Source organism: Natator depressus, chromosome 1 (assembly GCF_965152275.1).
Source record: "Natator depressus isolate rNatDep1 chromosome 1, rNatDep2.hap1, whole genome shotgun sequence".
NCBI classification, from domain to species: domain Eukaryota; kingdom Metazoa; phylum Chordata; order Testudines; family Cheloniidae; genus Natator; species Natator depressus.
This window is the reverse complement of record NC_134234.1, coordinates 113779097-113900755: the sequence shown is the minus strand read 5'-3', so window position 1 is coordinate 113900755 and position 121659 is coordinate 113779097. Positions and strand designations below refer to the sequence as shown.

The following is a 121659-nucleotide window of genomic DNA, read 5'->3' as shown; positions in this document are numbered from 1 at the left end:
GACACTATGCTATCATTCATAATGTGCACACGGTATAACATACCTTGTCTGCCTAAGTGATGTGATGGAGAACCAATTCTGGTCTCAGTTGTGTCTGTACAACCTTGGCCCATTTTATGGATGTTCACTCCAACTACCTAGTGCCTCAGCTGTGTAATGCACATAATACTTTATACTGGTGCTGGTCACTGTATCTGGGACAACTGCATGGAAATAGCTTTTAAGAGACAGTAAAAGAGCAACATTTCTTCCACAATTACTTTCTTCTTTTCCTTAAGGTATTTGGAGAGGAGATGTCTTGAGGGGAAATAGGGTATTTGTTAATTGAGGTACTATGGAGCTATGGTATGTAAATGTATTAGAAATGCACATAATGTATAAATCCACATAATCTGTGGTAGTGGATTTAGCAGTTCAGTGTAAATTTGATTCCTGTGTTCTAAATATTTGAAGTGCAATGGGTGAAGTCCTCCTATGTATGGTTTAAAATGAAAATAAAGAAAGAATAATGTCAGAAAAATGTACTAGCTGACTCTTTTCATCAAAGGGGCATTCATGATAGCTGGAAGCACCACAGATAACATATAGTATTTTGCCAACATGAACAGTTCTTTGGTTTTTTCCTTAAGATGTAATTTCATGCACCTGACCATAATAATGCAGTATTTCACAGTATTAGGGCATGTCTATACTTACGGCTAAATTGGCACTGGTGTGATCAATGCAGCAGTGTTGATTTAGCAGGTCTGGTGAAGACCCACTAAGTTGATAGCACAGTGCTCTTCCATCGACTTGTGTACTCCAGCCCCCCGAGAAGCATAAAGTAAGTCAGCAGGAGAGTGTCTTCCATTGACACAGCGCAGTGTAGACACTGCTTAAATTGGCCTAAGTTACATCGACTTAAGTTACATAAATTATGTAACTGAAGAAGCATAACTTAGGTCGACTTACAACTTCAGTGTAGACCAGCCCTCAGTTTCCTTTCGGGGGTGGAAAGAGGAGGAAGCAGATTTTAGAAAACAAAACAGCACCATTCACTTAATACTACAACATTCACCTAGCATATTATAAACGTAAGAATTAAGGATGACTGTTTCTTTTTTCACTGAACTATTATATTTGTATTAACTAGTTTGCATTAGTAATGGCATGTAATGAAAGCCTTTTGTCTGGAAACTGAAACTGTGCTTTAGTTTTGAAGGAGGGAGTTGAATTGCTTGGATTGATTTGGAACCTCAAATTTATGTAAGAAAAGAATGACGGTCCAGTGACAGGTTTCTAGTCTGCAACTTAAGAGACCAAGGTCCAATGCCTTGTTCCATCTGCAGACTCCCTGTGTGATCTTGGGCAAATCATTCTGAGCCAGATTCTCAGCTGGAGTTAATCAATAGCGCTCCAATGAAGTCAATGGATTTGCACCACTTGAGGGTCTGCCCCTTAGCCTTTCTGGCCTCAGTTCCCCATCTGTACTTAAAGATCAATTGAGTACTTCCCAACCTCATAGGACCGTTGTGAGGATAAATGAAGGATTAAAAGGTGGTCAGATACTGCAGGAATGGGGCTGATAGATAGATAGATTAGATAGATATGTGGTAAAAGAAGATGTCAGTGAGATAGAACGGGCTTTCTTCTACTGTCAGGTGTGTGTCTTGTATTTTGGCTTTTTTGCATAAAAGGGAACTATGATGCCGCCTTTCTCACTAGAGAAATAAAAGAACCTCAAGGACCTTTACGTGATTCCTATAAAGGAGTAGAAAATTAGGAGAGTAACTTGATGAAAATAGCAAGATCCATTATCCTCCGCCTTTCAAACCTGCTTTTTCTAAGAAAAAATGTGCACTGAGTGAAAGGTAATAAATTCACAGCTTTGGAGAGTAAAGTCTTTTATCCATGCACAGGACAGGCATAGCACAGATGGCACTGCAGGCTACCTCATACCACTCTGTTAATGTGTCTCATCTCTGGACTAGAGGGAGCATCTCCCAGGGTAAAGCATTGTTAGATTTGCATGTCATTCCATTTGTTCTCTGTAGACTGAGACTAGTGATGGGTGAACTTTAAAGATAAACATCTAAAAATGTATATGTCTGTCTCTCATCCTTAGAAGATGGCGTCTTTGTGGTGGGTGTTCACAGGAGTCCCTCTGATAACGGCAGTCTTTGCGAAGCCTCTCCCCAAAGCTAGTCTCTGAACAGCCTTATCTTCAAAAGGAAGATGCCAGAGCAAGAAAAATATCCAAAAGGGTGGAAGGATGGACTCCAGAGGAAAAAGTAAAGTGCTAAACATGAGTAACTTGGTGGGAGGAGGTCCAGTCTGCAAATATTTGAAGAGTGTGAACACAAGAGTGGCTAAGCTCTGAGAAAGGAGAGAAATTATTTACAGTAATCAATGGAGGCAAACCTGGATGAAATTAAGAATAGGAAAGTTAAGCCTGGATATCATGACAGATTCCCTGAATGTTAGATCCATTGGCTGTGGAATAATCTCCAAGGGAAGTGGTGGACACATCATTGATTGGGACATTTTGAAATGGTAGTATGCAATGTTGCACTGGAAAGGAGCTAGACTAGATGACTTACTAGGACTATCTCATCTCTAAATTCTGTGATTATAGAGTGAAATAAAACCATGTAAAGAAATTCTGGCATGCTTTTATCAGACATGCCCACTGACTGGTGAAATCCCAGATCTTGCTCTAAATCAGGGGTTTGCAAACTGGGGGTCAGGACCCCTCAGGGGGTCACAAGGTTATTACATGGGGGGGGTGAGCTGTCAGCCTCCACCACAAACCCCGCTTTGCCTCCAGCAGGGCCGGCTCCGGGCCCCAGCTTTCCAAGAAGGTGCTTGGGGCAGCAGTTAGAAAGGAGCGGCAGTTCCTCCGGCCGCAGCGGCAATTCGGTGGCAGCTTCTCCCCTTTGTCGGCCATGGCGGCAAATTGGCAGCAGCTTCTTCCTTTTGCCATCCGCGGCGGCAGTTTTTTTCACTGCTTGGGATGGCAAAAACTGTAGAGCGGGCCCTGGCCTCCAGCATATATAGTGGTGGTAGATATAAAAAACTATTTTTAATTTATAAGGGGGGGTCGCACTCAGAGGTTTGCTATGTGAAAGGGGTCACCAGTACAAAAGTTTGAGAACCACTGTTCTAAATTATATGTAGATAATTTTGGGGGATAATGATACCAGTGGAACATTGTGAAGGCCAAAGATTGATCCAGGTGAGGTGAGAGATGCTAATGACAGTGCAACATAAAAGCATGTAGCAGTGGACCTGTAGAAAAGGTGAGTGCTATGATTTATGTTTTTACCTTAGGTGCTATTATCAGGCTAGTTGTGCACCTATCCTACATCTATTGATCGTTGTTAAGCATAGTTTTGTATATGGCCTCCATGGTTAAAATGCCAGGCTTCTTCTGTTTCCCTACTGAATAATACTGGCACCTTTCTGTCCTTCTATTTTAAGCCTCTTCACCTGGATTTACTGAAGTAGCTGCACATCTCTCACTGCAATCAAGATCAAGCTGACATGTCTGAATTCCTTAGAATTCTATCTGGAGTGCAGAAGAACCACATGAGCATGGTTTGGGGGTTTTTTTCTCCTCTTCCTTGGGATGGTTTTCTAGATGGACAGAAGGAGATTTCTCAGAATGTATTGGTCACATCCTGTTTAGTCAAGCATGTGTAGAGCTCAGTTGTTGCAAGGACTCGGAACTTTCCTTCTTCCCTTTGCAGGACTTGTTCTCTTAATGGCTTATTGATACAATTTGCTCAGCTAATAAATTAAAAGATGTTGTTTTTAATGTAAACCATACGTAATGTAATGTAAACAATGTAAACAAACTGGGATCTGAAAATCAATCTGGGTTCTATACTGTTTGTGCAACATCACCACTAATAAGGAGTCTTCAGGCCAAATTCTGCCCCTCTTTACATTTGTGCTACTCCAGTGTCTTCAAATTCTGCCCTCAGTTATACCTCTGAAAAACCACATTGCCTTCATCTGAAGCCTTGGCCCTCTAAGTGTAGGCCTCAATCCTGCAGACAGCCTCTACACTTGCACTTCTTTAAAGTGAATAGCTCCATGTGACGCAAAGTTCACTTTTGGAGACCAATTTGCAAGGCTAGGGTCTGAGGCCTTGTCTATGCTGGATGTTTGCCATGATTACAGCCATTAGTGACTAAGCAATGGTGTAGCTGAACTGGTGAGAATCACTAAACAAGCAAAACTGCTGTTTGCGCTGGTGGCGCTTACCCTTGCTTGAAAGAGAAGGCAGAATTTGAAGACAGTGGAGGTGGAGATGGCTGCAATTAGGCAAATCCCCAGTGTGGACAAGTTTTGTTGGTGTGTGAACCAGAAAGAATCTGGCTCACTGTCCCATAACCATGTTGGCTCTGCAGTGCCAACAGCTGTAAAGACTAATACACACTACAGTATATTTTAAATCACTAAAGTAAGTAGATACAACTCTGGATAGACACAGGAAGCAGAGGAAGCAGGTGTCATTTTTACATAGCTACTTTTCAGAGCAAAATTGCGTTTTAATCATAATTTTTAATTTGAAGGCAGTACTGTGTAAAAAAAAAAAAAAATTGAAGTGTTTTTAAAATTCATTTGATCCAGCTGGAGCTAGCACTTCCTCTTTAACTTTTTCTTTTATTATTTAAAAATCTTAATTATCTGAGACAAAATTGGTAGGGAAATCTGCAGAATCTGGGGATTCCACAGAGCACTATCTGCAAACACTCATGCTATTCACTGTTGCCAAATAGAAATGTGCCAGCATTGAAATACCCACCCACTCCCTCCTGCTGCTGCAGCAAACTAATAAGCACATTGACTACATTCATTTAAAGAAAAATGCTGTTCTTTTAATCTTTACATTCTGTAGGCTTAGATTTCTGATTGTGAGTAATGTCATGTTTATCACACATCAGATGGTGCAAAAGCTACTTGACACACCTCAGTGCATTAGGTATTTTAAAAAATATTTTAAGGGTGCCAGCCAGTGAAAGTAGCAGAATATCATCATTGCCTGCAAGTTGTCATATACCTTTTGTATGCCCGTACCAGAGCGAACGAATCTGAAATCAGAACTGTTTGTTTGTTTTGTTTGTTTGTTTTCGGGGGGAAGAAGTGCTGGTCAGGTTCACCAGTTGACCTCGATAATCCTGAAGCCAGCTGCTCCAATAATAGCAGACAAACTTACTCAACATCTTCCACAATATTTCCACACTAAATCATTCTGACAAGGATCACATTATATCTACAGTAATATATAAAATTATGTTTTATTTATATGTTTAAATTAAGACTGGATGACTCTATGACAGAGGTGGGCAAACTATGGCCCGCGGGCCACATCTGGCCCACGGAACCGTCCTGCCCGGCCCTTGAGCTCTCGGCTAGGGAGGCTAGCCCCCGGCCCCTCCCCTGTTGTCCCCCCTCACCCACAGCCTCAGCTCGCCGCGCTGCCAGCACTCTGGGCAGCAGGGCTGTGAGCTCCTGCCAGGCAACACAGTGGCGTGGCTGGTTCCAGCCAGGCAGCATGGCTGCCAGTCCTGCTGCTCTCAGCGGCATGGTAAGGGGACTGAGGGGGGGAGGAGGGGGGGTTGGGTAAGGGGCAGGGGATCCCGGGGGCAGTCAGGGGACAGGGAGCAGGGGGCAGTTGGATGGGGTGGAGGTTCTGGGGACAGGGAAAAGGGGTGATTGGATATGCATGGGAGTCCCAGGGGCCTGTCAGGGGGCGGGGGTGTGGATAGGGGTTGGGGCAGTCAGGGGACAGGGAGCAGGGGGGTTGGATAGTGGGTGGGGTCCCGGGGGGGCAGTTAGAGGTAGAGGTCCCTTAAGGGGGCGGTCATGGGGCAAGGAGCAGGGGCGGTTGGATGGGTCGGGCGTTCTGAGGGGGGCAGATAAGGGGCGGGGCCAGGCTGTTTGGGGAGGCACAGCCTTCCCTACCCGGCCCTCCATACAGTTTTGGAACCCCGATGTGGCCCTCAGGCCAAAACGTTTGCCCACCCCTGCTCTATGAAGATATATTCTAGTTCAAACACAAGTTGATGGTCTTGACTGGATGAAATTCTTTGGCCTGTGTTATGGAGAAAGTCAGACTAGATCAGTGGTGTCAACCAGGGGTACGCATACCCCTGGGGATACACAGAGGTCTTCCAGGGGGTGCATCAACTCGTCTAGATATTTGTCTAGTTTTACAGCAGGCTACATAAAAAGCATTAGCGATGTCAGTACAAACTAAAATTTCATGCAATCACTTGTTTCTCCTGCTCTATATACAGTACACTGAAATGTAAGTACAATATTTACATTTCAATTGATTTATTTTATAATTATATAAAAGGAGAAGGTAAGCAATTTTTCAGTAAGTGTTCTGGGACACGTTTGCATTTTTATGTCTGATTTTGTAAGCAAGTCGTTTGTAAGTAGGTGAAACTTGGGATACAAAGGGGGTACAGTAATCTGGAAAGGCTGAGAGCCACTGGACTAAATGATCATAATGGCCCTTTCTGACCTTAAAATCTATATCATTTAAATGTCACATGTATATGAAAGCTGGAGCTGGGCTGATTCATTATGTATAAATATGTTTGTTGACTATCATGAATTTCAGGATGTATGAGGAGCATATTATCTAGCTGATTTTTAAGTTATTCATCAGGCTCGGGACTTGAAGCTCACTGCTCCTTCCTCGGTGCCTGCATCGCAGCCTAGAAATCCTGTTCTTGTTTTGCTTCATGTTTAAACCTACAGCCTATGGGGGGGCGCTCTGCTGGGGGTCCCTGGCATACAATGCACTTGCTGCAGCCCCACCTGCGGCAGGTCAGCGAGCCGGGGGAAAAGACACATCCCCCAGAGCAGGGCGCTGTGATGAGTCATGACCTGCCTCTGCCTCTCCTCCCACCGCCCCCGAGGGTTGCTACCCTCCCCCTTGCTGATCGGCGGGAGGCCGGGGAGCGCCTGGAGGGGGCGCTCTCCCCGTGCCCGGGCGCTCGCGGGCCCGCTCCGTGCTCCGGGGACGCCAGCTGTTCCCAGGCTGGAAATAACCGCGCGGCTTGGGCGGGTTGCTGAGCGCCGGGCTCGCTCGCTCCTGCCTCGCCCGCTCGCTCCTGCCTCGCCAGCCGCAGCCGCGGCGTCCCTGCTGCGCCGCTGTAAGTGGCCTTCGCCTGAGCCCCGCGAGCTGGGCTCTGTAGCGGGGTGGGCGAAAGGGCTGCTGAGGTGGGCGGCTGCCCCCGTAAAGAGTTTGGGCCGGGGCTGGTTGTGTCACTGCCCGTGGGCGGGTTTCATCTCCCAAGCGGAGGGTGACCAGGCGGCCCTCCAGCGCCGAGGGCCAGCGAGCTGTGGGTCTGCCCCCTCTGCGGGCTGGGGGTGCTCCGAAGTGACTGTGTCCCCTGGGGCAGCAGCCGCCGCCGCCTGGCGAGTGGACCAGAGCGGAAATCGTGGTGAGCAGCTACACACACAGACCCTCCCTGCGTGATCCGTCGTCCGTCCACGAGGAGCCAAGGATCTGCCCCGGTCAGTACCCCGCTCTCTTCTTTCTTCGTGGGGTAGTGCAAAGGGTACCGGGGCTGGAGGGGCTCTCGTGCCAGCTCTTAAAAAAAAAAATCCCATTTCACTCAATAATGAAGTGTATAATTATGGAGGGTGAAGACCAGGGCGGGCGCCCTGGAAGTTTTCTGTCCTGTCCATTTGTTTTCCTTCAGTCACTAATGTTGTACAGATCTAATGTTAATACCGACGAGAAGAGTTAGTAAAATGAGGTCAGCTGTTTGCTGTGGATAACCCTTCCAGGTGTTGCAGTAATTATCCAAAGTTTTCCATAGCTTCAGGGTATAAATTATGTCTTTAGGGGCCTAATCCAAAACACCATCTCATGATCTCATGGATGGGTCATGCTGCCAAGAGCATCTCTTATCAGAGTAATTTAATACCTATCACTAAAAATGCACATTTGTTAATAATTTATACCCCAGTTCTGTCACTCTCACTCCTGCTGACTAGTACTTGATTACTCCCATTGAACTCAGTGGCACTACTAGGTCACTATTTCTAAAGGTTTTTAGGCACCTGAAGATGCGGTGCCTTTGAAATTCCCACCAGGTGCGTCTTCACGTGTCTAAAAACCTTTAAAAATCTAGCCCTAACTCCACTGGTAGCAGGAACGGCGAACCGTGGCCAGTGGGAGCTGCGGGGGCCCGTGCCTGTGGACGGTTAACATCAGCAAAATGTCTCGCAGCCTGCAATCAGATTACCCTGATGAGCCGCATGTGGCCCATAGGTCGCAGGTTGCCCACCACTGTAACTCGAAGATTGTTCTAGAGTGTTTAGCAGAGTGAGGAGCCCAGGAACTCCAGAATCCTAGCGTTGACTTCGCAATGGTTTTAAACTGTCCACTTTTTCCATCTGTAAAGTAGAGATAATATCCCAAAATCTAACCCTTTAACAAAAATCCTAATCCCTTCCCCTCAAATGAAAAAGCAAACTGCCAGAATTTATGGAAGGTGGGACTGTGTCCCCATTTTCTTCTTGCCCCAGTTGCAAGCTGGCAACATGCTGCTGCGTGAGGGAAGCGGCACCCATAGTGTCTTCGGTGACCATGAACGGTCAGAAGCTGTCAGCCATTTCATCTGAAAGTATTGGCATTTATATTTGGTACTTCTGACAGAGCTGTGCGGTCAGATCATATGGATGTTACTGGTACAAGTCCCAGGTGTACATGTTCCATAGAGCAAAGGTTTTCAACCTTTTTCTTTCTGCACCCCGCTCAACGTTCTCCAAAAACACTTCACAGCCCCCCTGTGCCACAGCTATTTTTCTGTATATAAAAGCCAGGGCCAGTGTTAGATGATAGCAAGCAGGGAAATTGCTTGGGGCCTCACGCTAAATTGCTGAGGCTTCGGCTTCAGCCCCAGGTGGCGGGGCTTGCAGCCCTGGGCTTCAGCCCCACATACTGGGTCTTTGGCTTTCTGCATGGGGTACCAGCAAATCTAATGCTAGCCCTGCTTGGGGCCCTGGGCTGAGAACTGCTGTTGTAGAGGTCTCCCATCCAAGAACTGTACAGCAGCCTCAGCTCAGCTTGCGAGATCTTACTGGATCAGAGCAAAGACGATGGGATAGCTGCAAACAGTAATGCAGTTCTTTAAGTTGCTTCTTTGCTAAGGTATCTGCTGCCACTGAATTTTGTTCTCCCATGCTTCTGGGCTCTCTACTCCTGCGTGCTCTATGTCAGTGGCTCTCAACCTTTCCAGACCACTGTATCCCTTTCAGGAGTCTGATTTGTCTTGTGTTCTCCCAAGTTTCACCTTACTTAAAAATTCCTAGCTTACAAAATGAGACATTAAAAATACAAAAGTGTCACAGCACATTACTGAAAAATTTCTTACTTTCTCACTTTTACCATATACTTATAAGTCAGTTGGAATATAAATATTGTAATTACATTTCAGTGTATAGTATATACAGTACAATTTCATTGTCTGTATGAAATTTTAGTTTGTACTGACTGCCTGAGTGCTTTTTATGTAGCCTGTTGTAAAACTAGACAAATATCTAGATGAGTTGATGTACCCCCAGAACACTTCTGCTTACCCCTAGGGGTACGCATACCCCTCTTTGAAAGCCACTGCGCTACAGTCAGCAAATAGGGATATCTAATGAACGGCGGTGGGGGGCATGGATCAACGTTCACGTCGCACTCCCTGTCAGTACCTGGCCCAGGCCGGGGAAGCTAATGATCCAACTAGTGGACCAAATTCGGTGATGAATCCTGGTCACGTGCCACCTGAGGCATGTTGCACATACGCTAAGAAGAAGATGAATGGCTGTGAGGGCAGGGGTATGGAATAGCAACGATCTTGGTAAAAACAGCTTGTGAGAAGGAGATGGTGGGAGGTTTTAAGACTAACTTTGCCCTGTCCTTGACATAAATCTAACCTCAAAGGTTAAAGGTCTGCAGAAAGCACTGTTACGTGTCCAATACTTGAATTGGAGTGGATACAGGTAATACCCCACCCCATCCCATCCCCCCCCCCCTTTTTTTTTCTGCTGCTGGTGAAGTAAGCCCAGAGTCCCCACAATTCTAGCTCTTCAGGCTGGCTCCTGTTAAATGATCCGGTGAATACATCCATAATAATGGTAGCCAACAAGGGGAGATCGTTAATAATAACAACTATTTATTATTAGTCAAAAATACATACACAAAAAACTGCTCTTTTTTCCCCTTCATAGCTCTTGACTTATAAATTACTGACCATCACATTTTCAATCAAATATTAATGAAAGATACTGGAATTAAGTTTTTCTTGACATGTAGGTAACTGTTCTATACAGCTGTCCTGGTAGACTTTTGGTGGTGAACTCTGCGAAAAAATGTTCCTAATATTATTACTGTTAAACTCCTATTTCTCAGAATAGCTTTTCTGTACGAACATGGCAGATAAAGCATTATTATCATTCCATAATACACAGTGACAGGGGAATGTTAGAACTATACAAGGGATAGCCTTTTGTGTGTTAACCAGTTTTCCTCTCCATCATCTCTGTTATTGTAGCTGATAAGGATCACTTAGACTGCATAAGCAAGCATATTGGGGGTTTTTAAAGACAATTCTGTGTACCCAGAGATTCAGAAAATTAATGACAAATGACACTATCAAATTTTCTTGTGTTATTTCCAGTTTGTTTTTCAGTCTGAGTATGTTTCTTAATGGTGGCTTCCAGTAATGGAATCCTAGCATCCTCCACTAGATTGTTCCCACATACTTGGCTCTATATGTAGGCCAGCCATTCAGTTCCTATCAAGGGCAGAGCTGATCTACACTAGCTTTGAAATTTTTTCAGAAACCAGTGACCTACTACATGATAGTTAAAAGGCAGCATGGAAAATATAGTTTACCTTTGGAAATTGGGTTCTTTCATTGTCTGACTGTGTTATACTTAGTTATCCCCAGTGGTGAGCTGGAGCCGGTTCCCACCGGTTCACTAGAACCGGTTGTTAAAGCCCTTTTAGAACCAGTTGTTCCGTGAGGAAGCCCTTTTAGAACCGGTTGTCCCTTGCGGAACAACCGGTTCTAAAAGGGCTTCTAAATTTAACCGGCCAAAAGTGGCGCCTTAGGCCCCGACTCCGTGGGTGCTCCAGGGCTGGAGAACCCAAGGGGAAAATTTGGCGGGTGCAAAGCACCCACCGGCAGCTCCCCACCCCACCCCTGGCCCCAGCTCAGCTCACCTCCCCTCCGCCTCCTCCCCTGAATGCGCCGCCCAGCTTTGCTTTGCGAATCAGCTGTTCGCGCGGGAAGCTGGGTCGGGCTGAGAAGCAGGCGGCGGCTTCGCACTCAGGCCCAGGGAGGTGGAGGTGAGCTGAGGCGGGGGGGACACGAGGAGGGCTGCCCGCACCACAGCAGGTAACCCCGGGGGGGGGGGGCGGGCGGGCGCAGGGGAACCGCTCCCCGCCCCATCTCACTTCCGCCACCCTAGGCCTGAGTGTGAAGCCGCCGCCTGCTTCTCAGCCCTCCCCAGCTTCCCGCCGAACAGCTGATTCATGGGGGCGGGAGGGGCGCGTTCGGGGCAGAGGCGGAGCGGAGGTGAGCTGGGGCGGGGCAGGGAGCTGCCAGTGGGTACTCTGCACCCACCAAATTTTCCCCGTGGGTGCTCCAGGGAGTAGTGCCATAGGCGCCACTTTTGATGTGATCAGTGGGGAGAGCGGCCGCTACTGCTGCTCCCCCCGCCCCAGCTATGCTCCCCCGCCCCTAGGAGCCAGAGGGACCTGCCGGATGCTTCCTGGGAGCTGCCCCAGGTAAGCACCGCTGGGACTCCCCACCTTGTCCCCCGGCAGGTCCCTCTGGCTCTTAGGGGTGGGGTGGGCACCCACTATGGTGGCCCACGAGACCCTCCTTCCCAGTTCTTGGGGCAGTCAGGGGACAGGGGAGGGGGATGGATGGGGCAGGGAACCTGGAGGGGGGGGCAACAAGGAACCTGGGGGGTTGGATGGGGCAGGAGTCCCAGGGGGCGGGGGTGGGCAACGACCCCCTTGTGGGGTGAGGAGGGAACCAGTTGTTAAGATTTTGACAGCTCATCACTGGTTATCCCAATGTGGTGATCAGGGCACAAACATACTCTGTTTACTGTAATCTCTATATTTGTATCATATAAATCCATAAAGTGGAGCAATGCTCAGAACTGTTATATGCTATTTGAAAGCACCTAAAGGGTCTTATTAGAAACTGTAAAACCACTTCTCCATGTCCAAAGAGTGAAAATATTCAGAAGTTTGCTTTTGTCAGATGTCTACTTTTTTTTTCCTCCCCCTTCCGATGAGACATCTCACTATACTGATATTTACAGCCCAGACTCCCAGAAGGGTTGATTTCTTTCCTTCCTTTTTACTTATAAGTTTTCTGCTCCTGAAGAACAATATAAAACAGCTGACCCTGTCCAGAATAATAGCATTAAGGTTACACAAGGAAGACAGTTGTATTAAACTATGTGTTAGTCTGGATCTGTGTGAAGCTCCTTCTGAATTCTTGTGGAATGAGAAAATGTGATTTATTTGTTTTTAAGAATAATAAACAAATGATGGGTTTGGTACTTGGTTAACTTCCAACTTACTGAATATAAAAGTGTTAGCATTTTAATACCAATGTTAGAAAAAGGGAAAACTGGAGCACTGCATGCCTTAAAAACTCGTTTTAAAATTAGCATTATCTTTAAGAACTGTTGATTCTGTTTATTTGAGGAGAATGGCAAATTCATTCACTTTGGGTTAGGAACAGAGGACTGAGAGTGACCTCCTGGGTTATCAAATCCAGTTCTGGCTATCCCAGGCCTTTCAGGTCAAAGTTTGACTCGTGTTCAGAGTCCTACCTCCACCAACTGCTGCCTGTGAACCAAACACATAGGCTACATCTATCCGGTGTGATTCCCCTGCTCACGTACAGGTAGTTGCACTTGCTGTCAGTGAGCTAGTATGAAGGTGAATAGCCATGGTAGTGTGGGTGGCAGCAGTGGGGGCGTGGCTGACTCATGCCAAGTACAACCTTGTCTGAAACCAGTGAGTATGTACTCAGCATGGCTCAGCCATATACCTCTGTGGCCCCTAGCCATTCTACTGCGCTACGCTGCTATTTATAATCTCAGTGAGAGCTAGCGTGAACGTCTGGACACGAGCAGGGGAATCTCTCACCCCTAGCTTGTAGTATAGACATAGCTGTAGACAAGACTGAGGGATGGTACCTGCCAAATACAATGGGCTGGTGTTAGCAGGCACAATCAGTTGAAGTCAAAGGAGTTGTGCCTGCTTACCCCAGGCTGGCATTTGTCCCAGCAAGTTCGGTATCCCAAAGGGGTGGGGGGCGGGAATCAACCACACAGAGCCTTTTTTTGGCCTGTTGCTCCCATTGACAGTGTACAAGATGGGAGAAAGGACACCAGTACCACTATAGTCAAGGGGAGCTGAGGAGCCAGTGAATAGTAATACCAGTCAGTGAGGAAGGGCACCCACAGCAATTACCCAGTGTGACTATGCTAAGAGAAAACTGAACGTAATTGTTGCCAGACTAACAAATCTAGTTTACATCTTTTTCCCTTAGTCAGGAAGGAGCCCCGCTATTTTTATATGTGGATTCCATGTACACAGCCTCTCTTTGTGCATGATTTTAATTGTGCAAAAAGAAAAGGAGTACTTGTGGCACCTTAGAGACTAACCAATTTATTTGAGCATAAGCTTTTGTGAGCTATGTGACGAAGTGGGACTGTTCTTAATGTTTCCTCTGAATAGTGTGGGGGTGCCTCAGTTACCCCTATGAGTTCTTAAGTATCTAGGTGGTGGGATAAGGGTGTATGATCGTTGCAGAGCCCTAGAGGGCACGTGTGTGCAGGGCTCTGGACACAGAGAATGGCCAATACCCTGTTTCCCGGCAACTGATGGCCTGGCCCTTCCCCCCTGCGAGGTGAGAGCTAAAGTGTTGGAGAACAAAGGAATCAGGTGATCTCCTGGCCTGGGAAAGGGGAAATCCCAGAGGAGGAGGGGCTGGAGGGAGTTTCAGTTTGGGGCTGGCTGGGACATGGAGTGAAGTGCAGATGTGGTTGTCTGGTTCACTGCCCCCCAAAATGGACCCAGCTGAGGGATCCTGTTCTCTGCACCTGCAAGCTCTGTTTTAGACCATGTTCCTGTCGTCTAAATAAACCTCTGTTTTACTGGCTGGCTGAGAGTCACGTCTGACTGCGGAGTTGGGGTGCAGGACCCTCTGGCTTCCCCAAGACCCCACCTGGCGGACTCGCTGGGGGAAGCGCACGGAGGGGCAGAGGATGCTGAATGCGCCGAGATCAGACCCAGGAAGGTGGAAGCTGTGTGAGCTTTGTGTCCTGAAGACAGGCTGCTCACAGAAAGGAGACTTTCCCAGAGTCCTGACTGGCTTCATGGGGAGCAGTTTCAGAGCATTGCCCGGGGACTCCATGACAACTGGTGAGAGCGGTGGGATGTGCTGCACCCCGTGGATGGTGCTTCCTGCAGTAAGTGACTGGGGAGCAGTAAAACGAAGGGGGATTGACGAGGACCAGGCGTGCTGAAGGCTCAGAGAGGAGCAGTTTCGGGGAGTGGTTAACCCCCGGGAGTGAGTGATCAGTGAGAAGGACTCTGCAGTAATGGGGTCCCCCTGGGGACTGCAGTGAGCAGTCTTGGGGTGGAGGAGCCTGGGGCTTGGCCCTGGGAGAGAGAGGGACTTTTGCAATAACAGGGTTCCCCTGGGGATTGCAGCGAGCAGTCCAAGGGGCGGAGGAGTCTGCAGCTCGACCCTGGCAAAGAAGTGGTGACCTCGAGAAAGGCTGGCACGCTAGGGGTTCTCTCTGGAAACCATGGGGAGCTAAGAGCACAGAGGCCTGTGAGTCCACAACAACTTGGAAACAGTGGAGTGATGGCCTATCACCATCTCCTTAAGAAGGACTCTGTAACTCTGTGCAGAAAGAGAGGGTTGAAATTGGAAAATTCACCAAAGCACAGTTAATCGTGCAGCTGGAGGAGGATGACCGCTCTAAGGAACAGATTCCTGACCCAAATGGGGTTATAGCAGGATCTGGGAGCAGCTGGAGTAGTAGCCAGGCATCCCCAAGACTCCAGTCCCCGACCAGACAAGGGTCTTCACGATCGGGTTCCCCATCAGGGGGTCGGAGATGGATGGGATTGGAGCTGAGTCCGAGAGAGCAAGAGGACTCACGAAAGCTTATGCTCAAATAAATTGGTTAGTCTCTAAGGTGCCACAAGTACTCCTTTTCTTTTTGCGAATACAGACTAACATGGCTGCTACTCTGAAACCTTTAATTGTGCAGAAATTTAAGTGTTCATCTTCTGCTTCTCCAGTGTGCTCCTGAGAGAGTCAATGCTCTAGTGACTTCCCCAGGCTGTGCTCCCATTTATAAAGATTAAGTCATCCAGCGATTTAGGTGGCCAGTGAGAGATGGACCAATGAATTTTAAATATCAGATGCATGAAAGATGTTGCATTGCAAATGGCTAATGAAAATCCATAGACTGAAATAGGTTAATAAAAATGACTGACAATAACAAACTGATCGTGATTTTTCGAAGTTAAGGAAAAAGATCCAAATCTGCTGCCCACAATGGTCAATTCAACTAGCTTCAGTAATATGATTTGCACCTTATGGAATAATGCCACATTGGCTTTTATCTTTGGGGAGTTCCTCTTACAGGTACCTGACTCTCTCAGCTACCAGAAGGGGCGTGTCCATTTCTGAAGGCCCCAGCAACGTTTAACAAAGTTCTTGCCTCCACACAGGTTGGCTGAAGATAATACTGGAGAAGACACATTGTCTAACTGCTGCTGATGGACCATGCTTAGGGCTAAGTTGTGAGCTAATCACTGCTACATACTGATGCATAAAGGGGGCATACGGTGCACTTCTCTGTGCAGGCTACTCATATGGTGGGCCTCATTCCCCTTCCTCTGAACCTGGGTGGCACAGAGTGGGAGGAGCCTTGATTCCAGACCCCCAGTGCACCAGCCATGGCAGTATAGCTAGTACATGAGGAGAAAATAAGCTTTGCCAAGAAAAGCACTGGCACAAATTACTTCCCTCGGGGAGCAAGAGGGAGGTAGAGTCCCTCCTTTATCCCTGGGATAACACAATCACATGCTGCCCCTTGCTTAGGGCCCACTGCAAGATGCCAATGTTTCTGTCTACGGTTTCTGTTTCCCATTTCGGGCAAGTCCTTATGGCATTGATTCTGGCTGGCTTGAAGGGACTTGCTGCAGTGACAGTGTCTCTGTATTAACGGTCCATTGTCTTAAACTGTTTCAGGATAAAATATCAAACTTTTAAGGACCCCTCAGCTGCTGGAAAGGCTGACTTAGATACTCTGTCACTGCAGAGGTACCTATAAGTCAGTCTGAACTCATATTGCCCCAAACTTTCTCCCTTGCATTCAATGTCAGCCTTGATAGTCATTGTACTGTAGATGTGCACAACTAATTGGATCAACTTGATAGAAGAATACAAGTAGTTTGATGCATGATGCTATTATAGTAACTTTTTCTGGTTTCCCATTCTGATTGTAAGCTGATTTTCCTCGTGCTGTCCCTTTAACCCTGCAGGGCTCAATTGTGAGCTGCCTTATATGCCTGTGCATGCCCTTTTACAGTCTGTGTCTGAGGGGGAACAGCAGCCTGGAGAGAGGGAGGCACTACTCTCCTTTCCATAAGGATGGGTAGGGAGTGGGCAGGCAGGGGCACTGAGTGGAGTCAGGACTCTACCTTCCCTTCCCTGTCCCATCATGCATCTGAGCTGGTGTGGAGTAGTGTTAGCCCTGGCTGGTATTTGACCAGCAGCCTGGCTGGTTTTTTTAAATGGATTTGCCGGCTGCCAGAAAAATTAAATCTGCTGGGTTCTTTTTACATGGGTCTGAAGATTTGCATTATCACAGTACACTGGGATAGCTAATGTTAAAAGTTTGTGTCCAGCTAAAGATGCTGTAGTGTTCCCACTTCTGCCGTTTAAGTAATCTTATCTATATGTGTTATCTCTCTAGATTCGATAAGTGTCTGTGGAGGGAGGAGGGCTTGTGGAGTTGATAGAAGATTAGGATTGGAAGAGACCTCAAGAGATCTAGTCCAACCCCCTGCTTGAAGCAGGACCAACCCCAGCTAAATCATCCCAGCCAGGGCTTTGTCAAGCTGGACCTTAAAAACCGCTAAGGATGGAGATTCGACCACCTCCCTGGGTAACCCACTGCAGTGCTTCACCTCCCTCCTAGTGAAACAGTTTTTCTTAACTAGTTGCTTTGTGGTTGGGGTTGTGGTGGGCTTGTCTTGTGTGGGGAGTGGGTTCTGGGATTTTTGTTTTGCATTTCAAAGGTGGTAGCCCTAGTGTGGAGGGGAAGCTGATCTGCATTAGATAGAGAACAGATGGATGTGGTGTAAGTTGTGAATGTCTAGAGCAGCTGAGCTGGCAGAGAAAAGGCCTGAAAAACCCAGTGGCTGGAGGGCCCTGCTGTGGTGAGTCCAGGGAGGGAAGATGAGACCCTAAGGAACACCGAAGCTAATGCTAGGCCCACAGTAACACCAGTTTGGTTCCTTTAATGATTAAGCTACCTTACTCCACGTAGGGGCAACCAAGAAAAAAGGGTGGTGCAGGGGCACTGGAACAATGTATGGGGGGGGGGGGGGTTGAGAGCTATTGAACCAAACTGTAAACCCTGCATATGATGGAAACCACTTTAAGCCAGGGGGTGCTGCAGCATCCCAAGTTCCAGCACCTATGGGGTGGGATGGGGGCACAATAAACAGTCTGGTAAAACAGCAGAGATGGCTACCTCTGACCCGACCTATTTCCTGCACCAGGAGGGATGGCCACTCTGGGTAAGCAGATTCCATAGTTCCATCAAGTGTTGGGATTAGATCAGCAATCGGAGAAGAAACAAGTTAATACCCTGCTCTGTAAAATTGGAGATGAAGCAGAGACATTCTCTTTTTCAGAAGCCTTGTAGCTGCTTAGATGAAACAGTTCAAGACTGTTAAGAAGAATGAGATAAGCATTTCATGCCATGCCACAGTGGTGTTTTGTTTTTTTTCCTGTGGGCACAATTTCACTTACACAAGCAAGAGAAGGGTGAGTCAGTGAATGATTTTATAACAATCCTCTACAACCTAATCCAACACTGTGGCTAGTGGGAGGTAAGTTCTTCCGTCATCACAGACAACCTTGTTGTAGGCTGAGGGACAGCCAAATGTCAGGGACAGCCAAACTGATCCTAATGTCACACTAGAGATAGCCAAAAACAGTCTTTCAAAGTCAGTACATAAAGAAGCAACAGACTGATCAGAAATAACTTTGAGGAGGAGTCCACTTTAGAAGCCATAGATACAGGGAGGAAAATACCTCAGGATGCCCAGAAACAATACCCACCTTGACCAGAATAAGCACAAAGGGATCCAGAGAGGGCTATGCTAACATGGAGTAAAGAAAAGAAATACAAGAACATGAAAGAATGCCAGGGGTGTGGCAGACCACTTCACAGAAGATGGCTTTCTCCTGCAAGGGATACCACATGCATAATGTCTTCTTTTTAGACATTTCCTGCAACAGTTTGCTGATCTAAATGTATGGTACCAGCTATCTTTCAAGAAGACCCAAAGACTGCTGGGGTGTATACCTTGAAGCCATAGGAGATACTAAAAAGAACCACTGTGGATCCCATGATCGCCACAGGAAAACACAAAATGGACTTCAGAATAGACACAGCTGCTGCTAACTGATTCCATAAATTACTTTAGAGGAGGATGAAAGCACCAACATTTCAAGAGCCAAAAAAGATATTGAAAGGACCAGGACAGTCTCCATTAAACATTTGGCCACTCAAACTACATCTGAAGAGGTCTATGTTGTAGATGGCCTATGCACGGTTTTACCTTCCCGCCCAGCAATCATAACCAGGCCTAAGGCTATAAGGATAGAACCAGTCACCATGGACCTAGAGCCAGAAATTAGGAAGAAATTTCCTAAATTATTCCAAGGAGTAGGGAAAGTAGAGGGGGAATAACACATTAAGCTTGTACCAAATGCAAAGCCTTTGTTCTGTTGTTGCCTAGGAGAGTCTCTGTTCCTTTTTGCCCAGGGTGAAGGCATAGCTCAGCCATATGGAGCAGGTGGGTGCCATTTCCAGAATAGGCACCCCTGCCAAATGATGTACAGGCATGATGATCCCATAACCAAATGACAAGGTTCAGATCTGTGTAGACCTTACCAGGTCTAATGAGAATGTCTATCGAGAGTGACTTGTACTGTCATGCATTGAAAACACCCTTGGACAACTTTAGTAAAGTAAAAGTCTTCTCCATATTGGATGCCCAGTCTGGTTTCTGGCAGATACCAGTTGCTGCAGAATCTGTACTAGTAACAATTTTCATCACACCTTTTGAAAGGTTTTGTTTCAATAGGCTACCATTTGGCATATCATCTGCTCCTGAACACCGAGGAAAATATCACAACTCCTCGAGGGTCTGCCTGGAGGGATTCTCTGACAAATGAATTATATCTATGAATCAACCCAAACCCAACATGACTAGTGTCTCTTTGTAGTCCTGGAAAGACCGGAGAAAGCACTTAATGACAAATGCAAAGTCTCAAAAGACAGAGTCAAGTTGCTAGACCAGATCATTGGTGGAGCAGGGGTCAGTCCAGATCCAGAGAAAGTGCAAGTGATTACCCAGATGAAGGTGCCTCAGAGTATCAGTGTATTCTGTAGATTCATGGGCACGGTGACACACCTGGGAAAATTTTTACATCACCTGGCAGAGAAGTCAATGCCATTATGAGATTTCCTGAGGCCACACATTTCCTGGTATTGGGGAACGAAACAGTGTCTGACATTCAGAGATAAAGCAAGATCTGAGCACTCCACCAGTTTGGGCCTTTATATAACCAAATACAACCACCACAGGTTTTGCTGGTGCTTCATTCTGTGGGATAGTGGCAGTCCTCCTTCAGGAACAATCACTTTCCCTGTGGCGTCCAATAGCATATTCCTCACAAGCACTCACCTGTACAGAGCAGCACTATGCAGACATAGCAAAAGAAGTCCTGGCCATTACATGGACTTGGTGAACATTTTAAGACACCTTCTAGTGGGCATAAAATTTCATGTGGAAATTGACTACAAACTACTAGTTACTCTTCTAGGTTCAAACAAACTAGATAAGTTACCATGTGGGATGCAGCATTTTCAAATGAGGCTCATGAGGTTTCAGTTCTAGACTGCTCATATACTTTAGAAGAATATCATAGCTGATACTTTCCAGGCACTGGTCCCAGACACACCACAGCAAGAGTGTAAACAGAAAGAGCTGTTCATAGAAGATTCTGTCGATACAGTCCTTACTACTTTGTCAGTCAAAGAAAGATGCCTGCAGGAACTGAAAAAGACGCAAGAGGCAGATGAATTACATAGCCACGTCATGATTAACTGCAAAGAAGGCTGGACAAAAAGACACAGTCAGAAATCTCTGTGAAACCATATTTGGTGGTTTCTGGAGATTTTACCATAAACTAAAGTCTGTTGGCGGGGTCCAGATGGGTTATCCCTACATCCATGCAATAGGAAATCCTTGACAGACTTCATGAGGGACACCAAGGCATTACAAAAAGTGCTGGGAAATAGCTAAACAGTCTGTTTGGTTGTCTGGGCTGAGCAAACCACTACAAAAGAGAGTTGAGAAATGTGATGATGTGATCCTGTGGAACAAACCCACTGGAACTGTTGCTACCATATGCTCTACAAGACAGGCAATGGCAGCAAGTTGGAAACTGATCTTTTCTGTCTGGATAATACAACTTATCTTTTGATTGAATATCTCTTTATTCCTTGAAGTTTGCCTGGTTGTTCATCCAGTGCAGTTGTGGAAATTAAACCCCATCTTTTCCCATTTTGGGATTCCATAGCACACAATCTCTGACCAGCGGTCCACGCTTTTCCTCTGAAAACTTTGAGGTTTCCAAATACCTGTGGTTTCACTCATGTCGCATCCAGCCCACAGTTCTCTCAAAGCAGCAACAGAACAACTTCTTTCTAATTCCTCAGATCTTCATCTTGTCCTGTTGCGAGGGGCGTTGACCAGTATGCAAATGGATTCAGCCCTGCAGAACTGTTGATGGGGAAGAAGTTGAGATCCACTATCCCAACCGTCCATTCCTAACTAGACCCTTGTTGGCCTGACTTCCCAAGACTACAGAAGACAGAAGGTTAATATAAAGCCTGTTGGAAGAAGGACTCAAACAGGTGCCATATTCAAATCCTTGAGGATACTGAATCCAGGAGATTGCATTTGGTGAGAAATTCTCAGGAAAAGGGGACAGTGTAGGAATGCTCCAGGGCTCCTCGAGTCTGCTTTGTTAGGATGCCAGGGGAAATCATCTGTCAGAATAGGAGACATCTTGTTCTGGAGGTTCACCTGATGATGCAACACCCTGACCTCTACCCCACAACTGAACCTATGAATAACACCCTGCCTGTCCACATAGAACAGCGAGCAGTTTCTCCAGCTCCTTTTCCCTGCAAGGAGATATCCAGCAAGAGAAACACTGCCTCCTGCATTCCTGAAGAATTACATAAAATCTTGAGGATTCAAGAAAGTCAGAGGACTAGTGGTCAAATGTCATAAAAGGGCATAATAAATCCCTGATGCAAGGCTGAAGGTTCAGGCAGCCTACCCTGCTCTTCATATGGCTGTTGGTTCTTGTTATTTCATTCTTGTTATATGCTTTAATGAAAAGTTTGGATACCAACCTTCCCTTTTCAGAAAGGAGGATGTGGTGTTAATCATGAATCTTTAGAGTGGCCACTAGAGGGCATAGAGCAAGCAGGTAAGAGCCTGAACAGGAAATAGTCATTCTTGCATTCACTTCAGCCCTGATATACTGGCAGTCTGTAATCTCTACCGTGGAGATTACTTCCCCCCCCCCGTGACGGGGTCAAGACTCATCACTGCGGTTGCCTCCCGCTGGTTGCTCTGGGAATTAGCTCTGTCCAGTCATGGAACACCTTTTGCACATGGTGCCTTGCCATTCGTCTGCTCTGCTACTTTGGGGACCCACGTTGCTCCCCGCTTGATGGCATCCTCTTCAGGACACCACCCTCCAGCAGTGCCCACTGCTCCGGTCTCACCCCCTTCTGGGGGCTTGGTGTTATCAGCAATCTTCGATCTACACCAGCTCTAGTGGCCAACTGCAGCCTCAAAGTCTAGCCCCTTTGTCGCAGGGGCCAGCCACAGCCTGTATCAGGCCACGTTCCTTCTCAGCCAGGTGTAGTACAAGGGGTAAAGGGGGGACCGAGGCTTACCCGCTACTCTGGGTCCCGACCCAGGGACCCTCTAGCGGCAGCCTCTCAGCCCTCCTTCTCTCCCCTTGTCAAACTATTGTCCCTGGGCCGCTTCTTCCCCTTTGGCCCTGTGCACCTGCTCAGCCCTTTGTAGCAAGGCCTGCAGCCTGGGGTTTTCCTTGACCAGAGCTCCCCAGCACCACTCAGGAGCCAGTCCTCCTCCCTTGCCGGTCAGGGAGAGACTGCCCTGCTCCCTAGCTGGGCAGCCTTTATATAGGACCTTGCCCGGTCCTGATTGGCTGCCCCTTCCCCCGCCCTGATTTGCTCTCCCCAGGCCTTCATTGATTGGCTTCTGGTTCGCACAGCCTTTCTGGCCTGGTTCAGCCCTTTTCTCAGGAGGCAGGGCTCGGCCCCACCCCCACTACTCCAAGAGGAAAGTGGGTGCAAGAGACCTGAGTGACTCTAAAACATGGTCTACATTACATACATACTTCAGTATAACTACATTGCTCATGGGTGTTTAAAAATCCATGTGTGTGGATGTGGGTCTGGGCTGCTCCTGGGGCAGTGTAATTATACACTGCCCATTACTTAAGTCTTCCGGTAAGACCAAATCTAGTTCATGGATATTAGCTCACATCAGAGGCTTGCTATAATTTTGTGCCACTCAAAATACTTCATGGCCCGGAGGCTGTATTTAACACAGATGGCTCTTATCGCTGGATATATATAAGTACCTTAGTTGAATGCACTCTTGGCTAATCTTTAACCAAGCACATTTTAGTGAAGAACTGATATTTCATTATAACAGGAAGCTTTTAGTACCAAAAGGTTAAGTGGTTCATTTAAATATTGCCCATGGATCTTTGCCATGTAAATTTTTTTTTAAAAATTGCCCCTCTTGTGGCCAAGTCTCACAGGCAGTGGATAAAAATAACGGTAGGTTACAGGAGTCTGCTGCCATGACATCATTTTACTGACATTCAGCATGTAGAAATTTTTTTAACATTTCCTCTGTAAACTTTTATCAGCATGGATCCTCAATCAGCCTAATCATAACCTGGTAATAGGTCATCCTACGATGGGAATTGGCTACGATTGGCTAGATCTGAAGCATTTGCTTTTAGAAGCCCTAAGGGATTAGGGGGAAAGCATTCATGATATTCAGATAGCATCAAAAGCAGCAGCTATAGCTAATGGAGATAGAAGAGGGTCAAATTCTCTGCACCCATTTACCCCAACAGGGAGCTTGGCTCAGAAGCCATTGGGAGGGGAAGGAGAGTAATCAACCTGCTGAATGCCAGTTAAATGATGTAAGCAGACTCCCATAACCTGCCATTATTTTTACCCACTGCCTCTCAGCCTTGGTCACAACAATGGCAAATTAATGTTTCTTGGTTTACTCTAAACTTTGAGATCCTTGGATAAGGGTGCTATAAACAAATTATTATTACTTATTATTCAGTTTCCCCTATTCTCCTGTTCTGCTTATTGGGAGGGGGGAAAATGCACCGGACATATTGACTGTGTGCTGTTCTGTTTTGATGCTTTGCCAAATGGGGAGCTATTTCACGAACTTGCCTTCCAAGTCTTGCAATATTAGTCTGTTTTGTTTTCATATACTAAAGGAGTAACAGTTCCACAATAACTACAGTGGGGTTGTCCCTCCAGTGATGTGCATAGTAAATGATTTGTTCCATCTGTCAGTGTTTTAGCAATATCAGTAATGATTGTTTAACGGAGTACCAGGCCTACTTAGCCCTTTCATCTTTTAAATGGGGTTCTGATACTTTTCCGTTGTATTTTCCATGTGTAATCCTTTATGCTAGTGACTAATGATGATCCCCTTATAACTTTATACCGCTGGAAAACAGATGTTACTTATCAGAGCGATGCAATTCCAAGAGAAATATGGCTTTGATTTAGAGGTAGAGGTGTGAGGGTCGATGGGCAGTTGGAGGGGAAAGGGTTCAAATCGAAGTCTTTGGATTATGTTGGATTTCTATTTAAAAGGCTGTATTTGTCTGTAAGCAAAGTGTGGACTGGTTTCCTTGCCTTATAATTAATCCTAAAATGTTAATAAATTTAAGTATTTTTTCCTGTTTAAGTAAAAAACCTTTTTGTTTAATAGGTAAGGTAGAGTGGGGGCTTCTTTAATTTCTTTCCATTTCTTATTTACACCAGTTTAGAATCTTAAGCATTGATAGAGTGGCCTATGGGAGTTGGTCCGAGCATAACTGAATCTATATTAGGGTAAGAGGATCTCACTTCTCCTTCCCCTCTGAGTTGAACCCACTGGCATACCTGAAGCTCTCTGAGACAGTGACTGTGGCTTATTATATGTTTACACAGTAGGGCCCAACCTCACTGTGCCTGTGGGTGCTATTGCAATATAAATGTTTAATAATACAACTCCCTATTTCTTTTTTCCAGAGTGCCTCACTACAGTTTTGAAGTAGGGGAGGAGTATCCAATCCATTCTTTCCTTAGAAACATGCCTGGTTTTTTTTTTCATTTACACCACTGTAAATCAGGAATGACTCCACTGCAGATAAGGGAGTTACACCAAAAAATGAAGGCAGAACTGGGCCCTGAATCTTTAAAGAATTTCTCAGAAGAACATCCTTCAGAGAGTATCGTGAGGAGAAGAACACTTTTTGTCTTTTATTGTTGGAATGAGTTGAGCTGGACTCTGTGCTGCAGGAATAAACACCAACTGCTCCTGTTTGAAAGACCCTTTTTTCTCTCTCTCATTTTAGAAATTCAGACCCTTACATTCCTTGGAATACAATCTCCGTGTCCTAGTTAATGTCACTTGTATATGGGCTGCGTCCAGCTAGGTCTTGAGTACACTTGCCCATATCCAGCCAAGCACTTAAGCATGTGCCCATGAAGCATGTGCTTAAGTCCCATTGACTTCATGTGCTTAAGGGCTTTGCTGGGGCAGAGTGCTCAGCATCTTGCAGGATCCTGTTCTTGGACAGGGATCAGGACCTCCATATTATGAGCTTGTGCAGCAGAAGGATATATAAACATTTGAGAAATATCCTGGCATTTGTTGAATAAAATATTCAGATTTTATTACATAAGATTTAGCTTCAGCATCACACCAACTGATCTTCCTCTCTGTTGGAGCTTGTCCTCTGTTTCCCTTCATGTGTCACTTCTGCCTGTTCGATCAGCAGAATCCGGCTTCGTGTGCTGGGTCAGTCTGAGTTTAGTGGACCTCCAAAGTGCATCTTTCAGCAAACCTCTTCAGGATGTCGCTAAGGATCAGGCAACTAGGTAAAGTGCTTGAGACCAGAAATGCGGTCAATGATTAGGCTTGGAAAAATACAAGGAGAGCACAAATTGAGATCAAACAGCATGTACAGAAACAGGAACTAAATGAACTGGGAACAATTTACAAGTGATATTTATTAGGAGTGTGCATTTCCTGCAAGTAAACACAGCATCCTCAAGAGGGAAAGAGCTGCATCTAATAGAGATTTTGTAAGCTCCAACTACAGGAAGAAGTGGTGGATGAGTGCACAGTTGTTGATGCATCTTCTCTGCTCAGTGGTTTAACATCAAGTGGAGAACTTATAAAGCAGTCCGTGTGTAACTGCAGTGTGTGAAAAGTTAAAATCTGCTGTCTTTGGACTGCTCGTCTGTTGAAACCAAAGGCATCAGAAATAAATTAACCAACTATCCAGGCACAGTTCTTAGATATATGAACAAGAGCTGTATCCTGTGATGCATTTCAGTGCACAGCTGTGCAGATTTCTTGGATAGAGGCCCAGGACCAGGCAATTTGTAATGACGGATCACTGGCGGCATGCGCTATCTCCTCGGAAGGTTGTGCCTCTGAGGGACAACAGTGCACATGTCATGAGCAGCAGCTGTCCTGGCGTGCAGGCAATGATATGTGAGTCTACCCTCCTGTGATCATTACTCCATATGCCGTGTGGATGCAGACAATTGAAAAGCAAAGCATGAAGCAGGTTTTGGATTGGTTTGATTTTGGTGTCTGAAGTTAGTTTTATCAAGGAAAATGCTAAGTGCAAAATTGGTTGGAGAGTTGTTAACGTTTTGGCTATCTCATAATCTGACCCTCTCCACCACCACCGCCCTTCCCCCCCCCCCCCGCCCCCCTCACAGCTAATTGTGAAGTGTTGAGATTCTAAGATGTTGAAAGGCACAGTGCTGTGAACACTCAATGTAATGCTGTTTATGGCATTCTATTATAATGCAAAACTGGAGATATGGTAGATATCTAGTTTACAAGCTGTTTGCACCCTAAATTGAGAAGCCATGTTATCATCTGCACATATGCTTTTGTCTTACATCTTCTAAGGCAAATACAGTATATTGTTTTTTGGCAATATCCATAAAGTATTACCAAAGCCAAGAAGTTTGCATGTGATGCATTGTCATTTCTCTCAGCTAGTCAAGCTGATGTTCTGGTTGGGCTTGGAAAGTAATTAGGAACAGATACACAGCAATGGCATTTCAAGGTCCAATCAGACCCTGCATAATTATGTATACTTGAATCATTAGTTAGCTGTATGTTCTGGAATGATAAAACTGATCCAAATAAATTCAGCAAGCCCTAAGCCACAGTTAAATAAGCTTGTTTCTTAAACTGCCTATTCCAAAGAGTAAAGACCTCTATTCTCTCATAGAGGGTAGGAAAACTCTGACTCCATGAAACCATGGGGGTTCTTTTTTACAAGAAGGCAATTGAAGAAGGCTCATTGCTTAGTAGAACTGCCATATGCAGTTAGGTTGGCAAGAAGCACATTGTCCAAACATTTTTTTTCAATGTCTTGCATGCATTTCAGTCTTCATAGGTGGTCTGTCTAATGGTCATCTAGTGTAATCCACTTCTAAATGAGGTGCCATTTTTATTCTTGCTGTAAATATAGTGAAACTTGCTCTAAGGAACCAACTCAGTAGGTATTTTAAGCAACTACTTTAAAGTACCCTGAAGGTTTCCAGTACCATCTTCTCCAGCCTTTAATTAAACCATCCGTGTTAGGCAACTATTTTTGCTGGTCCCTGGAGGTTGCTTACGGTAACTTCATTGCCTTCACTCCCCTGAAATCAAACCTATCTTTTTGTTGTTTAGCTTCCCACCATCCTCACAGTGGCTTAGCATATGTGGATGATTCATTTATTCTTTGCATTGCATTGCTTGATTACTTTTTTCTGCCTCTATAACCTTGTTTTCATTTTCACAAAAACTTATTTAGACTCTAAGATTGTGGTGAATCCTCTATAACCTTTCTGTTTGTTGGAGATCTAGTTATTATTAGATTGTTTGTTTACTTCTAATTCTGAAGTTTAATTATGTTTTTCCTTCTGCCATTGGTACAGGTGCAGCAATTAGATGGCATTAAGCCTGTCTCAAGTTAATTTAAATAGGCTTGTTATTGCCCTCTTTTATATTTTAGGTACTGTAAATAAATCTTTTTTTTTAAGTGGATTGGATTGAAGTTGATGAATCTTTGGTGTTCTACTGCTTTAGTACTACTGAGAAATTTCTTGCATTGCCGGTATCATGGCTTATTAACCAGTTCAACCCAAACCACCCTCTTCCACTGAGGTTGAAAAAGCCAGAGTTTAAAAAAAGAAAAAAAAGATAGATGGCGCACATGCCATGCTCTCTTTTTTTCAGTGTACATTTTGATGTATTTACATGCATCTTGTAGCTGTTCCCATATAAAGGGAGCTTGCAGAAGTGGTATAATCAACTAAGATAAATGAACCTCAGCAAAGGGGGTGGGGAGAAACAGTTCCAAGATTCCCGGGGCAAAACTGGTTATACGAAGTTGTTTGTGAATGTACTGATCTGGTTTCCTTGGCAACAACTGAGATGAAGGTTGAGAACAGCAGTTGCCTTCAGGGAGCCAGTTCTGTCTATGACAGTAAGGAAGATATCGGTTAATTCCTAGATTTAGCAAATGAGAGCCCTATTTTGAGAGTGTTTGTGTATAGAAGAGCAAGAGAGTAAACATTCCCCTATGATTTACAGGAAAAGAGTCTCTTCCACATGTAGACCTCTTCTGTGCAAAAGGAAGTGTCAGCTGCCTCTGCAGCACCATCTCCCTCCATCTTTGGACCTGAAGAGAGCTATCTGAAGATCTCTAGATCCCCATGTGGGGAGAGCATGGACCAGGGCGGGGAACCAGGTAGGCAGGCTTTGTTCAGTCCCTGCGGCAATGAGCTGAGGATCTACAGAGGAGTTAGTGCAGTCTCAGACTACATTAACTCTCAGCTGCTTCCCTCTGTGGTATGGTATATGGGTGCACATCACTTGCAACTGCTTTTAGTGCATCTTTAAATTTCTAGGAGTCTGGCTAGCTGCAAAACTGCTGCCATTTTCTGGTGCAGCACATTGCAGAGGAAACATGCATCGTGCACTCTCCTGGGGAATCTTATTTTTATTTCTTTTTGTTTCTATTTAGAGCTGTGGAATGGATTCAGTGGGCATAAGTATAAATTACTATAGAGTACTTACTCCTTAGTGGAGTGAAACCAGACTCTGGGGTAATATTTCAGTCCTGGTCACGTGTGGAACTCTCAGTAATAGAAATTAATTATGCAGCGTGAGTAGAGACCATTCATCTATGTTCTCCCTTGACATTCGGAACACGTAATGTATTTACTTGATTTAGTGCATGAGGACTGAAGCGTAACAAAGTAAATTTACCTGAGACCCCAAATTTCAGTAGGCGGTTCATTCAATCCTACCTGAAATAACATTTGGTTTAGTAGTTAAATCTTGTTACAATGAATACTTCATTTTATAAAATATATGCCAAAGTATGTTTTCTTTTCAACTCTCCTGTACTTAACCACTGTCAAAAAGACTTGTATTTTGGTCCTGTGTTTGCAAGAGGACTGTTCACTGACCACTGCAACATTAATCCATTAAGGATAGGAAAGGGGGACAAAAGCGTCTACAAATATTTGAGCAGTCAATGACCTTGAGGATGGAAAGGGTGATGCATAATTAGGAGTAGCAGAATGAAATTAAGAAAAGGAAACTCAGACTGGAAAACCAAAAAAAATATTTCTTGGCAGTGAGGTCTATCAGGGAAGAAAAAGTTCCAACAGTTGAGATGTAGAAAATTAGACTGAACAAAGAACAAGAAAATCAACTCCTGCACTGGCAGATGATGTGTGTTTTCTGTTTCTAACTTATATTATTGTGGCTGATTGAAGTCAAGTAAGTATGACAATTAATGGCAATGAGCCACATTTAGAGGTAAGTCTAAGTAAGTTTAGAGGGGACATTAACTGATGTAACTTACACCTACTTCCAGTAGCCACTCTACCAATGTCTGAGGAAATCTATGCTGAATATGTAACCCTCAAGAGAGTTGGGAGAAAAGGTCCCTTTAACTGCATATTACTTGCTCAGGCAGCTGTTGTTCCTCTCTGCTCGCCGGTCACCTTCTGCCACCTACCTCTCTTCTGTGACGTGGGCAGGTCAGTCTCTTGAAAGTCCACCCAGCTCTTAGTGATTGTCAGCTCTTAATGACTTTCAGCTCTTAGGGTATGTCTACACTTACAGAGTTTCTGTGCTGTAAGTTTCACCAGTGATAGGGAACCGGTGAAAGTAAAGCACTGGTTTGTGTACTCACTCAGTTCCTCAGGCATCAGAGAGTGTTTACTCTACCAGCATTTCCATCGCCGATGAGAGCAGCGCTGTAGGGAAGCTGTCCCACAGTGCAGCTCTCTCAATAGGTCTTGTGGGAAGGTGGGGGTGAGCAGAAGGCATCCTGGGTCCCTGCTCAGTGCCCTGTGCTGCCCCATTACTTCCTTGTTTCTTTCGTGGCATTTTTTAAAAAATTCCCTGCTGTCTGGCTGCTTTCCCTGTCATATCTACAAGCAAAGGGAAAGGGAGTTTCAAACTTCCCGGGGCTTACAGGTGGGAGGGGCAGACATCCGTTTACTTGGCATCAGAGCAGTGGAGATGCTGGCCAGAGTGGTCACTTTGAACTTTGACCCCCATTGACTCATATCCTTTGGAGGCCAAAAGGTGTTTACACTGGTAGACTGTGTCTTCACTTTCACAACAGCGCAAAAAGAACAGCAGTAAGAGCTATATGCCTCTCGTGAAGGTGGCTTTCTTTTTGTGGTGAAACTTCTGAGCTTCACTGCAAAAAGTCATTAACAAGTGTAGATGCTCCCGCGGTTTTAGCGCAAAAAAAGGACCTTTTTGCGCTTTAAATAAGTGTAGACATAGCCTTAGTGAAGCAAGCTGGGCAGAAATGCTGTCCCACGAGTGTTTTCAGCTCTAGGGAGTACTTAACATAACAAAAGACTCCTAATGGAGCCTATTTAGCTCTATCTTTGAACAGTGGGGAGGAACAGGTTAAACAAGATTGGGGACCCTTAGGGAGAGGCCACACCTCCTGGCTAGGACACCTGTCTCTACCCTTCTTACTTTCACAGGGTTCTGGCATTCGAGCCCCTGGCTTAGCGAGTTCTTTTCAACTGAGGGTGACCCTCTCAATCAGGACTGGCTCAGCACAGTTCTGCTCCCCTTTACTCATACGATAAAGATAACATTAATAACATTACCACTCATTCAGTACTACAAGGATTTGTAACCCAACACCAGCCAAAGTTGATCACTTTGAGCAACACAGCTCCTGTCTGCTGAATACCTTCGCAGAGTAGATGTGTTCATGTAAATATAGTTTGCTCCTGAAGTCTCTCCCCCTCCACAGATAGCCGTCAGGGGAGAGTTCTTTCAGATCCTGCTTACATTAATATGCAAAACAAAAGTGATCCACACTAAGCAATTGGAGTTCAGGCCTGCAAGAGACTGAGTGCCTCATAGCATCAGACCATGAGAGAATATCTTGAATTCAGTACTTGAGCAAAATGAAAGGGTTGGGAAATGAAAATTTTCAATCTATTAGCTGGAGTATCAAGACTCCTTTCATTCAGTGTATGAAATACTGCCACTTCAGCCTTTTTAAAATTTTATTGAATAGTCTTCAGTCAGAATCCTTACTCCCCTAGCCAGGAAGGCCAACTGCCAACAAATCATACGATCAAGCTAGTTCACCTTTGCTACCCTTAGCACTAGGGAAAGGCCCCTAGGAGAGGTGGAGAAGGTTCTTGCAGAGTCCCAGGCAAGTTTACTTTTATCCAGACAATTCACCAACTTTCTTAAAGAGGTGGAGCGGAGAGCAGCCAGACCCCCTTGACTCATACTGTCCAAAAGACAAGGTAGTAAAGTCTGTTCCACAATGTAACAATTTTTTTTTGCATGGGTGGGTTTTTTCTCCCCTCTCTCCTTTAGAAAAGACACATTTTAGAGGAAAGAAAGCAGACAGAATCTGCAGCAATAATAGAATCAACTGCTGTCAACTCTGAGGGGTTTTCTTATCGATGAGGGTACAAGCACTTTCAGATTGAGGGCTGGTTTACCGTTCAAAAAACTGTACTGTAATCAAAGCCTGACACAAGTGTTCTGATATGACCATTACCACAGCAAAAGCAATATGGACAAGATTACTGGTTGAAAAATATAGTTCATGGGCTTTAGGAAATTAAAGCAAAACAAAACCAAAGAACATCATTTTCGTTAAAATTCTGCAGAAGAGTTTAGAGTTGAGATTCTGTGCTGAGCTTCAATTAGGTGCTTTAAGCCCTTTTTTTTTTTTTTTTTTTTTTTTCATCCTGCACTCGTGGAGGCTAGAGCAGCCACAGGCATGGGCTGTGTAAGGACATGACTTCACTGCCCTTGAAGGTGTGATTGTAATGGAGCTAGCACAGGTAACAACAATAGTGAAGCTATGGTGACACAGGCTTATGTTTGGCCTATCAGCCAGAGTACAAGCCCACTGAGGACCCTGGGTATGTGCTTGAATTACCAGTCGGTGCTGAAACCTGTGCCACCACCTCTTCTCTACTTTTGTTACCCATACTAGCTAGTTTTAAGCTAGCTTGGGTATGCCTACCTACCACTGCTACAGTCATACCTTCACATGGTGGTGAAGTCATATCCTAAAGTTAGCCTTTCCTGGGCTGCCCTATGGGCTACAGTGCTGGCTGAAAGCTCTGAAGTGCTGCATTCTGCATCCCCTGCCCACCTTGCCCCCGCCCCCATCACAACCCCACCATACTCCCTGTACCCAGCCTTGGGAAGAAGTACACAGAAGGCTGCCTGTCTTCCACCATGCCTATGCAGGGGAATCCTTGCAATGCTCCCTGGAAAATGGCTTTTAAAGTCTTTTTGTGGCTCCATCCCATTTATATGACATAAAGGGACCAAAGCAGGGATGAAGAACTCACCCTAGATTTTCATCACAAAAACAAGCCATTTTCAGTTGTGGAAAATCAAAAGTTGTTTTCTGGTTAAATCCACCCAAATAGCAATGAAAACTAATTGTTTCCTTGCAAAAACTTCCATTTTTGTCAAAATAGCCATGATTTTTCATAAAAAATAACTTAATTTGGCCATGGTGGACAACTTTATTTTATTGCTCAGAGACTCTCTCTAACCATGAAAGATATTCCTAGAACACAGTCTGGTATGGAGAAATAGTTTCATGTTGTTACGGTGTGTCTGCATGTGCTTGGTAGGAGGTATGTGTGTGCATGCGCACACATACCTCTTCACGCTTTTCTTTATTCCCCTTTTTTCCTTCCTTGTGCATCTCTCTCCTCCTCCTTTTTTCTTCTCCTGTGGGGTGAGACTTCCCCCCCTTCACGCTTCATTAGTGCCATTTTCCTTCCTTCCACCTTACTCAACTTTTGTACTTTATTTCCTGCACTGACTTGGTGCTCCCACCTTCCATCTTGCTCTGTCAGCCCCCGCCCATGGATACATGAGGGCCTGGTACAGACATCCATCCTCATGCAGACCTGGGGGCCTCACAAAGGGGATCTTAATAGTATTGAACATTTAAAAAGGATAATTTAAAATATGAAGACCAAGCAAATTATTCATGGCTTTTTTTAAAAAATAACTCCAGTGATTAGTGCATAAATGGCAGTGGTAGCAGACTGACATTTTTGCTCTGTCTTTATAAAGCACTAGTAACTCAGACTGAAATGTCAAGTTCTTGGAAACAATATAGATGAGGTGAAATACTGGAAATTCTTGCTGTGGCATTGAAATTAGTCATATTAGACTTTTACAAAAGATGAATTAATGAGCCTATGGTGATGTGTGTGCCTGTGCAGAGTGTTCACGTGTTTTGAAACACTGTTAATGGATCCATTTAATATAGTGGACCTAAATGGGGAAGACATTTGAGTCATTTACTTATGGACAGCAAATGCTCTTCCCAGACTGTAGTTATGGGTTTAGAAATTCATTTTTTTTTCCAGTTATGATACTCAAACAAAAGTTTGTCCATCATTTGGAAGGTACACACAGGCTTATCTAATATTTAACACTTGTTTATGAGCTAGCACAGCCACCAAAGCAGAGGGAAGGACCCTGAATAAATATTAACAGAATAAATAGAAGGGTACTGCAGTTAGAAGTAAAGCTACCACTAGAAATCTTTCCAAATCCCAAGGAATCATTTAAACCTAGAGTCACAAAGGTACTTCGGTGCCTAGAAAAATCGCAGGAACACATTGCGATCACAAATCTTGAGTTAGGCGTCTAAGTTCCCTAGATGGTGAAGGGGCAATTCACAAAAGCCAGCACACCACTGTGAGGGGTGTGCACTAAGCCCCACCCCTGTCAGGGAGATAGGTGCCTAACCCCGAAGCTTTACAACTGAGATCGGTACCTAAAGTGGATTTTTTCCACACAGCAGTGGGAGAGGGAAGACCTCCCTCACAACTTTTAGTCCCATGCTCCGGGTACTCAGCTGCTGTTTCCTTCACAGAGAGATCCTGAATGTAGGTTCATTTGAACAAGTGGAACTTTATTAAACCCTCCAGAGAGTTCTAGCCTAATTTCTTCCAGCCTAACTCCTTGAATTTCTATTGTCCAGTCAAAAAATAGTCCCGACGGGACCGCTGACCGCAGTTCTACTGTCAAGATACACCTGGTTCAAGCCCCTTCTCTTGGGATTTGAACTGGGATCTGCCACAGCACAGTTGAGTGCCCTAACCCGTGAGCTGTGGGCTAGTCTGTTGTGGGTGGCCTCAATTTCTCCTGTTGAAGCTGTCCTATTGGGGATAAAGTGTTATCACAACGGGGGGCTCAGTCATGGCTCTTCTACATCCCGGGTGGGTGCAGTAACCATTAGGCAAAAGTCATTTTTGTGTGCGCACTCAGACAGTGACTCTTATTTATCCACAGTGGAACAACTTCAACAGGAGAGACTAAAGGAGCCTCACAGCTAAGAGATGGCAAATCCCCATTTAAATCCTCTCTCCTCACAGGTAGGCAGGACTTGACGCCGGGGTCTCTTCCAGTGTGAGTACCCTAACCACTGGACTAAAAGTTAGGGGGTATGCCCTCCCCTCCTTTCCCTCACCATTTTCTGTAAGCGTGCCTATAGAACCTGATGCACTAGGTGAGTTTGAGCACACTTACCAGCTACGGCCGCACAAGCAAGTTTAGTAGAGGAATGCCTATCATCCCCCAGTTCATGTGTCACTCTGGGGCTTAGGCAACCGGACACTGAGCATGGAGTTGCAGTGAGCATGTGCAGATGTGGGACCGTAGGTGCCTAGGGAATGTCTAGTGCAATAATATAGGTGCCAAGAGAGGTTAGGCACCTACAAAGTCTGGAGGCTGCTGAGCGGGGAGGTTTGAATCGTAGTCAGGCCTGATTTGGGGATTTAGGCTCGTAACTTGTATTTCTCAAAATATAGCCAAATGATCTTGACTAAGCTTGTGGTTCAATATTAAAAAAGTTCAAGAGATCAAATAACCAAGCTCCACTCACTTATTGTCTAAAGACATGCAGTTCACTGTTCAGTTGTGCTCCCATATCATGCATGTGAGACTACATAAATACAGTAACCTCTTTACAAGTTAGAGAGTACGCTGTGTCACCTGAGACTAAATTTAACCAGCCAGCTTTTTGTCATGTTCTTCTGGCACCATGGTGTACCTTTCCTTTGCTGTTTTGGGTACTGTATTCCAAACTAATTGCCCATGCAGATATCTCCATACTTGTACCAGGACAAACCACAACTGTATATTGCCTTTAACAGGTTTCCTGTTTTCCAGTGCCAAAGCTGACTTTAGCTTTGCGAAGTGTTGTGGGATACTTGGCATAGGTGAACAGAATTACAGGAAGAACATGAGATATGTCAGGTAGCCTAACTACACAGAATTCATATTTAATATCATGTGGACAGTATTAGTGGTGCATAACGCTTTAGTAACGTGGTGTGTGTGTATATAAAATGTGTTGGTGAATAGTAGCCAGTTAGGGGCTTAAGTCCTTTTGTGAATCTAGCCCAGTGTAGTATTGCTATTAGCAGAGTAGGATTACGTGCTGGTTTACACATGAGTACATAAACAGGTAAAAGGCACCCAGGTATGAAGGGCAGGGAAGGCACAATTGTGAGATGAGACAGGGAATAAGAAATAAATCTAGGGAGATAACTTCCTCTCTCCTTTGTAATCACGTGTCTTCTGGACATTCCAGGGGCTTATTTTTCTTGTTTCCATGTGTCATTTATTTTTTCCATAGGCATTTCTATGGTGCATATTACCACAGAAGGAGTATGTGGCCTCTCTAGCATTCCTAATCCTACCAACAGTCAGACAATGGAGTAGGCAGGGGAGTTTAGTGGCTGAATATTAACCCACACAATGTTTTCAGGAAGGATTTGAAGAAGTACACTAGACCTTCCATTTGATAAATAGAGATAGTGGAGCAGACCACAGAAACCTTAAAATAAGACCTGATAAGTGAAAACCTGAAAAATCATTCAAACATCCAGAAACTTCAGTCATTTGTTTTCTCTGACCAGGTAATGTGAGGGTCTAAGTGTATCTAATAAATAAAACTGATATTGGTGGTCTTACTAGAAAATGTAATTCTTTTATCGAACACTGGAAGCATGTGCTGTTAGGACATCTGACTATCTTTACATATAAGGATTAAAGGAATTTAATCATCATCATTGCATGTATCCCATGGTCCTTGAACAGATGCAGAGAGTGACTTTTGTGATTCACCTTCCTGTTTTCTCTAGGTTAGAGATTCACCAAGCAAGTGTCCTTGAAGATGGACTCAACTCCAACTCCAATAAACCCTGAAGTTACTTGCTGTTTGCTAAATATTAGCTTTTGTTCAGCCCTCCTGATATCTGAAAAATATTTCCTCAAAGACAGATCTCTATTTTAACCATTTTAACCACAGCCATCTGCAGACGTTTCTCCATGGCCTTTTTCTGGCAAGCAACATGAAAAAATGGCAACAATCAAAGCATTAACAGGAAGACTTTTTAGCTCTTCTTTCTCCCACTTCATGTTTGTCAGGGATGGCATGCAACGACACTCCCATAGACAGTAATGTTGCTCTCAATCAGAGTACCCCATCCATAGGCTCCAGTTACATAGCTCAGCCTGCCCCATTCAGGATATTGTTGGTAATAATAATGGTATTCATGATTGCCGTTGGATTTTTTGGTAATGCCATTGTCTGCCTCATTGTCTACCAGAAGGCAGCCATGCGTTCAGCCATCAACCTGCTGCTAGCAACTTTGGCCTTTTCTGACATCATGCTGTCTTTGCTCTGCATGCCTTTTACTGCAGTTACAATTATTACAGTGAACTGGAACTTCGGAGCTCACTTCTGTAGGATATCAGCTATGCTCTATTGGTTATTTGTCTTGGAAGGAGTCTCTATACTCTTGATCATTAGTGTGGACCGTTTCTTAATTATTGTTCAGCGGCAAGACAAGCTGAACCCTCACCGTGCCAAAGTCCTCATCGCCATGTCTTGGGCACTGTCCTTCTGCATTTCCTTTCCTTCAGTGATTGGACGGACCTTTGTGGAAGTACCAGCCCGGGCTCCCCAGTGTGTTCTGGGGTACACTGAATTTCCTGCTGACCGAGCTTATGCCGTGATGCTAGTTGTGGCAGTTTTCTTCATGCCTTTCAGTGTCATGCTGTATTCTTACCTTTGCATTCTAAATACCGTGCGGCGCAATGCCCTAAGGATCCACAACCATGCTGAGAGCCTTTGCTTGGGCCAGGTGAGCAAACTAAGCCTCATGGGACTACAGAAGCCTCAGCAGATGAATGTGGACATGAGCTTCAAAACCAGAGCCTTCACTACAATTCTCATTCTGTTCATTGGCTTTTCACTCTGCTGGCTTCCACACACCGTGTTCAGCTTGCTCTCTGTGTTTAGCAGACAGTTTTACTACAGCCCTTCTTTCTACATCACCAGCACCTACATCTTGTGGCTGAGTTACCTCAAGTCAGTGTTTAACCCTGTCGTCTACTGCTGGAGAATCAAGAAATTCCGTGAGGCCTGCATGGAGTTCATGCCTAAAACATTCAAGATCCTTCCTAAAGTGCCTGGACGAACAAAGAGGAGAATCCAGCCAAGTACAATATACATCTGTAGTGAGACCCAGTCAGCTGTTTAGGAAGAAGCTGTGGGCCAGTGAGGGAAAAGTTATGAAAGGACTGGTTAAAGTGGCAATAGTTCATTTCTACTATTTACTTTCTGCAGTTGTCACAAATCTTTAAAGGGATGCTGTGCTCCATTGTTCTGTGTGTTAAGATTGTATTTCTAACTTCCCCAAGCTTACAAATAACTCATTAGTACTGCTTCAGTTAAAACCACTTGGGGCAATAATGTTGCAATACTTGGTACCATGTAAAATTGTCACTTGTGACCAAATATATAGTCACACACCAATACCTCTAGAAGCTGGTACTAGGTGGGGTGCATATGGCCACTAACACACTTTTATATTGTGACAATGACTAACGGTTGTGTAGCTTTTCATTTTTTAAAATAGCCATAGCTGTCATATCCTGTGCAGCTCCCCAAGCGAGATTTTTCATGGAGGAGCTTTTTCTCACTGTGCTTGTCTTCTATTACCTAATTTGTTCATTGACACTTGTATACACTTTCCATCAGAGAATCTTAATATAACACATACCTGTGAGATGGCTCTTACCTCCAAACTGAGGCACATAAAGGCGGTCTCGGGGGACACTGCCACTCTATTGCAGACCAGAAATAGAGTGCTGAAGTCCTGGCTTCCAATCTCATGCACTGACCTGTAGCCTATCCTTCTTTTATTTCTATCTTCAGCATTCTCTCCTCTCTTGGTTACATACGTTCATTTCCTTTTGTGTTCATCGCTCTTGTTTGACCTAGTTCTTTCTCCCCCTGCAGAGGCCTTTGTTTTCCAGTTCTACCTTCCCAACATTTTCCTTGTCACTGCCTTCTGGTCCTGTCCTACTTCCCCAGTTTGTCAAGCTGTATCCTGTATCTCACCCCAAGATTGGTCCCTCCACGCATGCCATGCGTGTTATCTCTCCGTGATCCTGTCCCTTGCGTAGGGAATGTGGTGGTGGTACATGTGCCTCTTGGCCCTAAACAGCAACAAGAGGTAGATGCGCAAGAGAACCCATATGAAGCATCCAGTGCTGGTTAGCTTTTCCTTCATGCTGCCTGCTGCAATATGCTGCTCTGAGGGATTGAGAGAGCAGTGAGAAAAAGGAAAAAGTCTGGACTCCCTCACAGTAGGAGGAGGAACAGCAAGGGAAACCTTTAGTCCACATGACCCTGTTTATGCATATCAGCTGTTACGTATGACAGTAACAGCTGGGGTAGATGCATGATTGTCATGACAGCAGTGGCCTTTAAATTGCTTAGACTTCGTGCACTCAAGTTATTTTGCAATAACCTGTTTTGTTAAAGATTCAAATGCACAAACTAAACTGCTCTAAAGCAGTCCCATTCAGTGCTACCAGTCCATGCAGTCAGACCAGCATCGTCTCATGAACAAAAGCTGCTGAGAGAGCAAACAGGCTGTATGGAAAACTGCCTAGTATTCCTGTTTCTTACAACCTAAAGCCAGCTTCCCTCATGTTAGGTACATAACTAGGATTGGCAGATATATATATATATTTTTTTTAAATCCCATTTTCCCCATAGGGGGTTGTTCTGCCATCATCTTTTCCCCCCAAAAGAACAATTTAAGACTTGGTACAATAATTCAAGAAAACATCTGACATTGAGGGATCTATTGATCAGTGATCAAAATTCAGTGGAAAACCAAAGAATGGAAAAGCTTGTGGTACAACCTTAGTTATAGAAAGAAAGACTATAAAGTTACTACTAACTAAAATCGGTGAAGCAGCCAACCACAGGGTCTCTCAGCTCTAGTACAGAGGTGCCCCTTTCTGTATCCCCTCTTGCGGGGAAGGTTGCATCAGTACTGAGAAACAATTAGATAGTTACAATAAAATGGCTGCAATGTCTGATTTCAGGGAGGCTGTACAGTTAAAAAAAAAAAAAATTTCAATTACCGTCCCGTTAGAATGGAGGATATGTTTAAAATCTATACCTAATTAAAACTATAGGTTTGGAGAAAAGTAGAGTACTCCAAATTATCTGAACATCATTCTAACATAGGGGTTAATGTTAAAGTGTAATAGCTGATGGCCTGGAAAGCAAGTGTCAAAAAATATGATTAACCTCACACTTTTTGCAAGATAGCATAGCCAAAGCTACTCTACAGTTGGATGCAAATGCAATGCCCAAAATTTGCATGGCCAGACCAGCTCCAGCTGTCAAAAACAAATTAAGGACCAATGTTAAGGTCTTTTGGAGCCAGTGGCCTTTTCCAAATGCACATCATATAAGTAGCAAGCAATGATATGAAATAACAATCACATTGACCCTATCAGCACACTGTACTGCAATGCTGCTGCATAATGATGTGATTGAGCAAACTGTAGATTGATAGCATGTATGAATTTGGCTCACAGGACAAGGTATTAAAGGTGACATCCACAGCTTTGAGGACATTTGGCTGACTGATTTGAAAATGCCAAGGCATGCATGTACATAATGCAACTGCAGTCTTCCTGAAAAGTTACACGTTCTGTGGTTAGGAAGACAGAGCTACTTTCATGTGTCTGTAACAGTCCCTCCTCCCTAGGTCTGTGGGGATAGACAGAGGACTTTCAACATCAAAGCAAAGACTGCCACCATTTGAGCTAAAGCAGTGACTAGCAGATGCCTGCTCTCTCATGAGCATCAAGATAGGGACATGTTACAGCTAATGTCATCCTAAAGACTAAACCTTTTTAAAGGGATGCATTGTGATGAAGTTTCAGAGTAGCAGCCGTGTTAGTCTCTATCCGCTGTTCCTCAGACGTTCTTGTCAACTGCTGGAAATGGCCCACCTTGATTATCGCTACAAAAGGTTCCCTCCCCCCCCCCCCGCTCACCTGCTGGTAATAGCTCACCTTACCTGATCACTCTCGCTACAGTGTGTATGGTAACACCCATTGTTTCATGTTCTCTGTGTATATAAATCTCCCCACTGTATTTTCCACTGAATGCATCTGATGAAGTGAGCTGTAGCTCATGAAAGCTTATGCTCAAATAAATTTGTTAGTCTCTAAGGTGCCACAAGTACTCCTTTTCTTATTGTGATGAGGGGCGTTCTTAGCAACCAGCTAGGTGTCCAAGCCACTGCCAATAATTGGGATGGACTATCAATTATTCTGCTTATTGCATTTAGCAGGCCTTTGCAGGAACTTAGCTTAACTAAGGCAAAGCTGGGAGGGAGGAGGCAGCAATCACATGGAATGTGCCTGAGTCTATGTCCTCTCTGATGCATCTGAAGAAGTGCTTTTTTTACCCATGAAAGCTTATGCCCAAATAAATCTGTTAGTCTTTAAGGTGCCACCGGACTCCTTGTTGTTTTTGTGGATACAGACTAAAACGGCTACCCCCTGATACTATGTCCTCTCTGATATGCTTGGGTAAGCATCTGTGAAAAACAGGAAGGCTATCTATATTTGACTTCGGGGAGGTGGGGGGAACGGGATGGGACAGACGGACGTGAGACTGCAGACTCTGCAAAAACACATCTGTAAAACTAATGGCTTAAAAAATGCTTGCTTAATGGTTTTTCTTTGATTGACATGTTGTTGGTGTAATTGTAGCCGCTACTAACATAAATGGGGTAGACAGGTCTGAGGAATTTGGATTTGACCTTCTGGCCATCTCTTGGAATCCCAGTGACAGGCGGATAGCTGGCCACTTGGACCTTGTCATTTGACCACTTGTGACCCCTCTAGGCCGTAGGTAACTAGTGTTTGCAGGTGCTGTATAACTAAAGCTGTGAGTTTGTCACGGAAGTCATGGATTTTGTGACTTTCCAGGTCCTCTGTGACTTCTGCAGTGGCTGGTGCAGCTGGCCCCACTGAGCAGTCTTGGGCCACTATGCCCTCCCCCCACAGCAACAGCAGGAGTTTGGGTGTGGGAGAGGCCTCGGAGCTGGGGCTGGGGCGTGGTGGGGGGTAAGGGCTCTGGGTGATGCTTACCTCGGGGGGAGGGGAGGGCTCCCTAGAAGCAGTGACATCCCTCAGCTCCTAGGCGGAGACGTGGCCAGGCTGATCTCTGTGCTGCCTCCGCCTGCACGCACCACCCCCGCAACTCCCATTGGCCATGGTTCCCAGCCAGTGGGAGCTGTGGAGTTGGTGCTCGGGGCAGAGACAGCACACACAGCTGCCTGATCATGCCTCCACCTAGGAACTGAGAGATGTCGCCACTTCCTGGGAGGCACAGAGCCAGGTAGGGAACCTGCCAACCCTGGCAACTCCCCTCCCCGCCCAGCACCACTAGGGGTCGTCCCCCCGCCCCAAAGACCCATGGGCCACCCTCCCCAGGACCTGCAACATCCCCAGGCTGCCCTCCCCACCCCAAGATTTAGTCAGGGGTATATAGTATAATCATGGACAGGTCATGGGCCATGAATTTTTGTTTCCTGCCCATGACCTGTCCATGACTTTTACTAAAAATCCCTGTGACTAAAACGTAGTCTTATGTATAACCTATTGTGTTTGTATGTGCTTGAGACTAAATAAAGCAGAGACTTTGAGTAAAGGCGTTCTGGTGAGAGTGCTGGAGACTAATAAAGTGAAGGCTTTAAGTAAAAGCTCTTGATTTTGTGTGATTTATGCCAGCCATATAGCAGAGGGAGGTGCTGCATCTCCCTTGGTTTATTTCCTGCTACTGCCTTGCAGAGAGTAAAGTTACTGAGTGCTTTGCATTTAGAGAGCCCCAGGTAACAGATTTTGAGGCCACAGCAAGGACGGCTGAGAGGAAGGAGACGCTTGGCATAAATAGTTTGTTTTGTTACAGTAGAGATTAGAGGACCGCAGGACAGGGTCACTCCCTACACTTCCTGTGTTGTAGCTTGCGTGTCAATTGACAGGGCTCAGGTCGTTGACCTGGTTGAGAGAGAACTTATGCCCAAAGAAAAGGGAACTTTTGGAAAGATGGAGACACTTGGCGTGGTGTTGGGTAACAGCTTGACTGATTTTGTACAGGAACATGGTAATGGTTTTTGGAAGCTCAGTCTTTACCCTCCCTGGAGCTCTGTAAGCAATGGGAAAGCTGGGTCCGGGTGGGAATGTGGATGGCAGCGACAGTATTCGACAAAGAGAGATTGGGGTTGAAGGAGAGGGTGCAAGAGTTAGAAAAAGTGAAAGCCGAATCAGATCCCCTCAGAGCAACCACGTTGCCTCAGACAGTACAGCAGCAAGCCTGTGCCAGTAAGAGAGAGAGAGAGAGAGTGAGGGGTTGCAGCAGGAAGTATTTGAGTTGCAGAAGCAGACTGATAGCAGCAAGGTGAAAGTTTTACTGAACAATCCCAGGATAAGATCCAGGCAGATCAGGGGGAAGGTAAGAGTCACTGTTGTGCTCTCAGAGCCTTGTGGGGAGAACAGAAGGGAATAGCAGCTGCGATTAGAGGAAGTCGTAGTCTGGGAAGGGTCAACGGGTTAGAGGAAGACCCTGACTTGTATCCTTCTTATGATGATGAGAGGGATGGTCCCATGAACTTCCTTTTCCCTTGGGCCCTGCTGGGTAGTCCTTGTATAGTCCCTTGCGTGAAACACTGGCAGAGTTGCAGATGCCCCCACCCATAGCCTCCATAATAAACACCATAATAAGGAAAATTGGTCCCCAAGGGAGTAACCAAGGAAGGGAAGATGATAGAGGTCAGGCCCTTCTCCCTTGACCAGGCTAGGGAAGCAGGGAAATCAGTTGGCCTGTTAAACCAGAGTACAGCTTTGGGATGGCTGGCTAGGGTACCTGGCATCCCTGGTCTCACTCTGGTGGCTGGGGTGGCTTTGATCAGGGAATACATGATCCCGAGGATTTTGCAGGGCTCCCTTATTCTATCCCTGGCATCGAGAGGAGAGTGGAGTTTTCACCTGCTCTTATATGCCTGGAGGATTGGCAACCCTAGAAGGTGCCCAAAGGCATATTAATTTACAAGAGCAGGTGACAACCCCCACTCTCCTCTTGATGCTAGGATAGGGACAGGGGTACGGATTCCCAGATGCTTGGACCCACAGAGCCCCACTTTTCTTTAGTTTGTTAGATTTGTTGTTGGTGGCTGTACTTTGTTTGTGGCTTAGGTTTTCCTTCCTAAGTCATTCTTCACACACACCCTTCTCTTCCCCCCGGCCCCCATGCTTCTTTCTATATCCCCCTCTCCCCACCCTCCGTTGCTGCTTTTCCACACACACACTCTCTCGCTGCTGCTTCTTTGTGTGTGTGTTTTGTTTTAAAGGTTAAGAGAAATAGTAAATTAACAAAAGAAGGATCAGGTCCCAGATTATTGTTTATTATCAGGCCAAAATCGGGAGGTTCATGGTGTATGTGAAATTTGAAGGGGTGGTGTGTGTACAGAATTTTTTGTTAGATACAGGTGCCACTTATTCCTTGATGAGTACCCAGAATAAGAAACTGATTGAACCTCCAGCTGGAGTTAAGACCTGACAGGGATTTAATGATGCAGAAAGCATTTTCCCCTGTTGCAGGAAAATTCCGTATAGCATGGGGAAATAAGAAAAATAAAAGGGCAATTTGGCTTAATGGATTTGGAAAGGGAAGGGATCCTGGTAATTGATGCCTTGAGGGAACTAAGAGTGCTGATTGATTTCGCTAATAGGGTTCTGTGGGAACTGCCTCCTGGTACATACTGGGAACCGGTGGAAATGTCAGCAAGTTGCTGGATAGCAGCCCTTAAGGCATCTGACGAACTGGAGTAGCCCAAATGGTGCAGAAACCCCCCGAGAGGTGCAGGCCAAAAATAAAATACAATGTGTTAAAGTTGATGCAGAAATCCTAGTCTCAGGCCCCAATCTCCCTACCCCAGAAGCAGTATAGGTGTCCCAAGGAGGTAGAAGCCAGCCTGAAATAAACAATTGATGGACTGTTGAACCAAGGTGTTTTAGTGGAACAGTCAAGTCTTAATAACGCTGCTTTATGGCTCGTCCTTAAGAGAGATGGCAAGACTTGGAGGCTTGTGGTAGATTTCCATCCCCTTAACCAGGTGACCTTGCCAATGGCTCCCGTAGTGGCCAAGTATAAGGAGGTAAAGGCCTCCATTGTAAGAGGGGCCCAGTGGTTTTTTGTGTTTGATTTAGCCATTTTTTGTTGTTGTTGCTATCCCTTTACATTGGAACAGCTACTATAAGTTTGCATTCACCTTTTGGGGAAGCAATTGTGTTTTGCTAGAGTTCCCATGGGCTGGAACAATGCCCCTAATTAGTATATGTTATGCCCATGTAGTCAAGATGTGGGATGGGATGCCTGAAAGAGAGTGTAATTTCTTATGTGGATGAGATCCTGATCTGTACTTAGACCAGGGAAGAGACTCTGGAGGTATCAAACAAAATGTTACAAAAGATTCAGGAAACTGGGTTAAAGGTTAGCCCAAAGAAAGCCCTGTTATGTTCCTAGCAGGTAAATTATTTTGGAGCAACCCTGGGACAAGAGGGGGCACCCCCATGGTCAACACAAGGCTGAGCTGATATTTAAACTACGAAGTCCCATGGATGTTACTGCTCTTAGATCCTTTTGGGGAATGGTTAATTTTTCCCAAGATTTTATTGAGGGAAAGTCAGCCCCACTGCATGAACTGTTAAAGGAGGGAACAGAGTTGGACTGGGGCTCTCAGCAACAGGAAGCCAGGGTCCAGTTAAAGCAAGCCTAAGCCCCTGCCCTTGCATATCTAAGGGTGAGAAAGTCATTTGTGCTGCAATTGGCAACTACAGACAGGAGTAGGTGGGTTGTGCTGAGTCAGAACCATGGCGTGGGCCTCCACCCCATGGCTTATGCCTCCAAGATTCTGAGGTAGAGATGGAATTCACTCCTGTGGAAAGGTGGTTTTGGCACGAGTTTGGGCTTTGCAGCATTGAGAATAGCTGGTGAAATTGTCCTGTGTAATTGAAAACTGCCCATTCCCCAGTTAAATATGTACTTACTGGCAAAATTAACTGTCATATGCCAACCCCCGCAAGCCCTAAGCAAATCAGGGCTGATGAATTTGCTGAGCCTCAACTGGGTGCTCAAAGCAGTTAAAAGGTCAAGAGGCCCCTCCTGGGGAAAAAGGGGGGGGGGGGGAGAGACAAACTCAAACCCACATGGGTCTAAGTAGAATATAAATTTAGCTGAAATGTCTAATAATACCTCCCACTATACAGTGAGGGGCAAGGTTTGTTTTGCTTTGTGTTTTAGATTAGTAACCATGTAAATGCTGGAAGTCCTTGGAGATGATGTACTCCTGTGTGTTGTTTTTGCTGGCTTGGGTGTCGTGATCCTGCTCCTCTGGTGGTGTGAGTTTGGAACTTGTGTTCGAGGCATGGGGAAACTTCCCAGGGAGGACAGTGGTATACAAAGCAAATGATGCAGTGAAAATTAAGATCAACGCTGCTGACTAGAAAAGTTTGGAGCAATACTGCCATTGCCTCCTGGAAGTGTTTAAACATCCATGAGACAAAAATGACTCCTCCAATCGACCCACCTCCAGATGCTGCAGTGGCCAGCTGCTGCGGGAAGGGGGGAAAAAAAGTAACACCAATATGGTTGGGTGACAAATGCTAGTTTTATTTTTACTACTTTTCCCATCTGTAAACACCCTTGTGTTCATTTATGGACTGACACCCCTAATCGGACAGCACCAGGGAAAAACAATTCACTTTAGGCTGCAATAGTCCCTTTCACCTCCAAACATTGGGCAGGAAAGCCTACAGCTAGTGCCCCCAGAAGGGGAATGGAAGGTTATCTTGTTCTGCATTTTGGAGGGCCTGGATTCTCAGCACTGCAGACTAAGCACTGAGTTTTAACAAGATCATTTGCTGGGGCTCGGCTGAGAGCCCTGAGCTTTCGTTGGATCACAGCTTTGGTGCACCTAGGACTCTTTATGGGGATGACTGCGGCTATGTGAAGGACTCCTTTTTAAGGAAATAGCTGCAGATTTCTGAAGGACTGACTGCTGAGGGAAAAAAAATGGAACAGACACAGCAATTTGCCCCACTTTCTCTGAGCCTGTCCCCTTCTTACCTGCTTTTCCTCTCCACTTTTGATTTTGAGTTGAAGTTAATAAAGCAAGTAATTTGCATAAAGGACTGATTCTGTTAAAAGTAACTCTTACCTTTCCTATATTTTTCTTCTTCCTACACTACACACTCTGCCTTTTTCTCTTATAAAGATAGGATTTGCTACACCCCATTTTGAGTGGCAGAGGTAAGTATATCTGATGCTTCAGAGAAATGTTAAAATGCACCTAGCAACCTGTACAATGAACACTGGGGAGAACTCTCTTCCTTATACTTCAAGAGCTAAGGATTGCATAAGATGCTACTATTATGGTCAAGATTGTCCATTCCTTTTACATTTTCAGTTTATTATTTTAGTGACATTATGTAAAGACACTTAATGGTTCCTTAATGTGCTGCTCTTTAATGTTCTCCTAGTCAAGAGCAGAATAATGAGTGATGAGTTTTTACAATACCCTTTAATTGATAGCTTCTGGATTTGTTTGTTAAATAAATTGTACCAGCTTTGAAATCTACTATGCAATTCCTACCACTCCTATCTTTTTCAATTTCAGCTTTTTGCATTAAAGGAAACAAAACTGGACAGCACTCTGGCTATTACTTAATATAGTGTAATGTTCTACATTGTTTTCCCTTTGTAAATACAACCAAGGATCATTTTATTCATTGAGAAGTTTAAACTTATTATATTTAAGGTGTCAGATGGCATACATATAGCAAAGCAATGAATTCTAGCATCCAGTACAGTTAAAGGACTAAATCCTACACCTTCAATGGGTAAATATATAGTCAGTCTTATTGGGCTCCATTGTCCAACATTCTTAAGCTAACAAAAGCAGAGGCCAGTGATCATGAACATAGGCATTACCACACCAGATCAGACAAGTGGTCCATTTAGTCTGGTATCTTGCCTCTGACAACAGCCAGTAGCAGAGCTGCAGAGGAAGAGATAAAGAAGCCATAAAGTGGGGCACAACTCTGAATAGCTTGTACATAGTCTAAACATCTCATCTCTCTAACATGCCCTAAACCAACATAGGATAAAAATTGGAAGGGATGTGAGCTTGTACTTCAGAACTTAAACCAACCTATCTAATGTAACCATGAATGTTCCCATCCATTTAGAGGCCCAATCTTTTCTGAATTCTAATAAGATTCTCTAAGATACCTTGAGGCAGTGAGTTTCAAATGTTCAGTACACAAAAAGGAAATCCTTTTTCTAAATCAGTTTTAGCCTTGGTGCCTTGAGTGGTCCCTTGTTCTTTTGTTGTGAGAAAGGGTAAAGAAGCCCCTGATTTAGCTCTCACCCTTCAAAGTTTTTTTTATTCCTCATTTTTCAATGGACGAGGTCAGTCTCTCATGAGAGTCTAAAATAGCCTCAAAATATATTTCACCAATGATCATGATTTAACGTAGTTGCAGCTGTCAATTTTCCTGTATTTCTTTTTTGTGCCTTGCCCCAGGAAACCTTCAACATGGATTTGCAACTTATGACAATTGTGTTGAGTATTTAAGGCCTTGTCTACAGAAGGAAGTTGTCCTGATTTAGTTTAAATCTGCTTTTAAAAAGATAGGCCTTGTCTACACTAGAGTTTTGTCAACAGAAGTCAGCTTTCATTGACAAGACAGTGGAGGTGTACACACTACAATCCTCCTTCTGCTGACAAAAAGCCACCTAGACGAGAGGCATAGAACTTTTTGCAGCAAAGTTATATCGACTACATGTCAGTGTAGACACTGTACTTGGTTATGTCGCTGTAAATAGCTCCATGAGGAGTCCAACAATGCCCATCCTGACTGCTCTGGTCAGCAGTTCAAACTTCGATACCCTGCACCCGGATACAGAGGCATCCATCCCTCCCACTTTAAAGGCTCGGGAATTTTTGAAAGACCACTTCCTGTTTGCTTGGCATGGCCAGCTCACATCTCACCTTCCCAGCTGACCATGGCAGCTCCAGGGAGCAAACGCTCTCCCGCTTGGAGCACACCAGAGTTGTTGGATCTGCTGGCACTGTGGGGAGAAGAGGCTGGGCAGTCCCAGCTCCCCTCCAGCTGTAGGAATTTTGATACCTACAGTCAGATTTCTTGTGGCAGGCTGGATAAGGGCTATGAACGGGACACACATCAGTGCCATACGAAGATAAAGGAGCTGAGGCAGGCATACCAGAAGGCAAGGGAATCAAACAGTCGCTCTGGTGCTGCACCGAAGACCTGCTGCTTCTATAAGGAGCTGGACACCATCCTCAGCAGCGACCCTACCTCCACTGCCAAGAGCCCTGCAAATACTTTGGTGGGGCTGGAGACAGCGGACATCGGAATTAATCCTGAGGACAAAATCATGGATGAAGAGGTCAAGTTGGAGGACGATGTGGAGCACACAGCAGGGTTGTCCAGTGGCACAGCGCGTCAGGACCTCTTCTCCACTTCAAAGGCGTCTAGCCAGTCCCACCAGTTGATGCTGCTCGGTTATATGAGGTAGAACCCTTCTTTGCTTTGTATGTTCTAGAAGTGGGTGAAGGGATAGAAATGTACAAGACTAGCTGTGGTTGCATGTGCTTCACATTCCCCTCTGCAGCTAAGCAGTGCGGAGGAGCAGGGTGTGTGTGTGTTAATGCACAGTGAGATTTCACAGGAATCCTCCAGAGAGATCTGTAGGAAACTTTACTGGAGGTACTCGCCCATCCTATGCCAAAGGTTCCTTGGCAGAGCTGCTTTGTTCCTTCCCCGTTGTAGGGAGCATTCCCGTATATGCAGGGACCAACGTGGCACACAGGTGAGCAGCATAGGGACCCACTCTGAAGCCGCACATATGTAGGACATGCACCCTGGCATCCTTGTTTACTCTCAGGAGTGAGATATTGGCTTCAATGACCCTCAGCTGTGGAAAATGGTGGCAGAGTTTACAATATGGTCCCTAGTCACCCGCAGTGATCCTCTTAAAATACCACCTACACCTTTTGCCCCCACTGTTAGTCTAATGTATTTCAAAGTCGCTCCACAAAGTTCATCTCCTCTGTAGATCTACTTAACTAGTCAAATCAGGGATAATATGGCCAGTCATATAGCACCAGAGGAAGGCCATTAGAATTGCCAAATCTGGAATGCTCAGCAACTACTTCTATTGAATCGCCATAAACTCAGTCAGGGGATAGGAAGGGAGGAAGCATGGTAAGTGACAAAAACTCCCCTTCCCCTGGCAAAAAATCCCCAAATTGCCTAGTGTTCAGGAAAAAGGAAACCAATGTATCCAGGACTTGTTCAAAATTTTTACTATTTCATTTGACCACCTCTCTCAAGACGCACAATTGAGTTACCAACAGGGGTGAAAGTAAGTTAGAGGACTTAGCAGTACGCCGGAGTCCTGAGCAGGGGGCGTGGCCCCCAACCGGAAGAGGTGTAGCCTTAACCGGAAGAGGCAGGGCCTTAAATCCCTGGGCCCTTTAAATCTTGATTTAAAGGGCCAGGCTCCAGCTGCAGTAGTGGCATCTGGGAGCCCAGGGCCCTTTAAATCACCCCCTAGCTACCAGCTGCAGAGGCAGCTGGGAACCCCAAGGCTCCAGCTGCTGCTACTATAGCAGAGCCCCGGGCCCTTTAAATCCCTGAGGAGCCCGGGAGGCTCCCGACTGCCACTGCTACCCTGGGTCTCTGGCAGAGCTTTAAAAGGGCCTGGGGCTCCGCTGTGGTAGTGGCTGCCGGAGCCCCGAGCCCTTTAAATCCCCACCTGAGCCCTGCTTCCCGAGCCCTGGGGTAGCAACAGCTGGGCTCTGTCAGGGATTTAAAGGGCCCCGGGGTCCAGCAGCCGCTACTGCCCCAGCCTTTTAAATCCACTCCGGAGCCCTGCCCCCACTACCCCAGGGCTTGGGCAGCAGGGCTCAGGCAGGGATTTAAAGGGCTCCGGGGCACTTTAAATCCCTGCCAGAGCCCCGCCGCTGCTACCCCAGGGATCAGGCAGCAGGGCTCAGGCAGGGATTTAAAGGGCCCCAGGGCAGTAACAGCGGCTGGAGCTCCGGGGCCCTTTAAATCCCCGCCAGAGCCCCGCCGCAGCTACCCCAGGGCTTTAAATTGCCCTCTGGAAAAGCCGGTCCTGGTACAGCACACCGGCTCTTACCGGTACGCCTTACCGGGGGGTACTGGCTTACTTTCACCTCTGGCTACCAATAAGCCAACACTTCACTCATGCGTATATTCCCTTCATTTAGCAGTCCCACACCAAGGCACATATCCCTCTAGAAAGTAAGTTACAGAAAGTAATTAAAATAATTTATTAAAATCAACATGTTTACATTTGTACATTCCACATACTGCTGGATATGTTCACTGACATACCGAGCAAGAAGTCAGAATAGCAGACAGTAAGTGTGAAGGTTGCCCTCGTAGCAAGCTTAATCCAGGGGTACTTTTAGTTGTGTAATTAGCCATTAACTTTGCAGCAAATAGCTAGCCTTTCTTCCTTTGCAAATAGCAGCACATTTCATAATCTGTGTTCAGAGGACATAAAAGCTAATAGCTTACACTTCAGACAATGTTCTACACCAAGGAAACAGTCTGCATTAGTAATTCATAGGTAATAGAACAGGTGACATGAATTAACTCATTATTGCTAGTGTAATTTTAATGTAAAAAATGACAATGTAACTATAGAACAATCAGACTAAAGTTAACTGGGAATGAATGAGTGATTGTATTACTGTAGAGAACAATGAAAACTATCAGTAACAGCTTTTTAAATAATTACTCATGGTAAGAAACATACAGAAAAACTGATAAAACATTTTGTTGTAAAGTCTGAGCCTTGGTTCAGAGTTAAGCTTTCATATAAGAATGTATAATGAAGATATTAAACTGCTTATATGCATATATTCCCATCCCGGTATGATCAAAGATACCAGTCTCATAATACTGATGCATAATGAAAACTGATATTTTAATGAACCCAACAGAAGCATGGCTGAGGATGCATCTAAAGCTCTTATGGCTACAATCCAGAACTTTCAGTGTGCTGTAGCAGTGACCACATGGGATGTGAACACATGGCAAGCTGTTGGGCTGTAGTGTCACATTTTGAGGCCTTGTCTATAGTTGTTCAGCGAAGATGCTACCTATGCCGATGGGAAAGCTTCTCCCAGCAGTGTAGGTACTCCACCTCCCCAAGAAGCGATAGGTATATGGATAGGAGAAGTCCTCCTGTTGACATAGCGCTGTCTACACCAGGAGTTCAGTTGGTATAACTGTCGCTCAAGGTTGTGGATTTCCACACCCATGAGCAACACAGTTATACCAATATAAGTTTGTAGTGTAGACCAGGGCTGAGTTGCAGAGCAGTAACTTGCTGTATAAACAAGCCCTTAGTGAAATGTGGCATAAACCCCCCCCACAAAATAAAGTTTTGGAGAGAGAGAGAGAGAGAGAGAGAGACTTCAAAGAGCATAAAAATCTCAAATCAAACTGTTACATACAGTACATAAAAGTAACTGTCTCAAACACATGGATATGGAATTTATCAAGAATACTCTTGTAGTACAGTCAAGTTGCATGACAATTTGACAGATTAAGGAGGACAACTGATTGAAATCCTTTACATGCATAATTTGGACTGTTCACTGCTGTTTCTAGCCTCTAATTTGAACAGAACACTGGATTCTGAAGTGCAGTTTTTGTTTTATCAGTTATTTTCCCCCTCCTTTTTGCTTCAGATAGGGAGGAAAGCAGACAGTAAATCAGGACAAGACGACAGTCAGGTTTTTTGGGGGGAGCAGAGAAAAGTTATCCTATCTCACCAGAACAAATGTGAACACACTAGTCAAACTAGGTGACTAAAGGAGAGCCTCCCTAACTGAGTTACCTGAAATTCTAGGCCAACATTCAGGGCAGGTCTACACTACAGGGAAAAGTTGATCTAAGCTACGCAATTTGAGTTACATTAGTAGCGTAACTCTAGTCGACATAGCTTAGATCTACTTACCTAAGAAACTCTCCCATTGACTCCCCTTACTCTTCTCCTTCCAGTCCAGTACCGGAGTCAGAGAACAATTGGCGGTCGATTTAGCGGGTCTTCACTAGACCCATTAAATCAACCCCCGGTGGATCAATCGCCACAGCATCGATCTCACCAGTAGTGGAAACAAGCCCTCAGTGAGGTTTCATTATGTGCGAGTAGCAGGCAGTACAGAAAGCTATGAGCTGGGTGCTGAAGCAAAAACGAAACTCAACCGGAGAAGTTTGTTTCATGTTGATAACAGCTATCATATGAATCTGAAATTGTACGGACAACACAGGATGGAAAGAAGATTCAACTCCTGTAGTAGTGTTGAATAGTATCATTGTTACAATGCTGCGTTTTATATTCTATGCTGAAATTTTGATTGGGAAGCTTACCAAAGATGTGATATACTAGAGAGGCTTGCTCTTGAAGACAGAAGTGCTTTGAACTGACTCCAGAACCAGCAATGATTGAATGAACTGCTAGAATAAGAAAAGTGGCAGAGATAGTGCAAGACAGCTGATGTGAAAGCACACACACAGAGCGAATAGTGTCTCAAAGGCAAGAATAAACCAGAAAAATGGGACTTCCAAATCATAGCTGGTGTCATTTCTTATCTCAGTCGTCAGCAGGGCTGCTGACACCAACCATCTCTAATGAATCCCTCCCGGAGGCAGTAAACAAAGACCCAACATGTTCTTTATGATAGAAGTCCTACTAGCTAAAAACAGAGACGTTCCAACCGTCCCTGAATATAGATGGTTAGCAGGAGACACTCCACACTGAAATCAGTGCTGCTGCTATTGGTATTAGACAGGGTTAAAAACAGGTAAAAGGCAGAAACAATGAGAGAAAGAACAGGAGTACTTGTGGCACCTTAGAGACTAACAAATTTATTTGAGCACAAGCTTTCGTGATGAAGTGAGTTGTAGCTCACAAAAGCTTATGCTCAAATAAATTGGTTAGTCTCTAAGGTGCCACAAGTCCTCCTTTTCTTTTTGCGAATACAGACTAACACGGCTGCTACTCTGAAATGAGAGAAAGGTTAGTCATGGACAAGCACACACACACACACGTAGGTCAGCATCTTTCTGCAGCTTCTCTCTGACATTTTGCTTCAAAGATCTTAAAAGGATGGCCAGCGAGGCTGACAGTCAAATCATAAAGCGTTTTCAACCTCACCAGATTACTCCAAAACTACTTCTGGGAAAGTCACTCTTTAAGCAGAGTCATTGAAGAGTGTAGTCAGCCATGTTTTCACTGTCCTCTGTGGAACCTGGATTTATCTTTGGATCACTTTCATTTGGAAATTCTAGCAAGTTTCCAAACATAGGTTATACACAGTTTAGTGATGCTGCATTAATGTACTGATTTCTACAAACTTTGAATTTAATTGGAGGTAAATTCTCAAAGTGGACAACAATAGCAGAAATAGAAAAGTTGCAGAATCTGATGCTGTAACTGAAGAGGTTTTGAAACAAATGCCTTGCAAATTTCTCTAGAATTAGAAGTTTAATTATGGTCTTTGTGCCAGAGGCAGTAGTCTAACAAACCTGCTAATTTATTTTTTGCACATAACTGAGTTGTTTTGAGACAAATTAATTTATACTGCTTAATTTTTCCAACAGGCTTCCTGTCAAAGAAAGGTGTTTCTCTAAATTTTAGAATTGTACTCAAAATGTGCACAGCTGTAGTTAATACACTGAAAGCAGTAAATGATATAGAAGTTGAAATTCAAGCAGCAATATATTGTCCCCTACCCCACCCTCCAAGATTACACTTAAATTAAAACCTTAAGCATCTTTTTTGCCCATTATCCTTCCAGTTCAGGTTAGATTATGTTATTCTACACTATCCATTTTTGTATACCCTTTAACATTTGCCTTGCATGTGCGCAATAGCTGGATTTTAAATTGTTTTAGATGAATTACAGGTTGTGTTTAGATAACATTAAATATGTTAACAAAAACTAATATTTGGTCTTATTCACATGTAAACTTAGTTAAGGTGTTCTACCATGAATTTGCCCATAGCCAGGTATTATAAATCCCCAGGGCGCCACTTCTTGAAACGGAGTGTGAAACATCTGGATTTGACATTCTGCCTGGACAGTAACCTTACTTAAAAAAAAGAAATATTATATTTCCTTTTATTAGTGAGACATCTTTATGAAAACAAAATTAGTGTACTGCAGCTGATATTTTTGTATATCACCTGTTTTCCAATAGGATATATAAAGCATTTCTTACAAACTCCATGCTATTGCCCACATCAAAAAATGTCTATATTCAAATCTTTAAAGAAGTTAACACTTTTTGTGATTTCCTCACGTCAGTACTCCTCGAGTTACATCGTTTTGGTTTATTTTTTTCCAACAATATTTTGTCTACATTACCAACCTCTGAACTTATTTTATTAATTTATCTGTGTTTTGGACCATATTGATTTATGATACCCCATTCAAAAAAGTAGTTATGTAAAGGTTGCAGTACTGCTACCCTTACATCTGCACTGGTGCTGGCAGTGGCACTCCCTTCCCAGCTGGGCAGCTGGAGAGCAGCGGCTGCTGGCTGGGAGCCCAGCCCAGAAGGCAGAGCCACTACCAGTAGCAGCACAGAGTAAGGATGGCCTGGGATGGTATTGCCACTCGTACTTCTGCACTGCTGCTGGCGGGACACTGCCTTCAGACCTGGGCCTGGCCAATGCTCTCCCGTCACCCAGCTCTGAAGGCAGCGCAGAAGTAAGAGTGGCAATACCACAATCCCCCCTAAAGTAACCTTGCGACCCCCCTGCAACTGCCTTTTGTGTCAGGACCCCCAGTTTGAGAAACACTGGTCTCCTCCATGAAATCTGTATAGTATAGAGTGAAAGCACAAAAAAGACCAAATTTCATTGGGGGAGACCAGATTTCACGGTTGGTGACATTTTTCATGGCCGTGAATTTGGTAGGGCCCTAGACATTGTGCAGATACACTTTGTGCTGAAAAATCCCAACTGACTCAATCTGAAAATTTAGAGGAGTCATACCAACTATTTCAACCATGTATCATTCAAGAATCTATTATACTTATTACAGCTAGATTTCTTCTTTGGCTTAAAGAATTAAAGTTTTAAAAACGTTTATACATAATCCTCTTACGTAGAGTGAAGTTGCCTCCTTCAACTCTCAGGCTCCTCTCGAAATTTGGTTAAACAGTATCTTGAAGAGTTCACAGGATCAGTAAATGTTATTTTTGAAATTATGATAGAAAAAGCATTACCTGAAGAAGAGCTCTGTAGAAGCTCGAACACTTGTCTCTCCCATTGGTCCAATGAAAGATGTTGCCTCACCCACCTTGTCTCTTTAACAGAACACTTCAGAATTTAGAGAGCATTTACTAAATCATACCAAATTCACTAGCACCTGAGGGTCTCATTACTGACTTCTTCACGACCTCTCCTCCCCTTTCCGTCTAGGTCCTAGATCTCACACAGGGATCCGAAAGCACTGACCCTTACTATTGCAAGGAGTCCCACTGAAGTCTCTGCTTGCTGTCATAAAGTTATATTACAGCAGACATTTATAATGTAACCCATACTCTGACATCACTGGTTACATGTTATCCTCCATGGACATTCAAGAATAAGACCAATTTATTCAACTGTATTTACAGTATATTTGCATATTAATAAATAAGTCCATATTGAAAATTATTAAAGTCTCTTTCCCCAACAAAAAAGTGACTAGGGTCTCACTAAACTGTATCAGACAGCTTCATTACAACTGGGTTTTTCAAATACAGATGTGTGACTGTATGAGGCCATCAGTTTCCACTGAGTTTATTACTTTATACACAGCAAAACAGTAGAAACTAGCAACAGGCCAGTACTTAAATTTGTTTTATGACAACAATACAGCAGAACTGGGGGTGGGGGTGGGGGTGGGGGGGGCGGAAGAGGGACAAAGTGCATCAAAAGCCAACAATTTGTAGAGCACAGAACAAGTTCATAATGTGATCCTGTGGAACAGATTTCAGCAGAAATGAGGACATGCTGCAGCTAACAATCGATATGCATTTTTTTCTTGAAAATAAGCTGCATCATGCCAGTCTCTTCTCTACATGGCTACAACACTGTATAATCTCTTCATAAAGCGTTCTAGAGACAGACAAAATCTGACTCCTGAATAAAAGGGTCTCTCCCCGCCACACCATGTTTATAAGCAACACATTCAGTGCAAATTTAAGTTTCCTTAAAAAACATTAGTCTGCCCCCGTAGCCATCCTTTCTGTGAAGAAAAGGCTTATTTTCTTTCAGAAGGTAGATTTTTTTTTTTTATAACTATACACAGAAGAGCCTATTCTTGCATGTCTCTATTTCTGATAGTTAATATTTTCTTTGCTGTCTACATTCATAAAGATCAGCAGATAAGTGGCCATATTTCACATTTATTGAAATCTTCCCATTAGCCCCAGGATAATCTCTTCATCTTGATTTATTGTTAATGTAGCTGCACTTTGCTCTTTATCCAGCACGTTTTCCAAGGAGTAAGTCATGGAAACTAGTGGAACCTGGAACTTATTTCAAGTCTGACTGTGATGGGTCATGTTAGGATTCATGAGTCTGTTTGCAGCGCAATGGGTGTGAACCATACCACCATTTGGGTATCTCACAAACGCAGGCTCACAGAAAGGACTTTGGCACACCTGGCAGAGCTTTTTGTCCGAAAGAATAATTGGGCTTCCTTTTAGTTTAACCTATAAATAGGAGAAAAAACATGAATCCAGTAACACTGCAAATAAGGAAGGGAAGTAGAACAAACATAACAAATCAGGTTGTTTATAAGACAACCGTGTCCATTAAAACTTTTTACATTACAGCTACATTAGCTGAACTGTACTGAGTGAATAGATATGGGTCACTTGATTGGGATTTATAAAGCCCAATTACATGGATTACTTAAATTAAGATAGACTAATTTTGCATATTAACAGCAGTTTGTTGTAACTATTCCATGTTTCCTCCTAATACTATTTTTTTTTTTAAAATTGCACTTGATTCAAATCCCGAAGCTTCCCAAGTAACTATGTGGAATGTATAGCAAGATTTGCAAGTGTATGTTACTCAGTTTCCCTGGAGATGTATTAGATTCTTCTCTCAGTCAAATTCTGTAGGTCAATTTGTTAACTATCTCAATTAAATGGACACAAGAGCACGCTGGAAGCATTAAGTAATATAACTAAGCAGGGACGGAAGGTGGTTTCTCAAGTGAACATTGTGCTTACAGAAGTGATCCAGTAGGTTTGAGTTGGGATGAGTGCTGTGCAAATGTTACCACGCAACTCTGTCCAATACATCTCAATCCTGATTACAGTTCTGAGTTTCTCAAGGAGAGCATGCTAATCATGAAACTAAACACAAAATGTGGTAAGATGTGCACAATACATGCATTAGTCTGGGAACACCCAATTCTTTCACTTGCAACCTAAACAAAGTACACTAAGCTAGCCACTAATCTACCCAGGCCCAACACCATCCCCTTTTAAAGGGAAAATGAAATTGTTTTTGTCACAATGTTTTGAAATTTAACACTGGGTAGAGTTGGGCAGTTATCAGAACGGTCCTGAGAACTGGAGGTACAGCCAGAGGAAAAAATAATTTTGGATAACTGAAGAGAACTAAGGGAAGGATTTCTTCCCTCAGGAATCAACTAGCTTAGTTTATAGAAAAATATAAAAAAAATCCACGTATTTGAATTATAACAAAGAAAGCAATACACCCACCTTGTCATGTTTATAGATTAAGTTTTCAGCTTTTGCTAACCCAAGTGTAATTTGAGTCATTCTTTTTGTATGAATGCTTTCCCTCATTGCTCCAGTCAGGAATGGGGAGAGGAGCTGTACTGACCAGCTGTCAGGCACAAGCTGTAAGACACGGGCTGCATCAAATTCAGCAGCATGATTATTCAAGAGATCTACAGCAGCCATGACCAGTTCACAGTCCGAAGAGCCTGGATTTAGATACACTGAGAGCAACATGTGGAAAAGCCTTTGCCTGTATGGTAGGTCTTTACTCTCAGAGCTCCATATGCAGTAATCTTCAGCAGCAGAAAAGTCCTTTGATTCGTGGACTAGGATATGCAAAGCTTTGTCATGTTCTTCCAATTTCCCATATAGTATTGCCCTTTCCATATGAAGATCCGTCCCCTTGATTTTATCTGCCAAACGAGAATCAATGTAAGACCGTGCTCTGTTCAATAAAGGCCATTATTTGCCACCCCAGAAGAAATCAAAACTTAAGGGAAAAAAACTGCAAAATACTGCTATCTAGGTGACAAAAGGCAGTGTCATTCCATGTACTTTATCTGAAAAAAAGTATATTTTCTATAAATCTACCTTGTGGGCTCAGTGCACCTCAGCCCATATTGTGAACTATGAAAAACAAAAGTAGTCAGTACATTTCTCAGCCTCCCTTCAAATTCTGGAATCTTTCAAGTCCAAAAAGAAAACAGTATGTTGAGCAAATGTCCCTTTTATGAAAAAAGAAAAAGGAGTACTTGTGGCACCTTAGAGACTAACAAATTTATCTGAGCATAAGCTTTTGTGAGCTATAGCTCACTTCATCAGATGCATGCAGTGGAAAATACAGTGGAGAGATTTATATACACACAGAACATGAAACAATGGGTGTTACCATACACACTGTAACAAGAGTGATCAGGTAAGGTGAGCTATTCCCAGCAGTGGTGGGGGCTGGGGGGAGGGACCTTTTGTAGTGATAATCAAGGTGGGCCATTTCCAGCAGTTGACAAGAATGTCGGGGATGGGGGAAATAAACATGAGGAAATAGTTTTACTATGTGTAATGACCCATCCACTCCCAGTCTTTATTCAAGCCTAAGTTAATTGTATACAGTTTGCAAATTAATTCCAATTCAGCAGTCTCTCCTTGAGTCTGTTTCTGAAGTTTTTTTGTTGAAGAATTGCCACTTTTAGGTCTGTAATCGAGTGACCAAATTGATTGAAGTGTTCTCTGACCGGTTTTTGAATGTTATAATTCTTGACGTCTGATTTGTGTCCATTTATTCTTTTACGTAGAGACTGTCCAGTTTGACCAATGTACATGGCAGAGGGGCATTGCTGGCACATGATGGCATATATCACATTGGTAGATGTGCAGGTGAACGAGCCTCTGATAGTGTGGCTGATGTGATTAGGCCCTATGATGGTGTGCCCTGAATAGATATGTGGGCACAGTTGGCAACGGGCTTTGTTGCAAGGATAAGTTCCTGGGTTAGTGGTTCTGTTGTGTGGTATGTGATTGCTGGTGAGTATCAAGAATTATAACATTCAAAAACCAGTCGGAGAACACTTCAATCAATTTGGTCACTCGATTACAGACCTAAAAGTGGCAATTCTTCAACAAAAAAAAAACTTCAAAAACAGACTCCAAGGAGAGACTGCTGAATTGGAATTAATTTGCAAACTGGATACAATTAACTTAGGCTTGAATAAAGACTGGGAGTGGATGGGTCATTACACAAAGTAAAACTATTTCCCCATGTTTATTCCCCCCCCCCCGCCCCCCCGCTCCTCAGACTGCTCTTGTCAACTGCTGGAAATGACCCACCTTGATTATCACTACAAAAGGTCCCGCCCCCACCCCTGCTGGGAATAGCTCACCTTACCAGATCACTCTCATTACAGTGTGTATGGTAACACCCACTGTTTCATGTTCTCTGTGTATATAAATCTCCCCACTGTATTTTCCACTGAAAGCATCCGATGATGTGAGCTGTAGCTCACGAAAGCTTATGCTCAAATAAATTGGTTAGTCTCTAAGGTGCCACAAGTCCTCCTTTTCTTTTTGTGGATACAGACTAACACAGCTGCTACTCTGAAACCTTTTATGAAAGAGACCATACAAATTCTAATCCCAGAACTATGTTGCAGCTGCCAAAACATTAAGTGTTAACACCTGGCAGAGAAGGGCGATAATTTAATCCATCTATAAATCTCCTGTAAAGGAAGGAAATCTTAATTTTCAGCAAATGTATTTACAGTAAGTAGGTGCAGCACAACTTCAGAAATTTAATGGGAACACAAGTAATTTCCTTTCAAAATATGCTGCTTTATTTTCAGTTGGGAAAACACTAGTGTGCATTTCGAACCACCACCCCTGAGTAAGCCTACCTTTAGTTCACTACCAATTTATTCCATGTTTGTGTAAAATTCTGAAATAGCAATTCAGTGCTTCCAATTTTAGGTATTGCAAAAAGTTAGCAGCTCTTTGCTCTGAAATGTAAGATTTTAAAGGGGATAGTTTATACATTACTACCTTTACCCTTGCTTAGGCTTTAACCTACACATTAACATCTTCAATGACTGGCACCGTCATATTTGTCTGCTAAATGCCAGGTACTCATATGGTGCAACATAAAAAGAGCTTGCTCAGGTTGAGAAGGAGTGACTAGGGTATGTAATTTCAGTTACTATTAAAACAGTAACAGCCAGTTCAGTGTATTGGTAAGAAGACTGAGCTCAAATATTCTATTTTTGTTGTAGGTTCATGAGCATAGTCAGTTTGATGGCACTGGAAATCACAATGCTTTCTCCATGTAACAGGTATAGCACAGATAAAGGCAATTAAAAGTTTCCCTCCCTACAGTATGCCTCAGACCTTTTCCATCTCCATACCTACCCTGGTCTCAGTATAAGCTGTCAAAGGAGAATACTGTCTTTCATTTATAACAGGGTAAAAGTACTGATCTTACCTAAAATAAAATGAATTCTATAAAAGTCAGATTTCTGAAGAAGACTGCGTAGCTTAGTCTGTGTTTCAGTCAATTCCACACAATTGTCTGTGGTCACAGACTTTAGTTTCAGCACTGTCTCCAAATACAACACAGCTAAGTGGGTATGATACTTTTCCTTCTGCAGGCATAAAGGACAAGATTAATTCAATACATACAAAATGCATTACAAGACAGACAACACACCCACCCCAAATTAAACAGTGATTAGTCTTTACAGGATATTTAGTGTAAATACGACGACACGTACAGTAAATATTGTCCAATAAATTGAACCATTTTTTAATCTTATAGACTGTGCTCTCCAGAAGATTTTAGTAAGTTCTGAAGCCTTTTGTCCCTTCAGTCAATGATTCTTCTAGTCCTGTATACTATCTGATGGTTGTTAGTTTCTGCTCTAATGGACCAGAGTCTATATCCCTTATATGTATCCTAATATTACAGCAGATATTCGTTATATAAAACGTCAAATCCTTATTTTACTCCTATTGAGGTCTTGGCCTCAATGGTATCTTGCAACAATGAGCTCCACAGGTGAGTGGTGGTGTATAAAAAAAATTCCCTTTATCCGTTTTATTTTTGCTGCCTTCCAATTTCATTGGGAAACCCTTCGTCTAGTACTATGAAAGTATGAAAAAGAGCACCTGACCTTTTTGATAATAGTTTTAACATATCCTTCTGTCACATCCTTTTATATCTCCCTCCTCTGTAACTGAATAGTTTTAATCTAATTAGTTTAATTTAAGTCTGTTCTCTAGACCTTTTCTATTTCTATTATATACTTTTTGAGATAAGGCCACTAGAATCGGATAAAATACTTAATCTGAGGGTATGCCAAAGTTTATATAATGGCATAATGTTTTCAGCATTACTCACTTATCCTACTTAGCAAAACTTAAGTCTGATATTTTTGAACCACCATTACTGAGAAAAGGTTTTCACTGAAGTGGTCCACAATGACTCTTAGGACTGAGTGGCAATAATTAATTTAGAACCCAGAGTATATAAGTAGTTCAAATGGTTTCTTCTAATAGCATACCCGTGCATTATCTCAAACTGTGTCACATAATAGAGTCCGTAATCTGGTGACAGTGGTTTACCTAGAAATATTCAGGACATCAGTTGAATGCCATTGCTTCATGGAAACAAGTATGCTCATTAGCATAGTCAGGGCTGCCTCGACTGCAAGATTTTAGTGAATGATGGGAAGAGGAAACTACCAACTTATCCCAAGAATGCAAAGTTTTGTTAACAGTTCATGTTGGGCAATTGGGCACCAAAAGTCCTGGTCCCCCGCCCCCACTATCATTGCTTTGCTTTATCTAGGTCAAATCAAATTGCTTTTTCTCTGTGTCTCAGTGTAACACCATTTACCTGCCTCAGGAGGTTTTGCTTCACTTTTAAGATCTGTTGTATAGTGCTGCTGTGTACTGATAAAAGGCTATTGCGTTCCAATCTGAGGGCTGTTGGATGTCAGTGCTGTGTAAACAATTCCTGTATATGCAATTTCTAAAGTGCTCTGTGATCTTACAAGGGTGCTAAATGACTTAATTCTATGAAGTTATGTTCCTCCAGCTCTTTACGTAGGGATTGAAGAACAAGCTTGCCTCTGAAATATTGAAATTGTGAAGTTAAAAGTAACACCAAAGTGTAACAAGATTAGCAATTATTGCTCAACTGATGTTTTTTTTATGACCTTGCCAACAGTAGAATTTTTTAGATCTTTAATTCCCTCTGGTTGCAAGTCTACTGGCGGAAGCACACACAAGCTCAGGCCAGCTCAGGTGTGTTTAGCATCATGATGTTTAACTCTTGTGGTAAAAACACTTAAACCTGTCCACAATACAGCTTCCACTGGTGGACGTGTTCTAACTGCAATTAAGATTTTTAAAAAAATAAATCTTAGGAGACAACTTTCCCTCCAGTCTGGTCTGTATGTTGCTTATTAAAGTAATGAACTCTCTGCAGCAGGAAACATATCTGTTTATTCACCATTCTTCATGTCTACTGCACTATGCACACGAATAGCGTCATATAAGTAATAAATAAGGCTACGATTTAGTCACAGAGGTCTCAGAAGTCATGGAATCCGTGAATTAAAAGACCCCTGTGACCTCAGCCCACATGCAGCTGGAAGCTGCAGGGTCTGGCTGTTGCCCGCGGCAGACGGACCCCTGGAGCTCCTCGCCATCATGGGCGGTGGGCGAACCTCTGAGCTCCTTGCTGCTGCAGGCACCGACGGGCTCCTTGCTGCTGCGGGCAGGGGATCCCACAGCTCCTGGCCAGGCCCCTACAACTCTGAGCCATGGGGGGAGGGGAACCCTGGAGCTCCGAGGCCCCACAGGTGCTGGGAGGCCCCCGATCCCCATTTTGTCACGGATATTTTTAGTAGAAGTCCGGGACAGGTCACAGGCTTCCGTTAATTTTTCTTTATTGCCAGTGACCTGTCCCTGACTTCTAAAAATATCTGTGACAAAGTCTTAGCCTTAGTAATAGATGGCACTTCTATAGTTCCTTCCATCTGAAGATTTCAAAGTACTCCCCATAAATGATTTAAGCCTCACCGATGAGGCAGGAAAGCATACATTGTCCAGAGATGGAGAAAGTGTCAGAGAGGTTAAGTAACCTGCACAATATTACTGAAGCCCAATGTTGCAGAACTGGGAATGGAAGCCAGATCTCCTTATTCCCATGGTTACACTCTAGCCATAAGATCCTCCTCTCTTTCTCTGCCTTCTGGGTAAACTTGAAACACACTGTACAAATTTGCCAAGAAGGGCTTCATAAAAAGTGTAATTGAGGTATCCCAGTTAGCACACTGAATCAAACTTTTCTTCTGGTATTTCTGAAGAGCTTACCTTTATTTTTCTATCCAAGACTAGGTACTCCAGATATTTAACAAGTGACTTGGGGTACTTGTTAAGGCAGTTCATGACATTATCTGGATTAAAGCTGTTTTTCCCTTGTTCCTCCAAAGGCCTTTTCGTAAAAATCTGTACCCCCACCTATAACAAGTTAGTTGCATTGAGAAAGTCAGACTACATCTTTATTTTTTGTTTTAAGCACACACTTTTTTGTTAACGGTTAATTAAGAAATCAAATACGAAATATTCAGAACACACACTAAGCAAAAATAATGGATTAACAAAACACACTGAACTGGGCTGCTCAGTCACTGCTTCTGGATGCATCACATACCTACTGCCCCAATTCATAATCTATACATTGCCCTATTTGTAAGCCTTTTGTGGTAGGGACCTTTTCAAACAAATACTTCTCATTCTAGGACATGAATGTGAGAGAAGCATAACAAAATATTAAATACCCCAAAGGACAAGGCAAAAAAGGAAGAGTCAAAGGTCAGAATGTCAGCTCAGATTTTCAACCTTCTCTGGATTCCTTTAAGTAAATCTAATTGATCAACTTTTATAATAGCTAAAATCAACAAGATTTACTAATTGTGGATTTAATTATCCTGCTTCTGATACAGTGACAGTACGAATCCATGAGGTTGGTTTCAGTATCAGTTAAGTCTACATACTAAATAATAGATGGAATAACCATGCCTTAATTCAGAAATAACTAGAACCTATTTAGATGGTAAATTCCATGGGACAGTCTGCTACTTGTGCATTTTACAGCACAAGCACTCAGTTGGCACTTAAGCTGGAGTACTAAATACTCATTCATATTACAGAAATGATGGACTTGGATTTTGGCCGGTAAAGAGCATAAGCCACTCCTGAAGCAGAATAAGTGTTGCCAAGAGAAAAGGTTCTTTACCCCACTTTCCCACACACATCACCACTTCTGCAGCCCTTTAGAGCAGAGGCGGGCAAACTTTTTGGCCTGAGGGCTGCATCGGGTTTTGGAAATTGTATGGAGGGCCGGTTCGGGAGGCTGTGCCTGACTCCTGCCCCATCCTACCCCGCTGTTCCCTGTCAGCCCCCCCGGGACCCCTGCCCCATCCACTCCCTCCTTCCCCCCCCCAACTCACTGTCCCCTGACCACCCCTGGAACCCCTGCCCCTGACTGCCCCCCGCCACCCCATCCAACCTCTCCTTCCTGACTGCCCCCCCAGGGACCCCTGCTCCCATTCAACCCCCCCATTCCCCACCCCCTATCCACACCCCTGCCCCCGACCACCACCCCCTGCTCCCTGTCCCCTTACCACGCCGCCTGGAGCACCAGTGGCTGGCGGCACTACAGCCGCGCTGCCCGGCTGGAGCCAGCCACGCCACCGCGCAGCACAGAGCACCGGGTCAGGCCGCGCTCTGCAGCTGCACTGACCCAGGAGCTCACCGCCCACAGCATTGCGCCAGCGGCACAGTGAGCTGAGGCTGCGAGGGAGGGGGCACAGCGGGCGAGGGGCCGGAGGTGAGCCTCCCGGGCCAGGAGCTCAGGGGCCAGGCAGGAGGGTCCCACGGGCCGTAGTTTGCCCACCTCTGCTTTAGAGCAATGGAATACTACCAGTACTGAACTACTCACATGTGACATCAGCTTGTGTTTTAATCTTCATACATACTCACACAAAAAATCCTTATTAATATGAATCAAAACTCTAATATAAACCCCCTTTAGCATACATAATGTCATTTCTTCCATTGTTTAAGACAGCGTAATATTGTTTTTAAATCTATTCTTTACAGTAGACATCTTCAAATTCTGAAATGAAGCACTTGCATCAAATAAATTAGATAGGAGATAGTTAAGACTGAAAGATTTAGAGGGGTAAGAAACATGAAAGGGGAAAGTGATGAAGTTATTAAATTTTACCAAGAATTTATTTTCTAGAACTTTTTGTTTTAAGAAGGGTTACAATCACAAACCTCCTCACTTTTCTGTAAAACCCATTCAGCATACTTCCACACTAGTTCTTGGTCTGAGCAGAAGGTAAGGAAGTCTACTATATACTCATAGAGGTCTGAACGTGTAGAATCTTGAATGTCGCCATTAACTATTTTCACCCATAACTGAAACAGAAAAAGTGTACAAGAATTAAACTTTAGGAGTTTGCCTTTAATATATACTTAAAATCTTATATTAAGTCCACTGCTCAATGAAAAAATTACAGCAACATTATTACAATTGTACATCTTTCCCTGCTTGTTGGTTCCTATTGAGTTCAGTGCATGCATATGTGCACACTATCTCTCATCCCTTATACTAGTCCCTAATGGTTAGAGATTGGCTTAAATCCTGAAGCATGGAGGTTTACTATTCCTTTAAAATTTGTTAGCACTAACTCTGAAAATCCCTTTTTGAATGTTGCTAAAGTTCTTGGCCTCAATGGACTTGCACAGTCTAATTATATGCAAGGAAATATTTTTTCACAGTATCAGTTTGGAATTTGCTCTCTTTGCTCTTAAGTTACATTCAGCTTCTGGTTTCTACTTGAATCCTGCTCTTAATATTCTAGCACAAGTTCAAAATAACTGAATCAGACAGCAATTTAGCAAAAAGCAACCTAATTTTCTTTTATGCCTGTTTTGTTCCTAAATGCAGAACTGTATGAGCTTCCCTAGCAGCTGCAATCAACTTAGCACATTTACAGGTGTTCATACAAGTTTGTCAGAACTAGGCTAAGTAGCTGGCAGACACTATTTCAAGGGCATCGGGGTGCTGGAATAATTTTTATAGAGGGGGGTGCTAAGAGCCATTGAACCAAACTGTAAACCATGTATATAATGGCAACCACTTCAAGCCAGGGGGTGTGGCAGCACCCCCAGTTCCAGCACCTATCAAGTGCATTACTGGTTTAAGAAGTTATATGCTGAATGATTTTTCTCACCCTCCACCACCTCATTTCTGCACCAAGGACCTGACCAATCTTACCATTAACTTGAATGGCCATTGATTGAGACCCTGAAGAAGGGATTAAACCCTTATAGGAAATACAAGAACATAGGAAAAAACTTCTTAAATGAATAAGTATGCCTGTGAAATATTGGAACAGTTTTTGTTGATGCACAAACACACACCACAACATATCCAGAGGCTGCTTTTCTGCCCAGGATCACTCAGGTGACTACCTGCCTCATTTACTTAGTCAAATATATGTAAGTCAAAGTTTATTTAAATCTAGGAGACAACCATATCCCAAGAAAACAAAAAACACAAGCTACTAAAGACATCTTTACAATCTACTGAAGGGACTATCTTCTAAATAAATTACCAAGATAGTTATTCAGTATGAGAGGTTCCTGTCAGAGACTGAACATTTTAATGCTTCTAGCTGAAGATGCACAGATACGATCACAACAGTAACTAGGGTACACACACACTTGGGATTTCTATGTCCATTAACCCATCATAATTCTGGCTAAGAATTATTATGGTGTAAAAGTTTATCTTGAAAAGATAGCTTTTTTTTAATCATCACTTATGTGGCTTCGTATTTCTCCAACATTTTAACCAGCCTAGGAATTAGGTTTTAAGAGAAAGTTCATCCTGCTGTGGATATATGCCAATTTTGAAATTAGAAGTTACCTAGACATATTTTCAAGGTGGTTTACGAAGGAACTAACAAAAGCTTTATTATACCATCTTGATTAAATACTCATTTGTCATTCTAACCTGAAGTGCTGCAGCATCTTGACCATTGTAGTGATGCAGGAGTCCAAGTGCAAAATACCTGTATTTTAAAAAAATGTATGAACATTTAAGTTCTTAGATCCTCTTCATCAGTTTAAATATGGTACAAATAGCAAAGGATAAAGAGCAGTGGTTTACTGTCCTCATACATTTCATGCTTTCCTTCATTTTAGAATTCACCTACCCACAAAGTTCTATATTAAATATCAGTGGAGCAATTCTAATTCATTAACAGCTATTATTCAACCAAAAATCTCATTTTTACACTATAGTATTTATAAAACTACCTCCTCTCTAAAAAAAATCTGATTTTCTTTACTGCAATAGAGACTAGTGTCAAGACACAGCAACACGCAGTTCTGAACAAGAGTCTCCCATGTTATAAAATTTGTTCTACTATAGTATGGCTTTCCATTGTTTCCATTATAATGCCTCTCTATTTCCATGGGTTTAAAATTCTACCTTTCATATTTATTCCATCTAGCTAGTCATGTAAAGTCTTTGTCATCAAGTGGATTTGTTGGACATTTGAAACAGTAAAACACTCTTAAATCCAATGAAAATCACAACAGACTTCCAATCCAGCCTGTCAATCATCCTATGTTATACTATTGTGTAATATATTTTTGGATGTCTGAGAGGGAAAAAATAGAGAAAGGTGCAGACAGTTTTCACACTTTTTCTGGGTACATATACTGTATACAGTGCTGAATGTCAAGCACCTGATTCTCTACTTTTTTCTCTACGATTCTCTACTGATTTCTCTACGATTCTCTTCTAGGTCCTCCCCTTCTAAGGTATTCCAAAATTAATCCCTTTGGGGCTCTCATAACTGTTCTTCCTTTCTCAGTTCAGTGGAAGCACCAGCAGGGAAACAATATCAGATTTCAGAATTCAAAAGAGAAGTTTCTGGCCAGTGAATAAACTAGTAGTTTGAAAGTTAACTACTACATAATTAACTATAGATTTAATTAGAATTCAACTTAAAAGTAGTTCTGTTCATGTACTAAGGCTTCTTTTCTCCCAGCGCAAGACATCTCAACAAGAAAAATTTTATTCTTATTGTTCCACTTTTAATTGTCACACTGTCTCTCAGATCACAAGGGGGACAATACCAGTCACCCTATCATTTGTTCATACTGTACAAGTAATTTAGTTTTTACTACTTAGGATTGTCAGGTGTCCGGTTTTCGACCAGAACGCCCATTCAAAAAGGGCCAGTGCCGACCAGGCCATTAAAAGTCCAGTTGGTGGCACAGCGGGGACCCGGGGCTAAGGCAGGCTCCCTACCTGCCCTAGTTCCGCGCGGCCCCCTGGCGGCTGGTTCCTCAGAGCCTCAGTAAGAGCTGCCGGAACCCTGCACCCCCCCACACACACCCTAACCCCCTGGCCTAGCCTGGAGCCCCCTACTGCACCCCAAACCCCTCATCCCCAGCTCCACCCCAGAGCACACACCCCCCTCCTCCCCTGCACACCACGCCCTGTGAGGGTGGGGAAAAGTGAGCGACAGAAGGAGGGAGGTATGGAGCGAGCGGGGGCGGGGTCTTGGAGAAGGGGCAGGGCAGGGGTGTTTGCTTCTGTGTGATTAGAAAGTTGGCAACCCTACTACCACTACGACGAAGTATCAAATGACAGCTGAGGTCCTTTAAGCCTAGAAACACCTAGGGATCAGGCAGTCAAACAGTTTCCTAACTTCAAGGGAAATCCTCCCCCCCAAAGTTTTCATTTTCAAGCTTGTTAATTATGAAAAGGAAGTTCAGTTTGTACTTGCCTGAACCAGCATAAAATTTCAAGCTCCCCACACACAGCTTTGCCAATGCACCTCAAGTTTGAATTTCAACCCCACCCAGACATTTCAGTCTCTCTTAAAACAAATAGTCAAGTATGCTGCTTTGCCATTTGGTGCACACACCAACACCACAAACTGAAGTGAGCCTAGCCTGACTGGGACACCTAGAGAAATGGGTTCAAATCTTTAAGTGACTGGTAAATGTACAGACCCAAAAAACAAAACATTTCTCCCACTCCCAGCCCAGAGTTGGTGATTTATCTAATGAAATGTCTCACTTTTTGTGTTTCTCCAGCCAGGTAGCACTGTCTGTTAGAAGACAGAAATTCTCTGAGACCAGTAGATCCAGAAGGCTTTCATGATTAGCTTCTGCATATAGCTTGAGCAAAGCTGTATCAATGTCTTCCTTGTAGCCATTTGCAACTTCAGTGCTGCGGACTTCATTCAAATAACTCATGAGGAATCGTTTGCACTTAGTCATCTTCTCCTGGTCCCCTTGGGTCAGCTGGTTTAAGTCAGCATACTCGTGAAGAGGCGGATGAGACCGTGTGAATGAAGAGGAAGTAGGCAACAGGAAGGGGTAGAGAGAGATCAGCTCCCGGACATCCAGCTGGCCGCTTCTGCAATTACAGTGTCAAACTAAATGAAGCAAAGAAGAAAGAAAAAGTATACATAGGCGCACACACACACACAAAAACCATACTGATGTTGTGTGCACACATGCTTTTGAGTACAAAAACACCATTAAAATTATCCTACCAGAGACATTTCCCCCAAAACAAGTCTGGGGATTTTTTTAGTTCTACGGGAGAACTCGTGTCATTCCATGTATGTGCCCCAGGGCATGAGAATTTCATGATTCAGGGGGACTAGTCAGGGGACGATCAGCCCTTCCTTCCTGGTAACTGGTATGAATCCACCTTAGGTAAGTACTGACAAATTAACATCCGACAGCTGTGGCCCATGTGAAATTAGTTGGTGGCCCCAGTCCAGCTCTTAGGGGACTACTAATTTATATTATTTGTGCTGGTCTCTGGTGCAATCAACTATCCTCTCACACTGGGCTGAGGCACAATGAAACCACCAGTACAGTGTGTGTTCTGTAGATAAAGGTGACTGGTCCCACGGATGGTCCACCTGGCACCTTTCACCAGCCACTAAATTTGCTCTTCTTTAAAAAGACAGAGAACCTCAGGGAGACCTCTATGCTTTAAAATAAATTTTGTATGTGGGCTGGAGAGGGTGGTGGCCAACATATGGCAAAGAGCCAAGAAAACAAACGGTTGATTAAATGAACAGCTCTTTATAGATATACGATATGTTGTGTAGGGCTGACTAAAGTACAGACCTCTAGAGTGTTAAAACCCACCTGAGTTACAATGAAGGAATTACCAGTGTTTAAAAAGAGTGTTGCCTATGCTAACAGAAGCCTTGTTTTTCTTCGAGATGCTCCTTCAGCCAAGGCTGAAAATATTCCTGAAAGATATTTTGAGATTAAAAAGTCTTGCTAGGAGAAGAAGTTACTGCATATGTTCAGATTTCTAGAGCACCTAAGGATGTCTAAAACATCTGTCTGACTTATATTGTAAAGGTTTCAATGCCTGGGACACTAATCAGATTTGGACACAAGTTTAAACAGAGCCAGTATTCTCACAGAGCAGATCCAGAAAGTGTAGAAAAGTCTCTCAGAAGACTGCACTAAGTTTGGAGGACCGAACTGGAGTAAATTAGAGTTGCAACTGCACTAATGGGATGACTGGGCCTTTTTTGTTTTGGTTTCCATGCTTGCAGACACTCTGCTGGACAGAACAGAATGACTGTAAACCTTCAGAGATGGAAGCAGAATGCTCAGAAAGAACAGGGGCTGCTAAGTCTCATCCTGAATTACTTTCCCCATCTTTTATTGTGTGGAGCAATGGAAGAAGTGTATTTATGTTTGAAGTACAGTGATCAGATACAATTTCTGAAAACCTCAGCCAAAACCTCATCCCAACCTTGACCTCTTTTACTCCGGGGGAATTATGCATCAACAAATTAAAACTTCTGCAAAATTCGGCATATTTTGTCAAAAACACCACAATATAAAAACACCAGTTTCAATTATTTTGATAATTTATTTCAAAATACCTGTCAGCAACCATGTCTCTAACAATGCAGACAACAAAAGAGAGATTCAGGAAATATTTTTTTGACAAATAGATTCCTTACTAGGCATATTAATACAGAACTCTGAGTAATAATTCATTTAAACTATGGCTGTCGATTAATCACAGTTAACTCACATGATTAACTCGAAATGTAACTGATTAACAGTATGATTAAAACTGCAATTTTTTTAAACAGAATACCATTGAAATGTAATAAATATTTTTGGATGTCTATATTTTCAAATATACTGATTTAAATTACAACACAATACAAAGTGTACAGTGCTATTATTTTTATTACAAATATTTGCACTATAAAAATTATAAAAATGGTATTTTTCAATTCACCTCATACAAGTACTGTAGTGCAATCTCTTCGTTGTGAAAGTGCAACTTACAAATGTAGAATTTTTTTTGTTTACATAACTGCACTCAAAAACAAAACAATGTACAATTTTAGAGCCTGCAAGTCCACTCAGTCCTACTTCTTGTACAGCCAATCGCTAAGACAAACAAGTTTGTTTACATTTACAGGAGATAATGCTGCCAGCTTCTTATTTACAGTGTCACCTGAAAATGAGAACAGGTATTCGCATGGCACTGTTGTAGCTGGCACTGCAAAATATTTACATGCCAGATATGCTAAAAATTCGTATGCCCCGTCATGTTTCGGCCACCATTCCAGAGGACATGTTTCCATGATGATGACACATTAAAAATTAATGCATTTATTACTGTGGCTGAACACCTTGGGGGAGAATTGTACGTCTCCTGTTCTGTTTTACCTGCGTTCTGCCATATATTTCATGCTATAGCAGTTTCAGATGACCCAGCACATGTTCGTTTTAAGAACACTTTCACAGCAGATTTGACAAAACGCAAAGAAGGTACCAATGTGAGGTTTCTAAAAATAGCTACATCACTAGATCCAAGGTTTAAGAATCTGAAGTGTTGTCCAAAATCAGAGGGATGAGGTGTGGAGCATGCTTTCAGAAGTCTTAAAAGAGCAACACTCAGATGCGGAAACTGCAGAACCCAAACCACCAAAAAAGAAAATCAACCTTCTGCTGGTGGCATCTGACTCAGATGATGAAAGTGAACATGCATCAGTCCTCTCTGCTTTGGATCGTTATCAAGCAGAACTAGTCATCAGCATGGACGCATATCCTCCGGAATGATGGTGAACTGAATTACTGTACTGTATATACTTGATCATAAGCCGGTTCGTTTATAAGCTGACCCCCCCACCCCACCAAGATGGTTAAGTAAAAATGGTAAAAACTGTATGACCCTTTCATAAGCTGACCCTGTATTTCAGGGGTTGGCAAACTTCGGCTCCCGGCCCTTCAGAGTAAGCCGCTGGCGGATCGGGACGTTTTGTTTACCTGGAGCGTTCGCAGGCATGGAGCCCCTCAGTTCCCAGTGGCCGCAGTTTGCCATTCCCAGCCAACGGGACCTGCGAGAAGTGGAGTCACTTCCCGCAGCTCTCATTGACTGGGAACAGCAAACTGCAGCCACTGGGAACTGAGGGGCTCTGTGCCTGTGAACGCTCCAGGTAAACAAAACGACAATGTATTAGATATTCAATTGAATGATTTCATAGAGTTTAAAATCATCAAATTTTGGTGTACACCCGTTTATAAGCTGACCCCCGCTCTTTGATGTGTCATTTTTTTACCAAAAATATTCAGCTTATGAACAAGTATATACAGTACTTGTATTAGGTGAATTAAAAAACAATTTATTTTGGATTTTTTACAGTGCAAATATTTGTAATAAAAAACAAAGTGAGCACAGTACACTTTATACTCTGTTGTAATTGAAATCAACATCCAAAAATATTTAAATGAATGGTATTCTATTATTGTTTAACAGCATGACTAATCACAATTTTGATCATTCAATTAATCACGATTGATTTTTTTAATCTCTTGATTGCCCTAATAAAAATAGATAACATGCATATCTAGCTTTTCCCGAAGGCCTACTATTCACTAGATCTGCAAAGACCTTACTGCTTAAGACTCCCTCTTCGGAGTCTCTCTCTCTCTCAGCCTAGCTCCCTCCACAGTTTCTGACAATCAACCCCGTTCTCACTCTGAGAGTCTAACTCTTGAGCGTTCTTTTGTTTTCTAGCTTTCCAGGTTTGGCAAAATAAGGTTTGTAACCTATGAGAGACTGAACATTGCATTCTTGAGCCATTTACTGTCTTTCAGATGCATGTTGGGGTGTCAGATCTATTGGGTGACTGTCTTGTTTGCTCTTCCCACAACCCCCTATTAAGTTAGATTAATACATTTGTACTGGAAATTCTAAGAACTCTATAATTATTCAGTGTTTGGCCTCACTAAGCCACTTACACTATTACATATTATTCATTGATTAATACATAGCAGCTCTACAATCATCACATTGAGAATGCATAAAGCAAGCACTTCAACCAACAGTGTCAATCCCCAGTCACCTGGAATCTGCTTCTGTAATGAAGTACTTTTACAGCTTTCCATTTTTGTGACTGGCAAACAGATCAACTGCTGGGACATCATACTTCTATGAGATCAGTTTGAAGATGTTCAGATTCACACATGGTGAGTTGTGCTGAGTCAGTCTGCCTTCTTGTTTAGTTCTCACTGTCTATTTCTGTTATAGAACTAGTCTCTCCTCAGCCCATTCCATTACTTCCAAGCATAAGATCCACCTCTGAGTTCTCCCTTGGTTGTTGAGGTTTGCTAGCATGCTGCTGCTGTCCAACTGGACCAGAATAGAACATTATCCACAAGGTGGCTGTGGAACCTTCACAGGACAAGCTTCACCACTCAATTCCACAAGGCTGATGCTCTCATTCCTACCAATGGAGCTCCAAGTGCCCTGCACTGTTCTGGAACCCAGAAGTGTTCTTCACCCAAATAGGCTGGCATCTTTCATGAGTACCTGAGGGACGGCAGGGCAGACAGAAAGACCATTGACAGTGGACCCTCCCTAGGACTGTCCAACATCTGAGACTCCAGTAGTTGGACTAGAACCAACAACCACTCTTTCATGAATAATGGTGTGCAGTTCCAAACCTTCAGCAGAAATTTCTGGAAACCTGATGTGGAATTATGACCATTCCATAAGAAACCATAAGGCCCTACTCCATCCAATCAGGCAATCCTATTAAACACTAGATGGGGCTGACAGAAATCATGCCTTCTGGATATAAAAACAATACAATCCTCCTTCTGAGGGAACCAGTTCTCAGGGGTATTGTTGAGAGAGACCATCCTTCTGAGGAATGGGATATTCCATCTCCTAGATTCAAATCAGGACAGATGCAGTGTCTTTTGGTGCCATAGCAAAGTCCATATATTGCAATCACCTCTGCTTTTGATGCCTGACACATGGTTTTCCCCGGACTTACCTGCCATCTTCCTTTTGGTACTTCTGTGATGTGGATGAACAAAAGGAGCTTTTCTCCCTGTTGGGCTTGTAGTGCCTTTGAGGTATGGAGATGTGAGGGTCTGCTTTGGTTTGGATGCTCCTTTTGCCACTATCTTATCCAATTTTTTCTCCAGAGAGGGTAAAGCCTATGAATTTGGATGAGCACAGGGTTTGTCTGGTGTGAGCAACTGCAGTCCAGGACCAGATGTGGCACCTAGCTGAGAATCATACTGTCCAATGAGGTGTCTGAAATGAAAGGTGTTGCTAGGGACATTTTCGTAAGGGCAGAACTGAAGTCAGGATGGGCTTTGTCATCCAAAACTTGTAGGTCATCTAGCCAAGAGACCGTAGCTCTCATAAAACAGATAGCAGCCAGGGCTGCTCGGAGCACCTAGCTAAGGCTCAAAGTCCTTACTAAAGGTGACCTCCATCTTTCTCTTCCCATTGTGTCTCTGGGAGAGAAACCCCCTTCAATATGACCATCATATCCTTTGCTACGATGCCATCACAGCATCTACTTTCGGTATTTCTTAATGGCATTTTTTGGCTCTTGCATCTTACGGCACCTAAGTGCATGCCTGCTCATATGCTTTTCCTTGTCAGGGCATTCCCATTAATCCTTGATTAAGTCTTCAAAGGAAGGGGAAAGCGAATTCCTGTATCAGGATGGGATCTGGATGGTATTTGAACTTAGTCTTCCCATCTACTGCCACATTTGGTTAGATCTGTATGGAAGATGCCATTTTCCTGCAGTATCAAACTTATCAGGGGACAACATTTTCCTCCCCTCACCCTGCTGAGATCCTAAATCAGAAAGCTCTCCCTCCTCCTGAGTAGTGGAGGTGGGGTCGGAGTAAGAATAGCAAACTTTTAGATATTTTATACTCATTCTCTTTTGTGCCTCCTGCGGGCAGGGGAGGCTCTTCTCCCCCGTTTCGCAGGAGTAACTCCATGCCTGTGGCCAAGGTGGGGTATCTCTGCAGTCCCTTTTTATCAAGACACCTAATAAGAGGTTGAGCCCTTTAGATACATAGAATCATAGAATATTAGGGTTGAAAGACTCCTCAGGAGGTCATCTAGTCCAACCCCTGCTCAAAGCAGGACCAACACCAACTAAATCATCCCAGCCAGGGCTTTGTCAAGCCGGGCCTTAAAAACCTCTAAGGATGGAGATGTCAGCACCTCCCTAGGTAACCCATTCCAGTGCTTCACCACCCTTCTAGTGAAATAGTGTTTCCTAATATCCAACCTAGACCTCCCTCACTGCAACGTGAGACCATTGCTTCTTGTTGTCATCTGCCACCACTGAGAACAGCCTACCTCCATCCTCTTTGGAACCCCCCTTCAGGTAGTTGAAGGCTGCTATCAAATCCCCCCTCACTCTTCTCTTCTGCAGACTAAATAACCCCAGTTCCCTCAGCCTCTCCTCAGAAGTCATGTGCCCCAGCCCCCTAATAATTTTCATTGCCTCCCCTGGACTCTCTCCAATTTGTCCACATCCCTTCTGTAGTGGGGGGACCAAAACTGGACACAATACTCCAGGTGTGGCCTCACCAGTGCTGAATAGAGGGGAATAATCACTTCCTCGATTTGCTGGCAATGCTCCTACTAATACAGCCTAATATGTCGTTAGCCTTCTTGGCAACAAGGGCACACTGCTGACTCATATCCAGCTTTTCGTCCACTGTAATCCCCAAGTCCTTTTCTGCAGAACTGTTGCTTAGCCAGTCGGTCCCCAGCCTGTAGCGGTGCATGGGATTCTTCCTTCCTAACTGCACTTGTCCTTGTTGAACCTCAGATTTCTTTTGGCCCAGTCCTCCAATTTGTTTAAGTCACTCTGGACCCTATCCCTATCTTCCAGCGTATCTACCTCTCCCCCCAGCTTGGTGTCATCTGCGAACCTGCTGAGGGTGAAATTTATCCCAACATCCAGATCATTAATAGAGATGTTGAACAAAACCAGCCCAAGGACTGACCCTTGGGGCACTCCGCTTGATACTGGCTGCCAACTAGACATCGAGCTGTTGATCACTACCCGTTGAGCCTGACAATCTAGACAGATTTCTATCCACCTTATAGTCCATTCATCCAATGCATACTCCTTTAACTTGCTGGCAAGAATATGGTGGGAGACCATATCTAAAGGTTTGCTAAAGTCAAGATACATCACATCTGCCGCTTTCCCCATATCCACAGAGCCAGTTATCTAATCATAGAAGATAATTATGTTGGTCAGGCATGACTTGCCCTTGGTGAATCCATGCTGACTGTTCTTGACCTTCCTCTCCTCCAAGTGCTTCAAAATGGATTCCTTGAGGACCTGCTCCATGATTTTGCCGGGGACTGATGTGAGGCTGACTGGTCTGTAGTCCCCCGAGTTCTCTTTCTTCCCTTTTTAAAATATGGGCACTATATTTGCCTTTTTCCAATGTCCTCCCCTTCTGGATCCTAGACTCATTGTTTAATTGAAGGATTCTTGTGAGGAGACTCCCATAATCTTCACAGAAAAGAACTAGTTAGCAGCCCTGCTTTCTTTCCTCACAAGGAGCTGATGACACTCTTCATATTAGGAGTACTCTGGATCTCTTCTGGCCAGGGACTTACCGTATGAGCTGGCCTGATGGAGTCCTCCTTGTCCTTAAGACTGTCTCCCTGAAGTGCTCAGCAACTCCTAGTTGAGCTTTTCTGCATAGCACCTCTGGGGAGAGGGTGTCCCAACATGCTGGTCTAAGACTGAACCCCGAGCCCAGCACAGCACAGGATATAATTTGCACTCTGTAGAGCCTATAAATGCCACTTCACATACAGAGCACTGCTCTGATTCAGGAGCAAAGAAAGCCATCTGTTCAGGCATTTATTTTCCTCAGGAGATTTCTCTATTTCACTGTGTTTCTTTATCCTTCCCTGCTAAATGTGCACTACCCCCCATTCATCACAAAACTCTAGGAACACTGAGCCACACATTGGGAAATTTCTTTCCCATTCATTTCTTTTTTGTCATAGCATTTCTCACAATTCTATCCTCCTTAGCATGGGTTCATTAGCAAAGGGACAACATTTAATTTATTTTTGTCTACAGTTGTAGGGCAGTTAGCATTCTATACATAAGTCACTGGTTGGCATTAAGGTTTTACAAATCATATTTCAGGAGTTTCTATACTGATCTATACTATTCTAATCATTCTAAATTATTTCTGGTGTGAAGCCACAGAAGAGGTGGGAATAGCCAGGACTTCACTGCAACAGTGAACAGTCTCCAGAATTACAAAGAGGGGAACAGCCCATGCGTCACAGAAATGTAGGAGACGCTGACAGTAAAAACAAAAACAAAACAAAAAAAAACCAATAGGGTGAGCAGCATCATTTTTAACCACACTTATGGAATGAGAACAGAGCAACAAGATTGTCAGCAGCCATTTTATTTCCAACAGTGAAGTCAGGAAGATTTGTAGAGACTTTTAAAAATGGCAAGCAGATCTTGTGGAAGAGACCCAACACTGTTTAAGAAGGCAAATCTGAATATAAAGAAGAGCTTCATAGAAAAATCTGACAGTGCAATTGTGTATCACCAGTATATAATTTGCAACTGATTCTACCTTAATGCAGAAATGTTACTGCTTCCCAAGGGTAACTGAAGAGCACTAATACATCTCCCCTTCCACTCCCTCCTGCCCAATTTAAGTACTTTAAGTGGACACTGTGCCATATTTTGCAGTTTTAATAGATTTAAGAAAGCAGAACAAAACCTACATCAGACCCTGATCTTGGAAGCTGATCTGCATGGGCATGTAATCAGTGGGTCTCCACATGGGCACAGTGGAGATTAGATTACAGGATCAGGGCCCTAGTACTTTATGTCAATTATATTTATGATACGAAAATATTAACTTAACATTATGGGTTACCCTTCATCCAATCATAAAGCTGAGGACCAAAATAATTTTGGTCCTCTTCAACTATAGCCATTTCTACCACAGCAGTATTACACTCGCATCATAAAATATTCCTTTGAAATACCTTTAAATTCAAGCATGTAACCTTGTTCAAAGATGATTAACATGAATGTTTTTCATTTTGTCAACACACAGAATTACCTGAAGAGTTCTTTTGCTTCTAGGAACTGAAGCTGTGCAAAGTATATAAAACCTGCTTGCTGCAAGATTCGTTTGTACATTACCTGAAAGACGGGAGAAAAGGTTTGTTAGTTTTTTGAATGGAGTCGTTTACACTATCATTACTGCAATAGCTAACTACTTCACAAAGCATTCAATGTATGATATAGAACTATGCTTCTGAATTATTGCACATGATATCAAACCCTCAGCTTATGCATTTTAAATCAGGTTTACTCAATAACAAAGAATTTTAAAAATATTCCCTACATGAAATTTCTGAATATTTAAAACAATTTTAGTCAAGACTCCTGAACACAAATCCAGATTGACAGATTTAACTGCTCACTGCACCATCTGACATCCAACTAAGTTTTCAGGAGAAGTCAGGGTATATATCTTAAAAGTAGGGCTGTCAAGCGATTAAAAAAAAAGAATTGTGATTAATCATGCTGTTAAACAATATACCATTTAAATATTTTTGTATGTTTTCTACGTTTTCAAATATATTTATTTCAATTACAACAGAATACAAAATGTACAGTGCTCATTTTTTATTTATTTTTTATTCCAAATATTTGCACTGTAAAAAACACAGTATTTTTCAATTCACCTAATACAAGTACTGTAGTGCAATCTCTTTATCATGAAAGTTGAACTTACAAATGCAGAATTATGAACACAAAATAACTCCATTCAAAATCAAATCGATGTAAAACTTTAGAGCCTACAAGTCCACTCAGTCCTACTTGTTCAGTCACTCAGCTAAACAAGTTTGTTTACATTTGCAGGAGATAATGCTGCCCGCTTTTTGTTTACAGTGCCACCTGAAAGTGAGAACAGGTGTTCACATGACACTGTTGTAGCCAGCATCACAAGATATTGACATGCCAGATTCACATGTCCCTTCATGCTTCAACCACCATTCTAGAGGATATGCATCCATCCTAATGAGGTGTTCTGCTTAATAATGATCCAAAGCAGTGCAGATCGACGCATGCTCACTTTCATCATCTGAGTCAGATGCCACCAGCAGAAGGTTGATTTTCTTTTGGTGTTCCCAGTTCTGCAGTTTCTGCATCAGAGAGTGTTGCTCTTTTAAGACTTCTGAAAGCATGCTCCACACCTCGTCTCTCTCAGATTTTGGATGGCACTTCAGATTCTCAAACCTTGGGTCGAGTGCTGTAGCTACTTTTAGAAACCTCACATTGGTACCTTCTTTGCGTTTTGTCAAATCTGCTGTGAAAGTGTTCTTAAAACGAACATGTGCGGGTCATCTGAAACTGCTATAGCATGAAATATATGGCAGAACGCAGGTAAAACAGAACAGGAGACGTACAATTCTCCCCCAAGGAGTTCAGCCACAGTAATAAATGCATTAATTTTTAATGAGTGTCATCATCATGGAAGCATGTCCTGTGGAATGGTGGTCAAAGCACGAAGAGGCATACGAATGTTTAGCATATCTGGCACATTAATAGCTTGCAATGCCGGCTACAGAAGTGCCATGCGAACGCCTGTTCTCACTTTCAGGTGACATTGTAAATAAGAAGCAGATGGCAGTACCTCCCAGAAATGTAAACAAACTAGTTTGTCTTAGCGATTGGCTGAACCAGAAGTAGGAATGAGTGGACTTACAGACTCTAAAATTTTACATTGTTTTGTTTTTGAGTGTAGCTATGAAACCAAAAAAACCAAAATCTACATGTATAAATTACACTTTCACGATAGAGATTACACTACAGTATTTGTATGATGTGAATTGAAAAAATTTCTTATCATTTTTACAATGCAAATATTTACAATAAAAATATAAAGTGAGCACTGTACACTTTGTATTCTGTGTTGTAACAGAAATCAATATATTTGAAAGTGCAGAAAAACATCCAAAAATATTTAATAAATTCAATTGGTATTCTATTGTTTAACAGTGCAATTAATCATGATTTTTTTTTTGAGTTAATCGCATGAGTTAACTGCGATTAAATCGACAGCCCTACTTAAAAGGGGGAAGGCAAAAAAAAAGGGAAAGTGCAAGCAGACAGGTAGGAAGAGCCAGACCTTATAACAACTAGAAAGTGCTACAAAACTAAGGTTCTTCTAGTGTTTCTATTAAAACTTCAGAAGGAAAGTTATACTTTCAAAATTTTTACGTACTTGGCATACACATTTTCATCAACATGAAAATAGCATTTATTTTAATTAACCCACCCACACCTATAAAAGCGGAGATGAAACTGACCAGTATATTTTAAGCTCAATGTTGATTTAGTGGTCACTAGATAAAGTTATATGCAATATTTTAGGTATTCCCTGTATTAACAGAAGTATCTGTATTACTGAAAATACGGAGACAAGTACACTTCTCAAATTGCAGTCTGCAGCACACCTGCTGGTGGTTCCTCTCGTTTCCAGGAGCATCTACAGTTATGATAATCTGCCAGCTTCACTGACAAATTGATTTTTACACACTGCTCTAAACAGTGTTATGAAAGCTGTCAACACACACAGTGCTAACAGCTCCAATTTTCAACTAAAGTACCTAGGAAAATTGTAGTATTCCTCAACAATCTATTGCATGCAGAAAGATACTGCACAAGAATCAGAGGCCTAAGGCAGGGTGGATTGATTTACAAGTGATTTTAAGTAACCAACTTTAATCATGATTTAAATCAGCAAACAGGAAACTTTGATTTACATTGATATTAACTGTATTTTGCATGTGCAACTTTTCAGTTATTTTCCTAAACAACAGAGCTTCACTCTCATTGGTTCATATAACCATTAACAGTTGATTTGCAACCAAATTTGGTATTCTTTGCTATCTGAGAGGGTATACTATCCCTATACATTTAAACAGTTATATGTATAACACAAGTATTCAAATTCTTAATTTTTACATTTTTTGTGATAGACAATGGTGGATGATGCATTTCTTATTTACTAGGTAATTTTTTTTACTCTCAATTTTTTGTCAAGCTACATTTGAACGCAAACTAGAATTCAGTTAAAATGTATAAAAAGCATTTTAAAATGAAGTTTGCTAGATACATAAAGTATCAAATTTCAATTTAACCCAGCTTTATTAAGCAAAGGCTGTAGATAGTGAATTGATGACTTGTTTCTGGTCACTGTGGGCCAGATTTTCAAAGGTATTCAAGTGCCTAAAGATGCAGACACGTACCTAATGGGATTCTCAAAAGGGCCCAAGCAGGGCAAGGTGCCCAACTGCCATCAAAATCAATGGGAGTTAAGCATCTAACCTGCTAAGGAGGTTTGAAAATCCCACGGGACACCTGCCTGAATCTGTAGATGCTTAAACCCTTTGAAAATCTGGCCCCATGTCCTTTTTGAGAACTAGCAGATCTCACTTTCTCCCCAACCTGTTTTTTTCTTAGATTGGGAGTTGAAAAAGCAAGAAAGCTTGTTTTCCTCCTCCAACCTGTGTCTCAACTTCGAGCTAACAAGTCCAAAAGAAATTTTCTCTACACACCTGCTAGAAAAAGTTAAACCAAAAGTAATTTAAGGCCACAGCTTTTCTGCACAACAGAAAGTTCCTATATGTGCAAAAAAGCCAAGACAGACTATATATACTCAATGAAATACAAAAGTCATTGTGACATATATAAAGCTTGAGTTGACCGAAGAAGTTAAAAGATATTTTCCCCCAGATTCTGCTAAAAAACTAAAAAAGCAGCAGCCTTTAATTCATTAAAATTTGAGGAGGGCTCATTTATGCAGCATATTTTTATTTACATGATTTTAATAAATTATAGTAAATTTAGGCCTTAATACAGGCTAACAATTTCAAGTTCAAGTTCAATTTTCAATTTTAAGAAAAATGTATTTAATTTATATTAAAACTTGTAAGATCAATTTTTTTATCCACCTTGGTCATAATGGAATAGTTGACTGACTTGCCAAGGCTCAGTGAACCCAGTAAAGGGGAGGTAAAGTAAGACCATTTACAACACACACAAAGGATTGTAAAATTAACAGTGACTAAGAAAGGCAAGAAGAGTCCGTTTCAGAAGTCATTTTTCCCACCATGCCATTGAGCCTCTCCGTAGTGCTGTATTTCAGGTGTCCCTAGAACTGAGGGCATGTATGAACCATAATATAAATCTTGGAATACCAAGGCACAATGAAGGTTATCAATTGACTAGTGGTACCACTGAAGATCAACACCAACCCAAAAAAAAAAAAAAGTATTCGTGTCATCTGAAGAAGCCATTGTAATATAAGTGTTAATTTAACAGTTTTGGATTTTTTTGGCCAGCTAGTTTACACTATTGGCTCTGCATTTATGTCTGGAAAAATATAAAAAGCAAGTAGCAGCACTCTATAGTCTGGCCGTTTTCCGGCTGCTAAAAAACTGCATATTATAGTTTATGTTATTTTTTGGAGAAGCGTCAAAATACAACCTGTTACAAAATAAGTCACCCCACATGCTTCTTTTCCCCTATCTTCTTTGTTTTGTGGATATACTTTGTAAGGACCTTATAAGAATATTCCACATTGTTCCTTTAGGTTCATATAAGGAAAAATAGCTGCTCTTTGCAACTACAACTGACACGGACAAGTTTACTAAGATTAAATAAAAATGAGGTGAAAAACTGGATATTTAAAATAGACTGCTATACTTTAAACAGGTCAAACAAAGAAGCCAGAGGGCAGTGCAGAATAGTAAGAACAGGTTGCTGTACTTGCAACTGTTTGAATAACAATTCACTGGTCCTACAGAATCAAAATAACTCACTACAGAGTAGAGTGTGTTTCCCACTTCTGCTAAGCCCGTATATTTTCAAATAAGTTACTAACTTCCAGTAAAATGACCATTTAAGCTCCATTTCATATTTATAAATCTACAGGTGATTTTAATATTTGGTAAAATTATATTGTACAAAGAATGAAGAATTATTCAGGCAAAGAAATGTGCGCCAGAAACATTCCCAAAACAAAGCTCGCATTTGAGTGTTCCAGCAAAACATGTTCAGTCATGTATAAAGTGCAATTTGCTAGATTTTTTTTTTTTTTAAACTGGGTGACACATTTATATCAAGGGACAGAGCCTGATCTCAGCAATGGTAGAAACAGTCACTTGTCCCAAGACTTGCTTAGATGCAGTCTTTGAGCAATACGGCTATCATCATTGATAAATAATCAACACAGAAAAGATGCCCACAAAGAGGAAAAGCATTTTAAACAGAGGGTGCCAGCTCCTAGCGTGTAGGCCTTGAAACAACTGGCTTTGTCTGCCTCTTCTCTGTCCAAGCACAACGGCAGGCAGGAGGTGTTACTGACAGATTCCCTTGAACTCTGCCATCATAAAATGACCAACATTAAATTAGCCTCTTTCTTGAGAAAGGTGGAAATGGACAGCAAGGCTAAGACAAAATGTTGGACAAACCACTTTGGAAAGAAAAAAGGATTTGCAGTTTGCATGCTTAAAGTTCAAAGAATGGAAAGGAAGATCAAAATGCTGGGGGGGAAAAAAAAAAATCAAACACGCCAAGAAAGCAAGTGCTGGGTATTCTAAGGAAGAGGAGAAAATACACCTGGTGCAAAATTTGGCAATATTTCTAGTAAAAAGTTTTATAAAGGGATGAGGAAAATACTCCTTTTAAACTGAATTTTACTAAAGATTTGCACAAGAGGCCCTGCTGGGAAAGAAAACTAAACAGGTACTTTGATTATCTGTCATTGCCACAGTCAAAGACAGGAAGGTTGATGCTGCTTCCAAACATCAGCTCTTCGATAACATTTTCAGAAGACTAGACTGTAGAAGCCAGCTGCTCCGAGATGACTTATCTTCCATTTTAACTTGATTTTGATGTTACTGAATGAGGATGGAAACTTTACAGACTGACTCCCTGTTTACCTATCAGTGTTTTCAACTAATTTTTCATTTCTTCTTTAGACTGTCGGGATGTGTTCTTCCTGGAAAAGTGAGTGCTTATATCTATCTATTTAGAAAGAAGCCATCTGAGAATCCCCTTCTAAAATTTCATCGCACCTTGCTTGTTTATAATTTTTTTTAAAAATTATGCTTAAATAACCTCGCAAATAGGTGAGAAACCACACTTCTGTTATCCCAGCCCCATCTCACCATGTATGTCTTCCTGAGGAATCAGTTCTGAAGAGAAGTTTTTCCTTCTGGATAGTTGCCTTTATTCATATTAAAAGCATTAAGACAACGTATCAAGCTTGTCTTCAGACTTGTAAACACAGAAGCCCTTTTAGTCTTTTCAGAAGACTAAGAACTATAAAGATAATGAGCCTAAAAAATTAAATGAAAATTTGGAAAAACATTCAAATAAAGGAAAACATCTGAAATTAGAATTTAGGAGTAACACTAAAGCTAGAATCTGAATTTGTGGATTAAAGGAGTGGTTAATTAGTAAAATCAGATTAGTGAGTGAGTAGGCAAAAAATTTTCTTGAAGTCATTCTTGAGGCAAAATTCTATATGCTGTTACAGAATGGAAGTGGACATTGGTTCTGGTGATTGCTATGCAGAAACTGGGTCCACATCAACTGTCAATTTTTTTTTCCCAAAAGAAACACATTCCTTATAAAAATCTAAGGAGAAACCTCCCAGCATAGCATACACATCAATATCACCATCTTGGCTCCTTATTCAAGTAGAGGTTTCCAGAGTTAGCACAAGCTGCTGTGTTATCTCTCTATTTTTAGCTCTTAAACAGTAGCTATCACACATTTACCACAGCACTGGGTGATTTGACAGCTGTATTATCTGAGTAGGATTAAGCCAGAAGATGGTTGGTTGGTTGTTTTGAGGGAAGGGGTTGTGTGGAAAAATTAAGTCTCAAACTCAAAAGGAAAAGTCTACTGATGATTTACCTCTTATCTTACTAAGTCTGGTAGGCTGAATTTGGAATAATTTCTCCTTTTTGGCTTCAGTAAAGTTATTCCAATGGGTAATATTCCCTATTTTCGTATTACACTAATTACTATATGTTAAGATTTTTAAACTATTTAGAAAAAATGCAATTGCAATTTTTCGTACATTTGCTTGTTTCCTTTTCCCTTTTCATAAAAACTGGTCTACAATGACCTGGGACAAAATTTTATATAAATATACTTAAGCTTTTATATTATAATATTGTTCTGTCATGGAAACATTTGTTTAACATTTTAATGAACGTTTAAATTATATAAATAGGAAAAAGGTCTTTAAGAGCTGTTACAAAAAATATTCTGTACAGGAAGCAAAATCTATTTCTAGACCTGATGCCCTTACTGAAAGAAAACAGATTAAGAAAGCATTTCTTAATGAGGGGACGGATACAGCCTTTTTTATACACTAAAGACCACATGTCAACTATACATGACAAGACTAACCCATTTATTTTGGGATTCTAGTTCAGTGGTAGAATTGGAATCCCACTGGTTAATATTAGGATAAATACACGCCTTTATTTTCTTTGTGATATTAAAAAGCTTTCAATATGCTTTTGGGAAAACAGGTTTGTGATCCCTTTAAAAATCTGGAGTCTGACCTGTAAATAACCCATGGCCAGAAGCCATGGCTAAGAGCTAGCCTGAGTCTGGAGGAATTTTTGGAAGACAATTCTGTTAAAATGGAAGGGTCCAACACATAAGCAATGTGGCAAAAATTGTGGAATTTTTGGAAAATTGTGGAAAAAAAAGCCCCAAACCCATGGTCCAGAATATGAAGAAAGAATTAACTATAAAAGTTCTTCTCACCCTGGAAATACTAAAGGGATACTACAGGTCAAGTCTGGGCAAGGATATCAGTTGTTTTTATACATGCACACTGTGTTGATACCTTATAGTAACAGTTATTCTATATGGTGTACACAGAGATTTAAGCAACAACTTCAAGGTAACTGGTTGTCTCCCTGCTAACTGCTTTAAGGGAAATGGAAATGGTTTATTGTGTGTGTTTGATTTTACCCATATTCATGTACTTTCATGGCAAAGCAGTAAATAAATCCCAACACTTTCTTCAGATGTCTGGACAATTGTGAAAGTCACATTTGCTTGCATGGACTGAAGTGTTTGAGATGCCTACATGGAGTAATTTGGTAAATCTTGGAGAAAATGGTTGTTCATTTACGTAAAGTATGTAGGAACAGAGAAGAATGATTTATTCTAAAAATTGTAAATATGTATAACTTGGAAAAAAACTTTCCACCCCAAAAGTCCTGAATCATCTTTATTTTTAAATAATGGATTGCAATTAAATATGTGGTATGAACAGAGTGTGGTATGGTCTTTCCTGTACTTCATCCATACAACTTAAATGAAAGTAGTACAGGGAAAATTATCTGGCCTCATGGCATGGAAAGGTGTTAAATATAACGTGACACATTGTCCTTGGGTTACTGATCTTGGTTTGCTTCTTTATGATTTGAAGAGCTTGATTTTTTTTTTCCTGCCTATTTTGTTCCTCCGATATATTGGGAATTAGAAGTCTGGTCTTCCCTGCAATGCTTCTCAGACATCTCAAATATTTGCAGACTATCATACCATAAAGTGGTGAGTCTGTTGAATCCAAGACATCTTTCTCCAATCTATTCATTGGGCACTGGACTTAATATCAAAAGAGAATCAAATCCAGGTATAAATCCATGATTAAAATTCCCTTTCAGTTTGTCAAACTTTATTTGCTTGTGAAGTTACTACATCATTAGTTCTCCAGAAATGCCATACAATTTTCCAGACCAAGACAATACCTAAATGTTTTAAAGTAAAAATAAAAACAGTAGGGGAAGTTAGACAAAAGCCATTCAGGATTTCTTCATGCATCATTAAAATGGGATTGTGATCTTTTCTTTTTTTTTTTTTTTTTTAAATTTCACAGGTCACCTTCAAAACTCAACATTTACATAGCACTTAAGTTGTAGCTTGGGAACTTAATGTATTACAATCTTATTCCCTGGGCAAGTTAGTGATAGAAAGGTAAGGAAGGTGTCACTTGATTCATAAAAATCAATAGAATCATAATTTCGACGGTTTTACCCTCTGCAGCATAGCAGGGGGAGGAGGAGAGAATCACTGCCTTTTCCTGCCCCCCACCAGCTCCCGCTCCTCCTCTTGGCGGAAATTCTGACAACACAATGTTGTCAGAAATGTGTCAAGTGGGAGAAAGGGCTTTCTAATGATACCCACAAACATAACAGTTCCAAACATAAATCTAGAATTTTTGTTTTTTAGATTATATATATTTTGTTTGAGAGTTTATACTTTAACACAGTGATTTATTGCTTACATAAAAAAAGAATGATCTTTGGTAATCCTAGGGAAGTTAGCCTTGACATGGTAGGACTGAAAACATTTATTCAAAGTCATCGTCTAGGGCAACACTGCTAGACATGCTGTCACACTAATTCTCGCATATCTCCATATAAAGCAGGCTGCTGGCCAAACATTTGAAAGGTGGTGAGCATCTGGTCTTCACACATGAGTATTTGATTATCAGAAGGATTGATTGGGGAGTGCCTGGTAATTCACACACTGCTGTGATCAGTCCAACATCCAAGACCTACCCAGGCCTGAGGGGAGGGTAGTTTGGGATGTGCTCAATTATCCTGGAGCCACTGCACAACTTGAAAATTTGCCCTATTAATAGCAGGTAAATACACCCCTCATGGTGGCAATTTCTCTCTATTTGTCTGCTTCTTGGAAAGTATCCACCAACGCAGATCTGCCAGTGTCGTAATGTTTGTCTTCAAATGGTAAACTCCACATATGAATGTCTCCAGTGCATTTATGACCTCACCAGTGACTGTCTCAGCCATTCAGAGCTAGGAGAGGCTCTTTGGAGGCTGAATTAAATGCCTTCCAGTAAGATAATTTGATCTTTTCAGCTAATGTAACAGTAACGTCATAGCCTGAAAAAGTGTGGAAACATGGCAGCGCGGTGACTTTTAATGGTTCAAGTGATAGAAGCATCTGAGGGATATACAGTGATTCTGTTCACCAGTAGTAGGCACAAAAACAGAATCTTCTGGAAGTCTTCGGTAGCATCCCACGGAGGGCACTAGAATATCTGTGTCTTGCGCAAAAATTTTGAGTTTAGTAGCTCCTCTCTTTGTGACACTGATGGCATGCAAGAGAATTCTAATGGCAGCCTCCTCATGGGACCTATGAAGAAACTCCACTGAGCAGCATGAGGCAGCAGCTTCATTATGCTATGCAACAACAAAAATATCTGCGCAATTCTTTACATGCTGGAGCATTTTTCCTGCAAGATGTATGGTTGATTCATCCTTTGTGCGAGTATGAGACAGTAGCTTCTTCACTGCAACATTAGGGATGTTTATGGAATCAATGATTGTGTTTTGGACAGGTGTAATGCTATGGAGTCTTCTTTTTGGCGAGATTTTTAATTGATTCTTCTGCATACATGTCAAACACGAAGTGGACTTCAACATAGGTCCAGTATTTTCTCTGTAGTCTCATAATTAAGTGTTCAACCAAATTCTGGCAGGTGTTACAAGTTTCTGGTTTGTTGAGAGCTTGTCCCTCAGCCATACCAACTACGATTTCTATGCTGAAAGGTCTCTGCTGGCATAAGGCACTGGGTCACATTGTCAGTAGATGCTGGCTTGGGAATACCATGCACAGAATGCACTGGATTGCTTTTGGTCTTGCACATATGCCCGGTATCATACTGCCTGGCAGGTGACACAGCTAAGAGTGCCAAGCTTAGGTCAAACTGCCAGAAACTGGTGGTATATTCTATCATAAGATTTCACCAAGTCAAAATACTATACTAGTTATTATGAAGCCATAGACAATCTGTTTCAGACACTCTAACCCCTCATGCACCATCCAGACAAACCAGACTTCTGCAATAAATTATTAAAACCCCAAAATCACATGTATTAGGTTCTTCCAGTTCCAAAAACCACACATACATACACCCCTGGTCAAAATATACTTCAGATCTTACCTAAAAACCATACTGGCAGCCAAACCTTTAGTAACTAAAAACTAAAGGTTTATTAATAGAAAAGAAGAGTTAAGAGGTTAAAATGAATCGTACAATTACAGTTAATTTCAGAGTTTGTAGATCATAATAATACCAGTGATGTTAAATCTGCCAGTTTGTAATAAGTCTCTCTAGTTCATGCCAAACATTGGGGTCCTCAGTCCATTGTTCAAAGCTCTTCTTTGTTAGAAATCATAATCCAAAGATGTGGAGCAGGAAAAAGACAAATGAATGTCTCAGTCTGCAATTTATACTCTTAGTTTAGGTACATGAAAAGTTAATGACAAAACATGGAGTCCTGGGTCACATGTGCCTTGCTGAGACATGAGGCAAGCATTGCCTACGTGCTGCCTGAAGAGACATCAGGAGTCATCCCTGGAAGAGGTGATTGTCCTTAATAGACCATCAAGCAGGCTGGCTAGGCTTGATGTAAATCTGTTTTGAGGGTGTTACCCTCAAACACAACAGGTTTGAGATACAAATACATAGCAAAGTTTCATAACTTCATATTCAATAATGACATGCATATAAACAGGCTAATCATACTGAGCAGACTATAACTTTTCCGATGAGACCTTACCTGATTTATCACAATTGTGCAACAGTGGTGATATATCAATGATGATACATTAGTGAAAACATGGTCACCTCGCTTTTATACAGCGTCACACCTTGTTCCATCACATTCAAACATATATTGTGGTACCATGAAGAACTTGTACTTCCCCAAAGTCTCATACAGATCAGACCACACAGATTAGGATGCAACCAGGACATGAGCAAACAATGATCTGTCTGCAGTTAGCTCTGTAACAGTCCCGACCACCTTCACACTGACTTTCCTCTTTGCATCTGAGCACAGCTTTAGTCTGTTCTTACCTGGAGCCCACAGATGTATGAAGTCCTCAAAACCCAAAGAATTATCCAAGACTCCATCAAAGTCATGATCCAAAGTAGCCATTCAACTGATAACCTGTAGCTATCTATCTATCACTGAAGACGCCTTCCATCTTGACATTAATGAGCACCAGTCAGTTATATGCGAATGGGTTGCCACTAAGAGTAAGTTCATCTTGTAGCTTTAAAATTGCCCCTTCCTGGCATTTAACAGCACCTAATGAGTTTATATCAGCGTTGGGCAACCTGTGGCCTGCCCACCACTGGTTTAAATGGTGCATGGTTACTTCTGCTATGCTTAAAGTTTTGTTCAAAATTCATCTGAGTTCTAGGGATTGGGGGGGAAGAGAGAGAAGAAGAGCACTGATGCTGTGTCATACCCCACCAATCTCCCAAAGGCTTTCACCACTCTGTTTTCGTGTTCTAGGGCTTCATCTAAACTAAGTGCACAGAAGGGAACTGGTGACCTTTTAACAACCCAATTTCCTTTTTGAAATTCTTATATTTTATTTATTTAATAAATAAAATAAATAAATAACCACTGAATCACCTTTTTTTGCCAGTGATGACAAATGAACTTGAAGCTCTCCTTCCATTTACAACCATCTATAACATTAAAAAAAATCAATCAAGTATCACATTCTGAGCATTAACTGATAATACAGTACTGTCAGTTGAAAGCCACAATTTAACTTTGCAAGGACTGAAAATTTGACATGTCTATGTTAAAATACACTGAAAAAAAAAAAGTTGATTTTGAACATTTTCTTGAATATATTTACATAATTGTTTGAGATTTGCCATGTTTGGGACCATTATGTTCCTGGGAGAAAGGGCTTTCAAATGCTACCAAACTCAACCCATTTCCAATGACACTGTATTATCAGTTTCCACCAATCGGAGGACTTGGAAGGGCAGCGATTCCCCCACTGCCTTGCTACAAAAGGTGACACCAGTGAAATTATAATTGTGCATTTTTTTAAAAACAAAAAAAGACACCTCCCTTGCCTTTCTATCATTAACTTGCCCACTGAATTACAGATGCTTCCACACTATTGAGAAAAACCCACTGTTGAATGTCATTATAGTGACCAAAGGAAGGCTCAAAGAGAAGGAAGTCAGAGAAAGATAATTAATGGTGCTTTGGAATAATGATAGGTTTCAGAGTAGCAGCCGTGTTAGTCTGTATTTGCAAAAAGAAAAGGAGAACTTGTGGCACCTTAGAGACTAACAAATTTATTTGAGCATAAGCTTTCGTGAGCTACAGCTCCCTTCATCGGATGCATGCAGTGGAAAATCTGAACGCATCCGATGAAGGGAGCTGTAGCTCACGAAAGCTTATGCTCAAATACATTTGTTAGTCTCTAAGGTGCCACAAGTACTCCTGTTCTTTTTGGAATAATGATGTATTTCTACAAGTTTAAAAATGTCATTTACTTGGATAAAAATAAATCTTATTTCGAACAGATTCATTTATTGGGTCAATGTTTTATTACATTTTAATTTCTTGAGCACTTGAAGCTTTTTTTTTTGCCCCCCCCCCCTTTTTTTTTTTAAAAGAAATATGTTCTTTTATCACATTTGTGGTGACTTAATGCTACTTCTCTGTATATTTCGGCTTCCACTACAAAAGTGTTTATTAGTATATTTACTCCACTCTCATCGAGGACAGATCTACACTACAAACTACATTGCTCAGGGGTGTGAAAAATCCACACCCCTGAGCAACACAGTTATACCGAGCTAATCCCTGGTATAGATAGTGCTATATCAATAGGAGGGCTTCACCTGTCAACACAGCTACTGCCTTTCATGGAAGTGGATTAACTACACCAACAGAAGCAGCTCTCCCATTGGTGTAGTAGTGTCTTCAGCAAAGCCTGCAGCTCAGCATTTTAAGTGTGGACCTGCTCTTAGAAGCCCACGCACATGTAGCAGGAAGGGAACAGATACACTCATCTCAATGGCTCAACAAAAGTAGTTTCCAACTGAGATTCTGCCTCATGAATGCTTCTGATGACAGCCAATAGTCATAATAGAATCATAGAACTGGAAGGGACCTCGAGAGGTCATATAGTCCAATCCCCTGAACTCATGGCAGGACTAAGTATTATCTAGTATTCTCTTAAGTCAGCACTGAATTTCACTTTTTAAAAACGCATCCATAAATCACTAAACCACACATATACAAAAGTGTAACTAATATTGTATTTGTCAGGGGTTACAACAGGTGCCTGAGTCAAGTCTCATGGGTTCTATTCCTGACTGCCATCACCTCACGTAGTTAGGTCACCTTTGCTTTAGTTTTCCATCCACCCTGCATCTATGGAATGGACATAAAGCCTACTTTGCATGCAGGGCCGGTGCAACCACTAGGCGAATTAGGCAGTTGCCTAGGGCGCCAAGTGGTTGGGGGCGGCCAAAAGCACGCTCTGGGGAGGCGGTGGAGCGGAGGTGAGCAGGGGCAGGGGGGCGCGGGGAGGGCCGCCTGCAGCAAGTAACGGGGGGTGGGGGGGAGGGCCACGCACAGGAGTGCCACTCCCCGCCCCAGCTCACCTCTGCTCTGCCTCCTCCCCTGAGCACGCCGCCCTGCTCTGCTTCTCTCCCTCCCAGGCTTGCTTGCTGAACAGCTGATTGGCGCCGCAAGCCTGGGAGGCGGGAGAAGTGGCGGCGTGCTCGGGGAGGAGGCAGGGCAGAGGTGAGCTAGGGCGGGGAGTTGCTGCACGCAGCTCCCTGGGGCAAGGGAGGGAGCGGTGGGGAGCTGCCGCACGGCTCCCCAGGCCGAGGGGAGGGAAGGAGGTGGCGGCGGGGAGCTGCCGCAGGGGGGGTGCCGAGCTGCCGCAAGGCTGGGGTGGGCAGGCGCATGTTGGAAGTTTCGCCTAGGGCGTGAAACATCCTTGCACCAGCCCTGTTTGCATGTTTGTGAGGCATTCGTATTCATAAAGCATTGAGACCCTTAGATGGAAAGTTGGAGCTAGACAAATTCAGACTAGAAAAAAGGAGCATTTTTTGTTTATTTTTAATAGTGAGGATAATTAACAATGGAACAACTTATCAAGGGTTGTGGTGAATTCTCCATCACTGGAATTTTTTTTAATCTAGAAAGGATGTTCTTCTAAAGAGATATGTTCTAATCTAATCACAACTATTAGACTTGAAGCAGAACATAATCCAGGCAAGTCCTATAGCCTGTGTTATGTAGCAGTCAGGCTAGATTATCACAATGGTCCCTTCGGAATGCCTTAAAATCTAGAAAATGTTACCCAAGTGATAAGATTTCATAAACTAAAAACAAAGATTGCAAAAAAACTGATCCACATCCACACAATTGTTTTTTCTCCTTAAAACCAAAGTGTCTTGTTCGGTAATCTTAAAAATGTGTTAAATAGTTGGACAGGTACTTTACAAAAGTTTGCCCATGTGGTTCTTCACTTATTCTCAGGTTTGGGGTTTGTTTTTTTAATTATATGCTCTATAGACCATGATTTCAAAGAAATCACAATACTGAAAAAGTGAGATGATTTTACCATAATGAGGCAACCTCCTGTGCACAAGGAGAGCCTAGATAAAAAGCACAACCCATCATTCGCTTTTCTATCTATTCTCTCACCATCTCAATTCTATAGCACAAGATCTCTTTACCAGCATGATAGAACATGCACCATCTTTTAATGAAGCCATTAACACCCTTGAGAAACAACTGTAGAGAGAGAAGACATCCAGGCAGCAGTACTCAGCACTGCCAACTCATAATCACTTCCAACCCGGAGTCAACGCAGCAGCATACCTATCTCCTCAGACCCAAGGAATAGGAGATATTAGATTTCTCCCTAGAGAGCTCTCACTCTTCAGTTACTTCTTTGCCACTGGACCAGCTTCCACATATATTTTCATATATGTTCAAGGTAGGACAAACCTGAAATTTCTCTTTTGGAATGTTCCTTCGGGCTGCCTTTGCTAAGATTAGGGCTTCTTCCACTCTGTGGCTGCTTAGAAGATCCTGAATCTGTCTTTCTAAAGGTAATGGCACCAAGATGTACACACCTTTATTGGTAGCTACAATTACCTTTCCTGAGTAGAGAAGACAAAAAAATGGGCAATTGGCATTTTGAACAGTACAAACTGATTTCTAGAGACTTCATTAAACGTTAACATTGCTATAGAATACAGAATGATATAAAAATTTAGTTGTCGTTTTTGTTTTCAAGTTCTGAAGCTCATCTTTGCAATTAATATATTTAACAGATTTTATACTATACCTTTAAGTTTGTCCCTAAAAAAACTACAAAAAAAATTAAGTCCACCCAAACTAGCAATTTTTCTTCGTTTTCACAGGCATTAACGTGTGTTCTAGTACAGAAAGTTTTCTGTACATCTTAGTATATCATGAAACAGTGAGGGAAAAAGGTGCACCCCAGCCTGCAAACCTGTATTTGCATATTTGTCAGGGAAGAACCAAAACCAGAATCATCATACTCTCAACACAAGTGCCACCTTGTTCTGTGACCAAGCTCTTAAACCAGACCTAGAGCAACATACAGCTTATTGCTGGTATATTACTGAGTTCTGAGGGGTCAGAGTGTTTTGCCTTCCATTGGCTCACAGGGACAGCAACATTGACTATGTTGGTACTTCTTAGATGATTCATGCTTTAGTGAACTGTAGACTTGAAAACAAATTCCAGTGCAACTTAGCACAGTTCTACCATAATATACAAAGCTATATTATATTCCATGTAGATATGAAACTAAATCCATAGCTAAAGGAAAGCCAACTTGAAATCACTTCTAAAGTTTTTTTGGCATTATTTTTATGGATATGACCTATGTTTACCAAACAAAAAACATCGGTATTTTCAATTTTTCCACTATCTGCATTTGTCAGCTTTTTACATATAACCTGTTTAACCTGTTTCTGATTATCTTATACGGCAACCAAAGAGAGAAAGTGTGATTCCACACCTACAAAAGGTGGCAGGAGAAGGAGGAGGAGTCATCTGCAAATGTATTACCACAAACTACTCAACTCACTTACAAAATTTTAAGTTGACAGTGTTCCTTTGAAGGAAAAAATTTTGTCAAATTACAAGTGAGGGCTTCACTGACAGACACCTGCTCCACTTTATGCACAATGGTATCAGTCAGACGACTCGTGCATAAAGTTTGCAAATGTTACTTCATTCAATTCAAAACCAAATCTCAAAGAATCTCTTAACTGGAGGTTCTTCAAGATGTGTGGTCCCTATCTGTATTCCACTGGGAGTTACACATGCGTACCATGAGCCGGTAGCTGGAGAATTTGAAAGTAGCGTCCATTGGTCTGCGCAGAAGTGCCCTGGCTCACCTCATGTCTCCGATCAAGGGGATAAAAAGTGGAGCAGATCGACTGCCTCTCCAGTTCCTTCTCCACCGTGAATCAGAGGAGAAGAGGGTGGGTGGTGGAATACAGATAGGGACTACACATCTCAAAGAGCCTCCAATTACATGTAAGTAAACTCCTCCTCTTCTTCCAGTGATGGTCCCTATTGTATTCCACTGAAGGTGATTACCGAGCAGTACTTAAGTAGGAGGAGGGTGCAAAGATGTAAATGGTAGGGCTGAGTAAAGGACAGCCCTTCTAAAGGAGGCATCAGCAGAGGAGTCCTGGACTAGGGCATAGTGTCTCGTAAAGGTGTGAACGGAGCCCCATGTGGCTGCTTTACAAATATCAAGAAGGGATACCTCCTGAAGCGATGCCATAGTCATTGCTTGTGCTCTCATGGAATGAGCTCTTATCCCATGGTGGGGGGGAAGGTTTTAGAGTTGATAGTGTAGAATGCAGTTAGAGATCCATTTGGAGATCCTCTGAGTAGAGATCACTTGTCCCCCAAGTCTGTTATAATGATGAATAGTCTCTGGGACTTCCCAATTGGCCTTTTACCTACAAAGACCACCATCAAGGACTGCTGGACATCGAGGGTGTGGACTCTGTTCCTCTGAGGAAGAGTGCAGTTTAGGAAAGAACACAACTAAATGGATTGATTGGTTCAAGTGAAATTTCAAAACCACCTTGGGAGGTGAATTTGGATAAACGTAGCGGAACTTTATCTTCATGGAATACAGCATAAGGAGGATCCGCCATCATCGATCCAAGCTTGCCAACCCTTCTGACTGAGGGGAATGGCTACAAGGAATGCAACTTTTGTGGAGAGAAGGGAAATGGAGCAGGAAGCTAGGGGTTTAAAGGGTGGCATTGAGAGTGCTGAGAAAACAAGGTTGAAGTCCCACAGAGAAGTAGACTTGTGAATAGGTGGAAAGGTTCTGATTAGGCCTTTCCAAAATCTAGGGGTCAGTGGGTGAGTGAAGACTGAGTAATCCTCAGAAGGAGGATGGCAGGCAGTAATCGCTACCAAGTGGACTTGTAAGGAGCTGATGGATAGCCCTGATGCCTTTAGAGAAGGGATACAATCTAAAATGAGAGGGATACCCGAATCTTCTGGAATAATGTTCCTTTGATGTGTCTGAGGAGAAAAATCATCTCTACTTAGCCAGATAACATTGCCTAGTAGAATCCTTCCTAGTGTTAGAAAGTATGTCTCGTATGACTGTGGAACATGAGCGTTCTAAGGATGATGCCCATCCAAAAAGCAAGCCCTGAGGTGAAGCGAATACAGATTGGCGTGCTTGATCTTGCCATTCCACAAGGTCAGAAGCTCAGGGAATGTTGGGAGGAGGATCGCTACTCAAGATTACATGCACAGGAGATTTAGGAACCAAAACTGTCTAACATAGTACAGGGCAATCAGGATAACTCATGCCCTGTCCTACCAGCTTTTGCACAAAACTCATGACAGGGGTTGTAGCAGAAGGCATGCACAGATCAGGTGATCTGACCAAGGAAGAAATCTCTCGCCTGGGAAGTGGTGACATAGGGCTCCTCTGCAGCAGTGTCTTGCATTTTCTGTTAGTTATGAAGGTGAATAGATCTCTGATTGGGGTTCCCCATAGATCAAAGATATTGTGCAGTACCAAGTCATGGAGTTCCCACTTGTGGTCAATTGAAAAATGTCAGCTGAGGGAGTCAGAGCGTATTTTGTTTTCTGGGAAGGTAGGCTGCGGATAGGGCGATTTGGTTGCTGACGCACCAGTTCCACAAGCTGACCTCTTCTGTGCACAGGGAGATGGATCTTGAGCCTCCCTGTTTGTTGATGCAGAAGACGGTAATAACACTGTTTGACAGCATAAGGACGTAGTGAGTGTGGATGAACAGAAGAAAGGCCTCGGCATGCCTTCTGGACTGCTCATACCTTCAGAATATGGACTCTTGTGGCGTCAAGGTGCCTTGTGCTGCATGGGTGTCCAAGTGAGCTCCTCAACCAAAAAGGGATCCATCTGTAGTAATGGTCCTGGTTTGGAGAAGAGGGGAGAAAGGGGACATCTACTCATACCTGTGAAGGATTTGTCCACCACAGTAGGGAAGAAAACTACATTTGTAGGAATTGCTACCATGAAGTTAATAGGATGGAAGTTTGGAGAGTATACTAACTGGAGCCATATTTGAAGGCAACGAAGGTGGAGTCTTGCGAACACAGTGACGTAAGTGCATGATGCCATATGACCTAGAAGAGACAGGCACGTTTTGACCAGTACTGGAGGGCTGATTGCCATTGGGGCTACAATATTATTCTTGGTCTGAAATCTGTCCATTGGCAAGAATGCCCTTGCAATAATCGAATCGAGGGTGGCCCCAATGAAGTCCAGAGACTGTGCGGGGTGAGAATAAATTTTTTGGCATTTACACTGACCTCCAGGGAAGAGAGAAGGTGTAGCATGGGCCTTCTGGCATGACTTGGCAACAAGGAACAAGTCATCGAGGCAGGGGAAGACAATGAGACCGAGGCATCTGGTGTGAACGGTCATTACTGCAAATACTTTAGGAAGCGTCAGAGTGGGATGAATATCTAAATGAAAGTAAAAAGAAAAGGAGGACTTGTGGCACCTTAGAGACTAACAAATTTATTTGAGCATAAGCTTTCGTGAACTGCAGCTCACTTCATTCACATCAAGAGCTGTAAACCATGTCCTTTTATTAATGACATTACAGGGGCCAGCATAACCATACGAAACTTGAGTTTACAAATGAAGCAGTTAGGGTGGTGGTGGTGGTGGAGAATTAGTCGCCATATTTCCTTATACACCAAAAGAAGGGCATAAGTCAAATAAAAGCTGCCCCCTTGGTATTCAGGGGACACATGTTCTATTGCTCCTCACAGTAATAGGGAGTCTGCCTCTTGCTTGAGAATAGTCTTGAGAGTAGTCCCCAAAAGTTAAAGGGGAAGATGACTCTGGAGGAGGTAGGGATGCAAACTCATTCATATAGCCAGAATGGATGACATTCAGCACGCACTGATCTATTGTTACTGCACTCCACACGTTGACAAAGTTTACTAGATGACCTCCAAATGGTGTATGAAGGTTGGGTAATGTTGGGCTTAGTGGCTCGAAGCTATTGAGGTCCCATCAAAAATAGTGCTTCTTTTGGGGGTTGAGATTGGGATGCCATACCTATTGCAGAAGGTGCAGGGAAGCAGGTCCTTTAAACCAGCTGCCGTTGCGTGGCAGTTCATAAGTAAGGCTAAGATTATGTCATGGAGATTACGGAATCTGTGACTTCTGTGACCTCCATGACATTTTCCATTTCAGCCCTGGAGCCCCGGCAACTCCCAGCCACTGGCCCCACAGCTGGGGGACCCTGGAACTACCAGCTATTACTAACACCAGGAGGGGACTCTGGAGATCCCAGCCATAGTGGGTGCTGGACTCCCCTTCTCCCACAAAAGGGCTAGGACTCAGCCCCATTTTATCACTGTTATTTTTAGTAAAAGTTAAGGACAGATCACGGACTTTAGTGAATTTTTGTTTATTGCCTGCGACCCGTCCATGACTTTTACTAAAAAAAAAAGTGACAAAATCTTAATCTTATTCATGGGGCAGAGGGTAGCCCTATAGTCCTTCCAGGTAGGGATAGAAGGATGTCAGTCTTCTGACTGAATAACTGATTCATTGAAAAAAGAAAACGAGTACTTGTGGCACCTTAGAGACTAACAAATTTATTGGAGCATAAGCTTTCGTGAGCTACAGCTCACTTCATAGGATACATTCAGTGGAAAACACAGTGGGGAGATTTATATACACAGAGAACATGAAACAATGGGTGTTACCATACACACTGTAACGAGAGTGATCAGGTAAGGTGAGCTATTACCAGCAAGGGGGGGGGGGGGGGAGGGGAGAGAACCTTTTGTAGTGATAATCAAGGTAAGCCATTTCCAGCAGTTGATAAGAACATCTGAGGAACAGTGTGTGGGGGGGGGGGGGGGGGAGAAGAATATGTGACCCTCCACACTATTCTGAATCTTTCTAGGGAACCCTGACACACACAACCATGTCTCTCTACACCTAACAATGCCAGTAGCCATGGCTCTACAGGATGTGTCAGCAGCTTCAACTACAAATTTGAGGTCGTCTTTGCTATTAATTTGCTTCATCTATCACCACCTGGAAACAAGCTCTGTCCTGTTATGGAAGACTGTCAGTGAACTCTGCAAACTTGGAGTAGTTCAGGAAGCTGTACTTGGCCATTAGTGCCTGGTAGCTGGCTATCCTGAACTGAAGGCTAGATGATAAGAACATCTTTTTCCCAACAGGTCTAGACGCTTAACCTCTTTGTCCACAGAAGCAGACCGGGGGTTGCTGTCTAGCCCTTTTGGAAGCTGCTTTGACCACCAAAGAGTTGGGAGAGGGGTGAAAAACAAGGATTAGCCCCTTACCAACCTGAGTAGAGGATGTCAAGGAGTTTGCTCTAGGATTCCTGAATCTCTTCAAGAGGAATCTGTAGTTCACCAGCAACTCTACGAAGATGATCCTGGAACTGCCTGAATTCACTTGGGTAAGTAGGAGTGGAGTGGGGAGGGAGACAAAGGGGTTACCGGTTTGTCTGGAGATGAAGACGGAAGTCTTGCTGGTTCCAGCAGAACTGATGGATCCAGTGCATAATGCTCTTCCTTCTCTGGGGGAGGCAAAGAGTAACTTCCTAGCAGATCTGTCCTACTCTGCAGGGGTGTATTGGTCCCAGGGGCCCCAATATGGCCAGTAGGAAGAGTTGAAAGGGGTATGTGGAGGCATCCTGGCAAGGGGCGACAGCAGCTCAGAGTTAAATGTGGAGATTGAGCCTCAGGTGGTGTAATTCTTTTGGGCAGCAGAGGATACATAGGGTAAGGAAAGAAAGACTCCTCGGTTGCTTTGGAGTTTCCTGATGAGGAGAAAATTGATTCCGGTTCCAGAGGTGGTACCATCAGTGCCACTGGAGAGAAGCTGCACCTCAAGGAAAGAGCAGGAAATGAACTTCAAGTTGTTGACTCCCCAGGTGATGTTATAACATCTCTGGAAAGGAACAGACCCAATGGAGGGGATTCTGGATCCACCAGTGTGAAGATGTCCTGTTGAGCAGCATGGGACCCAGTCCTCCCCAGTGCAAGCAGGGTCATCTTTGCCCAGACCATTGGAGCCAGAGAGGATGCTGTCGAAGACCACTGTGGACAGGCAGTGAACATCTTTGTCAGTGCTAATGGATCCAGAGGTTTTAGAGGTGTGAAGCATGACAGTACCAACAGATCACATTCTGTTATCAACAGAGCCCAATGTTTAAGAGCTTTCTTGTCAAGCCTCTGGGACTTAGTACATTCTAAGTCCTCTTGGGTTGAGATGCTAGGCTTGCTCAAAGCTGAATGCGACCTCTTCAAAGTGGATTTCAAGAAAGGCAGTCTCATGCATTTGAGAGTGCTTCCTGGGTTCCCGAGAAGATCTATGAGATCTATGAGGGTAGATTCTCTGGCACCAGCATTGGCCATAGCAGCAGGAGGCTTAATCCTTGCTAAGTAAGGCCACTGTAGGGCGGGTAGGGGAGAGGGGAGAAAGTTCCCTGGCCTGCTCTGATTGAGGCCTCATGGCCTTTTCCATGAGGTGTTTTTGAAGGTGGAGTTCCTGCTCTTCTCAGTGTGGTTGGGGAACTTGAGGCAGATATTGCACCTCACTGTGATGTGAGCTCTTCTGAGGCAGTACAAGCAGTGTTGGTGGTTGTCGCTGATCCAGAATGATTTCTGGCAGGAAGCACAGAGTTTGAAGCACGGAGTCCTGTACCCACACAAGGTGGGGGGCGGGGGGGAAGAAGTGTTCCCCCAAAGATGAATCTAGCATTAAAAACTATGAAGACACTAGAGGGGTAGCTGTGTTAGTCTGTATCCACAAAAATGAGGAGTCCGGTGGCACCTTAAAGAGAAACAGATTTATTTGGGCATAAGCTTTTGTGGTTTTACCCAAAAAAGCTTATGCCCAAATAAATCTGTTAGTCTTTAAGGTGCCACTGGACTCCTCATTTCTATGAAAACACAAACTATTAACAGTACAAGATACTAAAAACTATTTGCAAAGCAAAATCTTATCATAAGGGACAAAGCTGAAGCTACAGACAGAGGTTCTGACCCGGATCATGTGGTAGTGAGAAGGAACTGGAGAGGAAGTCGGTCTGCCCCGACTTTATCCCCTCAGTTGGGGGCACAAGGTGAGTCAGGGTGCATGCGCAGACCAACAAAAACCACTTTCACATTTTCCAGCTCTGGGCACAGGATGCGCATGCATAACCACAGTGGAATACAATAAGGACCATCACTCAAAGAACAAGAAGTTTCATTTGCAATGTTTTATAGGAATATAGGACATAATATTCTTTAGCGAAAACGCTATTAACAGCAGGATAAAGTGTTACATTTAAGGATGTTCTATTATTGTGTGTTTCAGGAGAGGTAGCTTGTTCTTCAAAGGAGCCCCCCCCCCCTTTTTTTTTTTTACTTTATACTATGTCAGCATAAAGTTTGATTTTTAATGTTCCAAGAAATTCATGCAAAGAGATAGATGTACTAGCTAATACCTTCAAAGTCTTGTAGGATGTGGCCTTCCTTAAAAGATAGGGTCTGTTTTAGTAGTTGATCCAGCATGCTATGCACTGTAATAAACTCATCGTCAAGAGCAACTACATAAGGAAAACACAGGGCTGCTCCAATCACATTCTCTGACCAGTGCACAGGAGCACGCTGGGAAATGCCATCCACAGTTGCAAACATACCTGCAAAGAAAGGGAAGAAAGTCTGAAGCTTAAGCCAAAGCCTGCAGTTTTCCAGGAGTCAAGCACTGGAACCTTTCTTGCCATGAACCCAGGATTCACGTGAACAATTTACAAGTGTAAACAATGAAGGACTTTTTACAATGGAAGGGCATTTCTGTTAAACTTTTTACAAAACACTGAATCTTCAAGGATCCTGTGGCAATTAGATATTTGTTGATTAATTATGTTCGAAGTAGGATACAAAAAAATTCTTGCATACAGGAAAGTGATACAAGCTTCATTTCAATGCTTATTCCTCCTAGATGTAAATAATTCAAGTCCAAGAAACTTACAGTGAACTATTTATTTTAAAAAACACACCATGTGTATGCATTTTGGATGCCCTTTAACCCAAACCCAAGCCAGCATTCCATGAGCCTGTCCCTTCTAACATTGCTCAGGCAACCTGTAGGAATATATATATATATATATATTTATTTTCCTACAGGTTGCCTGAGCATTCTTCCTCTTGCAATTTGGCCTGTCTACTCCCTTTAACATCTCAAATGCCAGCAGAACATTTCAGTCCCCAAGTTAATTCAATTCACCCATATTTCCTGAGTCAATTGCTATAGCAGAGTGAGGGCTCCAACTCTTTCAGAAGAGAGGGTTTTTTCCCCTTACAAGGCATGCATCTACAAAAATTGAAAAAAAGTCCAGAAAGAAAGGCAGAGGTTCTTGCAAAGCAAATTGCCACACAAGGCAAACAGAAAAAAAATACACTGAAAATTTTATAAAAACACATTAAAAATGAAGATACAGTCTCCAAAGTCTTAGTAAATTTTTAGTAAGGCTCTTTCCACTTAATTTATGGTTATTTTCTCTGCTATACGCTACGTATTTTGGATTTTTTCAAGTAGCCATTCAATAAGTTTGACTCATCTCTCTCTTTTGGATCATTTACTACTAATCATACTATAGACTTTAAGAATCTATATCTCCCTCCCCACTTCCTCTCAGATTTATGCAGCATCTCTGTTCGGAGAGAAAATCCAATTAGCACTTCCAAAAATTGTGCAGTAAATTCCTTAGGTCAAATCCAAGCCACACTTTTCTACAGAATACTCAATATCTAGAGATAATAAAAATCACTTAAATTAGGCCTCATAATATAATTCAATATACAAAGTTTAGGATGTTTTGGTTTTAGTGATAATTTACAGGTACTCTAGACATTTAAGTCCTGTGGAACAGGTAGAGCCTGGGCAGCAACAATATAGTAGTTTCTCAAGCCAATTTCTGCCTGTTTACCTCACCCCTGAATCTGAAAGGCCTAAGTAGCTCGATCACATGTTTGTCTCCATCCTCATCTGAAATTACCACCACCACTGCCAATTATTGCCAACATTGGTAGTTTTTGTGATGTGGACATGTGGCTACTGGGAACTAGAATGAAATCAACTCATTTCACATAAGAAACTGAGTAACTATGTGATGGTAACAAGTGTTAGCCACTGCTGAACTACACTAGGTTCAAAACTGGAAATGTAGAGGTTTTTCCATTTATCAATCTTCAGTCATCCAGACACCAGCATTTTTCTTTTGAAGCATGCTACTGAGCACGCACATAAACAAGTCAGGCAAACTAAGCCTCACTTTTCTTCTCTTCTGCTTTTGACTTTGTTTGTCAAAATGGGATATGTCCAATTAGGTAAAGTGATAGAACTTTTGCCTACCACAAAAGCTGATGGTATTAGGAGCTTTCCAAGTGGGTGAGAATAGGGAAGAAAACAATTGTATTGGTAACTGATGACTACACAGTCTGAACAACTGTGAGGAAATGCACCACATAACCTTCCTATTCCTCTGTCTAGTAAGCATGAGTGGAAATGATAGCCAGTATGAAAAAAACAACCCTCATCAGCATCTGCTCTAGTCCTGTCTACAATAAGTCTCAAGTATTAGTTGGAACCATGTTTGAAATGATTATTGTTAGAAGAGTGGTAACACTTAAATGCCAAGATATATAGAACCTATGTTACAAAGCAGCTGTAAAACTGTACCAGGAAAAGTGCTGGAGGCACATAATTCTGCTTACAGTGAAGGAGGAGATGTTAAAAATAAAAATTTAGAAAGTTACAGTGAAACAGAATGAAAGGGAAGATGTACAAATTCAATAACAGGCAATTTAAGTAATGAGACACAAGCAGTTAGACACTGTCTAGACTAGGGAAAAGGCATGAAAAATGAAACCCAGGCCATATTTATGTTAAGAACAGAAGAATAGCCATACTGGATCAGACCAATGGTCCATCTAGCCCAGTACCCCGTCTTCCGACAGTGGCCAATGCCAGGTGCTTCAGAGGAAATGAACAGAACAGGGCAATTAAGTGATTCATCCCTTAACATCCCGTTCCAGCTTCTGGAAGTTAGAGGTTTAGGGGCACCCAGTGCATGGGGTTGCATCCCTGACCATCTTGGCTTTCCCAGACCTGAAGAAGAGCTCTGTGTAGCTTGAAAGCTTGTCTGTCAAACAGAAGCTGGTCCAGTAAAAGAGATTAAAAGAGACAAGGCTGGTGAGGTAAATATCTTGAGTAATTTTGTATCACCTGCAAACTCTGCCACCTCACTGTTTACCCCTTTTTCTAGGTCATTTATGAATATGTTGAACAGCAGTGGTCCCAGTACAGTTCCTTTCAGGAGCCCACTATTTACCTCTCCCCTTTCTGAAAACTATCCTTTGTTTTCCGTCATAACCAGTTACTGAACCATGAGAGGACCTTCCCTCTTATCCCCTTCAGTAGAGGCTTTGCTTAAGAGCCTCTACTGAAGGACCATGCCACCAAAGGCTTTCTGAAAGTCCAAGTATACTATATCCACTGGACCACCCTTGTCAACATTTGAGGACATCCTCAAAGAATTCTAATTCCCTTTACAAAAGCCCTGATGACGCTTCCCCAACATATCTCTGTGTCTGATCATTCTGTTCCTTACTATAGTTTCAGCCAATTTGCCAGGTACTGAAGACAGGCTTACTAGCCTGTAATTGCCAGGATCACCTCTGGAGCCTTTTTTTAAAAATCGACCTCACATTAGCTACTATCTGCCAGTCATACAATGGTTGATTTGAGCGATGGGTTATATACCACAGTCAGCAGTCCTAAATTTCATATCGGAGTTCCTTCAGAACTCTTGGGTGGATACCATCTGGCCCCAATGATTTATTACTGTTAAATTTATCAATTTGTTCCAAAACCTCCTCTAATGACATCTCAATCTGGGACAGTTCCTCAGATTTGGCATCTAAAAAAGAATGGCTTAGGTGTGAGAATCTTCCTCACATCCTCTGCAGTAAAGACCAATGTAAAGATTTCATTTAGCTTCTCCGCAACCATCTTGTCTTTGAGTGCTCTTTAGCACCAAAATGGTCCAGATGCCTCACTGACAGTTTGGCAGGTTTCCTGCTTCTGATGTATTTAAAATAAAAAATGCTGTTAGTTTGTCTCTTTTGCTAGTTGCTCTTTGAAATCTTTTTTGGCCTGCCTAGTTATACTTTTACACTAATGTGTGTTTGAACACATTAAAAGATACACTGATGAATAGCTGTTAAACATATTTTCCTACTCTAGACCTAAGTCCTAGATATTATGCTAGGTGAGACAGGAAGAGGGCCTAACTGTCATTGTCTCTAGAACTTTCATGTAGCAATAGAAACTAAAAACAGAACAGTATTTAGCTAGTTGAGGAAGGCAGGGAAGAAAAAGCAAGAAAATTAAAAAGAATGATCCAATGCAGAAGTGCTTGAAGTGGATGACAGGAAATCTTTGGTGTGGAGTTTCTTTTACACTAAAAGTAAATAAAATAAAACGAAAAATAAGAAGGGAAAGGTAAAAATGAAATTCTTTAGAGAGACTTATTCAGAAGTAGGTGTTAAACAGATTGATTAGATAAAACAAAATATATGTACCCACGTCGATTTTCACTGCAGCACATCAAATCTGTAAGTGCCAGTCTACATTTAGAGCTAGAGCAGGGGAGGGCAAACTACGGTCTACGTGCTGGATTAGGCCCGTCAGGGCTTTCAATCTGGCCCGCGGGATTGCCAACCCTGTGGTAGAGCAAGGCTAAGGCAGGCTCCCCGCCTGCCCTGGCCCCGTGCCGCTCCCGGAAGCGGCCTGCACCACGTCCCTGTGGCCCCTGGCAGAAGGGGAAGGGAGCAGGTTGCTCCACTGTGCGCTGCCCTCACCTGCAGGTACCATCCCCCGCAGCTCCCATTGGCCAGGAACGGGGAACTGCAGCCAATAGGAGCTTCAGGGCTGGTACCCACAGGCAAGGGTGGCACACGCTGGAGCAATCTGTCCCATCCCACCCCCAGGAGCTACTACCAAACATGCTGGCCGTTTCCAGGAGCGGCGCAGGGCCTGCCTTAGCCTGGCTGCGAGCTGCTGCCACCCTGGAGCTGCTCAAGGTAAGCGGTGCTGGGCTGGAGCCCGTACCCAAAACCCCTCCTGCATCCTGCACCCCAACCCCCTGCCCTGAGTCCCCTAACCCCCTACCCTCAGCTCCCTACCACAGCCTTCCTGCACCCCAACCCCCTACCCTGAGCCCCCTTCTGCACTCTGCACCCCCTCCTGCACCCCAAACCCCTGCCCTGAGCCTCCAGCCATACCCCAACCCCCTGCACCCCATGCTGAGCCCCTTCCTACACACCCTGCACCCCAACCCCCCACCTCAGCCCTACATTCAGGGCCCTGCATACAATTTCCCCATCCAGATGTGACCCTCAGGCCAAAAAGTTTGCCCACCCGAGCTAGAGTGGTAAGTCACAATAACTTTTTGCCATACTATTTTGAGGTTACTCGTGCAAAGATAATCTAGATATTAAGCACAGTTGTCCAAGATGGGGATAAAGGTTCATCCTGCAAGTGACAACAGCAGGATATGGCAGTTGATTCTCAACCTCTGATAACTCAACTGATATACTGATGCATCACTTCACTCTTTTCAGGGCAAACTGGTGGTCTGACCGTTCAAGTCTATATAGGTTTTTATACCATGCTCATCACCATAGTATCTGAGTGCCTTCCAGTAGTGCATTAAGCAACATGACTATGTATGTCAAATGTTTGTTCTCTCATCCTCTCTTCAGAGGAAGAAGCAGATGCACTGGAGTGTCTTAAAACACCCTCCCAAAACAAGTATACTTGTTGGTATGTGTTTATGTAAGAGAAGGGAAGGTCAAAGAAAAGTGCCCTGTATTTGGCCAGATTGGCAAGGTTTGTAATGGACTGTACTTAACACTTCAGACACATAACCAACAAATCCAGTAAATTAAATATAATTGAAACAAACCTAATTGGTAACAGCAGTCTTGTAAATGCCCATAGCGGCTGGATCCCTTAATGCATTTTGTAAAAGCTGCATACAGCCCTGGAGTTGGGACCTTGATACTTGAGACAGACTGACTATCTCCTTATGCCATATTGCTACATGCTACACTTATGATTGGAGAAGCACTCGAACTGGCTCCCCATCAATCTGAGAGAAGTACTGGTAGTAGAGTATTCCCTGTGAGGGGCCTTCAGCTCTGAAATGGACTTGCCTGTGATCAGAGAAGTATACTGGTCTTCAGAGCACACCCCAAGACAGCTACAGAGGAAGTAGGACAGAGAAATCAGACCTCCCAGGAAGAGAGGACTTTGATGTTTTGCATGCAATCTAGTTCTTTTTTCAGTTTATGGCAGAATTCCCCCAAGGTGTCCCTTTTTAATTTGTCTAATGTAATTATTATTCTTCCTGAAGTCCATTATGGAGCACTACTAATTGAGCAACATTATGGGGAAAATTTAGGCAAGTGAGCAAGGCAATCAAAAAAGTAATTTCTGCTGCTATGCTGCAACATTTATAAGGAACCAAGGTGGAATGCCAGTTCTAAGAATCCTCAAACAACACTTAATGTCAGTATTATAGTGAAGTGGGCGTACCAGTAACTCTCACACTGCTTTATGAAGATGGGTGAGTATAACTATCTTTCAGTGATGAAGAAGCAGACATACTGATTTTAACTAGCTTGTCCTCAGTCATGCAGCAAGTCTGGCACAAGAAAATTTGGGTTGCCTGAATCCCAGCTTCAATCAGTCACTACAGCTAGAATTTGATACCAACAGCTTTTAAAATTTAATTTGGTTCATACTTTTGTTTGCCCTGGGCAATGAGACAGTAGAATTTATTCCACCTGAATTTTTCTATTTCACTATAGACACCCCAGAATCAAATCTATCTAGATCAATTCAAGTTTACCATTTTTAAAGTGTTATGCAGATTTTGCAAACTTGTAAAACCATGCAATAAGAACACCCAGGACTAGTTTTAGTGACTTACTTATCCTTCAATTTTCAAGTATTGCAAGTATAGCCTGCAAGGAAATGCAGCATTTATTCTACATTATGGCATCAAATACTGAAGTTACCTCAATCCGGGAAGCTGATCATGAAATGGAGAGAAACTTTAAATTGGAAGTTTAAAATTTTTTAGTCTCACCTAACCCTCCAGGTCCAGCCAGCAGAAACTCCTGTCTGCCTATCCTTTTCACAATTGGCCGTTTCTCATCACTGCAATAAGGGAACAGATCCTGGGAGATGCCAGTATTATAATTCAATATGATATATTGTGTAGTGAGAGCAAGGCACAAGTAATGACCATCTACAGCCACGGCACAGGGTTGCTCCGGAGTGGACACTTCCTTCACTATCTGGACTCTATCCTCATACACCATAAACATCTGGATGGTCCGCCGTTTCACTGAGATAATGCAAACTTCTACACAAAAAGGGTCCCCACTCATAGGGTTTTCATTTACTGTGAATGTCACAGCTCCCTTGATTCTAGCTCCAGTGGGGATAGGTTCCAGGTTCATCATGTTAACTAACGTTATTGTGTTGTCACAAAGCACCAGTAGCCTGTTGAGTGCTGAAGCTGCTTTCAGCTCACTGACTGCTTTCTTGAAGCCCAAGTATTTATGCAATTGTTTGGTGGCAGCAAAAGTTACTTTTCCAGCTGATATCTTCTCTTCCAGTAGGAAGTGATAGACAAAGCAGTCATTGGTTCCAATATAGAGGTTTTTCCCACAACACTCAATGCATTCAACGTTGATTCGAGCTTTGTCTCCCATGAGCATCTCCCGCTCAACAGCAGGAACGAGCTCGAAGGCCTTCAAACTCATTGTGTCTTCTGGATGATCTGCTTTGGAAGGGAGAAAGAAATAGCATTTTATTGACATCCACACAAAAGGACTGCCAAACATCATCACGCAAAAAAGTTATCAACACAGAACATCAGATTGTCAGCGCTCTCAGAAATATATACTTCAATCAAGTAGCAACCATTAGTTTGAGTACAATACAGCTGGCTAAGTTAGCACAGCAACGAGTATGAAAGACATAAAAAACAAACTGCAGTATGTCATTGTAAGGCTGCTCCTGAAACAAAGCAGCCACTAACACCAAATTCCAAAGCAATTTGTTAGAAACTGGACAAAATTGTCAACAGCATCCAACTCAATAGGGCCCTGACAATGACTGGGGCTCCTAGGTGCTATTACAATACAAATAATAAAAGCATCTAAGTCCCACTGACTTTCAATGGCCTTAGTCAATTCTGAAATCATTACCCTCTGTCTTTAATATGTAAAAGGCTTGGCTACCATCAAACTTCTAGTGAAGGACAGCCTTTAGGTTGATAAGTTAACATCTCTCATATAGCACTTCATGCCTCTTTGATCAAATTTAAGTTAATGACAATCTAGAATGCCTTTATAAAATAAGCCATTCAGAAATCTTCTGCTTCTAATCATTGGCATATTCCACCCTCAATATGCACATGACATCTTTTACTGTTAAAAGGCAGTGCACAAAGAGAGTATACAACATATAACCCTCAAGCAACCTAGATTGTGGTGAGTATATTCAAAACATACTTCTGACTCAAAAGAAGTCACCTTAAAAAGGAAGAAAGGAAAACCTTTAGGGGACTGAATAAATTGAAGTAGTATGTGTAAAGGGTGCAGAGAAAATGGAAGCATTTTGGTTAATTCAAAGCATAGCTTATTTGAGACTATAGCTGGTTGCTCTGGTGCATAAACAAACAGGCCTCTTCCAGTTGCTAGATTGTTACTTTTTAGTTTTACCCTTCAACCAATGGAGCTCCCAAGTAGTCACTAGTGTAACACAACAGCAAACAAGCACCTTATTCTGTGTCTACATGTAAAGACACTAGCATATTTTGGGCACTGTAGAAGTAACTTTTCATAGCATGCTAAAAATCAAAAAAATCCAGACAAGAAACTTGGGGGCACAAAATGCTGCAGAGACAATTACTGCTTTTTCTGAATTTAAAGAAAAGTGATTTGCAAGATAAAAAGTCTAGGTCTAGTTTATTCAGCCACAAAGAATCCATTTCAAAGCAGAAGAAATAAAACACTAAATAACTTAAATGTTGGTGCTGCAAAACAGCAGTTCAAAATAACCCAAAACTGCAATTTACATATTCCAATATATTGAAATGGTTTAGTACTTTTAGTCTACATCACATCTTTCAAAACACATTTTGAGAAGGTCAAATTATATTTTTAATTATAGCCTGAGGGTTCAAGTTAAAGCTGGAGTAACACACTACACACAATCCATCGCAAATCTCCCAGATAACGGGAGCTTTGCACAAAAATAAAGAGCCATATGGTACCCTCACATAGTAACTACGTTTTAACTGGAAAGTGTCAGTTCCATTCTATGAGGAAAAATTAAGAACACTACTATTTCTGAACTCTATTTGACTATCTGCATTTGCAATTACTAGATTTACCCACATAACTGCACACCCAATTTATTTGAAAATGTGGCCCACAAAGTGTTCTCATGAGGTTTAAAAGTCAACACCACAAAAATTAATAAAAAGAAAAGGAGTACTTGTGGCACCTTAGAGACTAACCAATTTATTTGAGCATAAGCTTTCGTGAGCTACAGCTCACGAGCTGTAGCTCACGAAAGCTTATGCTCAAATAAATTGGTTAGTCTCTAAGGTGCCACAAGTACTCCTTTTCTTTTTGCGAATACAGACTAACACAGCTGCTACTCTGAAACAAAAATTAATGGGTATTGTTCCCTGTTCTCAGAGTTATTGGTCACACTACTGCACTGATTCACTTCAGAAGCTTCTCTTCGCAACCATTATCTATGAGCACTTTTCCCTATATGACCGATATATTCGCAGATTGTGAATCTCATGGATCAGGATCTGTGTAAATCACAGTTTTTATTTTAATTTTTTAGAAAATTCACTATAGTGTAAATGGCCAAGTACTGAATTCACAAAGTTTGCATGGAATTAATTTTACAACTAAATGTGGTCAGTTTCAAGGATTGAATGATATTTTCACACAGCACTATAAGATAAATAATTTTTTTGTACTGAAGACTTCATTGTAGATATTTTCCTTTTTATAAAAAATGGAAAGATCATGATTTGGAGGCATTTACATGATTTCATGGAAATCATGATTTGCACAGGATCCTCCTACATATGGATAACTACTACAAGGGGATGGATCCAACCCACAGGGTGGTTGTTTGACACCTGATCTACATTGGTATCAATTATAGTTTCATTATATCCAAATTAAATTTGGAATACTAAAGTTAATTTCCCATTTAACATACCAAATATTAGGCAAACAAGCATGCGTGTCATCGATGAAATCTGAGTAGTGACTAACTTTTCCTACTCAAAGAGGCCTTTGTCCTTAAGAATTGTGAACCACCAGAAAGCAGCTCTCTCACATCCCTCCCTAACAGAGTTGGTGAGGAAGTAGAGTGGGTGACAAACTTAGGCCTGGTCTACACTAGCTGAAATCGATATACTTAGATCTACTTACCGCGGTGTCTTCACTGCGGTAAGTCAATGGCTGACGCTCTCCCGTCAACTCCGCCTGCGCCTCTCGCCCTGGTGGAGTCACCGGAGTTGATGGGAGCGCATTCGTAGTTGATTTATCATGTCTAGACTTGATGAGTCTTGAGCAATTTCCCTCTAATTTGTCCCTAAAACCTGAGAATTCTGACTGGTCTTTAGTCAGCATACAGACTGATGCTACTCTGAACATCATTTTAATATATTTTAGAGTTAGAGGCCTGTGGCGGAAGTCACAAGTAATGATTATTAGTCCACAAGTACTTAGAGGTAAACAAAAAAAATAAAGTCAAATAAAATGCATGTGTCCTAAACAGCTACCTGCACAAGTACAAGGCCACCAGTACCACCAAAACACTACTATTCATCATTCAGTGAATAAATATCAAAGCATTAAATATGAAAGTTTCCATAAATGTTCCCAGAACAGTCTACTTTTGAACCACTAGATCACAGAAAAATGTAAGCCTTCTCAGAAAGACACCACCAGAAACTATTTGGGGCCAGTGTTTTCAAACCTGGGTCATTAAAGTTAGACTCCAAAATCCATTTTTAATCATCTGCATAGAAGTGGCCTGATTAAGAGGAGATACACAGCCACAACTTCAATTTAAGACAGTGAGTTGCGAGTGCTAAGGGCCTTTGAAAAATCAGGTCACTTCTATTCAGATGCTTAAAAATAGCTTTAGGGGCATAATTAAAGGTATTCAGGTTTTTAAATCTACACTGCAGCAATACACCTCCCCCCCCCCCCCCCGCCAAACTCAGGCAGCGCAGGGGGAGGGGGGGAGTGGAGAGAGAGAGACAGAAGGGAAGAGACACTGCTGCAGGGCTAAAACTTGCTGAGGAGACCTTAGAGCTCGGGCTGGAGCTCAGGCTCTAGGAGTCAGGGACCCTCCCCACTAGCAATTTCCAGCTCCACAGCCCAAACCCTGCAAACCCAAGCCAGCTGACCCAGACTAGCCATAGGCGTTTAATTGCTTTGCAGATGTACTCTGAGACCCAGAAACATATAAGTCACATTTAAAAAAGACAAACTGATTCAAAACTCAGTGGGCTTGTCAGCTAATAGTGACAACAGTCACACACAGAATCGTGTTAAGTAGAAGCACTACCAAGCTGTTTTTGACTATGTTGTTTGCTGCTCTGCCTTCACAATCCCTACCTTCTAGATCATTTAAAATTGATCAAAATAAATGTGTACCTGAATGAAAGAGGGGAGCCTATTCCAAAATAGCAACTATACTGGTTAAGAATCTCACCATGAGATCAACCTGGCCAAATTTTCCTCTAGGCTGAAAGGTAACGGAATGTGACGTTATCTTACACACATAGCATTTTCCAGGAATTGCCAATTAAATCCCAAACTGAAAAGTTTATCTGTGCTATTTTAGAATTGCCTCTTCACATAGGGCTTAAATTAGATTTCTTACTTTAAGCAATGAAAATAGACCCTCAGAATGAAATAGCCCAGGGTTAAAAAATGACAATGTGAATCTCTAGGGCAATGTAATCACATTGTCCCCACAATATTATCAGAAGGAGCCGATGAAGGGAGCTGTAGCTCACGAAAGCTTATGCTCTAATAAATTTGTTAGTCTCTAAAGTGCCACAAGTACTTCTTTTCTTTTCACACTGTATACAGTAAAAGAATTGCACCCAGGTTGGCTGCCAAACCAAAAACCTAAAGAATAGCCTGTAGCCTAGAGTAAAAAGCCAGCCCCTAGAGACTTGAGACTGGCCTTCTCACCTGAAGCTGTCAATATTCACTCAAAGTTCCTGTAGCCCAGGGTAAAAATGCTGATTGCCAGTGGGAGAGCTATACAATTCTGGTCCTGACCAAGACTATTATTTTTTAAAACTTTAGAATGAAGGGGATAAAAAACAGATATTCAAGTAACTAAAAGAGAAATACAAACTTTCTGTAAGGTAAGGTGCTACAATCAAATCATGCAAGTCCAGGGGAAGATGCTCTCTAGCAATATAGATCTAGTTCCTAGAGAAAATAAGTGATTGGGCTATACAGGAGTACGGTTGCAGAGAAAATTTTTTCAACTTAAGTACAATCTGTACGCTACATCTTTTAAAAGTATATCTGATTAAATGTTTTGCAGCATGTTGAGTCTTAAGCACATAGCCCTGGAATATGTACCCTGGAACGTGCTGTTCCTTGTAAGTGCCAGATTCCATCTCTCTCAGAAATACCAAGGGAAGTTGTTCCCTACTGAATATCAGTAGTGTGCTCCCTAAATAAGATACAAGGTAGCATCCATTGTAATTAGTATTGTTTCCATTACATTCAACATACATAAAAAATACAATATTCTGACTTTAAATATAAATTAAGAACTTTCTGGAGATATCATTGGAAAGCCTTCCCCCCTCTTCAGGCTTTGCCACATTGATTAGTCAGTACAATGTAGTATGCAGTGTAGTTGTAGCCCTGTCTGCCCCAAGATATTAAGCACACAAGGCAGATATGGTGATCAAACAAAAACACCCTATTCCCCGTGGGTGAACACTTCCCACAAAGGAATCACTCTCTAACTGACCTAGGACTCCTTATCCTCAAAGGAAACCTGCACAACCCTTTCAAAAGATGAGCCTAAGAGCTTAAATTAATAATTCTGTTAGACGGTAAAAATCATGGATTGAATTGACACACAGACTTTAGGGCTTATTACAACAATCTACAACCCACTAACTCCCCTTTCTGTCCCATGACCGCAGAGATGTTAAGGGGTCACTCTGCCTTGAAGAGTCCCTGGCAATAGGGGCTAACCGTTCCGCTGGGAGCACCTGTCCCAGCCCCAGAGAAGATCGCCCTGCGTGTCTCTCTCTCTCTCCCCCCCCAGCAGATGTTGGTCCAACGGACGCTACCACCGCCCCCACCTCGGCTCTCCAGTCTTTACCCCGTAGCGCCCGCCCCGCCCCGGGCAGGGCAGCTCCCTGCGGCTCTCAGGCACGAGCTGCACCCACAGCCCCGGGCACCCGCTGACGAGCCAGCTCCGGCCACACAAAATGGCTCCAGCAAGTTCCCCTGCAGCGCCGGGAGCGCAGCCCACGCCCGGCTCCCCTTCCCGCCTCGGGCCGGCGCTGCCCTGCACACAGGGCCGGAGCCGGGGCCGGGCGGCAGCGGTTGGCGGCTCAGCTCCGCCCCGGGGCGTTGAACGCGGCCCCGGCCGGGGAAGAGGCTCCCGGCGGGGGAGGGGCCGGCGCTTACCCGGGCTGTCAGGGCCAGGACCGCGGGCTCCAGGGCGGCTTCGCTGGTGGCGGCGGGTCTCCGCCCGCGTCCCGCCCCGGCTCCCAGCCTCCTCCGGAGGCGGCTCCCGCGGTCCTTCCGGTCACATGGGAGGCGCCGGCGCGGCGCCCGCTGACGGACGGGGGGGAAGGGCGGGGCGTGAGGCCGCGGGGCGGGGGGAGGAAAACGCACCGCCCCTTGACTCTCAGGGGAGCGTGGCCTGAGAGAGCGCGACCCGGCAGCCCCGCCCCGGCCAACCTGCCCTCCCCTCCCCCAACCAACCAACCAACCAACATCCTCTGATCCCCCTACACCCTTCTCAAACATCCCGCCCGCCCGCATCCCGCAGCCTCACTCCCCCACCCCACCCCCCAGTTCTCCATGCCGCCCCCACCCAACTCCCCCTGCAGGCCCTCCCCTCCCCCCCGGCACTCACCTGTCCCGTGCAAGCCACGCCCCCATGCCCTGCGCACAGCTACTCGCTTCCCTCACGCACTTCTGGCCAAGCAACAAGCCTCGCACACGGTTCCCTCCATTTATGCCCGCATGTGGACATTCATTTCTTCCATACCTCACCCAGGCTGGCCAGGCATCCGGCTTTCAACCGGGACCCTGGCGGCTCCAGTCGGCACTGCCGACCAGGCCATTAAAAGTCCGGTCGGCAGCGCAGCAGGGGCCTGAGGCTAAGGCAAGCTCCCTGCCTACCCTTGCTCTGTGTGGCTCCTGGAAGTAGCCAACAGGTCCTTGCGGTCCTTAAGCACATGGGCGACCAGGGAGGTGCCATGCGCTGCTCCCACCCTGAGGGCTGGCTCCGCAGATCCCATTGGCCGAGAACCGTGACCAATGGGAGTTGCAGGGGTGGCACCTGCCATTGCGAGGGCTCAATGTGGAGCCTCCCTGGCCTCCCATCTGCCAAGGGGCTGCAGGGATCTGGCGGCCACTTCCTGGGAGCCACTGTAAGTTCCGCGGGGACCCCACACCCCCTACCATACGCCAACCCCCTGCCCCAGCTCCGAATCCCCTCCCGCATCCAAACTCCCTCCCAGAGTCCGCACCCCACACCGCCACACACACTCCAACTCCCTGCCCCAAGCCTGAGCCCCCCCGCCCACTGCATCCCAAACTCCTCATCCCCAGCCTCACCCCAGAGCCCACACCCCCAGCTGGAGCCCACACTCTGAACTTGTTGGCCCCAGCCCAGAGCCTCCTCCTGCACCCCAATCCCCTCATCCCCAGCTCCACCCTAGAGCCCTCAACCTCCGTGCATCTCAACCCGCTGTCCCAGCTAGGGTGACCAGATGTCCTGATTTTATAGGGACAGACCCAATTTTTGGGTCTTTTTCTTATATAGGCTCCTATTACCCCCAACCCCCTGTCCCGATTTTTCACACTTGCTGTCAGGTCACCCTAGCCCCAGCCTGGAGCCCTCTTCCATACCCTGAACCCCTCATTTCTGGCCCCACTCAGAGCCCGCATCCCCCACCCAGAACCCATACCCCACACACACGAACCCCCTGCCCCAGCCCGGAACCTTCTCCCACACCCCAACCCCTCATCCCTGGCCCCACCCCAGAGCCCTCACCCCCCTCCCACACTCCAACCCCCTGCCCCAGCCCAGTGAAATTGAGTGAGGGTGAGGGAGAGCAAGTGACAGAGGGAGGGGGGATGGAGCAAGAATACCAAAGCAGCCCACCACTGTAGCATTTAATTTCAGAAAGGGGGAACTACAGAAAAATTAGGAAGTTAGTTAAACAAAAATTAGAAGGTACAGTGTCAAAAGGTAAATCCCTGCAAACTGCATGGAAACTTTTTAAATACACCATAAGTGATGCTCAATTTAAGTGTATATCCCAAATTAAAAAACATAGTAAGAGGACCAAAAAAGTTCCACCATGGCTAAACAACAAAGTAAAAAAAGCAGTTAGAGGCAAAAAGGCATTGTTTAAAAGTGGAAGTTAAATCCTATTGAGGAAAATAGAAAGGAGCATAAACTCTGGCAAGTGAAGTGTAAAAGAATAATTAGGAAGGCCAGAAAAGAATTAGAAGAACAGCTATCCAAAGACCAAAAAAGTAACTGTAAGTAACTGCAGAAAAAATTGTAAGTACATCAGAAGCAGGAAGCCTGCTAAACAGCCAGTGGAGCCACTGGATGATCCAGATGCTAAAGGAGCACTCAAGGATGATAAGGCCATTGTGGAGAAACTAAATGGAATTCTTTGCATTGGTCCCCATAGCTGAGCACGTGAGGGAGATTCTCAAACCTAAGCCACTCTTTAGGTGACAAATCTGAGGAACTGTCTCAGATTGAGGTGTCATTAGAGGAGGTTTTGGAACAAATTACTAAAATAAACAGTAATAAGTTACCAGAACCAGATGGGATTCCCCCAAGAGTTCAGAAGGAACTCAAATGTGAAATTGCAGAGCTACTAACTGTGGTATGTAACCTATCATTTAAATTAGCTTCTGTACCAGATGACTAGAGGATAGCTAATGTGACAATGATTTTTTTAAAAAGGCTCCAGGGGTAATCCCAGCAATTACAGGCTGGTAAATCTAACTTCAGTACTGGGCAAATTGGTTGAAACTATAGTAAAGAACAGAATTATCAGACACATAGATTAACATGATTTCTTGGGGAAGAGTCAACATGGTTTCTGTAAAGAGAAATCATGCCTCACCAATCTACTAGAATTCTCTGAGGGAGGTCAACAAGCATGTGGATCCAGGTGATCCAGTGGCTGGAGTGTACTTAGATTTTCAGAAAGCCTTTGACAAAATCCCTCGCCAGAGGCTCTTAAGCAAAGTAAACTATCATGGGATAAGTGAGAAGGTCCTCTCATGGATCAGTAACTGGTTAAAAAACAGGAAACAAAGAGGAGGAATAAATGGCCAGTTTTCAGAAGGGAGAAAGGTAAATAGTGGTGTTTCCCAGGGTCTGAACTGGGACCTGTACTGTTCAACATATTCATATATGATCTGGAAAAAGGAGTAAACAGTGAGGTGGCAAAATTTGTAGATGATACAAAACTACCCAAGATATTTAAGTCCAAAGCTGACTGCAAAGAGTTAAAAAGGAATCTTACAAAACTGAGTGAATGGGCAACAAAATGGCAGATGAAATTCAATGTTGATAAATGCAAAATAATGCACATTGGAAAACATAATCCCAATTATACATATAAAATCTAAATTAGCTGTCACCACTCAAGAAAGAGATCTTGGAGTCCTAATGGATAGTTCTCTGAAAACATCCACTCAATGTGCAGCAGCCGTCAAAAAAGTGAACGTTGGGAATCATTAGGAATGTTGGGAATCATTAGGGAAGGGATAGATAATAAGACAGAAAATATCATATTGCCTCTGTATAAATGGATTGAATACTGTGTGCAGATGTGGTCGCCCCATCTCAAAAAAGATATATTACAATTGGAAAAGGTACAGAAAAGGGAAACAAAAATTATGAGGGGTATGGAACAGCTTCCATATGCGGAGTGATTAATCAGACTGGGACTTTTCAGCTTGGAAGAGAGACAACTAAGAGGGGATGTGATAGAGGTCTATAAAATCATGACTGGTATGGAAAAAGTAAATAAGGAAATGTTATTTATCCTTCTCATAACACAAGAACTAGGGGTCATCAAATTAAATTAATGGGCAGCAGGTTTAAAACAAACAGAAGGAGGTATTTCTTCACACAATGCACAGCCAACCTGTGAAACTCTTTGCCAGAGGATGTTTTGAAGGAGGCCAAGAGTACAACAGCGTTCAAAATAGAACTAGATAAATTAATGGAGGATAGGCAGGGATGGTGTCCCTAGCCTCTGTTTGCCTGAAGCTGAGAATGGATGACAGGGGATGGATCGCTTCATGATTACATGTTCTGTTCATTCCGTCTGAAGCACCTAGCATTGGCCACTGTTGGAAGACAGGATACTGGGCTAGATGGACCTTTGGTCTGACCCAGTATGGCTGTTCTTATGTTCTTATTTAAATCAATGCAATGCAGTGAAATACAAGTGACATTATGAGACCTCAATACAGGTGCAAAGGTCCACTTTCAGAATCAGGGCTTAATTTAAGACAAGATATAACAATTAATTATTATTTATTATTATTTTATTTGTACTTCAGGCGTCCCAGCCATGGACGAGAACTCCAGTGTGCTAGGCACTGTACAAACACAATCAAAAAGGCAGTTCCTGCCCCCAAAGAGCTCAAGAGACAACAGATGAAGACGGACAGATACAGGGAACGCAAGGAAACAATGAGAAAGACAAGTAGATATAACAGACAATTGGGGAATGGGGCAGGTTGATAAAATTGTGTAGTTACATAGATTGTGCACTATTAATTTGTGTTGAGTCATTCAAAGTCCAAGTTCAATTTCTTTTTAGGTTATTTAGTACTGATGTATATACATGCATAATTTATTTTCCTTTGCTTTTTCTTACTTTTGTAAAATGCATTAAGTACTTGTGGCATTATAATTGTATGTTGTAATGGCAACATGGTTAATTTACAAACATAATTATTTTTAGTTCTCTATTTTGTTTTTAAATGGGTAAGTGGATTACTAACTCACAGCAATGCACAATTATTTTATTTTACAGTAGCCAAACGTCTTTGGTTACTGCAGATCGTCAAATGTTAATCGTCAGAGCTATCATTTTTATCAGCCAAATCCTGATCCTGTTTACTTCAATAACAAACCTCCTGTGTGTAGCTATATAATTTTTTTGTTTATTGACACCTGACTAAAGTATTTTACTATAATTATTTTTTGTTGGTTGTA

At 43.0% G+C, this 121659-nt stretch overlaps 2 protein-coding genes across 6 annotated transcripts; one reads left to right on the top strand and one right to left on the bottom strand.

Moving 5' to 3' along the window:
- The first annotated feature begins 7007 nt into the window (after positions 1-7007).
- Positions 7008-41664, top strand: GPR45 (G protein-coupled receptor 45). 4 transcript variants are annotated; one of them, XM_074964645.1, is made up of 4 exons: positions 7008-7521; positions 28340-28496; positions 34595-34677; positions 36451-41664. In XM_074964645.1, the coding sequence occupies exon 4, from the start codon at positions 36739-36741 to the stop codon at positions 37852-37854; it is 1116 nt and encodes a 371-aa protein (XP_074820746.1). In that variant the 5' UTR covers positions 7008-7521; positions 28340-28496; positions 34595-34677; positions 36451-36738; the 3' UTR covers positions 37855-41664. The 4 variants fall into 4 exon arrangements, with proteins under 4 accessions (XP_074820746.1, XP_074820740.1, XP_074820731.1 ...); XM_074964639.1 differs by lacking the exon at positions 34595-34677 and adding an exon at positions 24757-26230; XM_074964630.1 differs by lacking the exon at positions 34595-34677.
- Positions 41665-56715: 15051 nt separating this feature from the next.
- Positions 56716-116944, bottom strand: TGFBRAP1 (transforming growth factor beta receptor associated protein 1). Of its 2 annotated transcripts, none has more exons than XM_074964610.1 (12): positions 116850-116944; positions 110207-110908; positions 103493-103687; positions 95445-95599; positions 79631-79713; positions 70248-70589; positions 68163-68220; positions 66416-66559; positions 64445-64591; positions 61548-61707; positions 58559-58992; positions 56716-57532 (listed from the first exon to the last, which is right to left on the bottom strand). In XM_074964610.1, exons 2-12 carry the CDS (start codon positions 110886-110888, stop codon positions 57359-57361), a joined length of 2574 nt encoding a protein of 857 aa, XP_074820711.1. In that variant the 5' UTR covers positions 110889-110908; positions 116850-116944; the 3' UTR covers positions 56716-57358. The 2 variants fall into 2 exon arrangements, with proteins under 2 accessions (XP_074820711.1, XP_074820719.1); XM_074964618.1 differs by having other exon boundaries at positions 110207-110905.
- Between the last annotated feature and the right edge of the window lie 4715 nt (positions 116945-121659).

Bases quoted from the DNA above. Each gene is read 5' to 3' on its own strand.
- TGFBRAP1 (XM_074964610.1), bottom strand. From the start codon at position 110,888: ATGAGTTTGAAGGCCTTCGAGCTCGTTCCTGCTGTTGAGCGGGAGATG. The intron at 68,221-70,247 runs GTGAGACATTTC...TTTAAAATACAG, and splicing joins TGGCTGGAGAAACACAAAAA to GTATTTTGCACTTGGACTCC. The intron at 57,533-58,558 runs GTGGGTGTATTG...TCCTATTTATAG, and splicing joins TAATCTATAAACATGACAAG to GTTAAACTAAAAGGAAGCCC.
- GPR45 (XM_074964652.1), top strand. From the start codon at position 36,739: ATGGCATGCAACGACACTCCCATAGACAGTAATGTTGCTCTCAATCAG.